Here is a 105,826-nt window from a genome sequence, read left to right as displayed (position 1 = left end):
TTTATTTTAAACAATTTAAAATAAAATAAATATATATATTTGTTGGAGTAAAGTATAAAGTTTACGTTAACTTTAGAGATAAAACATGCATGGGCTGCTTTCAGCTACACTCCTCAGGGTAGCTGAGGGAATATCATGGAAATGGGTTAGGAAGCATTCAGTGAGATGGGCTGGGTTCCCAGATACCAGGACACCCTGGCTAGGAGATGCTGAATGAATCAACCCTCCCGTCTTCTTGCCCTGGTCCCCTCGGTCTGCTCCCACAGCTGGTCTAATGCAGTGGAAAGAACTGGGGCTTTGGAGCTGGACACACCAAGTTTGAATCCCAGGATGCGCAGTTACTGTTCTGTGACCTCAGATTTAAGAGTCTCTGCTTCCTTTTCAAGCATCGTGGGCTTAATGAAACCTCCCACCTGGGCTGGATTCTATCTGCCCTGCAGGTTCACCCCCGACCCACCCCCTTCTCTACCCTGCCTGTGCCCCAGGGGCTGAGTCGTAGGGATCCTGGGTCCTATCTGCGGGCTCTTTTGTTCTCTGGCTTCCGGTAGGATGTGGCCTATGGGAGACTGAGATAGGAGGATAGGAGGAGAGAGGGGACGGGGTCCTTATCCCCCAGCTGCTCTCTGCCCTCTGGGGGACTCAGTGATGGGGCCCCTCAGTTCCCTGGGCACAGGCTCCTGCAGGGAGCCCTCTCTTACAGCTGCATTTCTCGGGTTCTAGTAACCTTTCCCCTTCCCCTGGGCCCTGGCTAGCCTTGGGGTATCTCACCAGCTTTACTGGTTTCCCATAACACCGCCCACCCCCCTCAACTTTGCAAATAGTCCTGCACTAAACTCTCCCCAATGGTCCCTTCTGAGTGAGCTGTTTATTTGCTGTGCGGCCCTGACTCATAAACTACCTCACTGGGTTCCTGGAAGGATTAAATGGCTGCAAAGCAGTTTATAAGTAAAGCTTGCATGGGTGAGAGGAATAATGACCATCATTAGGGGATCTAGTGGGGAGGCGGGGAGGGCAGGGGTGGCGCTGGCCAGGATCCTGCCTGAAGGAGGCCGCTCCTGCACCGACAGCTGGTCCCCCCGGAGCCCTGGGAGGCCTGGCTGGGAAGATGCTTTTTCGGGGCCCGGTTCCTGCTGCCGCTGCCATGGCAGCAGCGGCAGCGTCATCGATCGCGGCGGGGCTCCCGGGGGCTCCTGGCCGGGGCTCAGCTGGCAGGCCCCGAGGCCAGGGAGCCCCAGCGCAGGGCGGCCAGCTGCTGACTCAGCACGACGCCCCCCCTCCCCTCAGCCCTGGGTGGGAACCGGCGCCTCCGCGGCCCCCCGGCCCTCGCCCCTTGCCGGCGCCCCCTCCGCTGGAGCAGCCCAGCCCCCGAGGAGCACTGGCTGCCGACCGGTCCAGGGGGCCGTGGAAGGGAGGGCGCGCCCGGGCTTCAGGGAACACAGACAGGCTCCGAGGGTCAGCCAAGCCCCCTCCCCTCCAGCTTCCCCTCCCTTCACCCCAAGGTCCTGGGGCAGCAGAGCCCCAAAGTGGACAGAATGGAGCCTCTGATTGTGTAGATGAGGAAACTGAGGCTCAGGGAAAGTGCCTTCCCGAGGGCCTGGGTAAATTGCTGTCAGAACCCGGGCCAACGCTGCACATGCCTCACAGGCTGGAATCAGGATTTCTCCTCTGGCTGAGAAGAAACCATCTGGTCACCAGTGTGCCCCGGTGGGAACCAGCACCCAGCAAGCTTGTGTGAGGTTGGAGGTGCTTGTATTTAGAAGATTCTAATTGCTTAGGAATTCTAGGTGTGTCCCCCATACATGATCTCTATTCCTTACAAAAACCTATAGGAACGGAGATCTTCACAAGTTAGATGTTGAAGCTGAGGTCCAGAGGCAGGAAGCAACCTGCCTGAGACTGCACACCTAGTAAGTGGCAGAGCCAACACTCAGTCTTTAAGTCTTTGATGCTTTAGGCTTATGCTCCAACAACCAGGCAGCACTGCCTTTGGTTCTCGCAGAGACACCGGGCTGTGCTATAAAAGAAGCCTAGACGGGGTGGGCCTCAGGAAGCTGGAGGGCTAGCCTAGCTCTGACCCTCCCTTTCTTTTCTGTAACCTTGGGCTAGTTTCTTCACCTCACTGGGTCTCACTTTCTTATCTGTGAATAATGGTGATCAGGCCTGCCCTGCTTCCTTCCTGTGATATTCTGTAAGACAGGCAGCCTAGGTACTATCATTCCCATTTTACAGATGGGACAACTGAGACCTGTTCCTTTATTCATGATGAATGAATTAGATGTAATTTGCTGCGGGGCTTCTATAGGCCAGGTACTATGTCCCCAGAGAGGAAAGTGACTTGCCCAAGGTTACACACCTAGAACCTGGCAGAGCTGAGCCTCAAACTGACAGTGGATACTCTAGACACACTTCCTGGCCTCCAGGATTGTGGACAAGTAGCCAGAGGATCACAGTTTTCTGACTCTAGCAAAAAGCCACTTGGATCCCCCTTAAGCCCAGCCCGTGGCACAAAATAGATCCCAGGAATGACCCTTTCCTGGGAACTTTTGGCCTGGAACATATTTACAAAACTCCAGAGGGGATGGAAATATCCCAGCCCACTCCCTACAGACCCAAATTAGCAATTTTCTTATTCTTTATAACCCCTCTGGAAATGCAAACTATGTAATATTAGTCTAAAATTAGGAGCATAAGTCACAAGAGAAAAGTCCCACTACTTTTGGAGAAAATGTTTCCCTAGCCTCATCCCGGCATTTGTTCTAAATCAGAACACAGCAGCTGTGTTTCAAATAATTATTTTCTCCTAGTACTTATGGATTGAGGGCAGAATGCTTTTGAGAGAACGTATTTTTAGTGTACTGCCAAACGTAGAAATCCAATCTCTTTACCTGGCTTTGAATCTATAGGATATTCAGGTAAGGCCCAGATACTTGAACAGGAAGAGACTGTCACGTGGGCTCAGGAAGCCTTCTTAAATGAAGGGCACTTTAATAACAAGGGCAATAATGTTGTCTGTAGCCAACACAGATTCACTGGTTAAGATGTGCCAAGAAACTATGTGAAGTGTTTTACAACCACTATTACATTTAATCATCATGATAACCCTATAAGATGGGGATTACTATCCCATTTTACATATGCGGGTAATTAAGACCTAAAGAGAGGTTAAGAGATTGGCCAAAAGCCATGTGGTTATAGAGCCAGTAAGCAGTGGAGTTAAGAGTTTTAACCCAAATCAGCCTAACAGTAAAGTCCACATGAGGGGGAGTTCCCTGGTGGCCTAGTGGTTAGGATTCGGCGCTTTCACTACAGAGGCCTGGGTTCGATCCCTGGTCGGGGAACCATCCTGCATGCTGCGTGGCATGGCCAAAATACCAAAAAATTTAAAAAAAATAAGTCACACGAGGATACTGTCCCCCCAAGAGCTGTGTTTTCCAGATGCCACAGTCCTAAGTGACTTATACAATAGTTTATACAATAATCTCTTGATTGTCACAATAATCCCTCTCAGGACTTGATTCCATCCTTTTCCTTTGCTCTCCAGTGCAGATACTCATACTAGCTTCATGTTTGTCCCTTTGAGCTTCTCTTGTTAAACTGTGTAATTCAACACCTTTGAGCAAATTAATCCTAGACTCCTAGGACCTTGGGCATATTGCTTAACTTCTTTGACCCTCAGGGTTTCCTCTGTCCTTTGAGTTGGTTGTTTCCTTTAGCTCTAATTTTCTGGAATTCCAGGACAAATACAGAGCCTGTCTGGAAATGGGTGTAGGATGTGCACATGGGGTAGAAATGACCTTGCCATCAAGGTGCGGGAGCTTTGTGGTGAGGGGAATGAGAGGCCCTGGCTCCTGGGACCAGTGACAGGGAGGGTGGCAGGGTCCTTCAGCCAAAGGCTGTAACCTGACCCCAGGTAATGTGGTGAGTCAGAACCTCTAGGGCGCAGGAAGAAGCATGTGGTATGCATGACCCCAGGGGCAGAGCTGGGCCTACAAGATTGTGAGATGGAAATCACCAACGGGTCTGGAATGGAGAGAGCTTCCCGTGCCTTCAGGCAGCTGTTCAGCAGTCGGATGGCCATTGGAAGCAGTGTAGAGGGGATTTGACTTTTAGAGAGATTTTCCAAAATGCAAATTTGGTCACATCCCTCTTCTGCCTGACAACATCCACTGGATCCCTACAGCCTACAAATACAGTCAAGGGAGGTTCCTCAGCACGGAGCGCAAGGCTGTCCCAACCCAACGCTGGCTTGGCCACACGCACGTCTCACCCCCTCCGTTAGGGTAGCCGTCCCTGACTTCTTGCTGTTTTCTGAGCTTGTTCCATACTGTGACACTTCTGTGCCTCCCCACACCCCCCGTGAACCCTTTTTCCCATCTCTAGACAGTTCATCACCAGCACATCTGATCTCATCAGCATTATGTGGCCCCCTCGAGGGCAGGGCCTCGACACAGCCCCCTTCACATGGTGGCAGACCCCACCGGCGACCGAACGGCGCATACATTTAATGAATGAGGTGGGATTAGATGGCATCCGACCATCTTCTAAACTCCTAAGATGCCACTATTTTCCTTCATTCCAATAAGCATTTAAATGGAGGGCCCACCATGCACAGGCACAGAGCGAAGGCTGGGGATATACAGAGAGTAAGAGTGATAATTACGTAAATGGAGGCAACCAGGGGCCAGGGGCCAAGGACCGGGCTGGGGTGAGGGAAGAGGAAAATAGGGGGGTGGACACTTAGTGAAGACAGGCGTCTTGGTCCCTTTGTTTCGTAACCCCAAACCGTTCCAGCAAGTATGTAGGAGGAGAGGAGGAAAGAGAACGCAACAGCGTGGTCCACCTGGAGATGAGCTCTGGTTTCTTCTCTCAGGATTCAGAATGGAAATTAGCTTTCTTGAGGAGGGCTCATCCCCACCCCAGGGCCCAGGTCGGTTGATGTGATCGTGTCTGTGGTTCTAGAGGTCTGAGCTCAGAAGATGTCTCTCCTAAAGGCTCAGAGATTCTACATTTTTAGGGACTCACTTCTGTACCCTGACTCTTTCCAAGGGAATAGGTATCCAGGGGCCAATTTCCAACCTTGTCAGCCCTGTCCTGCTTTACCAGCACCACACGGCAGGAGACACAAAGCAAGTTAGGACCTGCCCACAAAAAAGATTCGCCTGGTAGCCTCGAGGGGCCAAGAAAAAGCCACTGGAATCCAGGAGCAACTAAGTAAACCTACACAGCAGTCTGGTCCCTCAGCCCTGCTGCCCTCAGCGGAGTTGATGTAGCCGACCCTCCGGTTTCTGCCCCCGAGCTGACGATGGAGCATTTGCAGGGTGGCACCAGCCTGGCTTCCCAGCCCAAGTTCTTACTGAAGAGCCCCAGTCCTCTTGCTCCTCACCTACAGTTTACAAAAGAAGCCCCTGGGACACCCCCATTTCTGATCGTGTCTAGAGAAGCAGGGTGTGCGGATACGCTTTCTGCCCTGGGTGCCCCGCCGCTCCAGTGTTCCATGGGCAGCGGGGAGGTGGGGGAGGAGCCAGGCCGTATCCAAGGCGGGTGCTGGGGAAGGGCCCTTGTGGGAGCCTCGAAACCGTTTTTCTTTCTTCCTTTTTTTTTTTGGCTCTTGACCACGGTTACTTTTCTTCCTATTTTTGTCAACACAAATCCCTAAGTGTGTTTGTGTCCGGAGAAAGTGCTGTGAGTAACTGATGATACATTTGTTGATGAACTTGTGAATCATCCTGGGGGAGAGGGAGTCCAGAGAGTGGAGCGGGAGCTCTGGAGGCTGCATAGGACGTGTCGTAAAATATTTAGCAAATGACCGTCCAAACCACAGGGAAAAAGTCAGAGAGATGGGAATTTGATAGCTGCCAGGATTTAAAAGCTATTTAATGCTAACCATCAGTGCCAAAGAGCTGAGAGCGGCTCCCTTCTTCCCTGCGTTGGCAACGACAGCCCCGAGAACGTGGAGAGGCTTTGGACTGGCCGTGGCTGCACTGAAAGGCTCTTTGTTCGAGCCCTCCTGTAAACAAGGGATCTCCTCTGAGGTGGAATCCTCACCTTGTCTACTGCCCGCACCCTCTCTCTTTCTCAGGATCCCCCAATGATAACTCTCCAGGAGGCACAGCAGGGAAGCTGCTAGCTGCTTGGCATCAAGGAAAGAAAAAACAGCCCCACGATGGACTGAATTTGTCACTTTCCTTTCCAACGTTCCGAGGTCACTTATACAACGACCTCAGTCCTTTGGTTCTAAAGGTCTGAGCTCAGGAGCTGTCTCTCCTAAAGGGTTAGGGATCTTGCATTTTTAGGGCTGGGGTCAGGACTCACTGCTCTAACCTGACTCTTTGGAGATCTGTTTATTTTGGGGTAAAGGATGAAAAGGTCTTTCCTGATATTTTGGCTTGAAAGCCTCGAAAGTTATGTCCTCCTCAGTATCAACACCACGAGGAAAGATAAACTAAGGGAGAAGCGGCAGGGGGATAATTTAGGTCAGTGGAAACAATCATTCTAGAGAAGAGAGACCTCAGCATAGTTTGCTGAGAGGCGTTCTTCAAAGTCATCATATGTGTTCATGGCTAAGCAATGCTAATGAACTTGGTGGCCTCAATCAACAAATCTGTGCATTATGCCAAGAAGGTCCCTGCTTTTAGGGAACATATCGTCTATTTTGCTGGGGAGGCATGCATTACCTAAACAGATAATTAGCCTTTGAGGTTACAAAATTCAGAGCTCCCTGGGCAAGGTGGTCCCAAGGAGGCCAGCAGAATACCTGTAGCAACACTGCTCTATGTACGTCGGGACCAGAATGCGGCCCTTCTCCCTCATTCATGTTTTATTTTGGTTTTGTTTCCTTTTGTTGTTGTTATTCCTGTGATTTTGCTTCCCTAGAATGTCTTCTCTTCCACTGTCTACCTATCCCAAGTCCAACACATCCTTTGAAGCCCACTTGAATGAATTTACAGTCACTCATGACTTTTCCAATCTTCATTACTTTGAACTCTTAGAGTACTTGGAGTCTGAACCATTCATTTGGCACATGGTTGTACTGTGTATTTTAATCTGTTTTTAAGAAGGATTCATATTTTCTCCTCAATTCAATGGTAAGTTCTTTTTGGCAGGTGCCACATCTTATAACACTTCTGTGTTACCCACAGCATCTAGCCGTTAATACCCGCCACTGGGTATTTGCACATGCCTTGGTATCCTGTTAGAGGCTGCTGTTGGCGAGTGAAAATCTTGGTTGGCATTGGGGAAGAAGATTGAATTCTTGGTAGGCCTAGGGATATGCCCCAAATGAGTACTTCTGGGTTAAGAAACACATGCTCTGAGCAGTTTTTGGTCCTGAAGTTCCATTCTTAGTTGTGATTTTTTTTGTTTTGTTTTTTGCGGTATGCGGGCCTCTCACTGTTGTGGCCTCTCCCGTTGCAGAGCACAGGCTCCAGACGCACAGGCTCAGCGGCCACGGCTCACAGGCCCAGCCGCTCCGCAGCATGTGGGATCTTCCCGGACCGAGGCACGAACCCGTGTCCCCTGCATCGGCAGGCGGACTCTCAACCACTGTGCCACCAGGGAAGCCCCCTTAGTTGTGATTTTTAAAGCAGATAGAAGGTTCAGAAAAGTTGTAAATTGAGTATAAAAAATTATTCGACTGAGAATGAAAACTGATCAGCAATTCCATTCATAGTGTTTCACATGTGTAAGAAAGGAAGGAAAAAGAAAAGGAAGAGGGAGGAGATAAAAGGAAAAAAAGCCTGGAGGGTGGAGTGGGGGACACAGCAGACTCAGTCTTCAAATACAACAGCAATTTCACGATGTAATAATTTTTAATATTAAAAGTAAATTGTAAATGTATCTTTATAAACAATATGCATAAAATAGATCTATTATTCTAAAACCTTTTCTTTTTCAAATGCTTTTTCACAGTAATTTTTTAGGTGTCAGATTTTTCCCTCAAAATAATAGTGCAATTGGAAGAAGGAAAATGTTGTCAGTGAACTCGGACTTCTCTGCTAATACAAGTCCTTGTATATTTCCTGTAGGAGCGGGTGAAGACTCATGTCCGTCTCTGTTTTCTTTATTACTTGCAACAGCTGCACATGTTCTGTCACAATCTGTCTGAGGTCTGTCATTTTCTGGAGCAACTTGGCAAAGAGCTGAGAGGACTCGGGGTGGTTCAGCTTGAGCTGCAGCTCCAAGGCTTGCAGCAAGTTGTCTTGTATGTCCTCAATGGGCTTCACATTCAGCAAACCGGGGCGGTCTGGGGGAGCAGAAATGGAAGACAGAACAGCAGGTTCAGTTACAAAATTCTCTGGCTCCACATCTGAGGCATATTCAGCCAAACAACTCACTTTTTGTTGGTTTTGCTTTGGTTCTAAAAATAGGGTATGGAGGAAGGGAAAGCAGATAGTGGGCAAGAACTGCATACAAGGAGAATGGAATGAAAACCAAGACTATCAAAGCTCTTTCCAGGGCCGTTCTCTTCCTGGCCAAGACGAAATCTGTGTGACCAGTTGACAGAAGAGGGTGGCAAGGCAATCGTCTCACCAGACGGGGGACTCTTCTGCTGGCATGTTTCTACTCACTCAGAAATCTCATTTTCAACTTCTGTTCCTTCCTGATGAGTCTATGTTTTATAACCTCTACTTACTTTCTTACCACTACTTTAAACACACTTTTAACACAGACTTTGTCGTCTTTTTGCTTAATATAGCTCATGCATTTTCGAAGAGGCAAGACATAGTTTTCAAATACTGTTACACTTGGGAAGGATAGACCAGATTTTAACATAGGCTTCTTCTGATTAGTGAGGTTGCAGGTAATTTTCACTTTCTTCTTTATACTTTTCCTTATTTGAACTTTTAAATGGCAAGCTTAAATTACTTTTAAGTTTTTAATGTTTTTGCTTCATGTAGATCTTTTTAGATTCAACCTTAAATACTTTCTAGTATTCTTCTTTACTTTTACTTCTTTACTTTCTTGTATTCTATACTTCTTTTTCATTACATTTTCTAATGTATCCCTGCTGATGTTTAGAAAAAAATGATTGGCTTTGTTATATTGAATCTATTCCAATTTCACTCTTGTCAATTCAAATAGTTTTTATCATGGATTAAAAAAAATTTTTGGACAGACAATTTCATCTGCAAATAATCATAGTTTTATTTATTTCTTCTTTTCCAGTGTTTATAGTTCTCATTTCTTTTTCTTGCCATACTGCATTGGCTAATGTCTCTAGTATGGTATTAAATAATTGTAGTGTTGGGAGGCATTCTTGTTTTATTCCTAACCTTGAAGGAAATGCTTCTAATGGTTTACCACAAATATGATGTTTACTGGATTATGGTGGATAGGTTTTTCTCCTGGCTCTCCAATAGTTTTTTTTGTTTGTTTGTTTGTTTTTTTTTTTTGCAGTACGTGGGCCTCTCACTGCTGTGGCCTCTCCCGCTGCGGAGCACAGGCTCCGGATGCGCAGGCTCAGCGGCCATGGCTCACGGGCCCAGCCGCTCCGCGGCATGTGGGATCCTCCCAGACCGGGGCACGAACCCACGTCCCCTGCATCGGCAGGCGGACTCTCAACCACTGCGCCACCAGGGAAGCCCTCTCCAATAGTTTTAAAGTGTTTAATTTGTTTTAGTCAGGAATGTTGTTGCATTTCATCAAATGTTTTAAAGTTTTTCTACCTAGAGTGATGACCATATGGTTTTATCTTAATCTAGTGTAGTGAATTACTTTAATAGATTTTCTTATACTCTTGCATTTGTTTGCTAATATTTTATTTAGGAATTTTAAATCTGTGAGATTGGTCCAGAGTCTTTTTGTGTGTGTGTGCTATCTTTTGCCTCTTTTGGTAATAAATGTTAACTAGTCTTATAGACTGAGTTGAGAAGTTTTCCTTCTGTTTCTATGTAGTCATGATCTATTCCTTGATGGTTTCTTGGAATTTATTTGCAGAACCATCTGAGCCTGGTGGTAAATCTTTGACTATCTTTAATTTTCCTCCTATAGTTTTTAATTTATTCAGGTTTTCTACTACTTATAAAGGAAAATTTTAGTAATTTATATTGGAATAAAGTTGCACATAATATTCTCTTAGAATCTGAATCTCTTTTATTTTTATATATACCTCCTTTAACTGAATGCTTTTTATTTGTGTATTGTCTCACTTAAAAATTTGACTTGCCAAAGGTTTATGTATTTTTTGCTTTTTAAAAAAGCACAACTCCTGGTTTTACTGATCAACTCTGTTTTTGAAAATTGCCTTTTGTTTTCAATTTAGCTAATTCATTCTTTTAACTTTCTTTAGGTTTTTTTTTCCCTCTTTTTCTCATTTCTTGGGTTGAATGCTTAATTCATTTAGTTTCAGTATTTCTTATTTTCTGATAGATGAGTTTAAGGCTCTAAAATTTCCTCTGAGTGTCACTTCTGTTTCACCCCATAGCTTTGGTAAATCATACTCTCACAGTTCTTTTCTAAATAGTCTGTTTTACTATTTTGATTTCACTTTTAATCTAAGAGTTATATAGAGACATGTTTTTAGATTTCCAAGTGGAAAGTCTGAGTGTTTGTTTTTGTTTTTTCTAATTTCTAAGTTTGGTTAGAATATACGGTTTTCTCATTAAGGCTCAGCAGAGGGGCACAGAGATTATGTATGACATTCAGGTCACTCACTTGATACCTTGTACTGATTCCAAATTTTAGCTCTTGAAGGCCAATCACCCTCTTTTTCTCATTTTAACTCTTCTCCCCTTCACTGTAAACTAAAGCACTGTATAAAAGTTTTTACTTCCCTTTTTAATGTTCCTCATTGTCTTGCCTCCGTTTATCATTGTGCCTTTGCTTAAGCCCTTTCCACACCAAGTCCTTCAAACATCCTACATTCTGTCATAACTGTGCTTAGGCACGTTCTGTTCCTCCTGCTGGGAGCAGTCTCACCTTCCCTCCAACCATCCTACTGATTTCAGCCTACTACTCTTCAAAATCTAGCCCGTGTCCTTATGTCCTGGAGCCTTCCTGGAGATCATCCCTTCCTTGCCCCTGTTCTTCCAATCCCCTTTCTCTGGTCCTCATAGCATTCTACAAACACCTCAATTGCTACTATCCTAGTAGATTACATTTATTGAGTGGTTATCATTTCCCAAAACTCGTACTGAGGGCTTTATATACAATATATCATTTAAGCTCCACAATAACTCCATGAGGTCAGTGCTTTAAGGAGGGGAAAATGAAGATTTAGAGAAAGGAGTTAGATCCTGCCCAAGATCTGCCACTTGCTAGTAAACAGCACTGCTGAAAGTTGAATCTGATTCCGAATGCTATACTCTTAACTCTTATTTCCTGGTATTATAGGTACTGATTTTCTTGTTTATCTCCCCTACTTGGCCACGAGAGATCAGAGGGCAGAGACTATGTCTTGATCATCTCTGAGGCTCCAGTGGAAACACAGGAAGCACTCAGCTGGCTGAGTTTATGAGTGAGAAGGCTGTTCTAGCCAAGAGTCCTGAATTGAAAAGTACAGTTCTTCTGGTTGGTGAACAAGCCTAAAGGCAGGATCAATGCACAAAGAAGAAGTCTCTGGAAATAGCGTTTTCCTGTATTTAGTAAACTCGAGCAACCTTTACCTGCTGAGATGAGACACAGGAGAGCAAGGTGAGAACGGTCTCAGGTGGGCTTTTCGGAACTCTAAACATGCTCTTAAAGTTTTTTTTCTTTTTTCTTATTTTAAATTACAGACAGAAAGTTACCTGTAGTTTGATTTTCTCCCCTCAACTTCTCTAACATCTCCCATTGACTGGAGTAATTTTTTTTTTTTTAATTTCAGCACTTAATTTTGGAAACATTACCAAGAATCTCAGCTTCTGAGAATGAAACAGATGATTTAGTCCTGGCCTAGAGAATCACACCCCTGGAGGAGTTGTCCTTTCTCACAGTTGCTATGCAATAATGAAACCCCCTGACACTTCAAGGAAAACCAGATCCTGGATTGGTGCCTTGGGTTTAATAGTTGCCGATCCTCCCCCTGAACAGACGTGCCAGATTTCAAAGGCCTGGACTGGACAGCAAATGCATGTGCGTTGGCAGTGGCAGCATTTTGTGTCGAGGCGTCGGTGTACACCCTTGTGCAGACCCTCTGCTCACTGAGGCCCTGGCCCCTCAGAGCCTTTTCTCCTTCCTCCTTCCTCTAGAGCAGCATCCGTGGGGTCTGAACTTCTGCAGAAGAGATTATGTTAATCTACTAGGTTTCATTTATCGTGACAGTTCAAACAAGCAAACCCTCAAATGCAGCTGATCGGGCTTGCTGGAAACACTTGGCTGCCGTGCAGTACAATGGAACTGTTCCCTCTAGGAGTGGAGAAGGATCTGGTTTGGATTTTCAAACCTCTCTTTGGCAAGTTATTTTTTATGATGTGACAGATGAAGTTTGGCTGAAATTTTGTGGCCACTGATTTATATTTTCTCTAGTGACAAGTTAGATCATTTACAGATCTGTCCCACTGTCGCCCTTACTGAGCCTCAGTCAAGGCAAGAACGGAGGGCAGGAGAGCAGGAAAGTGGTCGCTCTACTTTTAGGTCTCTCACTAACCAGTTCTGTGACCTTGGGCAAACTGATCAAGTTCACGGGCGCCTCAATTTTCTCCTCTGTAAACGAAGAGGATTGGATTAGAGAGGTGATCTCTAAGACCCTAGTTCAAAAGTTGTAAGCTCTATTCTTATTTGTAATTCCCTTTACAAAAGTCACATAATTAAACAGGGGAAATTAACTCAAAATCTAAATAGAAAAGTATATCAACAGGCTTCACATTAAACTTAAAACATTTGGCTTATTTAAAAAGCAAAAAAGCTTCCTTTGGTCTTAAGCACTCCCTAGGGTCAAGGGCAAAAGGGATTTGTCAGGGTTGTCCCCACCCTTTACCCTCCAGTCAGCTCCAAGGCCTTCCCTGCTTCCCCTGCCTGTCTTTCTCTTTCCACTTTCCTTCTACTCACACTTGAACACTTACTGAGCTAACGTGCCACAGGAATCTGTCTAAAGACCTAGCCGTCCTGGGTCCCTTCTCTTCCTTCTCCCTTTCCCATTGGCCCAGGGCCTGCGAAGGTATTGTTCTTAGAAGGCTGGTCTGAGGTCCTCTCCCTACACCTTGCTGAGGGTTAGAGTTGGGGTCTGGAATAGGATCAGGGTCAAGGGACCTCCTTCGTTGGCCCTAGGTTGCCTAGAAAGCCCTTTTGGGAAAGTGCGTGCTGACTCAGGCTCCAGGACCCAACACTCGAGGAAGCTGGAGTCAATTACCGGTTCCTTACTCCCCAGGCTGCAAAGAATTGGGAAAGAAACCTTTCCGGTCCCCATCGTGCAGCGCTGGAATTGATTAGAGAGCACTGTTGATTGTGGGCAAATCTACAAAGCTCCCATCTTATCCAGATCTGGTTCTGTTAAGTGAAGAGCTTATCTGAAGCAGATTCAAATTCTCTGGACCCTCCTGGGATCTGCCCACCTGGGCCAGGCATTTCCCTAGACCAGATTTTCTCAGGAGGGGTCTCAGTTAGGGAACCAGATGGCCACAGCGGCATCTCCTGAAGGAGATGCAGAAAAACCAAAGCGCATGGTATTGTTTCTTTTCTAGTTGCTGCTGTCATGCTGTTCCCAGTTTTTTCCTATTGGATTTCTTTCTGATGGAGACAAATCTGAAAAGGATTGTACCCAGGGCATTTAGGAAAAAGAAGTCTGATAGCTGGGCAGCTGTAAATTGATCCGAAGGCAATGAAAGAACTTAGCTCAGGTGTGGGCTGAAACTGAAGGGGGTGGAGCTCCTTCGGGAGCTCACACTTTGCATTTCACTTCCTTTTACTCTTGCTCCCCAATTTCCTTTATTCTATTGCTTCCTAAGTTCACAGATGTGTTAAAAAGAGGAGTGGATTTGGAAACTGAAGACTTGATCTCATCTCTTCTCCACTTAGCTTCCATGTGACTTTGGACAAGTCATCTTATCTTTCTGGGTTTTGGCTGAATTTTCAAGGCAACGGTGGTGTTTCTTTCCTAAGGTCATGGTTAGAAGGAGTCAGGTAAAGGAGCTTTGTAACATTTTACTATCCTCTGTGTTTGTTCGGACAGAGGCAGTTTCCACAGGAATGGGGTCCGAAGCGTAAACATGGGTGGGGTGGCATGTGTGCAATTGGGAAATGGGAGGTTTCTGAGCTGTTATTTGTAGAGCATAAGTTCAGGAGCATGAGAAAATGATTCCTGATGCAGATACACATTTGGGGTTTGGGGCAAGTTCTCATTCTTGTAGTTGAACATATGTAAGCAGGACTGAGAACAATAATGAAACAGAGAAGCCCCCGAGCTGATATTCACTTCTTCCTTAGAGACGGTGTTAGGGATTCTGCGGTCCTTTCCTGGTCTAACCGTCAGGATCATGGGGATCATGAGGCGAAACTCTGAATTCACCCAAGTTTGTCTTTGGTAAACTGGTCTGGCCTGTAGCAATTCCCTCCCACCATCCTACCGCTAAGAGAAAATAACCTAAGAAAGTTTCCCATGTTCTTTTCATATTTAAATTTGAACCGGGGCTTGACCGAGTGCGGGCTTGATTCTCAACTGTGCCTCCACACTGAAACCATCTGGGGAAATTAAAAACACGCAAACTAGTACCTGGGTCCCATCTTGAGAGACTCCGATTGACTTGGCCTCAGGTATGACCGCCAATGTTCCTAAAAGCTTTCAGGCGATTCTAATGGGAAGCTGAGAGCAAACACCACTGGTGTAGTGAGAAGCAGTTGGAATGTCAACCTGAAGACTTACTTGCTGGGTAATCTCGGGCGAGTTCCTTAACCTCTCTGTACCTTGGTTTCCTCATTTAAAAGATGGAGACATGGGCCTCCCTGGTGGCGCAAGTGGTTGAGAGTCCGCCTGCCGATGCAGGGGATACGGGTTCGTGCCCCGGTCTGGGAGGATCCCATATGCCGCGGAGCGGCTGGGCCCGTGAGCCATGGCCGCTGAGCCTGCGCGTCCGGAGCCTGTGCGTCCGGAGCCTGTGCTCCGCAACGGGGGAGGCCACAACAGTGAGAGGCCCGCATACCGCAAAAAAAAAAAAAAAAAAAAAAAAGATGGAGACATGACAGTAATCTAGCTCGCAGTGTTGTCGAGAGGATGAAATGAGTTACTAGATGGAAGGTGCTCAGAGCAGCGTCTGACACATGGGAAGTTAGCTATTTCTATTCACACTAGTGTAAACGTGCCTCTTTCCTTTCTTACCTTTCTCCTCCTCTCATTTCTGCGATGCTCTTGGGTCTTCTCTGTATCTTTCCTATTCTTTTGCCCTTAATTGCTCCCTTCTTCTCCACCCTGCCTTCTAGATGCTTTTCCCTTTCCACTCATGGGACTGCACCTTGCTGGGGATGTGGTGTCTAGAATCCTAGCAAGGCCAGCCTAAATTAATCAGAAGTGTGAACAATGGATGATTTGGGGAGAAATGTGGTTGATGGCTGCTATCAGGGAAAGGGAACAACAGAACAGAGATCTTGTACCGAACAGATGAAGATCATCGGTGACAAGCATGTCTGCCGTGAACGCACGTGTGGCTAGTGGAGTCCTTCCCTCTGAAGTGGTCCCCGTTCTAACATATCCCTGTTAAACAACAGTTAAATAAATGCTTTCTCTGTCTGTGTCCAAATGACAACCGCAAAATGACACAGCAACGACACGTACGATTTGGCTAGGATGGAGGGCGCGGGTGACCACCACCAAAATGAAACCAAGCCCAGGCAGTAGTTTCTTTTATCTGCCCATTAAATAGCAATTGCACACCAAGTCCCCCCACCTCAAATGCTCAACTACCACCTCCAAAAGCCACCTCCCCAACTACAGCACAGAACACAAAAGTATCTGGTAACAAGGTGGGCAGCGCTTTCCTCTCTGCCGCGTTCAGAGCTCGTTTCATCTCTCAATGGCACCTGCCGTGAACGGAGCGTGGGGCCTGCTTTATTTTCAGCTCTTTCAGAATGGAAACAGGATCGGAGACTTCCGTCCTGCCCTTGGGAAGTCTCATCTTTCCCACCTCCTTTCACCAGGGGTTTGGGTCCCCTCGTTCTGATCATTTGTGGTCACTCAAGTGAAGCTCAGCCCCATGGTTTGCTCCCCTTCTCTGTGTCCGGACCAGGGGAGCAGTGGGCTCCCCTCAAGCCGAGGGATGCAGATAAATCTCTGACCCTTCTACGTCCCACACCAGCTTTGATCAAGACTGGGAGGTAGAGGAACCAGGCTCGAGTGGAAAGATGGAGAGTGATTTTTTTCTTCACCATCAAGCCTGACACACTCATGCTCCGAATCCAGTGACTCTCCCTTGCTTCCTCAACCTCTAGAAATGCCAACGGCAAACCAAAGGGAGTCAACAAAATAAAAAGTGGCCAAGGATCTGTTCTCTGCACCTCTCCCCTCTCCCCCACATCTTCCTTTCCAACGTCTTGGAGAAGAACCTGTGATCTCAAAACATAGGCGTGATCTCCAACCTCTAAATACGACCTCTTAACACATAATGTCCCCCAAACTCACAGAATTCCCCACCGCACTCCTGCTCGTTGGTACCTCCTTCAGGGGCAGCAGGGTCCAGAGTTCTCCCCTCCCTCCCCTCCCTCCCCTCCCTCCAGTATCTCTGTCCTTTGGGGTTTTGTTCTCAATCCACAGCTAATCCCCTTAAAGTGATAGCTGATACAGGGATTAGCTGCTATCTCCTTAGGAGTATTTATATGGTACTAAGGGATTTTAAGAATGCTATTGGTGAAATTTCAAGCAATCCTCTGGCAGGATTGTGTGGAGCTACTTCAAATTATACAGTACAGGGAAGAGGGAAAATGAGCAGTTATTGTGTGCTTACCACGTCCCAGGCATTGTGCCAGAGGCTTCACAGAATGTTCTTTCATTTACTTAGGGAACTGAGAAGGAATTCAGGCTCAGGCAGGTAAATAACGGCCTGAAGTCACACATCTAGTAAGTGGTGGGGTGCGGGGTTTGAGGAGCCCAGAGGCCCCCACCGCCCCATCCTGCCTCTCCTGGTGCACCGGTGGGTGATGCGGCGGGACCCCGGGGGCGGGCGCTCTCCCCGGGAGTGCGGGGCTCCTCACCACCTGCGCCGGCCTCTGGTACCAGGGCCGCTTTCACTCTTCCTCACTTGCGGAGGATCTGTCTGAGTGCCGTGCCAGTCTGGAAGTCTGCCTGGGGTCACCCAGAGTTTAAACACACATTGTGAGAGCCCAAAATGATAAAGTGCTCCCCAAAGCGGCCCACTGACTGGCTTCCAAGATGCTGGTGTGGGGACAGGAATGACTCAGCAGTTTGGCTTTCAAGCCCATGTCTGTCTCTGAGGTCAAGTACAGCGAATGATCCCAGCCTACCAGGCCTGGGGTGAGGAGGGGATTTTATCTCTGAAGCAGTCACAGATAAAGATGCTTCAGTGTTCCACAAATGACAAAAGCCTCTGTGTGTGTGTGCGCGCATGCATGCGAGTGTGTGTAGTTCAAGTTTCTCAGATGATTCTAGTGTGTTTCTCTTCTCCCTACCCACCCCCACCCCCAATTCTCTGGTTTTGAGAATTTGGGTGCCAGCTGAGAACTTACAAATATACCTCCCTCTGTCTAAACCGAGTCTGTGAGGTTATGAGAAGAGTGAACTAATGGGACATTTATAGATAACCCACACTGAGTCATTACTCAAAGCCATCCCAGCCACCTGACAGGATTTGTCCACTGGTCACGGCAGCATAGTGGGGAGACCAGGACAGCAGGCAAAGAGAGCAGTGCCATACACCGTGCAGACACAGAGCAGGTGCCCATTCAATAGTTTTCAATTAATAAATGAAGGCAAGTACTCTCTGACACAATCATGGGCCAGATGGGAGATATGAACCACGTAATCAACACTCTTCAACTGCCCTGCTCAAGGCTCAGTCACACGAGAAATCAGATGTCTGTGTTTATTCTCAATATCACGAGAACAGTCAGAAAAACAACTTTTACCACTCAGACCCCAGCCTAAGTCTTGTCCAAAAACACTGTACGGATAAAGTAGCTGAATATTTAACTGCCACAGGAGAATGGAAGAAAGTTGGCCTCTTGTTCTTCATAGTATTACTAATGCCTCAGTTTTCAAATATTTTTGGTTTTGTCTCCCCCCACTTAACTAGTAAGGATGATGCCAACAGACAAAGAAGACATGGGGGCCACTGGGCTGTGGAGAATCAGAGGTCCCCTGAGCTGGAGTCTCCTCAAGAACAGCACAGGCCCACTCAGGCACGTGCCCTCTATCTTGTTCCAGAGAAGAGCTCGGCTGTCCCTTCTAACTGGTAGAAACAGTCCTGCAGTAAAATGGAAGGATGACACACGAGCTGTCACTATCCTCAAGATTCTGGAGAGCACTTAGGGATGGGGAGGGGAGACGGACACCCACAAGCCCAGAGCCCCTCCCGCTCTGTCCTGCGGATCCTTAGTGCTCTCTGAGCTGGAGGGAGAGGGGTCCCCTGTACACGAACGGGAGGAGTGACGTTGGGATAGTCTCCGAAGGGCAGGAAGAAATTAAGGTACTGGAAGGTATTGTAACAATTTTAAATTTGTCTCACAAAGCTTCCTGCAGCCACTTCTCTCCATGGGAACCTGCTATAAGATGGTATCTGATTAAGCTCGGACATATTTACTTAGGTACATAAAGCTTATGGTCAGCTTCTGCAGGGAGCCTGCGAATGGGGGCTGTGCTACCGGAACAGTCTCGGCATTAACACTGGGCTCTGTTCCGTCCCAGAACAGTTCTCAAACCTGGGGTGTAATTTTGTTAGGCAGTCAGGTACAAATGGTGTCTTGAGAAGGGCTTTGGAGAGCAGGAAGTAATATCTGGACTCTAACTGGAAATTCTTGATTAAAATACTTGGAGGCAATATGGAAATGGGTAGTTTCTGATAACTGCCAAAGAACCCCAAGTCCAAGGTAAGTAACTGGGATGCTTCCACATCTCAATACACAAAAGGCAGTGGCAGTTAAGGGCATCCGTTTTAAGGTCAGATTGGATAAGACCTTGGCCTCACCGATTAGTAGCTCTGTGACCTTGGGAAAATTGCTTAATCTCTCTAAACTTCTGTTTTCTCCATCTATAAAATGGGGATAATGAGAGACTTTCTAGAATTGCAGGGAAAATTAAACAAAGATTCAGAACACAGGTAAAGTGCTTAGCATCTACTCTGGTTCACAATGAAGTATTCAATAAATGGCAGCTATTATTATTATTAATATTTGATTACTATTCATTCAACAAGGATGTATTAGTACTTATTCTGGGCCAGGTGCTGTACTTTGATTCTATTCTAATTCCAACAAATTAAAAAGTATATATTGATACACATATAAGTCAGGACCAAGGGTAAGAAACAGAGCTCCATGGTATTGACCTGAGAGGTCTAGGAGTTTTCCAACTGTCACAGAATATTAACTCTTCCTTGATCTGTAGATGTACATCTGTGAACAATTCCCCCTTCCTGTACCCTATGCTCCCTGCCCACTCAACAGCAGAAACGCACAGGATCGCTCCAAGAGCAGCTGTCCGAAATCGCTTCACAGAGCAAGAACACGGCCGGGACGGCTGGAAACGGGAGGAATTGCTATATAGGAGGTTTGTATAACCCAGCCAGACCCAAGAGGGTAAATGAGGAGGCTGGATGACTTGCCATCTGTGACTGCTGCACCAATATTTACAGCTTCTCTGTCATTAGGATGGCGATGACAATCGGCCTCGAGAAATATATTGTAAAATCCAGTGAATTTCCTCCCCATATCTTGGAAGTTTGGGAAGAACTGTAATGGATTCCAAACTGTTTTGAATTAACAGAAAGAGCTTTTTCCTGTTTTTCCTGTTGCCGAGTTCCAGCTGGAACCCTCCTAAGCTTTTCTCCAGCAAACAGCCAACGCCCAAGGGGGCAAAGTGTCCAGTGGAGTGTCCTGGGGCTTGTCAGCTTTATTGAGCTTTCTACTTGGCCTTGGTTGCTGGTGGGTTTGAGGAGTTTGCTGGTGTGGCTGGCGCGAGGCTGTGGCGCCAGCTGCAAGCATGCCCTTGCTGGAGGCAGTGTGATTACGCTTGACGCCACCCGTCCAGCCAGCGAGACCAGAGGGGGCAAGGGAAGTTCTTCCCTTATCACCACTCCCAAGGAAGCTGTGCTTCTGGGCTCTGGGCCAGACCTTCAGGAGAGCAGTGACGGGACCACAGGTTGGGGCCACCGACACCCTGAGGGAGTTGACCGCATCCGCCAGCCAGGTGGCAGAAGAGACACTGGGAGGTGACAGTGAGGACACCTGGGTTTCCCTCCTAGCACTGCTGCTCACTAGTTGTCAGCTCACCTAAGTCTATGACTCTCTCTTCTCTTTCTATGGAATAAGAATGAAAATACAGGAGAATTGTCAGGATCTAATGAGAGAATGAAAGGGACAAAGTGCTGTCCTTTGGTTCTGGAATATTGTTCTTTTTAGTCTCATTCTTCTTGCCTGAAGCTCGGAGGAGAAAGAGGGAGAGAGGAGAAAACCTTGAGAAGACCTAGGTCATCTTCCTCAGCAAGTGGTCTGCGACCTGAATACACTGTAGAAATGCCGAACACCAGGCCAATCTAAGGACCAAATCTAACAGCATCAGCGGTTTCTAGGACTGAAGCTGAGTGACAGTGATCTTTACGACTGCAACTCCAGTTTTCTCAGCAAACACTTAGTTGGGTCAAATCAGGTACTTTCATCCAAAAATCCCCTTTGGGTCCCCTGGGGATCCCCCGCCCTTAATCTCCCCAATCCCTCACACCCCACTCTTACATAATGCCCATCTCCCCATTTTCCCTTCAGTCTAGGTTCATAGCCTTGACCAGAATGAAACTCTTCTGTGATTCTAAGGCCAGCTTAGAAGAAGGTCACTGGGATCCCTGCCCAAAGTGCTTCTCTCTCAAGTCACTAAAGCTATCTGTAGGCTTCAGAATAAACTGCAGAGGAGAAAATAATCCCTCTTGCTAAGAATAAGCAGGATCAGAAATTTGTTTACGGCATCAAACCTTCTTGCTTGCACAAATGTTTTCCCTTTCTGGAAAACCCAGGACGGGAATTGAGAAATTACATGTTGTACAACAAATTATATGTTGTACTCCAATAAACCACAATCTGGGATGTTGGTTTCACCATCTATAGATGACTGGGACACTGATCCCCCTTGGAACACAGTCTCTGGATTGGAAATGACTGGAGTAGTTCTTTCTCTGGCCTCTACCCAACCAGCTTCTCTGGATAAAGAAGGGAATCAAATTCCTTGGTGTTGAACAAACACGGGGTCCAGTTTATTCATTCTTATCTAGTGCCCATAGGTTGGCTTCATCTACAAAAGCAAACTTTGATCAGGGAAGGATGTGCCTTTTGTGATATGGGAACTAGTCAATGGTAAGTTCTGTTTTTATTTTTAAAGGAAGTCTCAAATGATTCACAGGGTTTTCTTCTCATTATAACCACAGATATAAGATTTTAAGAATGTATGAATGGCAGCTACCTTCAGATTTCTTTCACTGTTGTGAGGATCTAATGAAATCTGGATATTGGCTACTGTGAAGACAGTCTGGGAAACGCTAAGAGAAACTTGTTTATACAGCATCAACATTTAAATGATACCGTTTTTAATTTTCATAATTGAAAGCCAAAGTCTGCAGTATCTATTAAATTGAATAAGTTATTCTCAGAGCTATTTTTGACCAATTTAGAAAAATTTTAAAGGTCTAACTGAATCACTGATTTTCAAATAATCTAGCTTGTGTGTTATGGGCAGTATATGGCATTTTTCTAGATGAAATCATACTGTTGTCTTATGTGCCCATAAAACAACATTGCTCAGGTTCAAAAAGCCCTGATTTAGCATGATTATTTCTTGTCTGACCTTTCCTGGATAGAAACTAAGTATCTTTGAACGGCTTATTTCAAATGCCTCCCTTATTATCTGTGGTAGGAATATAAACTGGTACAAACTACACGGAAAAACCATCTGGCAATAATGAAACAAAAGACTTAAAAATGTTCATAGCCATCTACCCAGCAATTCTACTTCTGGTAATTTAGAATGAGAAAATAATCTGAAATGTTAACAGAAATTTACACATAAGAAGGATCACTCCAGTGGAATTTAGAACACATTTCCCATAATTTTTTATATTCTTCTCTATAGGTTCTTACAACAAATTATAAGCAACCCAAACATAAATAGGAAGATAATTTAGTGTGTGATGGTCTTTTACAAAATGAAATACATTATAGTCATTAAAAATGGCAGCATAGGGCTTCCGTGGTGGCGCAGTGGTTGAGAGTCCGCCTGCCGATGCAGGGGACACGGGTTCGTGCCCCGATCCCGGAAGATCCCACATGCCGCGGAGCGGCTGGGCCCGCGAGCCATGGCCGCGGAGCCTGTGTGTCCGGAGCCTGTGCTCCGCAACGGGAGAGGCCACAGCAGTGAGAGGCCCGCGTACAGCAAAAAAAAAAAAAAAAAAAAAAAAAAAAAAAATGGCAGCATATATTAGAGAAATGCAAATCAAAACTACAATGAGGTATCACCTCACACCAGTCAGAATGGCCATCATTAAAAAGTCCACAAATAACAAATGCTGGAGGGGGCGTGGAGAAAAGGGAACCCTCCTACACTGTTGGTGGGAATGTAAATTGGTGCAGCAGCTATGGAGAACAGTATGGAGGTTCCTCAAAAAATTAAAATAGAGTTGCCATATGATCCAGCAATCCCACTACAGGGCGTATATCCAGACAAAACTATAATTCAAAAAGGTACATGTACCCTTATGTTCGTAACAGCACTATTCACAATAGCCAAGACGTGGGAACAATCTAAATGTCCATCAACAGATGAATGGATAAAGAAGATGAGGTGTGTGTGTGTGCGTGTGTGTATACACACACGCACACACACACACATACAAACACAACAGAATACTACTCAGCCATAAAAAAGAATGAAATAATGCCATTTGCAGCAACATGGATCCAACTAGAGATTACCATGCTAAGTGAGTTAAGTCAAAAAGACAAAGACAAATACCATATAATATCACTTATATGTGGAATCTAAAATATGACACATATGAACCTATCTATGAAATAGAAACAGACTCACGGACATAGAGAACAGACTTGTGGTTGCCAAGGGGGAGCAGAGGTGGGGGAGGGGTGGAGTGGGAGGTTGGGATTAGCAGATGTAAGCTATTATATATAGAATGGATAAACAGTAAGTTCCTACTGTATAGCACAGGGAATCATGTTCAATATCCTGTGATAAACCATGATGGAAAAGAACACAAAAAAGGAATGTATATCTGTATAACTGGATCACTTTGACAGCAGAAATTAACACAACACTGTAAATCAACTATGCTTCAATTAAAAAAATTTTTTAAATGGTAGCATATATATATATATATTGTATATATGCTAGCACATACATAGAAACTTTTTGGTAAGGGGAAATAGGATTCTGTTAATCCTATTTTATTCTGAGGATAGAGAGCTTTACTTTTCACTTACACCTTTCTGTACTCTGAATTATAAAATGACCATATATTACTTTTATTTTTAAAATTAATAAAAATATTAATAAAGAGCATTAGTGGCATGAGAAAATGATTAAGTGAAAAAAGGAATATAAACATGGTATGTATAGTATGATTAGGAAAAATCTTAGAAATATATCACATGTTAATAATTATATTTCCAACTTTCAATAAAAATAAAATGTGCCTTAAAATATTAGCTAGTTAAACAATACCAACTTGTTTTCTAATCTGGTTTTCCAAAATTGAATCTTTTTCTCCCAGTGGACCTCAAATAAACTGGAATCTCATTCTTCTTTGCTGAATTAATCACAGATCCCAGATGATCAAGGGTCAATTTGTTTAAGAAGTAGACACCGTCAAGATATCAAAACATGTTGGATAGTGTATTTTTGTTACATCGAACATAACACAATAAAGGGGTGCTGCTTCAGAGTTAACTTGCGCTGTGTTGTTATCTATATGCACCCTAGTCATGTAAAGGGCAGTATCAGTGTAGACTCTGGAGCCAGACTGCCTTGGTTCATCATCCTGGCTCCATCTTTGCTGCCTGAGTAATCCTGGGCAAGTGACTGAACCTTTCAGTGCTTTAGTTTCCTTGTTTGCAAAATGGTACTTACCTTACTGGGGTTGTGAGAATTAAATGAATGTGTGTGAAGCGGCTAGAACACTTCCTGCACACAGTAAGTACTTAATAAGGGTTTGCTACTATTATCATTACTAATACACCATGCACCTGATTTCAGAAGCATTCTGCGCTGGAGTAATTGGATAACAAAGGACTGCTCTTTGTAACATGCTGTCTAGTTACACACAGCTTACATCTATAGGACCACTGTCCCCTACACATCAGTTTTCACGCACAGAGGATATTCTGTAGAGTACACACAAAAAGCTCGCCTGAAGTCCATTTCAGTAATGAAAACCGGTCACTTGAAAACAATCTTTATATTAAAGAGATGACACTAAAACTTTCTTCTGCTCAAGTTGGAAACGTGGAAGGCCAATGAAACTAGGATTTAGTATAAAACCTGGCTGTCGGAGTTGGTTACTTAGATCATGTCCTTGCAAGGCCAAAAGTACAATGACTGGCTAAACAACTCAGTTTATTTCTCTGCTGGGTATTCTTTGGTTCAGACTGCATTCTTAATCACAGCCAACCACCTCACAAAGGTACTTCAAAGGGAGCCAACAGAGGACTCTACACAGGAGAGGAGACAGGGCTCAGTAAATGTGTGTTCCTTGATTGCTGACCCTGGGAAAGCAATTCAAAGTAACACCTCACTGATGCTGGGGCCAGACCATAATTTGATCACAAACACAGTGGTGCTTTCTCTATGTCAAGTGAGCACTGTCTTACAAAGTTATATATGTCATTACTTAAATGGAGAATAGATTGGCCTTCTGGAAAGGAAAGGAAAAAGACAAGGAAAAAGAAAATAAAGAGGAAAAAAAAGCAGACAAGGGCATTTGTCTTCCATGTTTGGATTTGACTAGAAAAAATATTTTGAAGAAGAAAAGAAAAGTACCTGAGTTACCCACAGCCTTCAAACAGGAAGTCAACAATATTCTTTCTCGGTATGTCACATAGGTAGTTACACTCCCATGCCATCATACCATTGGCATTTTCCATATGAAAAGTGTGGTAAGTGCAGAGAGAAAAGACACATAGCCTAACACTAAGGAAAGTCCAAATTATTTCAGCCAACCCACCACCACGCCACCCTCTTTCATGGAAGATCCAAAGAAGCAGCTTACCTCCACTAAGAATAATGACAGCTATAAATATTGCCAAGTCGCTGTCATCTAATTCCAGTGCATTGAACTTCACAGCAAACTCGAACTTGGGCTCCATAAAGTCACCAAAGGGCTTTCGCAGGCTCTTTAAAAACTCCCTCGTCATGAATCCTTGGCCCTCGGATATGAGAACCCCATCTTTATTCATCAAGGAGGCCAGCATCGTGTAAATGATCTCATGGACGCCGTATTTTAGGAGAGTTACTTGGTCATTCAAGTCAAGATTTACAAACCCAGGAATACTCTTGGCATACTCTGTGATCTCCTGCACAGCTTCCACGGAACGGAACTGACATCCCTGAAAGATGCGGATGGCCACTTCTTTGCTTGGCTCCTGCAAGGGGGTGATGTGCTTGAACTTGATTTTATCTTCTCCCATCATTAAGGAATTCATGTCATAGATAACAAACGGCTGCAAAGAAAAAAGGGAGAAAATGGCTGAGTTGGAGATTTCTAATTCAGTCAACACCACCCCAGGTTCTTTATGTACACTTGCTTTGCTAACTAAAATCTTTAAAGTCTAAAACACTTAATTAATAATGAGAAAATACTCATGTCTTGATTAATCCTCCAAATTGTCTTCTGGGACCAAACATATTTCACTAATATTGGCCGCCCTTTCCTTCCACTTATACTGCAACACCTTACCTGTGACTGGCTAATAGCTCCAATTTCTGTTCTTTGGAGGGTCTTTGTTGTTGATTATTCAAATGATATGAAATCTACTGTTTATTTTGGCTTTCAATGGTGTATGTTTTTAAACTTCTTTCAATAAAAAAATTATTTCAGCAACTCAGGGTTGAACAGACCCACTTGGACATAAAGTAATCTTGCAATTATAGATTAAATCTACTCAGATCTTGAAAGAAACACAGTGTGCATGTAAACTACACTTAACTATAAGAAAAATCAGTCTGAAAGCAGATTAAAAATACTGAGCCAAGAAAATGTGTTTCATTTTTTTTAATGCTCTGGAAGCAATCTGTTTCAGAAAGAGCAGCTGTGTAAGGCCTGTGGGTAAAACCTGCAAAAGTGTCAAATTAAAAAACTTATTTTTCAAAGTATGTGTCCTTAAGGGTCAAGAATCAATAAAACACATTTATCAGTTACTCAGGTTTGCAGTAGGCTGCTTTCAAAAGCACTGTTGTGTTAGTCATAGATGATCTTTCTCTTTCATTTCCTCGTATAGCATTAGCCAAAGGTTTGTGGTCTGTGTGAAATTCTCAAGGCTACTCTGAATGAGAAGCGGCTACACTTTATATATACAGTGGATCTACTGAGCTCCATAAGGAGTTACCCCTAATAAGACTTGAGGGTATCTGGGTTCCAGCTTTGGTTCTGCGGTTAACTACGTGACTTTAGAAAAGTCATTTATCTTTCCTAGGCCTCACATTTCTCAACTGAGGGAAGTGGATTGCATCGGAAGTTTCCATCTCTTCTCTTGAGGATATGCTCGTTGCATTTCTCAGATGTAGTGTCTGTGATGTATGCGTGTATGTGTATCTGTGTGAGTGTGCATGCATACTACATGTCCACTGAACATGAAGTCTTTGATGTACTAAAAATAAAGTTTCTTTTGAGCAGAGAGGCTGAGAATTCTCTCCTCGTTGGCAAGAGGAAGCAGATGAAGTGAGTGCCAGCAGTAGCCAGCTTCAAGACCCACTGGTTCAGAGAATCTGACTATTAATCTCTATAGGAGTCTATGATCATCACCATACTTTTTTTTTTGGCTGCACCACATGGCTTGTGGGATCTTAGTTCCCTGACCAGGGATTGAACCCGGGCCCTGGCAGTGAAAGCACAGAGTCCTGACCACTGGACCGCCAGGGAATTCCCTTCACCGAACTAATAAGTCTATTCTACACTGAAGGAAATAACAGTAATACTAAGGGGTTTTCGATGTTGAGTAGATTTCCAAACTTGCCTATTATTTCCACACCATTCACTGGAGTTATTCCAGAAATTGTTACTTTTTTAAACCCCCAAATTCACTTCAATTGTATTGTTTAGCAAATACAAAACCACAAAGTAGGACAGATGTTAGTAACCCAAGAGTAAGCTCGCCTGGTGGCTCTAAGTCTTCAAGGAAACCAGGAGTGAAGAGTGCTTACTATGTTTTTGGGAATTTCGCTCCCCCCCTCTCCCACTTCAAATTGATATTATTAACGGGAGAGGAAAAAAAGGACGGAGTGGATAAACAGTCACATCAGTTAACACGTGCTAAGTTTCTCCAGAATGCCAGATTCTAATCATGAGAAAAACGTTAACAGAACCTAGGGAGAGGTCGTTTCTGTCCTCCAGGAGTTTTGTATGTATTATAATTTACGTTAACAAGAGCCTGGCTTTCTTTACTGCCATGACAATCTGGCGGTACCTGAAGAGTCGCCCTGTACCTGTACGAGTACCAAAAACAACGGATATGACATCATCCCCTCCTCACATATGAAAAGACGCTACCTCGATCTGCCCACTTGAGCTTTTGGATGAGCTCAACCACTCAGCTTCTTGGCACAGAATGGATGCATCAAATTCTTCTACCTCCATGTAAGCAATTTATCTGGAACTATGCCCTGATAAATCATCCTGTGACTCTTCCCCTTGACTTCCCCTGTCCCTCATATAAAGCCCCGGGTTCCTGTTTTCGAAATTCTGTGAGAGTTGCACATAGGGCACAATCCTGCTAATTTTCTCTCTCAATTTAACAACAATGTGACTTGGTAACCCCTTGGCAATCGGCATTGGTCAGGATTTCCTGGCAGTAAACACTCAAGGACACAGAAAGGAATCAGCAGTCCCCACCATCATGCCAAACCATTCCAGGTTTTCTTTTTTTTAAATAAAGATCCCTTCAGCGTTTTCAAAACGTGAATTGGCAGAGAATTATGGGTATTGACATGCAAATGAATCCCAGGTGGATTTCTTTGTTTTTCCTCGTCATAGCTGATTATGCTGTTTTCGGTGCATTTCTGAAGTCTGCATAGATTCTTTCAACCCCCCTGCGGATCTGTCAAACTGAAAGAGTGATCAGACACGATCTGCCCAGAGATCTGCCTTTCTTTGCCACCAATTCACCAATTCTTAGACTGCAAACAGTTCACCTCCACATTTTCACACTGGGACCTCCTTATCCTGAAACAGCGAAAAGATAGTGGCCCACCTGCTTTGCAGAGGGCTGACCTCTTAAAACCACGGGTGGAATTCAGCCAGTGGAGTTTACCTTGGATCATGAATTTAACATTACACTTCTGGTGAAATATTCCCCATAAACTGTACTTCACTTCCATGTTTCTGTATTTTCTACAAAGCAAAGGGAAGCCTTACATTCTCTATTAGCTTGCACCATATCACTGGATGATCTGCCACTTTAAGAGGAACCATATCCTCTTCAAATGTGGTCTTAATGATTTTACACTTTTAGTTGGGGGCTAACAATGTATTTATCTTCAGACACTATATCAAATGGCTAGATAAGCATCTCTCCTTAACAGGAAAGAATGCTTAATTATGTCTAGGATGTTATCAGGGATAGATCCAGGCTTTGTGGGGCCTGAAATGTACACGATTGTTGAAGACATTTACAACCGTTGGGTTCAGTAATACAAATTATAAGAATAAATAGCTTAGGCCCTTTCTTGAGCCGTTGGAAGGGGCTCAGCACAAGGGAGAGGCCCTGAAGCTTCATTAGCTTCATGGTGAGTCGGCCTTTGGCTGTTATAAGTGCTTGTATTTCTCCTATTTTGGACACACCAGAACAAGGTCAGAATGGAATGAAGAAAATTGCACTTGAACACAATGTTTCTCCAGGGAAGCAAAACGGTTTCTGTAAGAGGAAGTTAGTTTTCTTTGGAGAGATACATGAAGTGTAATTTATTTTGATATGTTTTGATTTTCAAAAACGGCTCCATGTATCAAAACTGGGATGGGATTAAGGGTACTGTTTTTATAGATAACTAAAATTAGTTCGAGATCTATAGCACACCTGCTACATATAACACAAAGATCATGGGGGAAGCTGGCTTACTAATGAAAACAAAGTAGAGTAATAAAACCTTACTGTTTTGAATGGACAGATAGAACAATATTGTTTCTTAGTAGTCCAACAATGTCAGCATTTTAATATACAAGTTGTTTTAGTGATTATACATGAATACTCTACGTTTACAGCTCCCTTTGAATGATAAAATGGCAAGCTAGAGGAGATCAATGAGAAAATCAACTAAGAAAGCACAGATTATTCTGGTGATTTCTCCAATTTGGGAGATTGAAATTAGTGCAGGATTCCATCACCTGGTAACCAGGTCAGAGTTAAAACTGGCCTGGAGAAAGGTGTGCCCCATCCCATGGGGCTCTCCTGGTAATCTTAGTTTTCCTGACAGATTAGAGCAAAGGCTCAAGGAAGAAAATTGGATTCTTAGGGCCTATCTTCTTCATCTTCCTTTCTTCTTTTTATACTTCTGACTTTTCATCCTCTGAGACACACATAGTTCTCCCTGATTAGCTCCAGTGGGTGAACGTTAATCCCAAATGCATTGGTTGGGTTTCCTCAACTTCTTTCTGGTTTCTCCCCTGTCGTTCCTAGTTCCCTCTTGTTGAGAACCATGGGGTTTCGAGAACTAAAGGGTCTTCAGAAATAACCTACATCATCATTCTCTGACTATGTATGAATAAACTGAACTCGAGACTTTCCAAAGTCAAACAGCTATTTATAGCAAACCCTAAACCAGATCTCCTCACTCATGACTAATTCTTTTCTCTTTCTGTTGCTTTCTACATGACTTCCCCACTTTTGCTTTTTTAAATACAATGACTATTCTGAGAGGAAGTGGAGCTTTTAAACTCTTATATGCTGGGATCTTGGAGGCAGTGTCCTTTGAACTATTATTTCCTAGAGATGCCAATTAAGTGCTGTATGTGATCGAAGTTAAGTTTGAATGTCTCTCAAACGTAATCTTGTTTTCCTACATGGTTTAGAGATTTAAGACAAATAAAAACTTAATACGAAGAATTATTCACACTCTAATGAACCAGCACATAGCCACAGCTCTTAAAGAAAAGTCTATTGCTGGCCAAAATGTTACTCAGCTGGCAAACAAGGGTACTGGCCAACTGAGTCTAATCATTAAAAAATGAAAAAAAATTAAAATGCTTTTCTTCTTAACTATATAGAATATTATCTTTTTAATTTATTGTCTGAAAGAACACCATTGGTTCAGATCTGTTATATCTTTAGCTATATTCCCGACAGTATTGGAAATAAAGAAATTTATTTTTTTAATATGAACATATGGATTAATGATTCCAGGAGTCCAACTTCTTTAGTCACCATTGAAACAAATCAGCACTATCATCCTGCTCTTTATACTGTGGTTCCTAAGGCTCTTTTCTCTGAGGGTCTGTTTGGTATCTTTCTTCCCAGGGGAGCAAATTCCAGCTCACTCAGGCTTTTCCACAGTGAAAGGGGGAAAGAGACCACACTTTTAGTTGTTAAGTGTAGGATTTAAAAGGACAGATATCTTTCCAACAGTTTGAGTTACCAGATTCGAGGGCCCTTGTAAATTTTAGGATGCGAAAATTTAAATGGGTACAGAACTGTTTTCACAGAAGTTTACATTTCAATACTGGTTTTTACTATTTGAAAGGTTCATATTTCACACACTATTTAGAAGAACCGTTTTTATGATGGCACCAGTTTGCTCCTGTAATTATAAAAACAGTGACTCCACATAGATCCATCATAAGCAATGGGATGCTTTGGGACCCAAAGTCCAATATAGTACAAATAACAAGCTTTATTCCTTATTTGCAGACAGAGTGCAGCCAGGAGGGCCTCACCATGTCTCAGATATGGAGTGAAAAGTTGGCAGACACACCAAGGGTTTTTCTATTTATTGTTTCATGACAAACCATGGCACTGAAGATGGTTTTTGAAAACCACTCTCTGTTTATTTTCATCAACAAACATGGGATCACGTGACAGCGACACACCCAGTGTGATCATCGCATCAGGGGAGTAGTCAAACACTGGGAACTTCCAAAGTCCATTCAGTTCTCAGGTTGCCTTCAGGAGATAAGCACCCTCGCTCTAGCATATCTGTAGTTTTTAGAGTTCAGTAGGTTCTCTCAAAGAAGGGGCTGGGCTGGAACAAGCCATTGAAAGGGAAGTAGACTGTGAGGACAGTCAGTGCTATTCCTATCTGAGGGTGGCTAAAAGGCCTAGTGCTCCTAAAATTTCTTCTCCGGTGATCCACATCCTGTGAGTCCATTTCCCATCTTTCCCTAAGCCTAAAGTCCCCAAGCATTATTCTTCGAGGCAAGACAATGGAAGTATCCCAAAGATACGATATCTAAGTTAAAAAGATAGGAGGGGAGAAGGGGCAGTTAATTTATCTGTTCATTTATCTGTTCTGTTCTGCAAGGTGGCACCAGTGAATAAGAGATAGAAGAGAGTTTAGTGGGGAAGGGAGAAGCCCTGGTTGGCCTGGAGGCAAATGCTGGAGCTGGCCCTAGGCAATGGTTAAAAGGAGCAGGAAGATAAATTTAAAGAATGGCCTCTTCAGTAAAGTCATTTCCTTTCCCAAAGGTTCTGGGTAACTGGTCATCCATCCACTATGCTGAGTAGCCTCCCCCAGGCTTGACTGAACCAACCCTAACAACATCAGTTCAAGCAAGGTGTATAGTGAGACGCAAACGGCTCTATCGCACCAGCCACGGCCCCTCTTCCACATGCCCCACCTTCTCAAGAGTCCACACTTCTGCAAAACTTCTCCAATCAAGGCAAATCTTAACTTTCAAAAGTCCTGGCCAAGTGATAACATAACAGCCCTGAGACAGATGCTATCGAATGAATAACATGACCACTGGTAAGATAAAGAACAAATCTCTAGTCTCACTGGAAGTCACATTTTGATTTTTTTTCCCTTTCGCATATTCCTCTCTGAACTATTTCTTTCCACTAGTGCTTAATCTGATTTTGCAAGATAAGGAGAAAAGAGAGAGCCAAACAATTCTATTGCAGTTTTGTGTAATCAGGGGATGGACTATTCTAATTTGGCCCAGTCTCTTTTTCCTTCCCAGACCCTAACAAGAGGCAATTTTGCCTCTATCCAGATCTTTAACAGTGCCCAGGTTGGTGAGAAAATCTTGGGTTAGAGGCCCTCTGATGAAAGTCCAGAATTTCAAAGGGCATAGCAGAAGCTTTTTTTTTTTTTTTGCGGTACGCGGGCCTCTCACTGTTGTGGCCTCTCCCATTGTGGAGCACAGGCTCCGGACGCGCAGGCTCAGCGGCCATGGCTCACGGGCCCAGCTGCTCCAAGGCACGTGGGATCTTCCCGGACCGGGGCACGAACCCGTGTCCCCTGCATCGGCAGGTGGACTCCCAACCACTGCGCCACCAGGGAAGCCCTAGGCAGCAGCTTTTAACTCAGTTAAGCAAATACATTCTGAGTAACTATTACGGGCAAAGCACAGTCCTAGTTACTACAGAGGGAAAAAGGAAAAACTTGAGAAGCCTATAATCAAGCATTTTGCAGCCCTTTCCCTTAAAAAAGCTTAATACCTATTTACCCCATAAAAAGCCTACAGTTACCTTAGTTTCAACTCAAAGATTTAGAGCCAAGGAGTCAACTGGAGTGAGCTTTTAAAGTGATTTACAGTGGATCGGGCTGTGGGCCCCTGAGTAACACGCAGAACAGTATGCTGGCCACTGGGAGTGTAAATTTAAAATCTCGACTACTGAGGAAATTTGGTTTTTAAATGCTTTCCTCTTATCTTTTAGGTACTATTACATTAATAGGATTTCCAGTGTGGACTGCAGGTCTGGACTGGGAGATTAAAAGAAGGTGAGAAAGCTGTTCCTGGAAACTAAATGGCCCAAGGCAAACTGTGGAGTAAACACTGTGCTCTGGGCTGTCCCCCTGTCATCAAACCTCTCCCAGCTCAGGGTCTCTGGTTAGGTACCCTGTCCCACATGGGCTCTCAGCGAGCTGTCGCAAGCTGCCTTCAATTGTTAACCCTATTTGGCTGTGTCGCCCTGATCTTCCTTTTGTTTCTCTACCTTTAAATGAACACGGTTTACTTTCTGTAGTCAAATAAACTATGGAGAGGTCATTTGCTTTTGTTTTGCTGTGCCCTGATTCTTTCATTTAAAGAGTACGTAGACTGAGCTTTACTATGACCTATACTCCGTCGCCCTGCCCTATGGAAGACAGCAGCCCGCCTCACTAGAATTCAAGAACAAAACAGCACAAGGAAAATTTCCTGACTGTGAATGTACTGGGACAGCAGAACAAGGTGGAAAATTCCTGCCAATCTAAATATCCATAAAAATAAACCATAACTCAGAATGCTTTCCCAAGGTGAAACTTTCACAGTGTCTATGTCAACCTGGCCACTGCTGGCTGATGGGCAGGACTGGCTTCAGGGAGGAGAACGCATCCGAGTAGGAGGCACAGGGCCTGCGTTCTCGTGTCGCTTCTTCCACATGCTAACTCTGTGACCTCAGGGCAAAGTGTTCAACCTCTCTGGACTTCAGTTTCCTCATCTTTAAAAAGAGGATAGTAATAGCAGCTGTAAGGTGGTCATGGGTCTTGAACATAATAAATATGCAAGAATTAAAAAAAATTATAAACAACTGGATACAGGTGTAATACTGTCAGAAATTTAAAAAAATTATAAACAACTGGATACAGGTATAATACTGTCAGAAAACCTACTGCCCTTCTTGATATTTGGCTTTTTATGCAGTAATATACCACAAAAGTTTTCTTTTTCTATTAGCTGATTCTACTCTTACGGTTTAGCTAAAAGGGGGAAAAAAAACCCATCCTGAGATAGTCATCAAAATATATTAACGGGTGATAAAACTTTTCCCAAAATATAACTGAGTGGGGAAAGGGTTACACATTTCTGTCCAGTAATCGCACACCTTTCCTGCGGGGGTTCATTTGAAAATAAACGACAGCATAAGAAGGCTTTCAAGGGCTGGGACAGTGTCTTCTGAATGTTCTGTGGCTCTTACTACCCTAGGAAACTGCTGCAGATATTATACTCAGAGTCAGACCCTACCTGTGAAAACTATGGTACAGAGATGTGACCCAGGTCACAGTGCAAGTTGATGGCAGAATTGGGCCCAGAATTCAGGCACAGTTATATTTTGTTTTAATATAATTCCAAGTAGCTTTCTCAGTTTCCTATCAGGGAAGAATTTTGCTTCTTGGAAAACTTGACTCAATCACCATTATAACCCACTCTGGGTTTCCTAAACAGTGGTCATCCATGTGCCTGCAGATGTTTGAGAATGCACTGGGGTAGGCCCGGCTGCACACAGCCTCCAAGAAGATAAAATTCATACAAACAATAAAAGGACAGAGCTTCCACTTCCCAGGAATAATCAGGACAGTGCTGCAAGGAAAGAAAAGTGGTGTAATATCTGAAATGTATTTTTATACCCCACGGAGAACTTCTAAGAGGTAATTTGAGTAGTTCTGAATGATACAATAATGGGATTAACTACCTTTTCCAGACCTAGGTCAGGCCCTTCCCAGGGAAAAGCAGAGCTATTTGAAGGCATATAGATTTGGCCAGTTATTTTGATGCCAAGAAAAGACAAGGATCCTGAAAGAGCGTGGTGGGATGAGGGAGGTCAGAGTTCATTTGTTCAAGTTAAGATGACCTGTACCTTTTTACACTATTCTCAAAAATTTTATTAGGAGAACTTGAAGGAGTTTTTCCCTTTTCAAAATGTTTACTTACCCTGTCTGAAAACACTTCCTTTCCTCTGTTTCAGACTCAGCCTGTGGTACGTACCAGCCAACAGCTGAGTGGTACTCCGCATGTGTGTGTGTGTTTGTGTGTAACATGGTAAGTCATTTACTCAAAGGGAAAACAACAACAACAAACCCAGCCACCCCAAATGAAGACAGTAGAAGAGAACTAACTGATTTGTCTGTTGTCTTTCCTGTCAAGATCGCCCTCGCCTTTGCCTTGGTCAGCGGGAAGGACTTTATGTACGAGTCATACAAATGTTTTGCCAGGGCCCGGAGATCAGCAGACTCTGGGTTCAGCTGGTCGATATCACTGGAGATCTCTGCCAACAGCTTCTCCTTCTCGGCCTGGGGCATCCGCCCAAACCTGATGGCTACACAGGAAGAGAAACGGCAGGATGAATGACTGCATTACTGTATATATATACATCACAACTTCTTTTATCCTTTCATTCATCAATGGACACTTAGGTTGTTTCCATTTCTTGGCTATTGTAAATAATGCTGTAATGAACACGGGGGGGGGAATGAATTGAGTCTTATTAAAAATGTTTTTGTCCTTTAACATCTAAGGGGTGAACTTGCAGTCATATCAGGCTTTTGACAATGAGTAAGGCTTCATCTCATGGTCAGTTTTCCACTTTTAACATGTTGATTTTGCAACAGCTGTAGCCTGTAAATGAGACTTATATAACACTATTGCTTTTCATATGACTGTTGCCAATACCTTACGTTTTTCCACCTCTCTTTCTTGAGGAAAAAAAAATGTGCGCATTTAGAGGTTTTGCAGGATTTGACAACCTAGTAACTATCACTTTATTTTCCAGCTCCTTTAAAGTAAAACAAGGAGCAGCCTTATCACCATTATTAAGTAATTTTTAAATTGGGGTAACATTTTTCAAACTACGTGTAAAGAATATTTAAACATTTGCCTAGGTTTCTTTCCAAGGTCGAGATGAGCAAGACACGACAGCCTCATCTCCTGACCCTGAAGTCTTACTTGACAACATTTAATTCATTCACTGAACACCTGTTTGATGGAAGACGCTGGCTTGACAGGCTGGACTGGGAGACACAAGGATGAAAGGGACGCATCTAGTAGATCCCAGATATAAAAGAGCCTAAATATACATGGATTATTCTCTCTCTCATGTACCGCTCTTTATCAGCTCCTTCCTTTCCACCTAAGCCGAGTTTAAGCTTCTGACCCTGGCATGATCTCCCCGTCATGCTCTTTCCTCCACCGCTGGACTTATTGAAAGAGTCATCTTCCCTTTCTGTCTTAGTATTTACTTCCCAACCCACTGCAATCTAGTTTTCCTCATTTAAATTCACCAAACCTTCGCTCTTAAAAGGATCCAAAGCCTTCCTCACAGTCAGACCTAGGGGCCTCTTCTAAGCACTCATTTTCTGCTTAAGCTCCCAGCTTCCTCCCTGCCGTGAACACTGTTGACCTTCTCCACCCTCTTATTTCACATTTTTCTCACACTGGTTTGTGCTTTTCTGGCTCTCCTGTCTTTCTGCCTGCTATTTTCCAGACGTCTTTGACGGTGCCTCTTCCTTCACTTGTATTCTGCTATTCCTAGTTTGATCTTCTCTCTAACTCAGAAAACGTGCTAATGACTCCTGCCCTCTCTTCCCTGAGATTTGGACCCTTATTTTGCGCTTCGTCCTGTGTTCCTTTGCACATGGATGCTGGATATTCCATAAATACCTCAAATGCAACATAAAATCAAACTTTTCATTTTCCCCTCCAAACTGTCTCCTCTTACTGTGTTCCTTTCTTGATTAATTCACTCTATCACCCAAACTAGACACCTCAAATAATCTCTGACAACCCCTCTCTCCTTGGACACTTGTATTCATTGGTCACTGCTGAGATATTTCTCTCAATGCCATTTCTTCTCACCGTTCCCAATGTTTTAGATCACAATATTGCATTGGTCTTCTGATGGTTCTCCCCTATTTTTCCCTCTCTAACTTCTCCTTTTTAGCTGTCAGTAGTTTGGTTTTTGGTAATACAGGTCTGATCACTCCCTCGATTTATAAGAATGTGGTGCTACAGGAAAGGTAAGAAACACAGAAGAGGAAGAATGGGGAATTAGAAGTCAGATGGAAAAGAAGGCTTTTGAACTGGGCCTTCAGCATCACATAGGATTTTGACAGGGGACGGAAGGACACAATATGCAGAGCCCCAGAGGTATTCTATCACAGGGCACTTTGCAGGAACAGCAAAGTACGCAGTTTGTCTGAAATGTAAGTGGAAAGGGCAGCAGAGGGAAAAGGAGGTGAAGGCTAGATTATGGGTGGTAATGAATACCCTGCAGGTATAAGTACCACAGCTCCTTTAGGACTTTTTACTTTGTTATATTTTCTGAAAGGTAACATTTGGGTGATTTTTCCTCACACCACAAAGAAGATGAAAGAAACAAAAAGTAACATGCTGCAGTTTAAATTTATTTGCCATTCAGGCTTTTCTTTTTTTGCAACATGCATAGTGCTTCTGTTTACAAGGAAGGAGAGGATTACCTTATAAATGCTGAATGCCACAAAAATCTGTGAAGCCATTTTGCTAGCATTTTATGAAGCTGCTAAAAAATTATTTTGAAAGTTGTTGCTTTTTTTTCAATAAAAGAAAAAAATCCATCATTTATATAATAGGATATCCTAATCAGTAAAGCTAAGGTTTCACTAACTTTTTATATTTATAAAAATTATTATTTTTGTCCAAACTGAATGGTATGGGGAAACCTAGCTGAATGACTCATAAGTAATATAAGTCAACTCTTCTTTACTTCAGATTTTTTTTAAAAATGCACAGCCTAAACTTATTATTTTATTATTTAGTTCATATGAAAAGCAGCTCTTGAATATTAAATATTCTCTAGTCAAAATTCTTAATGACTAAATTATCCTATTAAAAATAAAGAGGACACATTTAAAAAATATGATTAATGTCAGGGATCTTGACAGCAGGACTTTAAAACAGAAAGTGTACTTTGAAAAACTATAAAAATGTGTATGAGTATCCATTTGACTGAAGAAGCAACATTAATATACAAGAGTATTTTTATTAAGATTCTACAGATACCAACATCACTACTTCAAAGTGTAAAACAAGTAGTAGCTGATACAATGATCACTTAGGAATTTGGTTCTTTATTTCTGCTTTATTTTCGCTTAGAGCTTTCCTCTATAGGTGGTGTCTAGACAGGGCACTGAGCTGATTGTGTTCGGGACAACTCAGGAAGACTTCAGAGCCGTCAGCAGGATTGAACCATGGTCTAGAAATGATGGATTGTTAAATACCAAAATAAGTGGAACTTCGTTTATCTTGATCATTATAGAAAAACAAAAATTTTCTTCCCAAAACGTATCAATCCAACATCTGGGTGTTTCTTCTACCTAATGCTGGATATTTGAGAAACAACTATGTATCCAAATGGAAGAATTCTGAAATCATGTCCTTCTACGATGTTTAGACTACATGTCACAGTCAAAATGAAAGTTCCATCTGAAGATGGAACCATATACCATGAACCATTAATCAAATATACCATTTATACTTTCCCTACCCCAGACTGCCCTGGATTTGTACTCTGGGGTTACATCGTTATGAGATCATCAAACATACTGACTTAAATTGCTGAGGAATTGATCAGAACATATGGGAGACCTGATTCAGGCATATGAAAAACATATAGGTGGAAACTTTTAAATTCAGGCAAATGACAGATATCTAGATACTTGGAAGACTGTGGCACTGTGTGTAAGACGTGGACTAGCTGGTTGAAAAGTGAGGTAGGCTGTTTGATTTACATAGAATCATAGAATTTTCAAAGTTGAAAGGACTTAGCAATCACTGATTTTTTAAAAATTAAGTAATTAATTTATTATTTTTTATTTTTGGTTGCACTGGGTCTTTGCTGCTGTGCCCGGGCTTTCTCTAGTTGTGGCGAGCGGGGGCTACTCTTCGCTGTGGTGCGCAGGCTTATCATTTCGGTGGCTTCTCTTGTTGTGGAGCAAGGGCTCTAGGTGCGTGGGCTTCAGTAGTTATGGCACACAGGCTCAGTAGTTGTGGCTCGTAGGCTCTAGAGCGCAGGCTCAGTAGTTGTGGTGCATGGGATTCGCTGCTCTGCAGCATATGGGATCTTCCCGGACCAGGACTCAAACCCGTGTCCCCTGCATCATTGGCAGGCGGGTTCTTAACCACTGTGCCACCAGGGGAGCCCACAATCATTGATTTTAGTGATTTTTCAACAAATCTGGGAAAGTTCCCAGAGTCCCTAGGGATCCTTGAAGGTGACTTCAAAGTCTCCTTCAAAGGTGGGAGCGGATGGCTAACCGGGAAGCTAAATGCACTGAAGGGACTGAACAGAGACCAAAGAGCAGAAGGAAAAGTAACCCAGAATGGAGAGAATTCACTTTGGGGGATGTTTATTTCTTCTCGTGTGTACTGTGAATAGCAAGAGCTGATCTTGGGGGCTTCCCTCATGGCACAGTGGTTAAGAAACCACCTGCCAATGCAGGGGACACAGGTTCGAGTCCTGGACTGGGAAGGTTCCACATGCCGCGGGGCAGCTAAGCCCGTGCGCCACAACTACTGAAGCCCGCGCTCCTAGAGCCCGTGAGCCACAACTACTGAAGCCCGTGTGCCACAACTACTGAGCCTGCGCTCCTAGAGCCCACGAGCTACAACTACTGAAGCCTGCGCTCCTAGAGCCCATGCTCCGCAACAAGAGAAGCCACTGCAATGAGAAGTCTGTGCACTGCAATGAAGAGTAGCCCCTGCTCGCTGCAACTAGAGAAAGCCCGCGTACAGCAATGGAACACCCGATACAGCAAAAAATAAAATAAATATTTATATAAAATATTAATATAAAATAAAATAAAGATAAATTAAAAAAAAGAAAATACCCAAAAAAGTATTAAAAAAAAAAAAGGAGTTGGTCTGGGTATAACCCTAGAAACCTCTTTTGATAACTTGGTCAGTTATTACATTGAGGTCCATTCACACAAACCACTAAGAAAAAGACTTTCTATAAGAACGGAAACCTCATTACTGTTGGCCTCACACTAGCCAGAGCAAGGAATTTTAAGTAGTTACTACAATATCCTAGAAAACTTTGTATTTGGAAATGTTTCCTTCACCAGGATAATAGACAAAACTAATCAAAACCTACTTGTTGAGTTCCCCTTCATGTGTATAGACCAAATGGATGTTTTCTGTGCAACCTGTTCCCATCAAAACCCATGAAAAGGGATTTTCTTCATCATGTTTCCAATCCTGTAAATGCTGAACTGCATGTGTTTGATGCCGTGACATTTATTTTCTTTTTCTTTCTCTTTCTTTCTTTTTCTTTCTTTCTTTCTTTCTTTTCTTTCTTTCTTTCTTTCCTTTCCCTCTCTCTCTCCCTCCCTCCCTCCCTCCCTCTCTTTCTTTCCTCCCTCCCTCCCTCCCTTTCTTCCTTCCTTTCCTTCTCTCTCTCTCTTTCGCTCTCGCGCTCTGTCTCTCTCTCTCTCTCTCCCCCACCCCACCTTTCTTTCTTTCTTTCTTCCTTTTGGCCTGTGCATGAACTAACCAAACACTCTACCAAGACTGCTCCTCTCTCTGAATAGAGTAAGCTAATTGTCATAACAAGTCAAAAGATGACCTTATTATCAAGTTCATGATAGCTTTCTTTGACTTTTCTGGAAAGATAAAATTATACCATCAATACTATATAGGTTGGACTTTAAATATTATTTGCTTATAAATAATAAGAAATAGGAGATATATTTTATGTGAATGTGCGCAAGCAATAGGAAATATATTTTTCTTCAATATGAAAAGTGACAATTTTTAAAGGACAAAAAAATAAATGGCATTAAAAGCAAAACTGGTCTCCTTTCCTAGGCAGTCTTAGTAATAATGACCTTAAAGTCAAGGATTTCTTCATAAAGATAAAATAAGTTTATTGCGGGCTTCCCTGGTGGCACAGTGCTTAAGAATCTGCCTGCCAAAGCAGGGGACATGGGTTTGAGCCCTGGTCTGGGAAGATCCCACATGCCGCGGAGCAACTAAGCCTGTGCACCACAACTACTGAGCCTGTGCTCTAGAGCCCATAAGCCACAACTACTGAGCCCGTGTGCCACAACTACTGAAACCCACGTGCCTAGAGCCCGTGCTCTGCAATGGGAGAAGCCATCGCAATGAGAAGTCTGTGCACCACAACAAAGAGTAGCCCCTGCTCGCCACAACTAGAGAAAGCCTGCGTGCAGCAACAAAGACCCAACACAGCCAAAAAAAAAAAAAAAAAAAAAGTTTATTGCAACTTGATTGCATCACCTAAAGTATAACCCTTGAATTGAAAAGGTACACTTAGGTTTTATGAAGTCTGAAATAAAAAGGAAACTGATGGAATTAAACCAGCAAATTATCTTGCAATTAATGACTGCAGTTGTATACACAGCAGATATAATCAACTGTTGAGGAAAGTTGGACCAAATTTCTATCCTGCCTAGTATAGCTGATGGATCTATTCAAAATACATTCTTGCCTTTAGAGAAAATGACCCCATATTCTAATACAAATATAATTTTTTAAACTATTTTTAAAGGGTAGAAGATCAGTTCAATTAGTGATTCCCAAATATCTTGATTTCTGCTATAAAAACCAAACATCTGCATGATGCAACAAAAATTTAATTTTCACAGATGCTTTGGAGTCCTTACTGATAAAGACTGACTTCAAATATTATATCTTCTTAGCAGATTAATTTTGAGAGAGGAAAAGGTAAAAGAAAAAAAAACAGGGAATGTGATGACATGAGACTTTGGATTTAATTTGATTACTTTGGCATTTTATATCTCCTGAACCCATAATTATTTTGGAAAGAACTGACTAATTCTTGACAAATATAATACTACCAAATTACATCAAAATTATTTTTTGTGAGCCAGTCAACCAATGAGAGCCAAATTAAGAACTATTTCTTCAAACAGTGCTGTCTTCCATGATGTTACTGAGTTCATGCTACAGTTCATGAAAACATGGGTCTTCTACAATCCTTCCGTCAAGTCAACATTCCAAATCATATGCCTGACTTTAACAGTTTTTTTGTTTGTTTTTTTTTCCCTGCGGTGTGCGGGCCTCTCACTGCTGTGGTCTCTCCCATCGCGGAGCACAGGCTCCGGATGCGCAGGCTCAGCGGCCATGGCTCACGGGCCCAGCTGCTCCACAGAATGTGGGATCTTCCCGGACCGGGGCACGAACCTGCGTCCCCTGCATCAGCAGGCGGACTCTCAACCACTGCGCCACCAGGGAAGCCCCATATGCCTGACTTTAGATACAGGTTTAAAAAGTAGAAAGTTTTACTCTCTTATGTTACCATGGATACTGAAGTTTTGTGAAACTTTAAAATATTTGCTTAATCCACAAATTGTATGCTGCATAAAGTCAAGGATAGTGTTCTACTCATTTTTGCATAGTAAAGAGAAAAAAAGACATATATCTAAATTCTGATATACCACTTAAGTTCCATATCCAGAAATCAGAATTTTCTTACATTAAAAGTAGAAACTATGGGCTTCCCTGGTGGCGCAGTGGTTGAGAGTCCGCCTGCCGATGCAGGGGACACGGGTTCGTGCCCCGATCCCGGAAGATCCCACATGCCGCGGAGCGGCTGGGCCCGCGAGCCATGGCCGCGGAGCCTGTGTGTCCGGAGCCTGTGCTCCGCAACGGGAGAGGCCACAGCAGTGAGAGGCCCGCGTACAGCAAAAAAAAAAAAAAAAAAGTAGAAACTACTATATATAAAATAGATAACTAATAAGAACCTGCTGTAGAGCACAGGGAACTCTACTCAATACTCTGTAATGGCCTATATGGGAAAAGAATGTTAAAAAAAAAAAAGAGTGGATGTATGTACATGTATAACTGATTCACTTTGCTGTCTACCTGAAACTAACACAAATTTGTAAATCAACTATACCCCCCAAAATTTTTAAAACATAAAGTAGAAACTACTGATATATATAAGTAAAGTATAATCTGTTTTTAATACTATTAAAGCAACACAAAAAATTAACCACAACTATCATTACATTTGTTTCAGAATACTACAGTTATTTCCATTACCTCCCAGATTTCCCAGTCTTTTCTCCCATCAAGGCAGATGCTCAACTCTAAGAGAGAAGGATTCACATTTAAAGCTGAAAAATTCTGACCTGATTGAGAAACGTTTTATCAACGTGCAGTATTCTGAAATCTGGCAATCTGTGGAAAAACTGTACACGTTTTCAGCAGCGGCCCTCATGTCTACTGATCTGGCAGCCACAATGAGAATAATAAAGTAGGTGGGACTAAGGGTTCACTTACCATTATGAGACATCCCCACAGCAAGGCACTTCTGAAACCGACAGTACTGACATTTATTTCTACTTTTTTTGTGGATCCGACAGTTAAGATCACACCTATCATAAATAAGCTTCAATCTGATTGTCCTCCGGAAGAAACCCTGCAAAGGGATATGGAAAAAAAGGAAGCAAATTTTGAGTGCTTGTGACAATGGCTAAAGGTACGCTAGCCTGGGTATCAGAGGCTAAGGTAGGTTCTTGACACATTCTGTCACTGGTGACTTTAGATAAATCACTTAATCTCTCTCAGTTTTCTCTGCTATAATATAAAGAACCAGAGGATCTCCAGTATCCTTTTTTTAGCTCTTAGACAGTGACCACAACCCACTGATGTCATTGAATGCATCTTGGCTCTACATCTGGATTTCAGCAAGCTCTAAGAAGTGCTCTGGATTTAATGTAATGCAAATAAAACACCATGTAATCAGTTCAGTCTCTCTGTAAATCATTCCAACAGCATGCCCCAGCCTTATAATTGTGCTAAGCAGTTTGGCAAAGTTATAGTCATTTCATTCTAAAACATGAGCAGGGCCAATAAAAATCCACATGTGGATAATTTTTTGGAATTCTCTATGTTGCATAATTTCCTACAGAATTGGTTTCATTTATTTATGCATTTGAAAGAGTGCTCCATAATCGTTGTAGCCTACAAACAAGAAGAGATAACAGAAAATAACATGAGAAGTAATACATAAATCCTCAGAAAATTGACAGCTATCTCAAAATAGCAAATATGTCCATTTGAGGCTAACTGAATTCTGTTACATTTACATATTTTTGAAAGACCTGAAAAAAAAATTCTAATGAGAAACATTTTCTTACTCCATTTTTTTTGGTTGTTGTTCAGAATATTCCTACTCATTTCTATTGTGCTCATCTTCATGAAACTCACTTCTTAATTCTTTCAAATTTATCTGGCCCTGTTTGATACAAAAAGCACTGAATTAGGACTGACTCTACCACTGACATGCATTTTGACTTTCTCCAGATTTCTACCTTGAACTCTAGACAAGTATGTTCAGCTGCTTACTTGACATCTTCACTTGGAAATCTAACACCATCTCTAACCCAGCAGGTCCAACTGTGAAGTCCTAACCATACCCTGCAAGCTTATTTCACTGCAGCTCTCTCCATCTCAGCTGATACAACTCCATCCTTGAAGTCATTCTCAACTTCTTTCTCTCATGAGGAAAGCTCTTGCTCTAAATACACAATTGCCTGTTTCCCTCACTGCCTTCAAGTTGTGCTAACACCTTGACTTCTCAATGAGGCTTATCTACCTTATTTCATACTGTGGCCTGTCCCTGTCCCCACCTCTCCTGGCAGTTCTTGTTCTCCTTTACTCTGTTCTTCTTTTTTACCAATAGACTTTATGACTTCCTAACATACCATATAATTTACTTATTATATTTATGTTTATTTTCTGCTCTTCCCCTACTGTCCAACTAAAATTGTGAGCTCCCTGGGAGAAGGGATGGTCTCTTATGCCCCTAGATGTAACCCAAACTCCAACAACAGTGCTACATTAAAATCTGTTGAGTAAATATGTGTGTCATTTAACTTCCTTTCTAGGCCATCTCTGATATTTTGTGATTCTAAACTATGACTGAGATATTACAAGGCCACTGGCATACTCCTTTCCGTTCAGTTTTTGTTGCTATCTTATTAAAGGTAATAATTACAAACATGTAGGAAATACATGTAACTATACAACATAATAAGATAATTATCACACATGAGCCCACTGTTCAACCCAAGATTTAAAATCATAACCAGCCACTTGCATGCACTTATGAGTTCTTCCCTTATCCAACTCCTGCCTCTGTGGCCTCTGGACAATATAATCATTATCCCCAATTTTAAGTTTATCATTTCCTTGACCTTTAAGAAAATATAGTTTTATCACACAATCTATAAAACTAAATAATACATTGCTTAGGTATGCTAGTTTGGGGGCTTTATTAAGTAGTATCATACTATATACAGGTATTTCAAATATATTCCCCTCTCTATGACTTACGATCCTTGAAGTTTACTATTTCACTCTTTTTTTTTTAACTTGTAAACCTTTTCATTTTGCTCTCATTCTTGAAAGATCACAGGGTACTCAGTTTTTCCTCTTAACACTCTGAATTCCATTGTCCCTGTGCTTTCATTGTTCCTGTTGAGATGTCTGTTGTCAATTGACTTTGGTTGCATTTATATATTCTCTTTGTTTTCCATATTCTGCAGTTTTACTGCAGTGTGTCTAGCCATGGATTTCTTTCATTTATCTTCTTGCACATGGTTTCTGCATCATGGTTTCACTTGTTCATCAGCTCTGGTACTCCAATTAGTTAAGTGTTAGAATTTCTTTTCAATCCTTCAATATTTCCCAACTTCTCTTTTATATTTTTCATCTTCTTACCATTAATTACTTATTAATGTTGATCATGAAGGTAAACATCAGAACAGCCAAATAAGATGACAAAAATATATAATTACAATGGCAAAAGTAAGTAAAAGCAAACTTTTCTCACCAAAGTTCATCAGTAAGAAGAGTTCTGTACATTACTCTACTATTCATCACTAAAGAAGACATATTTTTAATATTCAAAGATCCTATGAATACTTAAAGAACTAAAAGAGGCTTCAAATTCTAGCAGATTCTGGGTAGGACATATTCTTTAAGACATTGTTGGTCTCATTCTTAGTCATTTCTTTGCATATATCTTTCAGTTCAGTAATCCTTTCTTCTCCTGTTTCTAGTATGCTATTTAACCCTTGCATTGAATTTTTATTTCAATGGTTGTATTTTTCACTTTTAGAAGTTTCACCTGTTTTCAAAACTGTTGGTCAGATAGTCTATTATTGCTCATTCATTGCTATGATTCTGCCCTCTATCTTTGAACAATTCATACACAGCTGTTGTACATTCTGTATCAGGCAATTCCAATATCTGCTTTCCTTGGGTAGGGGTGGAGAGGTCTAAGTCTGCTTTTTTTATTTGTTTACTTCTGGTGAACGTCATCAAATTGATTGCCTACTTATGTGTTTGCTGACATTTTATTTTGAACTCATTTCTTGACCTTAAACTGTGAGAATCCTACAGGGTCTAAATTGGGAATTCTTTCCTCCAAAGAGAATTTAAAGATCCTTCTGTTGAAAGCCAGGAGTGCCACTGGCTTATGACTATTTCAGACTCTCTTGAGAATTGTGGCTCAACTCAGAAGCCCCAGACTCAGCTTCTCCTCACTGACAGCTCAGAATACTGACATAGGCATCTACCTGTAGGGCAATGCTGCACCTCAGTATTTCTATGGGCATCTATCATGAGGAAACTCTGCCCTGCCCCTCCAAGTATGCCTGCAGCTACATCTCAAGACCTAGGATTTTGTTTGTTTGTTTGTTTGTTTTGTTATTAATGTTTTGGAGAGTTTTCCCTACCTCTTGTGAGATCACTAATATCTCAAACGGTATGTCCTATGTAGGGTATGCTGGAAAGTTAAGCCTCTTTAATTCTCAAAGGGTTATAAGAAGCTTTGAATATTTAAAAGCCATTTTTCCCCCAATGATTCATACAAGGCTAAAGTACAGAACTGTTGTCACTGATAAATATTGGTGAGAAGTTTTGTTTTGATTTTTGCCATCGTGACCATATATATTTTATGATATCCTTGACTGCTTCTCTGATGTTCACTGTTAAAACCTAATATTAGTGGTTGAAAATGCTGCTTGGCTAGCTGACAGGTCCCAGAGTACTCACCTATTTGGCATGGTTGGAGAGGAAGGCTTTTTAATGTGAGAACTATGTTTTTTAAGCTTAACCCTTATAATGTAATTTTTTGTTTTGACTCCTATGATGTCTTTCAAAGTGTATCACATTCTTTTTGTAATGATTCCAGTGTTGAAGGGTAATCACTCTGTATATCATTTACGTACTGACTATGCACCTAAAATCTTGAATTAAATATATACAGACTCCAGCACAACCTTGGAATTTACTTTTACTTTTCTTTTAAGACTAAGTTCATGATAACCAACTGTTTTCTTGCAATTTGACTCTTTCAAGAAATCTAGAGAGGAAGATACAAGCCTCTCAGTGTTTCTTCTGTAAAATTATTTCTTGACTTGAAGAATGAAGCAGGCTTCTCAAAAGTTTCTTCATATTGCCAATAAAGAAACACTCTTTTTTATTGTGTCAGTGTCCATAAAATGATGTGCAATTTCAACAGCTCACAGTTCTGATTATCATGAAGTCTGTGAACTGGTGTGATGGAGATGCATCAGTCACCATTTCAGAAAATGGTTTTGTGTATATTTTTATTATAAAGTCTTCATATTTGCTTGTGAGAATGTAATGCCCATTTTTTGTTTTTTCTGCTTTAAAAAATATTTCTCCAACTGCTCCTTCATTGCTTTACAAGTAACAAAACTTCAGGTGCAATGAGACCTAAGAGTGGTACTGTTAAGTTTACAATGAGATTAAACGCCCTGTGTTGGACCTGCATTCAGCTTTATCATGAAATGGTATGGCCCACAGAGGGTGAATCAACGAGCTGCCACTGGCACATGGGAATATACTAAAAACTCTTTCTGAGGTAGGATACAAAAAATACATAGAAATACAAAAACAGATTACACTGTATTGTATGGTAGATTGTGCTTCCTTATGTCTTTAGCTAAGTCTATGGCTCTAAAATGATCTTTCACTAAAGGCACAAAAATATGATGAAAACCTACTAGAGAAAAAAATAAGTGTCCAATTTGTAAGCAATAAATGCCAGCTTTGCAAGCTGTAGAGTTTATTAGTCTTTCAGTAGCTACAGGTTATACATTACCTAAATCTGTAATGTTAATAACCAAATACTCCATCACTGTTTCCCTGTAATGCAAACCCAATCTTTTTATTCCTATCTGAATTTTGGCAAGGATCACCATCATAAACCTGTTCCACTGGCATTGTAAAGCTGTTTAAGAAGACTTACTGACAATTATCTTAAGGATTATAACTATTTTTTGCAATCCATAAATTAGGTTGCAGGTTTGTGGTCAACTGTATTTTAATTATGGGTATATCCCACATTCTACTGAAATGACAAATGTTAAATTGCCAAAGCACCTTTCAGAAAATACATACAGGTGAGTGTAACACATGTGTTAATTTCATTTTCACTGAGTATTGTTGATGAGCTAAGGTGATATCTTTGATTACTGATGGCCACTGGTCTAACTTAGCTGCATTCAGAGGGTGGCAGCAATTTTGTTTAACTCCATAGGACGCGCAGGCTCAGTGGCCATGGCTCATGGGCCCAGCCACTCCGCGGAATGTGGGATCTTCCCGGACCGGGGCATGAACCCGTGTCCCCTGCATCGGCAGGCGGACTCTCAACCACTGCACCATCAGGGAAGCCCATACCCCTTTACTCTTGTACAAATTGTTGAGGTTTCCAAGGAGCTTTTGTTTATGTGGGCTATACCTATTAGCATTGATCAGACTAGAAATAAAACCTGAGAAATTACTATGTACAAGAACACACAGGCCACATTCCATCAGGCATCAGAACTATGCTAACATTCCATGTCATGTAGTTTCTAGAACACTCCACTTACACTCCTGAGAGAATGAGAATGAAAAAGGTAAATAACAACTTATTATTATTATGAAAATAGCGTCAACCTCATGGGTGTCTTGAAAGGGTCTTAGGGACCCCATTCCCAGACCACAATTTGAGAACTGATGACTGATACTTGGAGAAGCCAAATTACATTATTCCTCTAACATTTTTCTTGTTCTTATCTTTAAAATGACCAGATGTCTATTTTCCCTTCCAAGGATAGCATAACCTTCCTTGCATTTTAGTCTAGGAAGTCTGTAATCCATATTTTGGATGGTTTCCAAGTTACTGCAGGTTACTTTACAATACTGTTAATTTTTTTCTACTGCTTTTCTTTATTTGTTTATCTCTGGTAGGTGAAGGACTCCCCTAGATTCGTCAGGTTTTAAGTGTTTATTCTCCATTTTTGCCTTAGAACATTTCTGTTTGTAACTCGAGGGCACTTGGGTTTTCTCCTCCCTGTTTTCTTTTTGCTACTTTTCCTCTTTGCTTTCTTTTACCTTCTAAGTTTTTATGCCCTCAGAACTTAGCTTCTTACAATATTTGTCTTTCAGTTTTTAGCTGTTCTCAGAAATCTTAAAACTCTCTACAGGCAGAAGCAAGAAGAACAACAATCCTGCAGCCTGTGGAACAAAAACCACATTCACAGAAAGATAGACAAGATGAAAAGGCAGAGGGCTATGTAACAGATGAAGGAACAAGATAAAACCCCAGAAAAACAACTAAATGAAGTGGAGATAGACAACCTTCCAGAAAAAGAATTCAGAATAATGATAGTGAAGATGATCCAGGACCTCGGAAAAAGAATGGAGGCAAAGATCGAGAAGATGCAAGAAATGTTTAACAAAGACCTAGAAGAATTAAAGAACAAACAAACAGAGATGAACAATACAATAACTGAAATGAAAAATACACTAGAAGGAATCAATAGCAGAATAACTGAGGCAGAAGAACTGATAAGTGACCTGGAAGACAGAATGGTGGAATTCACTGCTGCAGAACAGAATAAAGAAAAAAGAATGAAAAGAAATGAAGGCAGCCTAAGAGACACCTCTGGGACAACATTAAACGCAACAACATTCGCATTATAGGGGTCCCAGAAGGAGAAGAGAGACAGAAAGGACCTGAGAAAATATCTGAAGAGATTATACTCGAAAACTTCCCTAACATGGGAAAGGAAATAGCCACCCAAGTCCAGGAAGCACAGAGAGTCCCATACAGGATAAACCCAAGGAGAAACATGCAGAGACACATAGTAATAAAATTGGCAAAAGTCAAAGACAAAGAAAAATTATTGAAAGCAGCAAGGGAAAAACAACAAATAACATACAAGGGAACTCCCATAAGGTTAACAGCTGATTTCTCAGCAGAAATGCTACAAGCCAGAAGGGAGTGGCATGATATACTTAAAGTGATGAAAGGAAAGAACCTACAACCAAGATTACTCTACCCGGCAAGGATCTCATTCAGATTCGATGGAGAAATCAAAAGCTTTACAGACAAGCAAGAGCTAAGAGAATTCAGCACCACCGAACCAGCTCTACAACAAATGCTAAAGGAACTTCTCTAAGTGGGAAACAGAAGAGAAGAAAAGGACCTACAAAAACAAACCCAAAACAATTAAGAAAATAGTCATAGGAACATACATATCAATAATTACCTTAAACGTGAATGGATTAAATGCTCCAACCAAAAGACACAGGCTTGCTGAATGGATACAAAAACAAGACCCATATATATGCTGTCGACAAGAGACCCACTTCAGACCTAGGGACACATACAGACTGAATGTGAAGGAATGGAAAAACGTATTCCATGCAAATGGAAATCAAAAGAAAGCTGGAATAGAAATACTCCTATCAGATAAAATAGACTTAAAATAAAGAATGTTACAAGAGACAGGAAGGACACTACATAATGACCAAGGGATCAATCCAAGAAGAAGATATAACTATTCTAAATATAGGAGCACCTCAATACATAAGGCAACTGCTAACAGCTATAAAAGAGGAAATCGACAGTAACACAACAATAGTGGGGGGTTTTAACACCTCACTTACACCAATGGTCAGAGATCATCCAAAATGAAAATAAATAAGGAAACAGAAGCTTTAAATGACACAATAGACCAGATAGATTTAATTGATATTTATAGGACATTCCATCCAAAAACAGCAGATTACACCTCTCAAGTGTGCATGGAACATTCTCCAGGATAGATCACATCTTGGGTCACAAACCAATCCTCAGTAAATTTAAGAAAATTGAAATCATATCAATCATCTTTTCTGATCACAGTGCTATGAGATTAGAAATGAATTACAGGGGAAAAAAACGTAAAAAACACAAACACATGGAGGCTAAACAATACGTTACTAAATAACCAAGAGATCACTGAAGAAATCAAAAAATACCTAGAGACAAATGACAATGAAAACATGATGATCCAAAACCTATGGGATGCAGCAAAAGCAGTTCTAAGAGGGAATTTTATAGCTATACAAGCCTACCTCAAGAAACAAGAAAAATCTCAAATAAACAATCTAACCTTACACCTGAAGGAACTAGAGAAAGAAGAACAAACAAAACCCAAAGTTAGCAGAAGGAAAGAAATCATAAAGATCAGAGCAGAAATAAATGAAATACAAACAAAGAATACAATAGCAAAGATCAATAAAACTAAAAGCTGGTTCTTTAAGCAGATAAACAAAATTGATAAACCATTAGCCAGACTCATTAAGAAAAAGAGGGAGAGGACTCAGATCAATAAAATTGGAAATGAAAAAGGAAAAGATACAACAGACACCGCAGAAATACAAAGCATCCTAAGAGACTACTACAAGCAACTCTATGCCAATAAAATAGACAACCTGGAAGAAATGGACAAATTCTTAGAAAGGTATAACCTTCCAAGACTGAACCAGGAAGAAATAGAAAATATGAACAGACAAATCACAAGTAATGAAATTGAAACTGTGATTTAAAATCTTCCAACAAACAAAAGTCCAGGACCAGATGGCTTCACAGGTGAATTCTATCAAACATTTAGAGAAGAGCTAATGCCCATCCTTCTCAAACTCTTCCAACAAATTGCAGAGGAAGGAACACTCCCAAACTCATTCTATGAGGCCACCATCACCCTGATACCAAAACCAGACAAAGATACTACAAAAAAAGAAAATTACAGACCAATATCACGGATGAATATAGATGCAAAAATCCTCAACAAAATACTAGCAAACATAATCCAACAACACATTAAAAGGATCATACAAGATGATCAAGTGGGATTTATCCCAGGGATGCAAGGATTCTTCAATATACACAAATCAATCAATATGATACACCACATTAACAAATTAAGGAATAAAAACCATATGATCATCTCAATAGATGCAGAAAAAGCTTTTACAAAATTCAACACCCATTTATGATAAAAACTCTCCAGAAAGTGGGCAAAGAGGGAACCTACCTCAACATAATAAAGGCCATATATGACAAACCCACAGCAAACATCATTCTCAAGGGTGAAAAATGAAAGCATTTCCTCTAAGATCAGGAACAAGACAAGGATGTCCACGCTCACCACTATTATTCAACATAGTTTTGGAAATCCTAGCCATGGCAATCAGAGAAGAAAAAGAAATAAAAGGAATACAACTTGGAAAAGAAGAAGTAAAACTGCCACTGTTTGCAGATGACATGATACTATACATAGAGAATCCTAAAAATGCCACCAGAAAACTACTAGAGCTAATCAATGAATTTGGTAAAGTTGCAGGATACAAAATTAATGCACAGAAATCTCTTGCATTCCTATACACTAATGATGAAAAATCTGAAAGAGAAATTAAGGAAACACTCCCTTATACCACTGTAACAAAAAGAATAAAATACCTAGGAATAAACCTACTTAGGGAGACAAAAGACCTGTATGCAGAAAACTATAAGACACTAATGAAAGAAATTAAAGATGATACCAACAGATGGAGAGATATACCATGTTCTTGGATTGGAAGGATCAATACTGTGAAAATGACTATACTACCCAAAGCAATCTACAGATTCAATGCAATCCCTATCAAATTACCAATGGCATTTTTCACAGAACTAGAACAAAAAATCTTAAAATTTGTATGGAGACACAAAAGACCCTGAATAGCCAAAGCAGTCTTGAGGGAAAAAATCAGAGCTGGAAGAATTAGACTCCCTGACTTCAGACTATACTACAACGCTACAGTAATGAAGACAATATGGTACTGGCACAAAAACAGAAACATAGATCAATGGAACAAGATAGAAAGCCCAGAGATAAACCCACGCACCTATGGTCAACTAATCTATGACAAAGGAGGCAAGGATATACAATGGAGAAAAGACAGTCTCTTCAATAAGTGGTGCTGGGCAAACTGGACAGCTACATGTAAAAGAATGAAATCAGAACACTCCCTAACACCACACACAAAAAGAAACTCAAAATGGATTCGAGACCTAAATGTAAGACTGGACACTATAAAACTCTTAGAGGAAAACATAGGAAGAACACACTTTGACATAAATCACAGCAAGATCTTTTTTTTTTTTTTTGCGGTACGCGGGCCTCTCACTATTGTGGCCTCTCCCGTTGCGGAGCACAGGCTCTGGACGCGCAGGCTCGGCGGCCATGGCTCACGGGCCCAGCCGCTCTGCGGCATGTGGGATCTTCCTGGACCGGGGCAGGAACCCGTGTCCCTTGCATCGGCGGGCGGACTCTCAACCAGTGCGCGACCAGGGAATCCCACAGCAAGATCTTTTTTGATCCACCTCATAGAGTAATGGAAATAAAACCAAAAATAAACAAATGGGACTTAATGAAACTTAAAAGCTTTTGCACAGAAAAGGAAACCATAAACAAGACGAAAAGACAACCCTCAGAATGGGAGAAAATATTTGCAAACGAATCAACAGACAAAGGGTTAATCTCCAAAATATATAAACACCTCATGCAGCTCAATATTAAAGAAACAAACAACCCAATCCAAAAATGGGCAGAAGACCTAAATAGACATTTTTCCAAAGAAGACATACAGATGGCTAAGAATCACATGAAAAGCTGCTCAACATCACTAATTATTAGAGAAATGCAAATCAAAACTACAATGAGGTATCACCTCACACCAGTTAGAATGGGCATCATCAGAAAATGTACAAACAACAAATGCTGGAGAGGGTGTGGAGAAAGGGAACCCTCTTGCACTGTTGGTGGGAATGTAAATTGATACAGCCACTATGGAGAACAGTATGGAGGTTCTTTAAAAAACTAAAAATAGAATTGCCATATGATCCAGCAATCCCACTACTGGGCATATACCCAGAGAAAACCATAATTCAAAAAGACACATGCACCCCAATGTGCATTGCAGCACTATTTACAATAGCCAGGACATGGAAGCAAACTAAATGCCCATCGACAGACGAATGGATAAAGATGTGGTACATATATACAATGGAATATTACTCAGCCATAAAAAGGAACGAAATTGGGTCATTTGTTGAGACGTGGATGGATGTAGAGACTGTCATACAGAGTGAAGTAAGTCAGAAAGAGAAAAACAAATATCGTATATTAACGCATGTAGGTGGAACCTAGAAAAATGGTACAGATGAACCGGTTTGCAGGGCAGAAGTTGAGACACAGATGTAGAGAACAAACGTATGGACACTAAGGTGGGAAAGCCACGGGGGGATGGTGGTGGTGGTGTGATGAATTGGGCGATTGGTATTGACATGTATACACTGATGTGTATAAAATTGATGACTAATAAGAACCTACTGTATAAAAAAATAAAATTAAATTTAAAAAATTTAAAAAAAAATTTCAGAAAGAAAAAAAAACCTCTCTACAAATATCTGATGAATAGAATCACAGTGAAACTATTTGTTTAAGCCTTCTAGTTTTCTAAGTGTTTTACCAGCCCATAAAAATAATAATTTATTGTGGAAACTTAACCAACCAGACTTTTATTTATTTATCAGCATAAATTACCGAGATGACCAAAAGTGAATGATTTCTTTGGGTATTTCTCAGAATTTAGCCACAATTTACTCAAAATTATATAAATCTAACTCAACAAAATGACATGTTCTTACTACTCCTTGGGAACATAATGATTTCATATAAGATCACAGATATTTTAGTTTGGTTTCAATCACAGAATGAATGGGTTTTCGTGTTTTAAACGAAAGCCATCTCTTGCCAGTAGTATTTCAAGGAGTCATTTTGGAATTTTAGAACTTAGAGATGAATAAGAAGCCCTTGGGGAGCTAATCTAACCAAGTTGTTTTACACACGAGGTGTCTGAGGGCTGAAGTGCTCATGTGATTGGTTAGGGAACTTGGGCAAGTGGCCAGGTGACCACTAGCTTGTCTCTTTCACTTTATTAAGTTGCCTTCGGAGTAATAAACTATTGGACTGAAGAGGTTTTAGAGATCATCTAATTCAACACCATCATTTTATAGATGTGAAAACTTAGGCAGAATATGGTTTAAAAATGATAATATGCAAAAGCATCTTGCACAATATCTGGCACATAGTAGAAATTCAGTAAATATTAACTTCCTTTTTTGGTCCATGGTCCAGTTAGGAACCCAGATATTCTAACACCTACCTAACTGCTGTCATATATCTTTATTCTGAACAAAAAGGCCCAACTGAGGATTGAATCTCATCTTACCTTTTATAAGCAGCATTATTTTATAAGGTAAGTATTTATGAATAATTTATTCTGAGCCCTGGAGTATATAATAAGTACTATTCGATTACTATTTTATTCATTGAGCCTATTAGAATTAATTCTTTTAAAAGACTAACTACATTTTAAAATATGAGTAGAGGGACTTCCCTGGTGGCACAGTGGTTAAGAATCCGCCTGCCAATGCATAGGACACAGGTTCGAGCCCTGGCCCAGGAAGATCCCACATGCCGTGGAGCAGCTAAGCCCGTGTGCCACAACTATGGAGCCTGTGCTCTAGAGCCCGTGAGCCACAATTACTGAGTCTGCGTGCCTCAACTACTGAAGCCTGCGCGCCTAGAACCCTGTGCTCCGCAACAAGAGAAGCCACCACAGTGAGAAGCCCACGCAATACAATGAAGAGCAGCCCCCGCTCACCACAACTAAAGAAAGCCCGCGCACAGCAATGAAGACACAATGCAGCCAAATAAATACATTAATTAATTAAATAAATTTAAAAAATAAAAATAAAATAAAATGAGTAGATTAACATTTTCTTAATAATTGGGCAGAATATTACTAAATTAACTTTCCAAAATACCCTTTTTCACAAAGAAAAGAGGTGAGGAGAAAGAGTACCTCCTTTCCAAAATAGTTACATCGCTTTGCCTGCTCATAACACATAGCTCAAACTGATGCTGGAATAAGAAAGCACAGAGCATTGGTTTAGGAGTCATAAGATATATGTTCTGGACCTGGCTCTGCCACTTACTGATGGATGACGATGGGCAAGTCTCACTGATTCATGATTTCTACACCTGTAAAGTGGCCATAAATAAGCTTGACTTTATAGGACCGTGCTAAGGCTCAAATGAAGATTATCTATCTATCTGTCTATCTATCTATCGGGTCTTACATACACAGAATATTCCATGGTATAGTGAAAAACAATAATAGAATATTCAGGAAATCCGGGTACTGGTCTGGGTCAGCTCATCACTGTCTTTCCATGATACCTTGAACAAGTGACTTTTTTTTTTTTTTTTAAATCTGCAAAATGCAAGGTTCAAATTAGATGGTGCTGCATAGGACCACTTTGGAAAAAGGGAAGTGAGGCAAAGCAGCCTTGCTTTGAACAATTTTCTTAGGTTTTCAAGTATTATATCATTTGAAGAATGGGCTTTACCAAAAATATTTAAAACCTTGACAATGTTAATTCAGTTCTTTGCCATCTGTTTGCAACAGGAAATGACATAATAGGTACATTTTCAGCAAATTATTTCAAAAAAGAAAAAATTTTTTTTTACCTTGCATCCTTCACAAGCATGAACTCCATAGTGGAACCCTGAAGCTTTATCCCCACAGACACGGCATTCAATTGCCATGAGGGAGTTGGAAGGCTCTTCGTGAGGCTTATTGTACAGCTGAGTCTTTTCAGAATAGTAAGGTGGGGATGCAGGCTCCACTTTGATTGCACCTGTGTATAGAAAAACATGAGCAGGTAATTATCACATGAAAAACTGCTCAACAAGCAACAGGGCAAGTCACTATAGTACACCTTACTGCCATTATTTTATTATTTAAGTTAGATGAACTATGGAACATGAAAAATACACAGGAAAAAGTAGGCTTTGTAATCACAGGCAAGTCGCAACACCTCTGAGCCCCACCTGTGAAAAAAATGGGGTTAACTTTGTGGTTAACTTTTAACTTTGTGGTTCTATGACTGTCTACTACCTCGTAATACTAAAGCTCTAACAGGCAACATATGGTATTTGAGATCATTAAGGTTATTTTGCTACGTAATGTGCTGTATTTGGCATTCGTGACAATATTAAATTATACATTTTAATTTAAATGTTGCATTTTAGAAGTGTTTTAAAACCACTCTTGCAAAGGAAACAGAAGGAACACTGCCATGAAAAGGTATGGTAAGCCCAGCTTGAGGGTACATGAAAAATAAGAGACCAGGTTCCCATCAATGTTGAGTCAGAAAAGATGGTTTGTAAAATGATCTCTGATAGAGAGAGGCACTATGGAAGGCAAGCACTATCTTTCCGTTGGTCAGGATCAGGCCTGTTAAATTTTCATATCAGGCTCCAACTGAAAGCCACACCTATAAATATAACCAAGTATATCATTTATCTTAAAAAAAAAACTAGAACTACAGGAAGTTCTTACTTATTTTCAAGTAATGGCTGCAGTTACATGGTGGTGGCTCTGGAAACACAGCATATCAGCAAAGAGATAAAAATCAAGGAAAGAGCATCACAGAAATTTAATCTTGAAAAGTGCAGTTTTAGTTTTTCTTGAGTCTGATGGCTTGATGTGAATTGCGTTAATGGCATGGAGATTTATCAACAGCCTACAGTGTCAACATTTAAATTTGTGCTGAAAAATAGGTTTCACTGTAAGCTGTTCAAACTGCAGAATTAGTAAAGATGCAATAGTGATTTAGAGATAAGTTATAAAAAGTGACAAAATGTTCCTTATCTACTTACAAGTGGAAAAAAGAATTCAAAGTTTGGGGGGGATAGACTCTTAGCCTGAGATGCACCTGGCAAGGTAATCATGCTGGAAAATGTCCCTGAGAAGGAAAGAAGGAAAGAAAGGAGGCAGGAAGGAAGGAAGGGGCAGAGAAAGATGATCTGGGGTGTTCACACACTACCTTCGCTTTTGGTCAATTATAAATGCCCACTACTTCATGGATAAATGGGTGAATAAATGAATGGTAAACGGCTTCACTATAGGCTTTAGTCTCTGGAGCATTTACCCCAGTGTGAATGAGAGATTAGTCCAATTCTAGTCTCAGTAGTCTGAAAAGTGAAATAAACCTCATACTTTGGTACTCTTGGAGTTTCAGGTCATACTTATAATCCGCAACCATTGGGTCAGCTCTTGGGAACGGAATGTCTTCATAGTGTGGAGCAGAAATGCTGGAGAAATCAACGGTGGTGAAGGGCTTGATGTCAAAGGAGTGGGAGTGGTCGTCCATCACAGAAAGATCCACGGAGCTGATCCCAAAGTTGGTGGGCCAAAACGGCATCTCTGTGTCCACCATGGTAATTTCTGAAATGGAGAAAAGAATAGCTATGACGTTAGTCCTGGAGGACAGTGCCATCTTGTAAAGATCCACAGAAAGGGAACAGAAAGAGTCTTGGGTCAAGTGACGTCACCTAGGTGATCATGAGGAGAGAAGAGAACATAGCCACCTTCTTAGTGCCATCCAGGCTGTTGAACTAATGGAGGGAAGTCACCCCTTACCTGGACATCACAGTTGAGGACCCTCTAATAGTGTCACGTGTATGGCACACCCATATCAATGTCCTACAAACAGCCCTGCTCTCATCAGAGCAGGATGACTTTCCTAAGGGTATCTGGGAATGGGCCTCTTGTTTTTTCCCAGCAAGCAGAGAGCTAAAGAATGTAGCTCTCAAAGGCTGACTCTTGCAAGAGGTTAAAGATTCCAGCTGTGGTCTTCATAAGAAAAACAAAGCGCCTTGAAAACACAAATAAGGAGACTAGTGCTGTGAATGTGCTTCAGTGGTTCCAAGAGGACTCATCAGGCACGGTTTGGGTTCACATGTCTGAATATCTACATGAATAAGTACCCAAACAACTTGAAGTTATCTGTGTTACAGTACAAACGCTACACTGGTGATAGCTTAAAGGTCATACGGGGTCTCAATGACATCCAGAAAAAAGTGTGTGCTCCTAATGACAGGGGCAGCCACTGAACAAATTTCATCTAAACCTACCTAACACACGTCACTCCATTTACTTTGCCCATCTCCTCAGCATGCTTATTTTCTATTTCTCTAGCCATTTTTCTTAGTATATATTACTTTCCTATCAAAATACACCTCTCTTGTCTCAACTGCAATATCCACAAAAGTGGGTTCATCAACTATTTCTCATCAGGCCTATTGCAAAGTTCTTCTGTAGACAAAGTAAAGGTTGACTGAGTTAAAGTTAGTGTATATGCTTCTGTATGAATACTGGGAAATGAAAATAAGGATGCAAAAAACGTCTGGGTTGCAAGAAAAATTGTTTGCTCATCATTTTACTGGTTTATTTTTGTTTCACTTTTAACATATGACTTCAGTGACTGCCTGCCAACCAATGTCAGGCTTCTCAACACAGGAATCATATCCCTAGGGGTCATTTATTTTATTGAAAAGTTTCAGGGCAAATTTTAATGATAAAATAGTTATTTATGTGTAAATAAACAGAGCAAAAAATTCATGTGATTTTAAAGATATACTATGAAACTCCTAAAAAAAAACTTTATACTTGTAGTACATTTCACGGCTAAAAGAACACTATTTAAAAAAAAATAGACTATTTTAAAAGCAGCTTTAGGTTTACTTAAAAATTGAGCAGAAACTACAAAGTTCTCATATACCCTTTTCCCTTTCTCCCTCCCCCGCAAACCCTGAAACACAGAGTTTCCCCTATTATTAACATGCATTTCCCCTATTATTAATGCTTGCATTAGTGTGGTGTGCTTGCTGACAAAACTGATGAACCAAGAGTGATACAGTATGATGAACTAAAACCCACAGCTTACAGTAGAATCCATTCTCTGTGTTGTTCATTCCATGGTTTTGACAAATGCGTAATGTCAAGTATCCACCATCACAGTAGCACACAGGATGGTTTCACTGCTCTAAACACCCGCCTTGCTCCACCTATTCACCCCTCCCCTCCTCCCCCGAGAACACTGACTTTGTTGTCCTCTTCTACTAAGGGCAATTTTTGGTGGAAAAGCAGGGGAAGCACTGACCTACATCATAAATTGAAAAGTCTTTGCGTGGCATTCAAGGCCCTCCCTGACAGTCTGACTTACTTTTTCAGTGTCATTTTCCACTCGGGATCCCAGACCTCACCCCCATTCTCATCAGTCCTGTGCTTGGGCGCATCACACTGTGTGCCCAGGGCAGACACTCTGCACTGTCTAGTCCGCTCATCTCTGTTCATGCTGCTTCCTGAAGCTGTTCATCCTCCCCCTGTCCCTCAGCACCACCCGTCACAATTCCCGTCTGTCTTTCCCACGGTAGTGGGGAATCCCACACTGGTCCAAATGCTACTTTCTCCATGAAACCTTCCATGAATTCTCCAACTTAAAAACACTCTCCATTCTCCGTGTTCCCACAGCACTGAGTACCTCTCTTTCCCTCTGGTATAATTATTTGGATAAATATCTCCGCTGTTAGATTTCCAGTTCTGGAGCAAAGGACAGGGTCTTATTATTCTGTTTTCCTTTTAGGCCTTATGCGTAGTTGTTGTTTACTAAATGCTTGCCAACTGAGTGATCATATTTTATAGGGAAGGAAAGAACAAGTATTCATTTTTCTGTGAAAATGGAAAAAATAAAGATACTTTCTCAGTGGTTTAGTTTTGCTAAGACTTAAGCTCCCCAGAAAAGATGTAATCTTCAATATCATAAATGAAATACAGCTTAAGCTGTAACTCCTCCTCTCAACAACGTATACTCAGTTTTTCTCTTCTGATAATTGCAGGAGGAAGATTAGCGTACTAATACATAGTACGCTATGTATTTTCTACATAGAAAGGACAAAGTAAGAAAGAAGAACAGTTTGCCTCTTCATCTCTATGAAAACATATTATCCCAGTAGACACTTTCCTTCCCCTCTTTCCCTTCTCCCTGTCCTCTTACTCTGGGACATCTTGACCTAAACAATATTACTCCACAGGGGCCATGGTTACTGGGAGGCACAGTGGTTCCCTAGACATTTTATTTTGACTTAAAGATGGGGTCCAGGGAGCCTGCTTCTAATTTTGTCTCCAGAAAACATAAGCTACTGTTTCTGCCAAGCTGTAAGTTGAGTAGGTGTTTTTCGTTACTCCATGCAATTACTCATGAAAGAACAAATGAACAAAATGCTTGCATGGACAACAGTCCTTCTCAGGGATAAGTAACAGTGTCTTAACTTTCCAGCTGGGTGACAGGAGTGCACTGCGTCAGGCACATCATTAATTTCACAGCCTTTGGTGTGTTTCAAGCAGGCAGGAGTCTTGAGGCAGACGCTGTGGGGAAGGACGTAGACGTGTGCCATTTATCTCAGACCTTCACCTTGGCTTTAAACTCTACAATACTCAACGAGCAGACTTCACAACACGCCAAAGTATAATGTAGGTCAAACAAAAAGACGTATCATGCAAAAATACAGCAACTTCTCTCATCTGAGAGGCATCATTATTTGGGAGTATGGAAGTGGGTCAGAAAAGATGTTAAATGATAAAGATCAAGCACTAGAACTATACAGTTTACCTTTGGGGTTCTACGTTGTCCCTTATGAAAAGAAAAGAAAAACTTCTGCTAGAAGGTCTGGGCAAGTGCTGCACCTCCTTAATAATGGCATTAGCTAATACTAATAGAACCCTAAATCTCTGCTAAGTATTATACCAAATACAATGCTTGCAGTGTCTTACTGAATGCTCACAATGGCCCTATGAGGCAGGTACACTTATAAATCCCCTTAAAGAAGAGGAAACTGAGGCACAGTTATGGAAATAACTTGCCTAAAACCACCCAGCTACTAAGGAGTACAGCTGGGTTATGAACCCAGATGGTCTAAAACTCCACAGCCCGCACACGTGACTTTCTAAACTTAATACTGATTAGAAAAACAAATCTCTTCCTGATGTTCTAGTTCTATATTAAATAACAATTAATTTCGAAGAACCTTCGCTGAACACCTATGATGTGCCAGGTACAGGGAGCTGGGGATGCACTATGAAGGGTGATTCTCAAATGGAAGCTTCATTGGAGAAACATGTTAAGCTGAACAAGAGTGGGTGCAGGAAAGAGCCTTTCCTACATGCCTAAAACTTACTAGCCTTGTTGGAAGTGACCTTAGAAAGACACTTAATCACCGATTTTTTTCAATCTCTTCTCATTTGTTTCAGTTCAAGGTCATGGTACTCATAAATATTATTCATCCAGCCCCTCCTTACTGATCTATTCAAATCACTTAGCAGTGTCAACTGACCTGTGAATTTCCTAATTCCTCTCCCATTACAAGAGCCGATATCCAGAGACAAAAATGACTCTGAAATGTCAGAGCAGAAAGGGCGTTCTGGAGATAATCTAAGCTCCTCATCTGGCAGTTGAAGAAAACCAGGCAAAGCGATGTGCTCAGGAGCTCAGGGCTAGAGGCCGAGTCCACGAGAGTCCAGGTTCTCTGTCTCCCGCCCCGGGCATCCTCCGCACTGCATTACGAAGTCGTTACCATGTGTAAATACGTTGAAAAGGGGACTTTTTAACCTATACCAATTTTCACAGATCCAGACTTCTTGGTCTTAACTAACACACAGGAATGACATCAAATTTATGAAGGAAAAACGTCTCATGCAAGGAGCCATTTACTGGTTGACAAATTAGAATAAAGAAATTGGTAGTAGAATTTGTTTCTAACAAAAGTAATAAACTCCGAATTCATCAAAAGGTTTAGGGAACAGTCTCATAAAGCGAGCATCGTATCTGTCCAAGTCTTTACATAATAAATACAGATGTATGTATTTTATTTGTTTGTTTGTTCGTTGCAGGTTGCTTTTCTGAACATTAACAACTGAAGATGGAGAGCTAGTAGCCAGTTAGAAGCCCGGGGTTTGAATCCCGACCTCTTTCTTGTCAATTTTGTGATCTCTTTATCCCTAATTATCCCCATCTGTAAATAATCATACTGCCAACCTCACAGAGTTGCTGTGAAGATTCAGTTAAATAATACATGTAAAGCATCCAGCATAGGGCCAGACAGTAAGTTCTCCATAAATGTAATTATTGGTTGTAGTGGTAACTTTTGTCACCAGAGTAACCAGAGTACTAGAATCATGTAAAAGGTAGGCTAAAAGCTCCCCAACGCTACCACTAGGGGACAGGAAAAGGAAGAAACAGCAGCAAAGTCCCATTGTTCAAACAGGATTACGCCTAAAACAGATGTCCTGTTTTAAAGGCCTCTGCAAAAGGAGAGTCCACAGCCTCTCTGGGTTACTCATTCCAATGCTAAATTGCTCTTCTGTAGCCAGGAAAGTCTATGTCTTATCTGGCATTTCCCCAACTGTGTTATACATATGTTAATTATGTTCCTTTTAAAATAATTAAAAAGAAAAAAATTTTGGTGGGCAAATAAACTTAGGAAATGCTAGGTGAAGCCAGTTTAAATGGGTCTACTGCAGGACTTCTTAGAATTATATGCTAATAATCCATGAGAATATACAAAAGAGAGGGGAGGATAGGGCATACAACGTTTGAGGAGTTTACCATCTGATGGAACAGAGTTTGTGAAATGATGGTCTAAACTATGTTGTTGGAGTTTGTACATTTTTCTTTCATTTTCTAAACATACAGTTATCATCCTCTGCATACTTGACCTTTACCACATGTACTTGAAAAGTTTTATTAAGTTATCCCTTAGGTTTTCTTTAACTTTAGAGTGACTAAGAGCAAGGATTTATGTTGGTTAAAACAACGAGAGAAAGGATTTCTAACTTAAACCACAGAGAAAGGAATCACTGTAAAGACTAATGCTCTTTTTACAGAGACTATCCTAAAAGCCTCCAGGCAGGAAAAAAAAAAAAAAAGTCCCCTAAAAAGGGTCAGGAATCAGAATGACACTGAACTGCTCAAGAGCAGCACCGGAAGCTAGAAAATCAACAGAGCAGTATTTTCAAAATTCAAAGAAAAAAATTATTTCCAACTTAGAATTTTATATTCAGCCAAACCATCACTCAAGTGTAAGAGGAGAATAAAGACATTTTCAGAAATATAAGACCTCAAAAAAAAGTCACCTCCCATGTGTTTTTTCCTACACCAGAGTTCGACACCAGAACAAAAAGGAAACATGGGATCCAGGAAGCAAAGGACTGAGGCACAGGAGAGAGGTGGAAGGAAGACCCAGGACAAGAGATCCTGAGCAGAACCTGTTCCTTGAGAAAATGGATCGGAGGAGGGCGGTGGCCTCATGAGGTTCCCTGAGAAACCGCAATGCCTGAGACATGCAAATGCCCACTTTGAGGGAGAGTTTGAGAATGAACTAGTGACAGGTATGGAGAAAACGAACAACAACAAAAGTGAGTAATTACTAATTAAAAAAAAAAAGAATGATTAACTCCAGAAACACAAACAGCTATTCAGGGTCAGAAGTAAAACTGTAGGGCCTTCCCTGCTGGTCCAGTGGTAAAGAATCTGCCTTCCAATGCAGGGGACGTGAGTTTGATCCCCCAAACTAAGCCCGCGCCCCAACACGAGAGCCCGTGAGTCACAAGCTACAGAGCCCACGTACCCTGGAGCCCACACGCCACAACTAGAGAGAAGCCTGTGTGCTGCAATGAAGACCCAATGCACCCCAAAAAAAAGTAAAACTGCAGTATACTGTCCAGCTCAATTGTAAGTGCACTTCCAAAATTACTGCGATGTAAACACAGACAACTAATTTCACCTGAAGTTACGAATAACCACACTGTGAGGGTGGGTTGCGGGAGAGAAGTGTACGTTTTGGGAAAGGGAGTGTGATGGCAAAGGGCTAAATTCTTATCTTCTGCAGCAGTAAGTCAGTGGGTAATGAACACAATTTTAAAAATAGCAGTATAAGCATGTTAAACATACAGCAGTAAAAACCAGGAGACATGTTTTAAAAAGTTAAAAATCATTGCCTCTGATAAGTGGGAACCAGGTGTAGGTTGAAGACTGCGGTTCTTCATTAAAAGCTTTGTACTACGATCTGACTTCTAAAACTGTGTACAAATATTACTTTGATAAAAGTAAAAATTAAGTTAAATATCTTTAAACTGCAGTATTTTCCCATGATTTCACCTAACAGAGGGAGCAAATATATTCCTTGCCTGGTTCCCAGTCCTCTTAAAAGGACTTATCATGCAATAACCTGGAAAAGTACAGAGAATTTTAATGTAGTTTCAAGTAAAATAAAGGAGTATCAGAAAATATTTTTGATACTTGATCAACAGATGACTGTCCTTGTGACTCAAGCACTTAAAAAATAAATTCTATCAAGTCATTTCTTTTCCTTCACTGGTATGATGAGCTTTAATCAGCAAAGGAAGAAAAAGACTCTGGACCCCATTAGCAGAAGTATAGTTTAATAGTAGCTAATTATTTTTAGGCAGTTATAGTATGACAGGCACTGTACGTCAGACCCATTACATATGTAATTTATAATTTGTTAATGTAAGTATAATTTAGAAATGCACATATAGTAATATAACTTACATATATAAATAGTCCTATGGGTTGTAAACAATTATAATTACTACCCAATAGACTGAAAACATTAGACAGAAAGAGGTAAGTGATTTGCCCAATACAACTAATAGGTATTGGAACTGGGGTTTGAATTCTGTCACAGTTTCTCTGAACACAGAACCTCTTATTTTGGACACCAGGAATTAAGAAAAGGATTAAAATTCCTTAGTGTGGAATTTTAGTGGATTCCTTAGTGTGTCATTTGTTTCTTTAATATAAGAAAATATGTTTTCATTGTGTTGTCTACTTAGACTATATTACAAACCAAATCCAGTGCTTCTGTCCTGGTGATACTCCTATCGATAGCCTTGGCAGAGGTTGAAAGCATTCTAATACGTATCTTTATATGCACATTTCTTTATAAAAAGCCAGAAGGTCTCATAGCAAATTTCCAAATTCAGACCAACAAAGGGCATATGATCAGCTTTAGAGAAGTCCATGTTAGTTTATGCTTTCTAAAAATTCATTTTCTCTTGCATGGGCCACATCTTGTTTAGATAGCTTGCTTAATCCAGTCCTGAGGTATCAGGGGACAGGAAAGATGATAGGATCATGCCCTCATCCAGAATGATCGTTTCTTCCACTACCTTAGCTGGAGATTCAAGTCCTCTTTCTCATCATGGTCAAACTAGTTCAAGGTTGGTTCTTCTGCTAAAACCACCTTCGCATGTTTCTAAAAGGAGACTTACTAAAAACTAGTCAGGACTAAGGCTAAATCTGTTGAACAGTTACTCTGGTTTAGCTGAAACTCTAGCCTTGCCTAGCACACACCAGCAGCCAGAGAAGACTGGTACTTAGGTCAGAAAAAAGGAACTGGAATGTTTCCCCCTGGCCAGCTCCTTCTGCACAATTTGGTTTTGGTTTTGCAGTGACTGGGGAAGGAAAATGGGAGAGAGGAGACCGAATGGAAAGGAAAAAAATGCAAGGAATGCTCCACAAGTTTGTAGCTACTTAGAAAGGAGGGAGCCACCAAAGATCTGCCAAAGGACTGTTTCTCCTTGCTTTGTCCACCCGTCAACCACTGTAAGGGTCCTCCTGCAACCAGGAAGAGATAGAGTGGGTAGGTGTTTTTAAAGAAAACTTTACTACTGAAGCATCTCTAATAGCCTGAAATTATGCTAGAGGGGAAAGCTGGCCTTACTCAGAGTTGTTTAGTCTGGCAAAGTGAGTGATACACTACGCTTCTGTTTACTCTTTTGTTTTCAATTTACTGTGCCAAGCACTCTTAATGAGAAGACAATGGTCTTAAGCTATACAAACTCTGAGAACAAAAGTGTCAAAACAGATGTAGCCAGATCACTTGTGGTTATGGGATGAAGTGCAGATTTTCACTAGCTATACTATATATTATCTTAAAACATACTGCCATGTGATATTAAAATATTCTTAGTAAGCACTTTTCATTCTAAGTCCTCCTCCTGAGCCATTATAGCATTATCAAAAATATTATACATGAAAACATTTGATACAATACAACACTCATCCATGAGTTCAAAAAACCTCTTCATTAGGAAGGATGAGAAACTTCACTAATCTGATAAAGAACAGCTATTTAAAAAAGACAAAAACCCTAAAGTAGCCATCATACTTGACAGTGAAATATCTAAGCCTTCCTTCTGAGATCAGGAATGAGATAAGGATACTAGTTATCATCAACACTGGAGATCCTATCCAATCCAACAACAACAACAACAACAAAAAGACACAGAATTAGAAAAGTAGAAGTAAAACCAACATTACTCACAGATGACATGATTGTATATATATATATATAAAAAAACCATTACAGTTAAAAGGAGAATTTAGCAAAGTTCCTGGATATAACGTTGATATTAAAAAATCAACTATATTTCTATAAGCCAGCAACAAACAGAAAATGACATTTTAAAATGATGTTTACAATAGCATCAAAACCATCAAACACCTAGGGAAAAAATCTAGCCAAATATGAGTACAATCTCTATGCTGAAAACTCAAAAGTATATTGAAAAAATATCTAAATAAATGAAGGGATATATCATGTTCATGGACTGGAAGGCTCAGTATTATAAAGCTGTCAATTCTCCACATTTATCTATAGATTCAGAATAATTCCAATCAAAATCCTAGCATTTTTGTCTGGAAACTGACATGCTGAGCCTAAAATTTATGTGGAAATTTAAAGGGCCAAGACTAGCCGAGACAATCTTGAAGAGAAGAAAAATGCTGGAGGACTTATATTACCAGATACCAGAACCAATGATAAAGCTACAGTCATTAAGACCAGATGTTGGTTGGTGCAAAGACAGAAAAATAGACCAATGCAACCAATGCAAGCCCAGAATCAATGCCACATGTAAATGGTCACCTAGTTTATGAAAAAATGTCACTGCAGTAGGGCAAGGATAATATTTTCAATAAGCAGAGTAGGTAAACTGGATATCCATATAGAGGAAAAAAAGGTTCAACTCCTACCTTATACCATACACAAAAATCAATTTCATGTGAACTGAAGATCTCAGTGTGAAATATTAAACAAGAGCGTTAAAAATAAAGACTAGGACAACGCCTTATCAACCTTGGAGGAGGCAAAGATTCATTCAACAGGATATAAAAAGCACTGACCATAAAAGAAAAATGTGATACACTGGACTATATTAGGATTAAAAACTGTTCATTAAGTGAATAAAAAAGCAACAGAGTGGGAGAAGGTATCTGCAATACACATATTTGACAAAGTTCATTTTAAAACTCATATCTAAAGTACCTGATATAAAAATAGGCAAAAGACTTGATCAGGTACTTTGCAAAAGAGGATAGCCAAATGGACAACAAATATTTTAAAAGGTGCTTAACTTTACAGTCATCAGAGAAAGGGAAATAAAAATTAGAAACAAAAATTACAAGATGATACCACCACTTACCCACCAGACCGATAAAATGAAAAAGATAGAAAATGCCAAGAACCAGGAAAGATGTGGAATGAATGAAACACTCAGACACTGCTGGTGGAGTTATACACTGGTACAGCCGCATTCAGAACCGTTTGGTAGTGACTCAAGGCTGAACACGCCCTACAGCCCAAGTATGTATCTAACAAAATGTGTATACTTGTTCACTGAAAGACCAATACAAGAGTGCTCACAGCTGTACTGTTTGCAATACTGAAAACCACCTGAATGTCCATCACCAGTAGGGTAGGAAGATATATTGTGATATATTCGCACAGTGAAATACCATTTAGTAATGAGAATGAAGGGCAATTACACTCAGTAATGTGATTAATCTAACAAACAAGTACTGAGCAAAAGAATCCAGATACAAAAGAGTAAACCGGGCTTCCCTGGTGGCGCAGTGGTTGGGAGTCCGCCTGCCGATGCAGGGGACACGGGTTCGTGCCCCGGTCCGGGAAGGTCCCACATGCTGCAGAGCGGCTGGGCCCGTGAGCCATGGCCACTGAGCCAGTGCGTCTGGAGCCTGCGCTCCACAACGGGAGAGGTCACAACAGTGAGAGGCCCGCGTACCACAAAAAAAAAAAAAAAAAAAAAAAAGAGTAAACCATGTATGATTCTACTTACATAAAGTTCAAAAACAGGCAAAACTAATCTTTGGGTTAGAAATTAGAATAGTCAGAGAGCTTCTGGAATGCTGGTATTGTTCTGTTCTTTATCTGGGTGCAAATTACACAAGTATGTTCATTTGTGAAATGATTTACACATTTTCTCTAATAAAAAGGTTAAATACGAGAGATGTTTCATACGGGTCCGGGGAGTCGGGGTTGATAGAAGGAAACATTAAGACCAACTACATAGCCAGCAAAAACTCTTCTATTTGTATTACAAAGGATTGGTGTAGAATTTCCAGGGCACTCATTGACAATTTTCCTAGTCATAAGTTATAAAACAGTATTGAAATGAGTCTTAATAACTACCTATTTTAAAAACTGGCTTCCTTGTACAATAAAGGCTAGATACATATTTAACCAAGGTTCTCGAATCAGTGTAAACAAGGCAGGTAAAAATTCACAGGGTGCACACTTCATCCTAAGGAATGAGTATTAGAAGTTATGTTTTTGCTTTAGATATGCTTGGCCTATTCTGTTTTACAAAAACCCCGTGTTTTTTTTTTTAAACAATGCAGGAAATCTTTTTCCAAAAACTAATGCCTACATTAGGAGTCCCGTGTTTGGGACGTTAATGTGCTTGGAACAATTGAGTTGTCTTTTGAGACATTCCATTTAAGTGAAATAAATAAACAGGTTAAATCCAAGCTACCAATTTTATACTAATTATTTAACTCTTCTCTGTATCAACAATCTATTTTATAAACCTTGTTTCTTACAAGAGTCATCATTATATTTTACTATGGTGTTTCTCTTCCCAAAACTTTTCCTTGTTTTACTTTTCTTGGGCATTTTTCTTTCTCAATATCTTAATCTCAGTACATGCTCAGTCAGTAATACAAAACCAAAACCACCTCAAATCAAGATAACCAATGACCTAAAGCTATGTGCAAGGTATTTTTCAGGCCCCACAAGAAATACCTTATAATGTAGTTCTTGAGCTTGAAAAGATGAAAGATGTTTGATAACAGAAGAAAGTACAGAGAAAATAAGTGCTCTAAAAACATCGAGGAGGGCCTCCCTGGTGGCGCAGTGGTTGAGAGTCCGCCTGCCGATGCAGGGGACATGGGTTCGTGCCCAGGTCGGGGAAGATCCCACATGCCGTGGAGTGGCTGGGCCCGTGAGCCATGGTCGCTGAGCCTGCACATCCGGAGCCTGTGCTCCACAACGGGAGAGGCCACAACAGTGAGAGGCCCGCGTACCGCAAAAAATAAATAAATTAATTAAAATAATTAAAAAAATAAAAACATCGAGGAGACAGAGACTCACATTCTGAAATAATCGGGGATATCGACTCAGTAGAGACGGGTTTTGAATTATGAGGGCCCAGTGGAGTGATTGGGATTTGGATTATTACTGATAAAGATATTCCAAGGAAAAGATACTTGTCTCCATCATCCAGCATGGCCCTTCTATGACCTGAGTTTATTTAAGCAATAATAACAAAATGAATATAACACCAAAAAGGATTAGATTTCATATAGGACAGACACTTGCAAATTGGATTGGTTTCTCCTGGTCAGTTGTTTGTACCTTGTAATTGGCTAGAGGTGTGTTGTATCAATGACAAAGAGATTTCTTCGTAAATTCTGTGTGAACCTGGCCATAATTAGGTCAAACTCACACCTTTGGATCTTTTTAGCATCACACTTTAATCAACTAAGCAAACTTGCCCAGTCTACATAACAGGTTTTTAATGTTTTTTTGGCAGTGCGGCATGTGGGATCTTAGTTCCCCGATCAGGGACTGAACCTGGGCCCTCAGCAGTGAGAACGCAGAGTCCTAACCACTGGGATGCCAGGCAATTACCAATAGGTCTTTAATTTTTAAAACTAAACTAAAGGCAGGGTTTTAGGTAACGTGTAAGACAATAGTAAAATAATATCTAATTATCTTACATTAAAAATATTTAATTGCTAATGCAAAGCAAAAAAATAAGAATAATGAATATTTTACATTCTCCAAAAGAAGTAAGGGGAGCCATTGTGTTCATATGTCTGGAACACGTGAAGGATATCAGAACTTCTGTTCTGTTACTAAGTTTTGCCACTAGCTCTTTGCCAAAACATGAAATTGAACCTTGATTTCTTTCTTCTAGAACTATGATTAATAATAAGTATCTTTCAGATAATACCTAAATATTCTGAAAAAAATTCTAAGGAGAAGATTGGAAGAGAGTAAGAAGTAACTCTGACCTAATTAACTATGGAAATAGAAAACTTTTGATAGTATGGATAATGAAAATCTGTATTATCCCAAAGTGTAACTTCCGTTTTAGAGGTGAGAAGACAAAACTAACATTTGTTGGACACTGATTACATACCAGACACTGCTCTAAGTGCTTTATATATTGGATATTAGTTACTTAACCAAGTAAGGTACTTTTCTGCTAGCAAATAAGCCTCTTGAAGTTCAAATGAATACTGAAGTATCAAAAGGTAGGCAGACTTGCAAAAGAAGCCAGGCATTTGGATAATTCACAAACTTATAACATTCAAATTAATATTCAACTAATGATATTCAAACCAATGGAGGGCCATGGTGCAAATAACTCTAAATAACAGGTAATTCCAAATATATTTGTACCTGGTTTTTAGCATATACTTAATATTGTTGCTTATATTAACATCAGTTTTAGAATATTATTCAGTGTACACTAAACTTTTGTTTTTATACACTGAACAGATTCCAGTGCCTGAACTCAGGAGAAGTACAGCAAGGGATCAGCATGGTCTTAATTAGTCAGCAAGAACTTATTAGTTAGCTATTATGTGTTAGATACTGGTGGAATATAGGAGAGAATAAAACTTGGATCTTATCCTCAGTGACTATATAATTTGGCTTAGGTAATATATAAAACAGAAAACAATATCAGGCAGTCTCCAATTAAGGTCTAAATACTGTGATACAGACCAAAAATGCTATAGGATTTTATTCTTTCATTTAACAAGTATTATTGAGCCCCTCTAGTCACCGAGCATGTTCTAGGCAGTTGGGATGTAGCAGTGGGTGAGCAAACTAGACAAAGATTTCTGTCCTCATGGTGTTAATGTGCTAGTGAGATAAAATGGACAATAAACAATAAATATGGGCTTCCCTGGTGGTACAGTGGTTAAGAATCCGCCTGCCAGTGCAGGGGACACAGGTTTGAGCCCTGGTCCGGGAGGATCCCACGTGCTGTGGAGCAACTAAGCCCGTGCGCCACAACTACTGAGCCTGCGCTCTAGAGCCCGCGAGCCACAACTACTGAGCCCATGTGCCACAACTACTGAAGCCCCTGCACCTACAGCCTGTGCTCCGCAACAAGAGAAGCCAGAGCAGTAAGTCTGCGCACCGCAACGAGAGAAAGCCCGTGTGCAGCAACGAAGACCCAACTCAGCCAAAAATAAATAAGTAAATAAATTAAAAATAAATAAATAAAATAAACAATAAAAACGATGAACAAATAAATTATATGGCAGGCTAGAAGTTGAGGACTGCTTAGAAATAAGCAAATGTAGAGCAGGGGGAGGGGAAGGGCAGTGGGGAGGACAGATAATTCAACAGGGGGTCAAGGCAGTCCTCACTCGAAGGTGAGAGCTGGGCAGTGATTAGAAGCAGCTGAGAGTCAGCCAAGCTGTCAGAGGAAGAGTGTTGGTTCCCAGAAGACGCAAGACCTCGAGTGAAAGAAAGCACTAAGGCAGGAGCACGTGTGAAACATGGGAGGAACGGCAAGGAGGCCAGTGTGTCTGGAGAGAGGGGAGGGGGGGACGCCGACGGCGTGGGGTGCAGGGCTTACATGTCAGGAGAAGGGGAGTCACTGCAGGGTTGTGAGCAGAGGGGCAGACCTGACTTCCATTTTAACGCGATCCCTCTGGATGCTAGGTTGAGCCTAGGCTGTTGGGGGCAGAGGCAGGAAAACCTGTCAAGAGACTGGGATAGCCCTCCAGGCAAGAGACAGTGGGTAGCCTGTATTAGATGCTGGCAGTGGAGTGGGGAGAAGACACATATTCCTGCAGGGGAGAGGGCGAGTGATTAACGGTAACGTATTCAGAGAGCAGACATTACTTGAACCTGACCTTGAAGGACAGAGACAATTGGAACAGGAGGAAGAATTAGGAGAGGCGTTCCAGGACATGTTAGTTTTGGAGGCAAGAGTGAGTGTAGCTTGTTCTTGGGACAACGATGTGAGTCTAATAAGAGCAAGGCAGGCCAATCTCTGGGGTGTGGAGGGAAATAAGGTACCTGAGGTGGAACCAGAATACAAAGAGCTCTGAAGGCCGGTGTTCACACTGGTGCCTTGTATATATTGCAGGTGCTCAACACGTATTAGAAAACGGGTAAGAAAGACAGGCTTTTAGGACCACTTATCTGGCAGATTGGATTGGCTGGCTGAGCGTTTCTCATTTAGCTCAGCTAGAAGGCCATACAGAAATCCTGGCATGAGGTAATGAGGGATAATTTACATGTAGGTAATTGACAGTTGGCTGTTTTAAATCTTTCTAATGCAAACCATTCGCCACTTGTGGGAACCTCAATCTTGTGTTGGCAATCCCTTACTCAAAAAAAAAATTACGTGGGTCTAAAAAACTGTGTTCTCAAGCAGCCACATGATCTTAATTCCCAGGTTATAAAAGTTGAATAGCAGTTGCTATCAAATACATGTGCAATGTCTGTGTCTCTAAATTAGTTACAGGTGCAAAACTGTCTACCAAAAACGTGAATCTCGTAGAGGTTTACAGAAACTAACTCCCACTCAGACAAGTCTGATTCATTTTCTACCACATATTTTCACAAATACTTAACAGTAGTAGGTGGACACAAGGTATTTTCTGGACAACTTTCTAATGCCTAATTAACGGTATCCAAAGGAAGCTAAAATAACAGGCACTTTGTGTCTGTTCTGTTGATTGAATATAACTAAGAAAGCTACTTTGGTCAGATTTCCTCTGACACAAAGAATACATACCTTACTAAGAGCTATGATGATTTCAGAATTTCCTCCAGCTCATCTTATTCAAGGTATGAGTGAGAATGCTGACAAAGGTCATAATCTATGACAACCTCTATCAGAGGTATAAAAATTGTTCTTCACTTACCGACCCATGTTTTACACCACAATTAACAGTTTATATGGATAATTGCTGTCGGGTAGCAATTCATCATACAGAGAACAAGATCATCTAAGGCAATTTTCATTGTCAGAAGAAAACATAATCATCTCTCTCATTTAGGCACAAAGAACCACTTAACTTTTGGATATTCAATCTTTTCATAGATAAATGTTAGTAAAAGTGGGAGGTAATTCCCCCATTTCAAAACATCAGACATGATGCTTTCTCTAAGTCTGATCACTTCCTTATCAAAACAATCACGGGAGCTCATGCAGAGGCCTCGTCTCACTCAAAACTGCCACTTGCTTTGATTCCTAAGGAATCCTGCTGATTTCCCCACCATGTTCCTTAAAATGCTTCACATTTAGGATATTATATGTCTTCCATTCTATCCACAAGTGATTAATACTACAAGGCCAGGCCAATAAACTCTATACAGGCTGTCCGGTGTGCTTTCGCAACTACTGTGTCATTTAATCCTCACAATAGCCCTGTGTTTTCTGTTAATATATGTGCAAACGGAGGGCAGAGAGGATAAGTGACTTGCTTGAATTCACACAGAAAGTATGTGGCCAAGACAAGTTCAGGAGTTACATTCCCTGATACTACACGGGTCCCCTCAAACTTCTGGAAAGGTAAAGACTTGGGTCAATTATCTAAACGCTTCCAAGTACACAGCTGCCTGGAGTCACACAGCCACAGTTTGTCTCCCTCAATAGAAATGGCGGCCAATCAATCACTCACTCCTCTCTCAGGAGAGACTCTCATTTCAAAGAATCATCTATTGCAGCATTTGTCATGTCTCTAAGGCACACTTCCATTGCTCAATCAGCTCCAAAGGACAAGCGTGTCATCATCTTTCAATGCTCTGGTGCAACAATTTAAAATTAGAGAATTCACACAGGACTAAGTCTGGCACTAAAAGTGGGAGGCATATTCAGCTTAAGTTTATGGAGCTTCCCTTCCATCTTGCCAATTTCTCTAGTGGAAATGGTTTCAGAGCCAGCATGGGGTTACTTGGGGTTCCTTGAAAAGCTCATGATGAAAACAGAAAGGGAAATAAGATAAAGAGAGTCACAGTGATAATGAAGCCCAGGAAAATGTATAGAAGTCCCCTTTGGGCACATAGTGGCTACACACAGTGGAGTTTTTAGTTTCATGAATGGGACCAATATGGCTGGACATCTGGATCATTCACACTCAACGAGCCACTCTGTCTTCAGTAGCAGCACTCAGATCCTTGCAACATCCCTATTCCCCTTTGCCTGTGATACAGATGAATTCCTGTATTGAGGCCAAGTACCTAATCTCTGCAGTGTTTCACCTCTGCTGGCCTCAATTAGCTAACGATGACAGCATTCCCAATTTGTTTTCAAGTTTGTTTGTCTGTTTGTTTTGGCAACGGCGGAGTATTTAGTGGTCACCTACAAAATATGATAGAAGTTTACAGTCACAGGTCTTTGGCCTTAAGGAACTCATATTTTTAACAGAAAAACATTTTCGAATAAGGAATAATCAGAGACCACATAACACAATAGTTAAATGATTGGCACAATATATAATTTCTTAACTGCTAATAATTCTATTCTGTACCATGTTAATTAAGAAGAAAAGTACTGGGTTATTCTTTTGAAGGGGATTTGAGAGTCAAACAAATTAAACCCAGGGAAAATTCAAGGAATAAAAATAAAGAGATTAGTACAAGATGAAAACTAACTTGAAACCCATAACCATCCCTTACCATAAACAGTACTTGCCCCAGTTAACCTAAAACATTTGTTGTACTGCATTCTGGAAATATTCTTTTCAAACAGACAAAACTATCAAATTTTGACTCAAGAATTATTTTACAGTATAGCTAGGACATTCTGCCCTGATGCAGCATAAACGAAAAACCGGAGAAAGATAGCAATACTTCTTATGGCTTATAGAAAAACAGAGTAACAGACTTTTATGTAATATAATGAAACTAAACTCCTATTTAAGAGACTCAGATGATAGAAACATACATTGAGTCCAGTCATCATAATAAAATGAAATGGTATTTCATGAAATATTTTCTCTTAATTTTTAAAAAGCTTGATGTTTTAAAAATTTGTGATCAATATGCTCAAACTTTAGGCTTCCAGAAAAATTGAAAATCAAAATGTAAAGCCATCCATTTCAACAATTAAGCAACTTAATTTTAATGCTTTAGCACTGCTATTGTAAAATGTGAATCAGACTAGTTAACACAACCTATTTTTATGTGGCATCTGTGAGAAGAAAATGCCCAGAAATATAGAAATACATACAAAACAGAATCAGCTGTGCTAATATGCTCCAGTAGAAGGAGCTACAGAAATAAGAACTTACATTTTGCAATGGCCAAGACAGAAATGCTGAAAATGAAGTATCGGAATCTTTCATATCCGAACAAAAGTAATAATCATTTACTTAGCATACGATAGGCATTAGGGGCCTCATTTTCTTTATGGGTAAAATGCGACACTTAGACCTTCTCCGAGGTCCCCACACGATTCTACAAAGCCTTAGGCACTATGCTTCACACCCTAAGAAATATAAAGAAGAATACAACTTGGTCCTACACTCAGGAACCTTACAATTCTTCGGGAGAGATAAAATGTACATGCAAGTATCTAGATTTCAAAGTAGAGCAAAAACGTTCAAAGAGTACTTTAAGATGAATAAATGCTGTGAGAGGGATAAACACTGCTATGAGAGACAGGTAACACAGAAGGCTAAAAGCAGGAAAGTGACTCTTCAGGTATTCTAAAAAGACCTTAGGTATTTGGGGGAAACACATATAAACCCAGGAAATAAAAATAAATAGGTGAATGGACCTAGAGACTGTCATACAGAGTGAAGTAAGTCAGAAAGAGAAAAACAAATATCGCATATTAACGCATATATGTGGAATCTAGAAAAATCGTACAGATGAACCTGTTTGCAAGGCAGAAATAGAGACACAGACACAGAGAACAAACGTATGGACACCAAGGTGAGAAAGGGGAGGGTGGGATGAATTGGGAGACTGGGATTGACATATATACACTAATACGTATAAAATAGATAACTAATGAGAACCTGTTGTATAGCATAGGGAACTCTACTCAGTGCTCTGTGGTGACCTAAATGGGAAGGACATCCAAAAAAGAGGGGATATATGTATACGTATAGCTGGTTCACTTCACTGTACAGCAGAAACTAACACAACATTGTAAAACAACTATACCCCAATTTAAAAAAATGAATAGGATTTTTAAAAATATAAATATACCTTTAATGCTTAAAATTCAGGACATAGGAGTCATGCACAGAGATAAAATAAGGATTAATTTAGGTTTTCTAAGAAGTTCTAAATATGCTTATAAGTGAACACAGTAGTAGCAAACAAAGCATCAAAATACTGAACGATACACATCATTGTATTAGAACAAACATAACTTGGAAAACAAAATACAAGAACAATTTCACCCTTCCATGATGCCCGAAGTATCCCAACAGCCGTATCTGGAATTCACTTTACCTTGTGAAGTGCTTGCAGACAGTGTGTCAGCGAAGGAATCACTCTCTGGGTCAATAAGAGAATCTCCCAGAGTTTCACCCATCACAGCATGGAATAGGAGTTTGCTGTGATTCACACTGATATTTGTCTATTTCTTGCAAAAGTCCAATCCGTTAAAAGAAAAAGATTTGTGGTAGTAGAACTTGTGAACGCACCAATGAGTCAAGACATCAGTTTCCAAATATTTGGGGGAGGTGGGAATAAACTCACAAAGGACCAGGCGTGAATTGGCTGGCACCCCCCTGTTGGAGACCAGCTGTGACAGAAGGTTGTGTCATAATCTTGTTCACTGCTTTGGCAAGACTTGGTACATTACAAGGAAAACATTGCCACACCGTCTCGCCAGTGACCCTCATGTTCCGTGTCTTGTGAGGGGCGCAAGTGAGCAGCAGTACATGCTTCTTAAATGGAAAGCTTTACATCTCTGAGTTATGAAATAAACTTACTTGGACAAAGCTTTTTTCTGTCTGCCAATCCCTGGTTGAATCTCTAATCACATTATCTGATATCTGAAGAAAACATCTGAATTCAAGTATGTGTTCATATTTTAAAATTTGCTATCAGCTACTAAAATGTTCTAAGGTATTTATTCTACTACTTTGTAAAGCATGTAAAAAATGATGCTGAAAGCTATCCAAATTCCATAAAATTAAAGAGTTAAGAGACTGGAGGCAGGTCCAGCTATGGCTTAGATTTTATACATCAGGGTCTGCTTTTTGAAAACTTAATTATTAAGTTTATCCATCAATAGCAAATACATCAGCTGATGTCTGAACATCGGCTAATGCTGAAACAATAAATTCCTTACCATAATGAAAAAAGTGGAGTTCTCCCTGAGAGGAATAATGCATTACCAGAAAAAAAAAAAAAAAAGCGGATTTACACTGATAGGTTGGCGAGGAATTGTGGTCAGTTTTGTAATCAGGAAAAAGCTGGCTTCTTGCTCAAGGCCTTTGCCCTTTTTGGCAAAGAGAAACACTAGCTGTGCCAAACCTCAATGTGGGAGCAGGCCTCCTCCTGTCACATAAGTGGCCTCATAGAAATGCAGTGACTTATGGATTTAAAAAGATGCCCCACATAGGGCAGTATATCAGATGGCAACAAATCTCTGAACACACTGATCCCAATATTCCCCAAGTGGAAGAAATACATATCTGATTCATCTACATTGAGTAACTAGTCATCCTGCAAGGGACTTCCTTGTCAGTCATGGAGCAACAGCTCAGTAGGAAGAACACTTAACTGGGTCTCCACAGTGCAGAATAAAGTGTAGAGTTGGGAAATTACATAGTGTATAAACCTTTAAAAACCAAAAAACCTTTATTAAGGTAATTCAAGTTAAAGCAAGGTTCTTTTTTTTTTAACATCTTTATTGGAGTATAATTGCTTTACATTGTTGTGTTAGTTGCTGCTGTATAACAAAGTGAATCAGCTATACATATATGTATATCCCCATATCCCCTCCCTCTTGTGTCTCCCTCCCACCCTCCCTATCCCACCATTCTAGGTGGTCACAAAGCACGAACTGATCTCCCTGTGCTATGCGGCTGCTTCCCACTAGTAAAGCAAGTTTCTTGACAGTCCAAATGACTGAGGGAATTATAGTTGCGTAGAACTAGTTTTTTCTAGATTCACTTTGAATTCTCAATAAAGGAGTTTCTCTTTTCCTCTCAACGGGAAATTTCGCACAATGACATATTTAAAGGTGTGTTAATCCAAGATTCTTGGTTGAATTTATGATAGATAAAAATAAATTATTAAAGTCAAGAACACTTTCCTACTTGTTAATAAAACAGAACAAAAATTTAAGCCTCATTCTGCCTACAGATACTCCTACTCAATGTCCCAAGATGTGTTTGAGTCTGAAAGGCAAATTTCAGCTTTATTCCTATTAAGTGGCAGTATCTCACCCAATTCCCTATCATCACCTCATTCTTGCCTTCCGATTCCAAAGTCTCTCTAACTTAAAAAAAATGAACAAGTTTATTAAAATGTTCTTAAGATTATGATGGATTATAAGAATGATAAAGTTTGCAGAATGATAGCCATTTTTGAGTGAGAGAAGCTCTTTGTGGTCTAAGGCTCTATCAATACGATGAGAAAATGCGGCCCCTAAATGACAAGTAAATTCTCCAGGTTGAACAGCTAGGGAGGGATGGAGCTGGAACTTGAATCTAACTCTCAGGCCAGTTTACTATTGGCCTTCACCAACTCCCACTCTTAGAAGTGTCTAAATCACCGCTTTTAATAAATCAGGTGCAACAGGGATAGAGTATAGGGTGACTTCAGGGGAAAATATGTTAACTCTTTCAAGGAACATCAATGAGTAACTGTGTTATTCACTTTTCAGTATCTATGGATATGGAGGGGGTGTGGGGAGTTTCTCAATGCCCTTCTTCCTCTCATTCCCACATTTCCTCAATGACCATGTAGTTCATTCATGCCACATAATTCTACCTGAGGATCATCTTAGTTTTGCTTCTGAGGCTGACAGTATCACCTAGTTCTCGAGTTCTGTAGTATTCATTCTTTCCAACGATCATCAAAGGGACTAATTTCTGGATTCTTCACCTACTATTACTTCTATTCCCTTTTTTTTTTCTTCTCAGACACCATTCAACTTGGCCTATGTCCTGTGTCACTAGAACTTGTAAGCCTCTAATACTTCTGACAGTGTGCTTCAGCTATTCAAACATAAAATTATTTTTAACAGCTAATTATTCCATAGCACCTGAATCTAATACTGCTGACTCTTACAGCACCACAATCTGTCAACCCTTCTCCCCTAGATGATATTACTTGAAAGCAACAACCTGACATATTCACTGTTTTCCATTCATTTATTTATTCAACAAATATTTATTGGCAATATATCACACTGTATTGGCAGGCTTGGAGCTAGGTGCTGGCTTGATGAACAAGATGGATGTGTTCTTATATGGTGGAGTTTAAAAAGTCAGTAGACAAAAATTACAGTTTTAATAGAGCCTGGCACATAGCAGGCGCAATAAGTGTTGCTTAAACTCTTGACAACATATCAAGCAATATAGAAAGTATCCCAAGTTACTAACAAAATACTTATATAATATAGATTGTTTAATCATATTTGTTATGTTAGTGATAATGTTCCGTCCTATCACACTGCAGCACTGGGTCACTTGAGAAACAACTTGCTCACAAATTAAAATGGACAAAAATAAACTGAGCCAATCTCATTTGTATCTAATTACACAGCTCTTTTGTCCTTAGATATTGAAAAGGCATTACATTTTATTTTACAGCTATCCACTCATGCATCCCTCAGATGTTCATGAAATACCTACTAAGTGCCAGGTATTATTCTAGGCATAGGAGATAATACATTCATAAGCCAAGGTTCCTATCCTCAGTGAGTTCACATTTAACTATATTTATCAAAATTATCCAAATATACATAAAAGAGTGATAGTTTAGCTTACTTAACTTTGAAGGTCAATTAGCATGTGCCGATATCAGAAATAATATATTTACTTAACCGTTACCATCAGACAACACAGTATTTGATCACCAGAAAATTTATGAGAGTTTCGACATGCATGTGAATTTCTTTATCTTCAAGGTCTTAAGATTTCCCAGTATCTTATTCTTTATAATATCAAAATTTGAAGGATATTATAATAAGATGCATAAAAGAGCATGCCGGTGAATGGGACTGTTATGTAAGGTCTTGGAGCTTTAGATCATGTCTAGGTGTTTTGTACACCAACTGGTTATCAGCACTTTGCATTGATACCTCTAGAGGTACTGAAGGGTACCTCTATATAGAAGTCTATTGCCTTCCATCCTATGGGGAACCCCCTTTGCAGGATAGTCCTTGGTAATTTTCCAGAGTCAGGAGGAGTGGGAGAAGGCCACCTTCCTTATGCAATTGCACAAAAGGTAACCCAGCTTCTTCTATTGAGGAATGTTGGGTTTTGTGCTATGTAGAGGTGAGAAGAAGATCATCTCCCCTTGGACTTTGATGACATAGCGGTATGGATGTGATTGTGGGTACAGTACACACCATCAGCAGGAGGAAGAATGGGGATAATCAGGAATGATGATATAATAGGAGGATGAAAAGCTTAATGCTATCCTAGTTTATGATGTTAAAAAAAAAAGGACAGTTTGGTATTTGAGAAGGCTACTCTTCAGTATTTGGTCTTCAATATTATTTATGAAACTGTCTTTGACCAAAAGAATCAGAATATTACTCAGCCAAAATACTCCCAAAATTTTAGTACATTTAGAGAAGGCAACTAGAGTAATAACAGCTATAAATGATTCCATGACAAAAAGTAAGAGAATGTCGAAAAATGTATAATTAACAAAATCATGGCATTATATCTATATGAAGTTTTATAAAAAGTATTATTCAGTGTTTAGAATGATTTACATCAAATATTCCCATAAAATAGAATATTTTTCATGTCACATTACTCTTGAAAACTAATTAAAACCTTGCTCTTTTTTTATCAAGGTAATGTTAGTTGATAACATTATATAAGTTTCACGTGTACAACACTACGTTTCCACTTCTGTATACGTTACAGCATGCTCACTGCCAAAAGTCTAGTTTTCTGTCTGTCACCATACAATTGACCCCCTTTACCCATTTTGCCCTCCCCTCAACCTCCTTTTCCCTCTGGTAACCACCAATCTGTTCTCTGAATCTATGTAAAACCTTGTTTGGGGGGGCTATAGGTTAAATTTAGATTTCATTCTCTAGATTGAATTTGAATTTTAAAAACTGCTTTAATTGCTTTCTTTCCCTTTTCTGTAAAACAAGCTATGTTAGTACAAGTTAGAATGGTGCATATAGTATTCTTTTCTTCTGCTATAGCCCCATTTAAAAACTTGCTTCATTTCATGCTACAAGCGCTATGACCACTCACCTTAGGTCCTAAAAGGTCAGGAGCTCCCTCCCTAATACCTGTGAGCATCCCTCAGGCCTTGCACAGTGTCCCTAGTTGGCATAAAGTGCGTGTTTATTGCTTTTGTTTTTGATGAGAACGATGAGAGGACAGCTGCCTGACACATCTGTCTCACATGGATCATTCAAGGAGTTCAGACACCTCAGGAACTGACAACACCTTCAATTTCCTTCTTGTTCTGACAAGACTGACATTTCCCCATGGTCCTCCAAAGAAAGCCACATAACTGCCAACAACCAGAATGACTACTGAAAAGCTCACTTCCCCCTGCCCAGGACTGCTGCCTTTTCCTAGTGCAACTAAAGTTGGCTCAGAACCCCACCTTCTAGTGGGGGGTGCATAAATTCAGGGTTTCTCCATAGTCACAGGGAGCACAACGTGGGAGAAATGATGTTCCAGTGGGACACATGCCTTTTAGAAGAACAAACAATCCTGTATCCTAACATGTAAATTCTACCACAACCATCCCAGCAAGCCCAGGATTCCCACGGAAAGAGACAAAGGCAGGCCGCCATTGATCACACCTGGGTCATTTTTTTTTTTTGAAGGTACGATCCATTCTTCTTTAATCAAAAACTGTAAGTTGGTTCAGAATTGCAAAAAGTAACATATTTTCTCTACAGGATTAATATTTTAAGCTAATATACCATTTTGATTGAAAGAAAATTACTTGAAATGATGGTAGCTTGCAGCCAATAACTCCAGCAGATGTGTATTTGGTATTTTAAAAGGTCTTCTTCACCCTGAAGCAATGTAATCTATGGAAAAACACACTGAAACTGGAGCCAGAAAACCTAGGTTTTAGGTTCTTATATGGGTTCAGACTTGTGTCAACTCTTTGGGTTCACACTTCTCATCTCTAGAATGAGAAAGTCTTCCTGCAAAACTGAATAATCCTTTAAGTTCTTTGGGTTCTAATGTGGAAATACTTACCAGCATGCCTGTAATTCATTTATTTAAAGCGTAATGGAAATTCTGTATACTGTATTCTTATTCATATTCTAATCCCGAGTTACTTCTTCCTTTTCATACCCGGTGGCTAATTAGGTATAGCATGAAAGGCACTTTTATCTGGAAACTTCCTTTCCCCGCCCCCCTTCAAAAGTTAACTTGCTTGTAATACCTGGAAAAAAAAAAAAAAAAAAACAACCCTAACCTGTCTAACCACTTTCTAGGGATCAACTGGACACTTTTCAAGTCATTAAACCTTTGAACCAAAGACATACCACCTAAACTATGTTAACCTGTGTTTGCAATGTAATATTTGAAATTCTCCAGCAATTTGGTTTCTAAGCATAATAAAATACCATGGGTGATATTATCAAATGACCCATATTTAAGTTGTGGGAAATCCCAAACTTCTATAACATGTATCTTCTTCATTGTTCAGATTTTATCAATTAATTTTTCAAGATCAGTTATATGGAGATTCCCTAGGTAAGATATCCCATCATGGGTGAACCACACTAAAATCCCACAATCCTAAAGCAAGTTTAGAGCCACAGAACTATAGGCAAGTTTAGTTTATGTAGAATAAGCAATTTACCAGTTTTGTGCCTGTCCTAAAGGAAATACAAGGACTTTTGAGATCACAGACTCATATAACTTAATACTAGGGAGATTAATATATTCAAACTCTTAATTTTCCACAAGGAAAATGGGTTCCAGAGAAATCAAATGATTTGCCCAAGGAATTACTCAGATAATTAGTAGCAGACTTTGAGCTAGAAATCAGGTTTCTTCATTCCCAGTCCAAAGCTCCAAACTGTGCTCTATCTCATTAAAATGATGCAATAAAATGTTCAAGTAAATTGTTCTAATCAATTTTTCTTAATGCCAACAATCATGTTAGAAGTCTATCAACACGAAAGCATTTGTATTATGTGAGTCACTTAATTTGGAGGATTCACCCCTGGGAATGCCATAGTTGATCACAGAGTTTAGAGACAGTGCTTTTTACAAAGGAAGTGCTCAATAACAAATTGGTAATTAAAAATTGGTGATATCTATCAATCAATTCAGGAATCCATTCTGCTGACAAATGTCCTTTTGCCTCATGCTTAGCCTTCATGGGTCATCCTAGCAGGCTGGGGTTCTTCTGGTACAAACAGTCGTGCTTTCTATTGACATAGTTCCTCTAACGAAAATAATAAAATTACTGTGTGAAAATTTCTACTGTAAGGTATTCATACTATAATTTTTAAAAAGTACCTTAAAGCTGTACTGTGTTTTCATCTATATTGAAATTCGCAATGATGCTGGGAGGTCCTTTAAAGCAAAACAAGAAAATAACAGCAGCTCTTGAATAGAGCTTCCATGTGGAACCTGGTAATGGTTTTTGGCTACAGTTATTTAATCTTTATTTTTCTATCAATTCTCTAACGGCTATCATAAATAAAATGGTTCTATTATTGCTAAGTGAACTTTTAAAATTCCTACTTGGGCTTCCCTGGTGGCACAGTGGTTGAGAGTCCGCCTGCTGATGCAGATGACGCGGGTTCGTGCCCCGGTCTGGGAGGGTCCCGCGTGCCGCGGAGTGGCTGGGCCCGTGAGCCATGGCTGCTGAGCCTGCGTGTCCGGAGCCTGTGCTCCACGACAGGAGAGGCCACAGCGGTGAGAGGCCCGTGTACCGCAAAAAAATAAAAAAATAGGGCTTCCCTGGTGGCGTAGTGGTTGAGAGTCCGCCTGCCGATGCGGGAGACACGGGTTCGTGCCCCGGTCCGGGAAGATCCCACATGCCGCAGAGCGGCTGGGCCCGTGAGCCATGGCCGCTGAGCCTGCGCGTCCGGAGCCTGTGCTCCGCAACGGGAGAGGCCACAACAGTGAGAGGCCCACGTACCGCAAAAAAAATAAAAATAAAAATAATAATAAAAATAAAAAAATAAAATTCCTACTTGTTTTTGAAGATTCCATACTCTACTTATATACTGTTTCTTTGTGAAACATATTTATGCTTGTAAAACATATTTAAGAGCAACAGGGGTGTTGGCTGATGACTGTTATTATTTTGTTAAACAAGTTGTCATGTGTAAGATTTAAATTTTTGATGATAAGAATTCATAATATTATAATTTTGAAAGCCCACTCTGCTCCACGCACTGATTTATTTAAATCATTTTTAATTCTCACAACCACTCTTTTAGATGAGAAAACAGAGGCTTGGAGAGATAAAGTGACATGTCCAAAGCAAAAACGCTTGTAAAGTGACAGAGTTTGAATTCAAACGCTCTGTTTGACTCTTTACACCATGTTGACTAAAGACAAATAGACAAAACTCTACAGACAAAACCCACTGTCAGATGTTTTTGAAAGATACTAAATTGTTTTCTAGTCTTTTCACCTTTCTTCCTCAATGGAAACATTTTAATTTTCCTTAAAGGACAGAAAACACTGTTGCTTTTCTATATGAAAACTTTTTTTTTTAAAGTACATTTTATTTTTACAGAACCAATCCACATTCATTGTTGAAAATTTAAAAATACAGACTGGTGAAAATAAAATCATTGTATTTCTACTACTCAGAGATTATCACTGTTGAACTCTCAGGGTTCATCTAACTGGATCTTTTTCTGGGCATATGTATGATCATAAGTAAATATATGTGTACACATATGTACCTATACACATAGTATTTGTGCTTTTTAGTAAAAATGAGATATGGTACTTACTGGTGGTAACCTGCTTTTTAAAGTCTGTAATCTCCATCTTTCCATTTTAGTAAAGTTTCATTTCAAACAACACCCAGTCCATATTTAAATTTCCCCAGTTGACCCCAAATGTTCTTTATAACTGGTTTGTTCCAAACCTGAATCTCACCCAAGATGTTGGTATCCATTTGGTTGTATGTCCCTTAAGTCTTTTAAAATCTAGTATAGCCATCCTCCCCCACCCCTGGCTTGCCTTAAATTTTAAGGTCACTGACTAACTGAAAAGATCAGACCAGTTTATCATGTAGAATGTCTCACCCTCTGGATTTGTCTGACTGTTTTCTTGTGGGATCATTTAGCTTGCTTCTCTATCGCCATGTTTCCTACAAGCTGGATGTTATATCTAAGGGTGTGTGGATTCAGGTGAAACATTTTCTATTTTAATGTAACATAGGTGAGGTTCTATGCTTCCTATTCCATCACATCAGAGACATGGTATATGACTGACCGTTAGTGATGCTAAGATCGATTATTAATTTAGAATGATGATAATATTTAGGGTTACTTTTTTCTTCTTGCAGCTAGAAAGTAAGCTGTGTGCAGTTACTATGTAATTATAAGGATATTCAGTTTCACCAATCATTTACCTAAAGGTTATAACACACTTAATAATCTTTGCCTGAATCAATGCTTTGAGTTTATGAAATGAAGTTTTTCTAATTCTATCACTCCTCCTACATTTATTAGCTGGCATTTTTCTATGAGGTAGAGCTTTTCATTGAGAACTAAAGCAGTGTGGATACCCTGAAATATAGTTCCTATTGCAAAGGAAGAATAAATGTTTAATTTGTTCTCTGTTACTAAAAAGGTAGATATCTTCAATACCAAAATTTCTTGGTTAGGCATACCTGTTTCTTCTGTTCACTGGATGCTCATATCATAAAATATTGACATATCTAAGTTTCTTTTCTTCAATTACTTTTAGAGAATTTTATTTTAGCTACACTTTTCTCTGTTATCTTTGGTCCTATGACAGTTACAACCAAGACATCCATCCCCTGGTCCTTCAGATCGCTAATCCTTTCTCTTTTTATTGCATATACAAAACCACTTATCAACCCCTAATAATATAACTAAGGCTTCAGTTTCACCTAACAATTTCCATTAATAGTGATTTTCAGTTTTTAGCAAGTGGTTATTCCTAATGTATAGGGAATAAGTAGAATACAAACTTAACTGGTTCCTCCATAGTTATGTTGTGTGTCAGCATAGCTTTAGGAAGGGAGTCTAAGATTCCTGACAGGTTTGTGGACTAATTAAACCACATTCCAACCACCTAGTTTGTTCTCTGCACTCCAAGGGTGGTTTTCTTCAGATACGCTAAGCTCTAGGAAGTAAGATGCTACGTTTTTATATTTACAAACATGAGCTCCATTTTAATAAACTTTTCATTTTTAAACATTCAGAAACATCTTATTGAACACAAGGAGAAGGAGAGAATGACTAAAATATGAAGACAGACAAGAAACAACTTTTTCAATTCTAAAATAAGTATGCCCTCCCCCAATAAAAATAAAATTGAGTCTTAACTCAGTCTTCCTTCTAATTATGTCTTTATTTATCTATTGCACACACTCAGATGAAGAGCACAAAATGCCTAAAGTCCTTCTGGGCAAGTTGACAAATATCTTACACACTGAAATGAGAAGTGGGAAGAAGGCCAGATTGCTTAATTGTTACTTGGGAATCCAAGGAGGTGGACAAGCCAAAATCTTTATGGGGATCCAAAGAGTACAACTTCTTCCTTAGGCAGCAGAAGAAAACAATGGGCCAGATTCTCATTCTCTGTAATTTAATAGGATGATTCCATTGTTTCTTTCATGTACTGCCTGAAGGGGATGTGTACTGCTATCTATGGGAGAGCTTCCATAAGAGAGTTATTACAGAGGATGAGAACATAGCCCCTGGGAGATTAATGAATGATAACCACATTCAGTCTCCTACAGAGCTTTCAGATAAACATTTTGGGAATTGTGCACCCGAAAGACCTAGGCATTGAGGTCAGGAAGTTTTAGTGACCAAGAATTAATGAGACAAGCAATATGCCAAGCTAATTAAAGGAGCTTTGAAAAGATCATTTGGAAGGGGGGATAAATAGGGGATTGAGAAAGGGTATGGTATTCATAGATAATGGAATTGTGAACATGAGATTGTCATTTCTGCAGGAAGTCTTAAAGAACATTTAACCTGAACCCTTTTCATTTATGGTTGGAGAAACCAAGGTACAGACAGGTTAAGTGACTTGCCCAAGATAACACAGAGTTAGTGACAAAGTCAAAGCTAGAATCCCTGATATCTTAATTACTGAACCCTCTCTCTAATTCCACTAAACCAATATATTTTCAACTGGTCTCCTTACTCTGGGGAGGGATAGCCATAGATGTATAGTCTTAAGAAGTCCTAGAAGAAAAGCTTTATAAAAGCTTTTTAAAAACAACTTTATTGAGGTATATTTTATATATCATAAAGTTCATTTCAAGTGTACAATTGAATAAATTTTAGTAAATTTACTGAGTTTTGCAACAATTACCATAAATCAGTTTTAGAACATTTTCATCACCTAATAAGATCTCTCATTGCTGATTTACAGTCAATCCCAGTTCCCACCTCCCCCAGGCAGCCACTAAACTACTTTCTACCTTTATAGATTTGTTTTTATTGGGTATTTTGTATAAATGGAATCATACAATACATGATCTCTTCTGTCTGGATTTTACACTTAGCATAATGTTTTTGATCCATTTGTAGCATGTATCTGTAGTAAGTTCCTTCTTATTGCTGAATAATCGAGGCCAGGCTGTGTATGAGTATACCATATTTTGTCTATCCATTCAGTTAATGGACATTTAAATTGTTTCAATTTTTTGATTAAAAGTTTTTAATCCTACATTTTCAATTTTTCTTTCATTTTAATGACAGAAAATTTGTAAAAATTCATATTATAGATTATCTGGATGATTTTTTTTAACTGAATACTTACTATCAGTTCAGTGCCACAGTTTGTATTTACGATTTCATTGGTTCCCAGTACTACTACTTTAGTTCTCCAGGATTAAGGACGGAAGGACAAAGGTAGACTTTTAATATGTAAGTGATTCACTGGAGTTAAGTGAAGGCCAAATGAGACCTATTAATACTGTAGGAAGGACTGTTTCACAGAAGAGTTCAACAAGAGAAAAGTAGAGGGAGAACTGAATCACATACACGGCTCTGAGAAGCACAGGGTGTAGAACCCCCAAAAGCATGTGTTACAGCAGTCATTTCCATTTTGTACTGTTAATTTGAATGTTAAGGGTTTTTAAACATGTTATTTAATTTGTTTTGGTTGCATATAAGAGCTATAGGCATAAACAATTTATAATTAGTATTGAGCAAATTTCAGTTACATTCTAATAAAAATTATGTGAACACTGAGAATCATAAGAAATTTTTCTCCTTAAAAGAAGTCTGTGCTTTACTCAAGTAGTAATAAGATACAGCTATATAAAATAACTGAACCAAACTTTAAAGAGTTTCTAAGCCTCTCATTTTATAAATAAAGAAAAAAGAGGTGACAGGACTTACACAATTATACAGCTAGTTAGTGATAGAGTTGGGTCTAAAATATAGGCTTTTCACTGCCATGGCTATAAAACATTTATTACAGGTTATATATTATTAATCTCATTGAGCCTTTAGTCGTTTTATAAATAAGACATCTACTGAGATTGAGACATGAAACAGATTCATTTTTTATATCATATTTTTCTACTGATGACTGAGTAATGATTACAATCCAAACCTTTAATTTAGAATCTAAGATATGGTATTCATACAGTTGGCATAAGGGAGAAGGAAAAGATGTTTAGCTAAATTCAAGAGTCAAGAGGCAGAATAGTGTAATTGGAAAAAAACAGAAGACCAGGGTTCAAACTTCAGTTCTTCCACTAACTCCATTTATGAACTTAGCAAGTCACAATGGCTCTGGTCTTAATTCCCCATTTATAAAGTTGAGACAAGGAAAGGAGAGTAGATTAGATGACTTCTAACATTTTATTTTAACTCTTCCATTCAATGTATTTTAAGGGTTAAGAGCTCATCTATTGTAAACTCTTGTCCCTAATCAGAATCATGCCTAACCGATTATTAACAAGTTAATGATATTATTGCTACCATCTGCCCATACACCCACCCACTCACTCACCTTATTTTTCACTATTTCCTAACACATATCATAAGTTCTATTCAAAAGGATGTATCTACTCACTGTACCTGTGGTATACAGTAGGTGCTCAATAAATGTTGAGTGGCTTTATTAAAGTGCAAATGAATGTGTATACTCCTATTTTCTGTCATCCACCAGGACTTGTTTCTGGCTTCCTGATCTTACGTATGATACAACACTTAATGATATGTTTTTCTTGATAGGTGCAAAGTAAATGCTGTTTGAATGCCAATTCATTAGTTCTTACCCCTAATAACTCATTATACACAGAGTCAAGACCACATAATTTACAGCTGAGTTGTTTCACGTTTGTTTTATTCCTCCATGTATACTGTTAAGTCCTTTGAAAACATAAGAGGGTATGCCTTTCATTTCATTTATTGTTCTTAATATAGCATTAGAGGTTCAAGACTTGATTAACTGTTAATTCCAAACAGATAGCACACTGTCTTTTCAAAGGCCTTCAGGAAAGTTCCCTACCCCAAACTCATATGTCCCCAAGAAGCTCAGCCCCATTGTTTTACTTTCAGAAGAGGTTCTAAGAAAGATGGTTATCATTCTTTGAATACTGCCCCTCTACAAACCTAAAGGCCATTCTTCAAACACAACACTCCTCTTCCCTACTTTCTTTTCCCAGCTGAAGAATCAGTTTCTCATAATTAGTTCTTTAGACCTGATTCTGTTTTGGAGGACTTAAAAGTTCTAGTATAATTAATATCTCAAGTTGTACATAGAAAGAGTCTTTGACTACGAAGGAGCTCAGCGTTCTAATCAAGGCTCTACTACTTACCAATGTCTTTGGGCAAATCACTGAGCACTTCTGAGCTTCAATTTCCCCATATGTAAAAGAGGAAGAAATATCTGCCTTGCCTTACAGGGATATTATTAGGATTAAGTATGTTACTATATAAAAGAACTTTACACGTTTTAAAGCTCTATGTAAACGTAAGATACTATTTTCCTATTGTTACCAGAATACTAAAAGCATTTTCCGTAAGGTTATATAATTTAAGACCTTCATTGAATAAACATTTAAAAATATATATGTGTGGGCTTCCCTGGTGGTGCAGTGGTCGAGAGTCCGCCTGCCGATGCAGGGGACACGGGTTCATGCCTCAGTCTGGGAAGATCCCACATGCTGCGGAGCGGCTGGGCCTGTCAGCCATGGCTGCTGAGCCTGTGCGTCCAGAGCCTGTGCTCTGCAACGGGAGAGGCCACAACAGTGAGAGGCCCATGTACCGCAAAAAAAAAAAAAATATATATATATATATATATATATATATGTGTGTGTGTGTGTGTGTGTAAGAAAGTTGAAAGGAACTATGCTATAGTGTTAACATTAGTTACTTCAGGGTGACAGGATTATGAGTACTTATTTTTTGCTTTATATTTTTCTGCATCTTTTTCAATAGTAGCTATTACTCTTAGAATTTAAAGTTATTTTAAGTCAACTAATGACACTGTGCAACAATTGAGTATTAAAAAAATAGCTGTCAAATCCTGAGGACTCTTTAAAAGAGAATATCAAAAGCAAGCCTTTTATAGTTGATACAATTAAATTTCTAAGTAGATTATTAAGGTAAATGGCAGAAATGTTTAGCTAAGTTTTTCAAAGAAGATGAAAGTTATCAAGAATAATGTGTTTCTATTTTTCTAAAGAACTATTATCTTCCATCTGTTTTTTTCTTTGAAGTCTTTCTACTAGCTATCAGCATCACTACTCCTCAAAGAATGTCAAGAGATGAGAGACTTAACTTGGAAAACCTCAGACAGGAAGTCTAATGCTGGTGTTGCATAAAAGATACCACAAGCTCCTGACCTGGTTCTTGTCCTCCACCTTTCCATGCTCCCTAAGAGCAACCAGCATTAATCTGGTGGATCGTGTGATGTTCAGAATGTGTTCACAAATCAATTTCTAGCTCAGCTTTCACCTTCTTTACTGAGAATGCTGATCAGCAACCTTTTGGTTTCAGCACTGCCCCAACCTGAAGATCACTGTCCCTTTAATTCGTTCTCATCATTCCCACTCCTTAGCCTTCCTGATTAGTGTCTCAGGGATTCAATAAAAGGACCATATATTTAATTGCCCAAACTGGAGCACTTTGAAGAGTGAAACAGGGCAAAAGGCATAAACTGAGACTGTCACTACAACACTGTCACCAGGCCACTGTGACATATAATCACTTTAAAATTAAGCAAAGTGAGGAGATTTAAAGAGAGGAGAGAGGTTTAATGATGTCTTTGGTCCTGACAACTAAAAACTAGGTCAATGCTGCCACAGTTTTTTTTTTTTCACATTGTCTTCCACTTCCAATGGTTGCTAGCTCTTAAATGTAGGAATTATATTCACATTTTTATTGGAACTTTATAATTAAATGTGAAGTAAATTTTCTTTGTTTCTTTTTTCTTCTTCTTTTTTCGTGTTAAAGGTTCATACAGGGCAGTTGTTTTGCAAAGGAGGGTGGGAATTGCAAAGGTTTTGCCCCAGGCTGTCTTGCATTAAGAATTGTTGCATCTGGCCACTTTTCAAGGAACCAGATGTGAAGTAAGTAATGCCCATTTGGATTACAAATCTCATTTTAATATCTTTCAACATAAATAACAATAACAGTAGTCAATATATTTATTTCAAGGTTTCCAAGAGATGGCATTACCCACGTAGGAACCACACTCTAGAAAAGCTAGAGGAAACAATGATCCTATTAAAAATAATTTTTAAATGCTCAAAAAAGCTTACTTCAATGAAGATAGTAAAATAAAGTTTGGTTTGATGGCTACAATTAACCAAAGCACCAAAAGTAGCAAAGACCAGAATAACTCAATTCAGTAAATTCTTAACACTTGGGAAATCTTTTTTTTTTTTTCTTGCAGTATGCGGGCCTCTCACTGCTGTGGCCTCTCCCATTGCGGAGCACAGCCTCCAGACACGCAGGCCCAGCGGCCATGGCTCACGGGCCCAGCCGCGCCGCGGCATGTAGGATCTTCCCGGACCGGGGAACGAACCCGTGTCCCCTGCATTGGCAGGCGGACTCTCAACCACTGTGCCACCAGGGAAGCCCTTGGGAAATCTTAATCACAAGATTTAGCTATTGAAATTATTGTATTTGGGGGTTCTTACTAAGTTTGCCAAGGTTCCATAAACATGACCTAAGGCAACACAGGCTTGGATGGTACCAGCCCTAACATATACTTTGGAGAATATACAAAGTTCTAATATAGATCAAAAAAAATCTCAATATCAAGTTCCTAACAACAAATCCTTTATATCAATCTGAAACTGCAAGTGAATGGATTAAGCTACCTTGAAAGAAAATTAACAGTAATTTCTATTACTCCCAGTTTTTCAATGTGATGGCCCATTAATCTGATGGACCTTGGGACCCATCAGATAAGGCAGTCTGAGGACAGTTCATTTACATCCACAGTTGTAAATAAGACTAAGATTTGGGAATACCCAAAATAAAGGAGAAAAAGCTTAGAGCTACGCTTAGAGCAAATAAAGATGTTAAACTGTAAAGAGCAATATGGTAGGACAAGGGAGATAAAAGTAGATCAAGTGAACAGTTAAAGTAAATGTTGGGACATGAAGGACCTATTGGAGGAATTCAGGATAGGACGATTTTTCATCACAAAGTATAATAAATATATAAGGCTTGTATAGTCTTTTAAAGTGCCCAAAGCATTTTTCCATATATTATTTATTTAATCTTGAGAGGTAGGAATTATTTCCATTTTATTGAAAACTGAGGCTCAAGGAAGCTATGTGACTTGGCCAAGATCAGTTGACCAGGAAGTAAAATCTGAACTTAAAAAATTTAATACAAATCAACATACATTTGTTGAGTGAACCCAGTCAAAAACTTTGCTATTGGGCTTCCCTGGTGGCACAGTGGTTGAGAGTCCGCCTGCCGATGCAGGGGACACGGGTTCGTGCCTGGGTCTGGGAAGATCCCACATGCCGCGGAGCGGCTGGGCCCGTGAGCCATGGCCGCTGAGCCTGCGCGTCCGGAGCCTGTGCTCCGCAACGGGAGAGGCCACAACAGTGAGAGGCCCGCGTACCTCAAAAACCCCCCAAAAAACAAAAAACAAAAAAACCCAAAAAACTTTGCTATTTACAAGACACTTTGGGAAATACAGAGAAGTCTCAGCCTGCCCTTAAGGAATTCATATCTTGTTGGAGAAACAAGCTGCAAACAGGTGAAAAGTTAAGTAATGATTCATGATGTGAATAAGAATTCCAGCCAATGATAGAGGAGGTGTCACAAGGTAGCACCTGGTGATTTGCCAAATACATGGAAAAATGACTCAATTTCACAGGGACTCAGAAGAGAGTATCAAGATGGGATGGTTCATGGAAGAAATGGGATTTCAGCTATGGCTTATACATGAGCAAGATGTAGATAAGACGAGAGCATGCCTCCTGAAAAACAGCAACCATGTATCTATAGCCTATAAAGCTATGGATGTATCTATTCATAGCTATGTCAGAGAACCACAATTATTGTATGGATAAAGACTATTTTTGTCTGACCTACTGATGAATGGACTAATGATGCATGAATGAACACCTGGACAGGAAGTGAGGAGCATTCTAGACAAGGGGAAAGAGCAGAAGTCTGTCTGGGAGAGAGTGAATGCAAACATTATTGTGCTGTACAGGAGTATAGTAAGTGGCTTATCCAAGGTTACATAGTTAGAGGATGTGGCAGGAGCTAGAATATAGGCCTCCTGACTTCCAGGGAGGAGTAGAGGTGTAAATGGAAAGAATACTTGCTTTAAAATGAGATAAACTTCAGTTAGAATCCCAGTATCACCACATACCGGGGTGTAACATTGGGCAAAGTACTTAACTTCTTTAAGTCTCAGTGGCCTCATTTGTAAAACAGAATTGTCGTGAGGATTGAAAGAAATAATGTATGCAAAGCACTTAGAACTGCTTGGCACAGGGTAACCACAGATATTAGTTTCCTTCTCCCCAGACCACATTTTAAAGGGTATTTTATTTTATTAAAAGATTCACTTTGGTATTATTACCATTGGAAAGATCCCCTGGGCAGCTGCCTCATGACTTAGTTTACGCAAACCTCATATACATGTAACTTTTCACATTGCTCTTTACTGCCCACATATGCATATCTGTAATGTCAGCAGAATGACTCTGAAATAGCTACATTACATATGGGGCCAGTGATCAAAGAGTACACATGTTGATGAAATTAACAACACTGAGGAATGTACTGATATACCTGGTTCTACTAGGTTAGAATTATATAAACATCCACATAAAAATAAATGCAATATAATTTTCATCAACTATCAAAAGCTCTTGATGTACTGAAAGTTGTTCCTATACCTTTAGAAAAAAATGGACAAATGCTAAGAAAAAAAAAGGCAGTTAAAAAGTGATTTGTTTTTAAAAGCAGCTTCCAGAGCATTTCTGGAGATAATCTTCAATATTTTCTATATCTTCAGTAAAATGTTATTTGCTATTCAAAATGAAACTAAGACATTAAGAGTTCCTGAATCATCAATTCAGAGTTACCTAAATTCTATTTAAATTTTATTTCATCCCACAATAATTACCAAGACAGAAAAATGGCTTACTGTGTTTAAGAAGGATTTTACATAACCAGAAATGAAAAGGGCTTTCTGGTTGACTGAGTTGACTAGAAACTCAATTTACCGAGAACAATGTACATCCCAGTTCATCAACATTTCACATGCCTACCTTCTGGAAAAAGAATTGGAAAAATGTTTAACTTGACAATTAGTAGCATAAAACTATCTCAGCATGTAAGGTAGGTAGACATTTTGTGGAACTAATCATTTGACTTTTCCATCAGAGAGCAGACCCCTGCGTCCTGGCCCTTCTTCCACTGTTTCTCTTCTTTTTGGCTCCTGAGATACCAAAGGTCCTACCAAGAAAACTGGTTCTCCCTCAAGGCTTTTCATTCTTCCAATTCTCTACGCTCTCCCCTCAGCAATCTCATTACAGAAGGCTTCAAAGATCAAGGATATACTGAGACCAAATCTCTATCTCTGTCCTTGTGGCCTCTTGTGTGCCTTAGGCCTATGTACAAATATCTATTTGATATGTCCATTGAAATATGTCACAGGCAACTCAAACTCAACAGGTCCAAGACTGCATCTATCACCTATCCCCAGAACTGGTCTTCTTCAGTGAGCCTTACCTTTGTAAATGGCCCCACCAGTCTCCCAGCTGATCATGCCAAATCACGAAAGAGAGTCACGACGGACTGTTCTTATACCCACATCCGGTCGGTCACCACGTCCTTCTGATTCTACCTGGTAAGTATATTCGGCCACCTCTCTCAGCCCTCTCTGCTATCAGTCCCCGTGCAAACTACTCTCACCTCTTTCACACATCACTTCCCACCTGGTCTCCCTAAATCGGCTCTTATCTCCTCTCCAATCAATTCTGCAACTTTAGCCAGAGTGACCTCTTCAAGTTCAAATCAGATTATGTCACTCCGCTGTTTAAAATCTATATTGACTCCTGATTGTCTGAAATCCAAGCTGCTTTGAATAATCCCTGTTTACCTCTGAAGCCTCTTCCCAGTCCTTTTCTCCAGTTAAACTATGCTTTTCTCCACTCAGAGCCTTCACACATAATTTCCTCTGTAACATCGTTTTTTCTCTCAGCTGACTCCTTTCTTAAGCTGGCTCCTATTCTCTCTTCGATTATCAGCATAAAAAATCACTTCCCCAGGGGCTTCCCCGGTGGCGCAGTGGTTGAGAGTCCGCCTGCCGATGCACGGGAAACGGGTTCGTGCCCCGGTCCGGGAGGATCCCACATGCCGCGGAGCGTCTAGGCCAGTGAGCATGGCCGCTGAGCCTGTGCTCCGCAATGGGAGAGGCCACGGCAGTGAGAGGCCCGCGGACCAAAAGAAAAAAAGAAAAAAAAAAAATCACTTCCCCAAACCCTAAGATCAGGTGAAATCACCCTGGAATCATTCCAAACAACTCATTACCCTTTTCCTCCCTCGTAGCGCTCATCGTTTTAGTTATTACTTGCTCATTGTCTGCCTTCCCCCTACATTATAAACCCAATGAAGACATGATCCCTGCAGCATCCCCATATGAGCACAACAAACCGGACTAAAGACTCGAGTTTCGGTATTGGTTGGTCTTATTAACTGGCTGTGTTATTCTGGGAAGTCAGTTACCTTCTCTAGGCCTCCTTTGTAAAAGGAGAGGAGTTGAATTTGATCAGAGTTTCTTAAGCGTCACTAATGTGTGGGTCCATTTTAAAGGCAGAAAAAAATTTTACAGACCTGCCAAGGTTGTGTCCTCGGACTCCCCAGAGGTCCTCTATCCCCCCAAGTTGAGAAAACTAATGTAAGAAACCAGGAAAATGTCCTTGAATTGTGAAATCTGGGCTTTATAAAGACCTTTTAGATTACTGTTGATATAACAATGCAATATTTTTTTTTACTTTTTTTTTAAAGCAATGGGATGCTTTGTGTGTCTGTGTGTGTTTAATAAATTTATTTATTTATTTATTTTTGGCCGTGTTGGGTCTTCGTAGCTGTGCACAGCCTTTCTCTAGTTGCAGCGAGTGGGGATCACTCTTTGTTGCAATGCGCGGGCTTCTCATTGCAGTGGCTTCTCTTGCTGAGGAGCATGGGCTCTAGGTGCGTGAGCTTCAGTAGTTGTGGCACACGGGCTCAGTAGTTGTGGCTCTTGGGCTCTAGAGTGCAGGCTCAGTAGTTGTGGCACACGGGCTTAGTTGCTCCGTGGCATGTGGGATCTTCCTGGACCAGGGCTCAAACCCGTGTCTCCTGCATTGGCAGGCAGATTCTTTTTTTTTTTTTTTTTTTTGTGGTACGCGGGTCTCTCACTGTTGTGGCCTCTCCTGTTGTGGAGCACAGGCTCCGGACGCACAGGCTCAGAGGCCATGGCTCACAGGCCCAGCCGCTCCACGGCATATGGGATCTTCCCGGACTGGGGCACGAACCCGTGTCCCCTGCATCGGTAGGCGGACTCTCAACCACTGTGCCACCCGGGAAGCCCCCAATGCAATATTTTTAAATTCTGAAATTCTCTAAGACCAAGAATATATTTGTTGATCCCAAAAAATCTGTGGATCCCAGTTTGAGAAAGAGATGGTCTCTTCCAGGTCTAAAATTAAATCATTCTAGGAAAGTACATGTTTATTTTCCTGAGTACTTCTTAGTGAATCATTCCCTACATGTGGGCTCATTAAACTGCGATTTGGGAGAGAATACAAGGAATTCCATAGCATCAAATCATGTAGAAAAATCCTTTCATTTTAAGAGAGACAGATTCTCAGGTACTAATTCTGACAGCAGGATGAGAAGCATTCAACCTTAATTCCACATATGTGGCAATGAAAGGCAGATATAAAGCATTTCTCTGAGCTCAAATGAAATGATCTTTTTGATTATATAAAGAAGTGTGTAAGAAAATAAAAAGTGAGAGAAGAACAATAAAAAGGCAAAAAGCTAACAGCTCCACTAAAAAATGGGCAAAGGACTTGAATAGACCTTTCTCCAAGGACATACTCATGTCCGGTAAGCACATGAAAAGATGCTCAACATCATTAGTCATCAGGGAAATGCAAGTCAAAACCACAATGAGATATCACTTCATACCTACTAGGATGGCTATAATAAAAAAAATATATGGAATGTAACAAGTGTTAGGGAGGATGTGGAAACTGGGACCCTTGTACATTGCTGGTGAGAATGTAAAAAAGTACAGTAGCTGTGGAAACAGTATGGCAGTTCCTCAAAAGGTTAAATACAAAATTACCATATATGCCAGCAATTCTACACCTAGCTATATATACCCCAGATAATTGAAAACAGAGATTCAAAAAGATACTTGAATACTTGAATGGTCACTGCAGCATTATTCACAATAGCCAAAAGGTGGAAACAACCCAAGTGTCCATTAACAGATTAATGGATAAACAAAATGTGTTATATATATGCAATGGAGTATTATTCAGCCATAAAAACAGAGTTCTTGATACATGTTCTAACATGGATGAACTTTGAAAACTCTGTGCTAAGTGAAAAAAGCCATATACCAAAGGACAAATATAGATTCCACATAACTTGAATAGGCAAATCCATAGGGCCAGAAAGTAGAATAGAGAACCATGGGCTGAGGGATGGGTGATGAGGTGTTAATTGTTTAATGGGCAAAGAGTTTCTGTTTGAGGTGATGAAAAAGTTTTGGATGTAGATAGGGCTGTTGGTCGCACAACACTGTGAATGTAATTAATGTCGCTGAATTGTATACTTAAAATTGGTTAAAATGTCAAAATTTTGTTACACAGATATTTACCATGATAAATAAAAAGTGAAAGAAGATGGGCAGATTGTCATTTACTGAGTGGACATCTAAATTGCTAAACTGTTAATGTTCTAATAGAGATATGAAATATATAACATATTGTTTTAATAGGAAAACTTTTCTACAGTCAAGGACCTCAAGAACTATCAGTAAGAAATGTATGATTAATCCCCTATTTTACCTGCTTCTTTTGGAATTGTGGAGGTCTCCGTAACTGGTTTATACCTATCAAGTAGTACAAACCTTAATTCTATGGCTCAAGTTAATTATTAATCATCTTTAGCGATGAATGTTAAAGCCTTCAAGGATAACTGAAAAAAGCTGAACTATAAATCTAAATATTCTGATTTCCTATTACCCTTTTTATCCCCTTCTAGCAGAGGTGATAATAAATGATTAAGTGGCTATCAGAATCCAGGAGAGAAAGGTTAGAGCACAATTGTTCTCCCCTGTAGGTTCTAAGAGCAGAAAACAATACTATTTATTCCTATTTTTACCTTACAGTGTTTTGCAAGAAACAACAGAGCTTTGCCAGTGCTATTTAGATGCTAAAGAATTATTTTTATTTGTTCAGTTTGTTTGCTTTGTTTTTTAACTTGATGAGTGATTCTGATGGAAGCAAGTGCCATTCTTGGCTGAAAGATACTGGGATTTTAACACCTCTTTTATGGTATGAATATATGTTTCAAAGGACTTTCCCAAATGTAACTCAACTGTACTGTGAACAGTGACCTCTTACTACCTCTTCAGACTTTGGGTCTGAGACCTTTCTCAACAGAGCCAGAAAAGCATGCACGCCAGCTGCCATCTTAACGTGCTCTGCTGTGGTCCTCCTTCTCTTTTGATTTGGGCTCCTCACTCTGTTAAAAAAACTTGCCAAGTAAGTAGAAAGAGAAGTATCTTTAGTTTTTCTCAGGCTGTTTGGAATTAAACCCCTGAGTGCAGAAAGGTGACACCTATTCATAATAAATATTCTGTTCTTCGTGGCTTCCCTTCCCTGACTTCTTACTGAATGCCCAGAGGCCAGGTTCTTGAATTGCCTAAATATAAACAAAATGCTTGTTTCCTGATGGAGACCTCATCTGCCAAGATTCCACTCAGTCTACTGATTTATAGGTGGTTCTAACTCTCTAAGTCCAGAAGATTGTAGCAGGAGTGGTGACACTGCCTATGTTCAGGCAAACAGAACAGCTAAAATAAAATCAACAGCAGTCCAAAGAGGAAGAAGCAAATTGGGTTAAAACATCCAGTTTCCTTCTCTTTTACCACTTGATTCTTTTCACTCTACCTCTCATATTTCAAATTACAAGATAACCTCTTTCAGTACGACTTGTTCATATACCACAGTAAATTGGTCACTCAAAATAATATGGTGAGAGTGCATATTTTGAAAAAAATAAGCAAATACTTAAAACAGAACAAACTTTTAAGGAGAAATAAAAATCAATCTTCCTTCATGTTCATGTTTTCATAGGATGGCTGATTCTATAAGCTATGCTACTTACTATCTTGACTCAAAACCCAAGATAACTGTAAAGGTTCCACTGATCATTCAATTTTTGGATACTTGGTTATCATGCCCACTATTTCAGTTTCTATCCAAGAATCAAACAGCCATTTATTAAAGTCAGCATTTTCATGTATCCCATGTAAACAAATAGTCTTAATCTCTACCTCAGGGAAAGGGAAGACCAATGACAATCTGCAGACTTGAAGCTTGGTAATGAAAGAGAGTCAGATATCTTCAGGTCACCAGATCGCTAAAGACAGAGTCTGCTAACAGTGAAATGTCAGCTCTGATTTTAATTCCTACCAGAGAGATAAGAATCAGTAATTCCCAAAGTAGTACTAAGTAAAACTGACAATATTCTGGAAAGTAATATAAAGTCTATAAAAGTATGCATTTGGAAAAATATTCCTGCAGTCAATCTTCGCACTGAAGTACATTAGCCAGAGATAGTTCTGTTGATTTTGTTACAGCTGCAACTTTTCCAATGTACGAAGCATTAAAGTTACAAACTGGCTTGCTGGTTGAGTGGTCTGGAAAAAGTATATTCTGTCTCACTGGACTGCTGTAAATTTAAATCCATTTCTTCTATTTCTCAGCTCATTTTGGCAGGATACTTGTAGCTAAAAGTGTAATAAACTATATTGTCATACTTCAGGGTTTTTACAACTCCATCTACCATATTTGGAAGTGGGGGGTGGAGCAAGAACTCATAAGGAAGTAAAGGATATTATGGTGACATTTTGTAACCTTTAGCTAGCTAGGGACAACTGAAATCATGTGTTTAAGATGGGAAGCATTACTAATTTGGGATGATTTCTTGTGGCTTTTTTTTTTTTTTACACCAGCATCACTAAATTTGTTCAGGAATAGATTTCTGTTTTTCTTTAAATCATTTTCCCTCCATAATACAAAACACGATTCCTTTGAATAAAGGCAATATTCTTGGTAAAATTTAAACTGACAAAAGATGGGAAACGAGATTACTAATTAATTTGGAAGTTTCTACAAAAGATAATTTTGAAAAACGCTAAGACTTCCATTAACTGTCAGTCAAATCACCAAGTATAGTTCCCTTTCTACAAAAAACCAACATAGTAACCAAATGAAAAAAACAATTAAAATGATACAGATACATTGAAAAGTGACTATCTTGACATAATTAACACACCCCTGAATTGTCATGGAGGAGAAGGGAGACCAAAGGGGAGAAAAAGCAGGGGAAGCCTATTTAGTGGCAACACTTTATTTTGTAATTCAACTTTCATTCATTTAATATGTATTTATTGAGTTGTTATTATGTATCAAGCATTATGCTCGATGCTGAGGACATATCAGAGAATAGGATAGAGGTCCTTGCCTTCAAGAGTTTACAGTTAGTAACACACTGACATTCTAATAACTTTTAATAAGAGGGAAAAGGAATACAGCCAGAAATTTTGAATTGAGGACTTAAAATTCTAAACATTTCCTTTGTATCTCTAATTTTAGTTATTCCTACAAGTTCCTTTGATATATAAAGCTATATGATTGCCCTCTCTGTGAACAGATCAAGGCTGTCTCATTCCACAATGCTTAGAAAATTAACTATTGGAAGGGTCCTTAGAGAGCCATTTGTCTTCTCTATCCTAATCTGTCAACGTATGGGAAAACTAAGGCCAGAAGAGGGGAAGTGATTGATTGAGGTCACGTATCCACCATGTCTATTTTTATGTGCTTTTTTCCAAGTAAGTTATAACTTTGGAGGTATCATTACAACTAGTGCTTTTAAAAAATCTATGTTTTAGGGCTTCCCTGGTGGCGCAGTGGTTGAGAGTCTGCCTGCCAATGCAGGGGATGCGGGTTCATGCCCCGGTCCAGGAAGATCCCACATGCCGCAGAGCGGCTGGGCCCGTAAGCCATGGCCGCTGAGCCTGCGTGTCCGGAGCCTGTGCTCCGCAACGGGAGAGGCCACAACAATAAGAGGCCTGCGTACCGCAAAAAGAAAAAAAATCTATGTTTTAGAAAACAAACTTATGGTTACCAAAGGGGAAAGGCGGGGGTGGGGAGGGATAAATTAGGAATTTGGGATTAACATATACACACTACTATGTACAAAATAGATAACCAACAAGGACCCACTGTATAGCACAGGGAACTATACTCAGTATTTTGTAATAACCTATAAGGGAAAAGAATCTGAAGAGGAATATATATATATATATGTATAACTGAATCACTTTGCTGTACACCTGAAACCAACACAACACTGTAAATCAACTACACTTCAATTAAAAATAAATAACTGGGTTTCCCTCGTGGCGCAGTAGTTAAGAATCTTCCCGCCAATGCAGGGGACACAGGTTCGAGCCCTGGTCCAGGAAGATCCCACATGCCAAGGAGCAACTAAGCCCGTGCGCCACAACTACTGAGCCTGTGCTCTAGAGCCCGCGAGCCACAACTACTGAGCCCGCGTGCCACAACTACTGAAGCCCACATGCTTAGAGCCCATGCTCCGCAACAAGAGAAGCCACTGCAATGAGAAGCCCGCATGCAGCAACGAAGACCCAACACAGCCAAAAATAAATAAATAAATAAAATTAAATTTTAAAAATATTCTTTAATAAATAAATAACTAAATAGGGGACTTCCCTGGTGGTCCAGGGGTTAAAACTCCACACTCCCAACGCAGGGGGCCTGGGTTCAATCCCTGATCCCTGATGGGAGAACTAAGATCCCACATGCCATGTGGCACAGCCAAAAAGTTAAATAAATAAATAGGAAAAAAAATAAGTAAATTAAAAAAAAAATCTTTACCTGACACCTTTTTCCTTTACCCTTCTTCTGGTCTCCACTGTGACACTAACCTCCAAACTTGGTGGAAGCAGTCTTTTCTCACAGGGTCTGCCTCTTCTTTTTTTTTTTTTTTTTTTTTTGCGTTACGTGGGCCTCTCACTGTTGTGGCCTCTCCCGTTGCGGAGCACAGGCTCCGGACACGCAGGCTCAGCGGCCATGGCTCACAGGCCCAACCGCTCCGCGGCATGTGGGATCTTCCCGGACCGGGGCATGAACCCGTGTCCCCTGCATCGGCAGGCGGACTCTCAACCACTGCGCCACCGGGGAAGCCCTCTGCCTCTTCTTAATGTCTTTCCTGAGGCCTCAGCCCTGTACTACCTCCTCCTTGATTTGCACTCTTCCCTCCCTTCCCTGATTCAGCTTTTCTAGGAGAGCTGTCCGATTGGCTGCCTCAGTCCTCAGTGGCCTAAAATCTCTCCCTCCATTCACACACCACCTATTACCTTCTAACCTCCCCAAATACCCATTCCTCCGACTGTACTTAAGCTATAATCTTAAACAATGATCTCCTCCTTGCAGCTGTTAATGGCATTACTCCTTTTTTCATTCTTCTTGACAGTTCACTGTCATTTTACAATATTTCAGTAAAAAAAAAATATGTGAGCTTGGGAGTCAGAAGGATCTCAGTTTAAATTATATTCCTCCTGGCACTGGCAGTATGCCCTTAGACACGTTATTTCACCTGCTAAACTTCACTTCATTCATCTGTAAAATGGGGGTAATCATAATTCCTATGTGACAGGGTTGCTTTGAGGATGAAATAAGATTGTACACCTGAAGTTGCTCACCCAATGCCCGGTCCATAGGAGGCACTAAGGGTTGTGTTCTTTTCCTCTTCTTCAAGCTCTCCTAGTTTGGCAGTGATGACCCTATCTACTCTTGCCACTCTCTCTC

General features: G+C 40.3%; 1 protein-coding gene across 3 annotated transcripts; it reads right to left on the bottom strand.

Annotated features, from left to right (window-relative positions):
• Nucleotides 1–7,994: 7,994 nt before the first annotated feature.
• Nucleotides 7,995–78,425, bottom strand: PPARG (peroxisome proliferator activated receptor gamma). 3 transcript variants are annotated; one of them, XM_060111617.1, is made up of 8 exons: nt 78,230–78,400; nt 77,366; nt 58,677–58,904; nt 57,143–57,312; nt 43,491–43,629; nt 35,309–35,508; nt 25,335–25,785; nt 7,995–8,242 (listed from the first exon to the last, which is right to left on the bottom strand). In XM_060111617.1, the coding sequence occupies exons 1-8, from the start codon at nt 78,239–78,241 to the stop codon at nt 7,995–7,997; spliced, it is 1,449 nt and encodes a 482-aa protein (XP_059967600.1). In that variant the 5' UTR covers nt 78,242–78,400. The 3 variants fall into 3 exon arrangements, with proteins under 3 accessions (XP_059967600.1, XP_059967599.1, XP_059967601.1); XM_060111616.1 differs by lacking the exon at nt 77,366 and having other exon boundaries at nt 78,344–78,425; XM_060111618.1 differs by lacking the exons at nt 35,309–35,508; nt 57,143–57,312; nt 58,677–58,904; nt 77,366; nt 78,230–78,400 and having other exon boundaries at nt 43,491–43,592.
• Between the last annotated feature and the right edge of the window lie 27,401 nt (nt 78,426–105,826).

This window comes from Mesoplodon densirostris, chromosome 10 (genome assembly GCF_025265405.1).
Source record: "Mesoplodon densirostris isolate mMesDen1 chromosome 10, mMesDen1 primary haplotype, whole genome shotgun sequence".
In the NCBI taxonomy this organism is placed as follows: domain Eukaryota; kingdom Metazoa; phylum Chordata; class Mammalia; order Artiodactyla; family Ziphiidae; genus Mesoplodon; species Mesoplodon densirostris.
This window is presented reverse-complemented; position numbering and strand designations above follow the sequence as displayed.

Excerpts from the sequence above, each read along its gene's own strand:
- PPARG (XM_060111616.1), bottom strand. The coding sequence starts at position 78,425 with ATGGGTGAAACTCTGGGAGATTCTCTTATTGACCCAGAGAGTGATTCC. Across the intron at positions 25,786-35,308 it reads GAAAGACAACAGACAAATCA|CCGTTTGTTATCTATGACAT; the intron begins GTTAGTTCTCTT and ends TTTTCTTTGCAG. Across the intron at positions 8,243-25,334 it reads TGTCATTATTCTTAGTGGAG|ACCGCCCCGGTTTGCTGAAT; the intron begins GTAAGCTGCTTC and ends CTGCTCCCCCAG.